Source organism: Schistocerca cancellata, chromosome 9 (assembly GCF_023864275.1).
Source record: "Schistocerca cancellata isolate TAMUIC-IGC-003103 chromosome 9, iqSchCanc2.1, whole genome shotgun sequence".
In the NCBI taxonomy this organism is placed as follows: domain Eukaryota; kingdom Metazoa; phylum Arthropoda; class Insecta; order Orthoptera; family Acrididae; genus Schistocerca; species Schistocerca cancellata.
Window position 1 is genome coordinate 122,724,988 of NC_064634.1, and position 144,179 is coordinate 122,869,166.

A 144,179-nucleotide genomic window follows, 5' to 3' on the forward strand; every position below is an offset into this window, starting at 1 on the left:
TTAAAACTGGTTGCAAGTAATTAATTTGGTAATACCGTACAGGTTTGCTATGTATCCACTTTATTTGCAGCTTTCGTCCCTGACAATACTTTCTATGGGTACTATATTCCCTGAGAAGATTCACTTGATGTTTCTGATCCATTATTGTAAAACTGGCACGGCCTAGAGAAAAATCGATATGCCAATTTCTCTCTCTAAATTCATCTATACCCAGGATACAGTCCTCAACCAATTTTTCTATTACAAGGAACGTGCAATTTATAGCTACATTTCCTATATCTAACTGGAGTTGAGTCTGCACTTTAACCTGAGAAGACTTATGACCAGTAGGACCTACAATTCTACAACATTGAATAGGAAAAATCGGTGGATTTGCTTTCTGAAGTATTCTTTGAAATAACTTCCCAGAAACGACATTTACTGCTGCTCCTGTATCTAAAGTAACTTGCACAGTAATGCCTTCAATTGCCGCCTGAATTTTCGCAACAGGTTCAGTGATATGTTCCTCTTGACAAGGCATCATATCTTTCTGAAGTTCTTCTATTAATAATTTGCCATCATTGTACCGAAAGAAATTGACGCTTGAATTTTCGCCCCTGAAAACTTCCTCGACTGCACCGTCGGGGCTTCTGACAGTCGAGTTTAGTTTGACGATCGTCCATTATTAGTAGATCTCTGCTCCGTTACGTCGGTTATTATTGGTGGTTGATTTCTCCATTCATTTGCATTATCATTTGGTATCCAACCTGAAGTTTGTGGTTGGTTGTGATATTCTTGGGTTGGTTGCTGATATCGGCGTTTTTGCTGATAATTCCCTTCTTGATAGTATCCTTTCCTCTTCTTATTATTCTTCCTCCATTTCCGTTTATATGTTTGTTCACATTGTTGGTCATGATTACACTGGTCCGGATTTTCGTTACCAAATTTCACGTTTTTCTGGAAATAATTCACCTGTGGGTTTGGTGAATTGTGTGCAAAAGGTTTGTTTCCATACTGTTTGTTGTTACTATTATATTTGTTAGGTTGGTAACTTGGCTGGTTATAGCGCACACGTGATTCTTCGAACAGAATGTCTATTGAATCCAATGTGGCTAGAAAATCTTCCACATGTTGTTCAGGCACATGTAGAAGTTTTTCCTTAACTTCAAGTGGAAGTTTGCCCTTTAATATTCGAATGACATCCTGCGTCGGGATTGGTTCATTCCAGTATTTACTTTTATTTATATACTTCTCGAAATACTTTCTTAAAGATCCATTTTTGAAAGAAAAAGGTTGTGGGTCAAAAACTTCCTTACGTAGTCTTTCTTGTACTCCCTTATTCCAGTATTTGTGCAAGAAAGCGCGTTCAAATTGGTCATAATCTTGACACCAATCGGATGCTTCTGACGCCCACATCGATCCATCTCCATGTATGAATCCTGCAACGTACATAATTTTTTGTTGCTCAGTCCACATTCGCGGCAATATCCCTTTAAATTGCTTGATAAATACCACGGGATTGATCGACTTCCTTTCGGGAATAAATATCTGGAATTGACGATATTTAAGCATTTTTTCTTCATTCATGGTCACAGGTGTATTCTGGTGGCTACTTCGCGGCGAATGATAATCTCGATCATCTGTTTCTGGTTGATTATGTAAATATGCACCAATACATGGATATTGTTGCATGGATTCGGTTTCACTGGTTTCATCAGGAATAATGTCTGCCTTTGATAAACTGCAAGTAGTATGTGCCCCTCTAGTATTAACTAGACCTTGCTGGCATGCTTTTAATGTATTTTCTATCTTTGCTTTCCAAGCAGGAAATTCATCTCCTATATTCTCCTTAATCTCTTTAACTTCTACCTTAAGTTGTTCTTGTGCAGCTTCGTTGTTAACTTGCACGTTAGAAACCGTTTCTTTCAAGGTTTTGTCAACATAATTTCGCACTGTCTCGGTTTGCTCTTTCGCCCAATCTTCAATGTCCTTAGAGAATGCGATCTTATGTTCATTGAAAAGTTTCTCTATGTGTTTCTCGCCTTCGAGACTGAGAGTGTCTATCCTCCGAGTAAGCTCAATGACAGCTTGCTCGTTATCGTGCTTAATTGTATTCACGTCTTGCGCAATAGTGTTCTGTACATGAATAACTTCCTGCACTTGATGATTTAGTGTATCTTGACGACAAAAGATGTCTTTGTATTTGTTTGTTAATTCCTGATACTGTTGTTCTTGTGTAACTATGAGTTGTGCCTGACTGGTAATCAAGTGACTCTGCTTTGTTTCCAAACTCTGGAATTTTTCAGTAATCTTATCATTTATTTCTTTTAGTTTATTAGATTGCTCCTGAGCCAAATTAAATTGCGCACTCTCCAATACTTGGAATCTACGATTCACGTCGTTTGCAAAATTAGATTGCGATGTTTCCAATGCCTTAATCCCTTGTGTTATGACAGTCAAACTTGACATCAGCTGGGATAACAAATCGGTATTCTCAGCAATTGGCGATTGCACTGGGCTTAATGAGGATTGTACCGACACAATTTTCGGTACAGTCATTTCGTTTTCGCACGCGTCTGTGTCAGAGATAAAATTCATGTTGTTTGTTGGTTGCTGCATATTTCTCTGGACTTCTTTCGACATATGAATGTCGGAACTAGCAACCGTTTGTGTCGACGGCGTGAGCGCATTAATTATTGCTGGTTGCTCAGCCGTAATCGACATATCTCTAACTACGGCGGTATTAAATTCTGTGGCACTAGTTGACGATGCATTCACACTATTTAATTCATTTTGTGGCATTGTGATGCGTGCTTGTTTATTGCCTTTGAACATAGATCTAGTTACCACCATGTAAATGAGCAATTGACGGTTTCTCCTCTAAATAAGTCCTACAAAAGTGACTATTGAACTTTTACACACGCAAAAAAACGTTAATGTCCTAATGCTGTCAATGTACACTTTACAATGTGACACAAACACAGTACATAGATAACACATAAAATATTGTCTTACTATATCTACTGAAATACAGGAATTCTAGTAAAAGTAATATAGCAACACTATTTATACTTAGAAAATTAATAGCTGAAAGGTAACTAAATGCATAAATGCTCAAGAAAGCTAGTAATTCAAATGTTCTGGCCTTTTTGAAGTTTCTGCTCGGCTGCTGGGACGGCGTACTCGTTCTCTTCACAAGATACTCCCGCACGTTCAGTTAGCATGAAACATACAAAGGACCATAATGTAGTTACTCTATAAAACTAGACATATATACACACAATGAAACATTAATTACTAAATTACTAACATGGTTATATTTCATGTTCACTATGAGTGTTGTATCAGGATCGTGTCCTGTCTAACGGTAGACATTTATAAAGACTCCTATTATTACTAGGCTAATTACTATTTAGCTCTACAGGGCCTTTATACTGAAATGGTTCTCCACACCACCTAGTATTGACTTCTATGTGTGTGAGTAACTGTTTGTTCACTGTTGTGGGTAAATACATACAGCGTACACAGGGCGGTGTGTGAAACTGATAGCGATTACACTCTTCCGCTGTTGTAGAAATCTGCTCCAGATGCTGCAGATACCGTGTTGAGCTGAAAGTGGTAACCAAAGTACGGAGAAATATTCTTCGGGGCTCTGTTGCATAGCAATCAGATTGCTTTCAGTTCTGAGAAATGTCCAGTTACTATTGTGGATTTGAATGATCCATGAAGTGACTTCTTTTCCGAAGAAAACATCGAACTATTTCACTAGAACTGAACGCTCCCGTCGGAACTGTTCTCAGCTGTGGGATATTAGTAGATCACAATAGCAGTATATCGCTGGGTGTATAATAAGACGTACCTTCTTGAAATGAACAATATTTTTATTGTTCTATTAACTGATTTCCTTCCATATGCACTTATATTTTACAATATGAATCACAAACTCGCAATGGCGTCGAATTTACATCACAAGAATGGCTCTCCTCTCCACAAAATTACTCTTAACAAGAACAAAACAAAAAAAACTATATCCTAAGAATAATTATGTGAGCGCTGACCGCCACAGAGTAATAAACAATATCTTTGTCTCTCTCTCGCACTGTCACAGCAAGTTACGCTGCATGATACATCATAGTGCCTCGGTCATATGCAGTCCTGATTGTGGCGCTCACCTGCACGGCGCCAAACACGCATACGACCATCATTGGCACCAAGGCAGAAGCGACTCTCATCGCTGAAGACGACATGTCTCCATTCGTCCCTCCATTCACGCCTGTCGCGACACCACTGGAGGCGGGCTGCACAATGTTGGGGCGTGAGCGGAAGACAGCCTAACGGTGTGCAGGACCGTAGCCCAGCTTCATGGAGACGGTTGCGAATGGTCCTCGCCGATACCCCAGGAGCAACAGTGTCCCTAATTTGCTGGGAAGTGGCGGTGCGGTCCCCTACGGCACTGCGTAGGATCCTACGGTCTTGGCGTGCATCCGTGCGTCGCTGCGGTCCGGTCCCAGGTCGACGGGCACGTGCACCTTCCGCCGACCACTGGCGACAACATCGATGTACTGTGGAGACCTCACGCCCCACGTGTTGAGCAATTCGGCGGTACGTCCACCCGGCCTCCCGCATGCCCACGATACGCCCTCGCTCAAAGTCCGTCAACTGCACATACGGTTCACGTCCACGCTGTCGCGGCATGCTACCAGTGTTAAAGACTGCGATGGAGCTCCGTATGCCACGGCAAACTGGCTGACACTGACGGCGGCGGTGCACAAATGCTGCGCAGCTAGCGCCATTCGACGGCCAACACCGCGGTTCCTGGTGTGTCCGCTGTGCCGTGCGTGTGATCATTGCTTGTACAGCCCTCTCGCAGTGTCCGGAGCAAGTATGGTGGGTCTGACACACCGGTGTCAATGTGTTCTCTTTTCCATTTCCAGGAGTGTAGTTGTCACTAAGTTCAAATCCTGATGTTATTCCATTTTCAAAAAAGAAATGGTGAGGAAAGAAATTCAAAAGATGGTCTCATGGGGGATTATTGAAAGGCTAACCAGCATGTATGATAACCCACTTGTGGTGGTAAAGAAAAAAATGGTGGTGTCAGGTTGGTTCTGGATGCCAGGAAGTCAAATGAAATTGTGGTAGTAGAGAGTGACTGACCAGCTGACATAGATGAAATTTTGCAAAAGTTCCATGGATGTAAATTTCTCACTTCTTTTGATGTGACTTGTAGCTATTGGAGTATCAGTTTGGTCAAAGGAATCTAGGCTATGTACATAATTTTTACAAGGAGGTAAGTGTTACCAACACTGTGTGGTGTCATTTTATCTAAACTTTTTTTGTGTGTGTGTGTGTGTGTGTGTGTGTGTGTGTGTGAGTGCGCGCATGCACATGTGTGTGTGTGTGCACGAGTGTGTGTGCACGAGTGTGTGTATTTTTATCAGAGCTATTGACAAGGTGTTAGGTGGGATATTAACCAATAAAATAATGGTCTATGTAGATGATATCCTAGTAGTGAGTGCAGAATGATTCAGGCACTTTAAGATTCTGAATGAAGTGCTGAGAACTATGTATAGAGGATGTATGAAACTAAAATTAAATAAATCTGAATTTGTAAAGAAGGAAATTTCATTTTTGGGTAACTGGATTAACGAGAAAGACATACAGCCTGATGCAGAAAAGCTTGCTGCTATTGCAGATTTCCCACCCCCCCAGGAACAAGAAGGATGTTAAAGCTATGTTTAGGTTGTTTGGCTTCTACTAAAAGTTCATATCAGATCAGTCTGTAACCGTCCTTGCCTTGGTACTTTGTTGAAAAAGAATGTTGTGTGGAATTGGAAATAAGACCATAGTGTATACAGATCATAAGACTTTGAGTTATCTTCAGAAGTGCGGGGGCTGAAACACACCAGGTTAACTAGGTGGGCTTTATATTTGCAACAATTTGATTTGGAGGTAAGATACATAAAACGAAAAGACAATATTGAGGCTGATGCATTATCTAGGATGGAAGCATTGAAAAAGGATACTGACAGTAGTGATAACTGTGAAGAACAAGTAAGGTTGTTTTATTTGCAGGGAGTGAAGGATGAGAAACTTATTAGGAAAATTTGGAAGCAAATGAGAAGGGAGCAGAATGAGGATCCAAATTTAAGGTTGGTTAAACAGTATTACAATTCAGACAACATGCAAAAGGTGAAACAGCACTATACTATGCACAAAGGGTTGTTGTTTAGGAGGAAAAGTTTGAATGATTGGGACTGGAAGTTTACTTTCCTGACCAACATGTTGATAAATTTGTTGACGACTTGCATGAGAGTTATGGACATTATGGGGCCAGGGAAATAGTAGCTAAGGTACAGGAGACAGTTATAATCAACAACTTGTGGAGAAGGGGTAAACAGGGACCAGAAAGGTTTGATAAATGTCAGAGAGTAGAGACAACTGGTGTGGCATCAAAAGGCTTAATGCATTCTGTCCTTCCTAGTGAATCTAAAGAGCTTATAGCAGTTGACCTTCTAGGAGCAGTGCCTGCATCTACAGGAGACTGTAAATATATTTTCGTTGTTTTGGACACATTTTCAAATTATGTAAAACTGTATCCAATTAAGAAGTCAAATACTACTACTATAATTGAGAAGTTGACATCTGAATACTTTTGCAATACAGGGGCACCAAAATTCCTTTTATCTGACAATGGTCCACAATTTGTTTCAGAGAGGTCTGAACACGCTATGGTAATACACAGGATAAAACACATAAAGATTTCTATCTATTTTCCACAAGGTAACATGGGTGAAAGGCTTATGAAGGAGATTAATAGTCCGTGTAGGACTTATTGCACTAAAACACACCGCTTGGGTGCGTCATATTTGACATTTGGAAAACATTATCAACAACTTGTGGAATGAATCAACAGGATATGCCCATTGCAGGCTTATGTTCAAAGAGAGACCCAGTAACATCATCAGAGAAGAAATGGATTTCCCTCAGGTAAGTGAAGTAACACAGGATGAAAAGATCAGATTGGCTAAAGAGATGATGAAAAAGAAAACAACAGGAAGGAAGAGAAGGTATGACAAAGGAGTGAATCTGACTAGTTTCAAAGTAGCTGACCTCGTTGTTGTCAAAACCAAAGAAAAATCTAGCAAAGTACATGATGAGATAAAGAAATTTTTGCATGTGTATCACAGTCATTTCAGAGTGGTATGCATTGCCTATGACAACTCTTATGAGTTGGCTTACACAAAGATTAACAGGAGTTTTGGATTAAAGAATATTATTGACATGAAACCCTATGTATCACCAATTAGATGTTTGAATATCCATCCATGACTGTTTAAAACGTTTCTAAGCTTGGGAAGTATTGATTTTGTTAGGAGAATGGGGTGTGCATTGAACCAGAAGTAAGACCTAGAAGCAAGTAGAGTGTTCAAAATTCTGCGTTGAATTCATTGTGCGGCGATAATTCTTACCCCAGCAGTCTGTCTCATTTTTCATGTTTCCTGAGACAGTCAAACTCTTCTCCTATCCTATATGTAGATTATAAGTGAATCAGAGACATTCTATCTTCGACTTTCATTTGATTTTGTACAGCAGGATACTTTAGTACAGGAACATTTTAGAAAGTGTTTCTTGATTGTATCTATATATATTATGTTGTGTTAGTGATAAGTACTGGAATCATAAGAGGAAGGAAGAAAGTAAATTGGTGTCTGGTTAAGGAATTTCTGTCAAACAAGCAGGTAAGGTAAATAGAAAATGAAAGATGTCAGCATATGTGGAAGAGAAGGTGCAGATTATCTGAAAACTATAATTAACATCTGAAGTAATCAGGTCATGTATGAAATTCGTATAATTTGGTGCAGCAACAGAGGCAGTATGCAGTAAAAACCATCTTGAATACTAGGTCTTAATATTAATTGTGACATAGTAGAAAAGTTCGTGTTCAGTGCACGCAGTATATTGAGATAATTATCTACCTGTCGAAGTGTGTCATGGTAAACCTTTATCTAACATTAAGGAATTACAACTTAAAACATAGTTGCCTGGAGTAATGTGTGGAAAGAATAAGCAAGAGTTGTATGTATATTGCCTTGCAGACTAGAATCTTAAGCAATTTGCTGGGACCCGTTAATCACAGGGCACTCTCCTAAAGGGATTGAGAAGTTGGAAATTTTGCATATTGAAAAAAAGGGTGTAAACTTGATATTTTGGAGGAGCTGGAAATTTCCAAGCATTTACTTTCAAATGACAGACTTTTTCTCAACGAGCAGGTGCAGTTGCACGGAAAAAGTTATTTCAGTGGTATAAATCTGCATGACGAGATCTAACACTTTGATGTACCAACTACTTCTTGCAGATTCAGAGATACCTTTTCTTTCTACTTTTTATGGCTCATATACATAAATTAAAAAAACTTTTTTGGTTTTTATAACGTATCTATTATAGCAAGCAGTAATGTCATCTAATGGGAATATTTCATATATGTCTTCTTTATGCATTTATTCTGGAATTTTTGCACTACAGCAAGTCATTCATTAGTTGTATTTTATATTATGCAGTATCCCATTATTGTAATTACTTAAGTTTCCCTTAGCATAAGGATCTGTTACTGTGGAGTATTTTTCAGTAGAATCAATTTTGCTTTGGATAAGCAGAGGAGATATTTATTTATTAGTTAATGAAGTAATAATGAAATAATAAAATAATGAATAATGTTAGGGTCTTAAAAGTTAGGGAGACTGTCTCTGCTGTAGGGATATTTTTGAGAGTACACTCCTGTAGTTAATGAGGTAAGTAAAGTAGTTAATGAGGTAAGTAAAATAATGGAGCTCACAGACATGATTGAGCAATGAAAAAGATAATTGTATACAAACAAATGTGTTGTAACTATATCAATGAACTATTTATGGACTAGGCAACATTGGGTACCATGTATATTGTGCAATTCATGACACTGCAGCTAGTAATGAGAGCTTAACAGAAACAACAATATTTTAGTGAGGTACAAGTCATTATAATGCCACATCATTGTATCTACAGGTTATCTGAAAACTTCTATTTGTGTTATGAGGAATTCTGGTAATAGTGGAACAAAGAAAAGTAATTTTGCTGATTAACTGATACCTGTGGTGCTAGACTGATGTGAGCATCTTTGACATGTAAACTATTTGGTAACATTTTCTGAGGATTTAATTTTCTGGTTGAATGAGAGTGGTGCTCAGAGTTGAGTGGAGAAGTAGGGTAATGATTTGGTACAACTTCCATCCCATTATTTTGATTTGAGTAGTAATTTAGTTATGTAATGGTGACTAATTTTTTCATAATGTAATAATTAGTAAATCTATGATACTGCACATATTGAGTTTTTGCAAGAGGTAATGTACCTATTTTAGACACTAAGGCGATATTTTGCAAATGGAAAAGAAACCCAAATCTTTCAAGTTTAACTACTTTCAGACAGAGTTATGACCTAGAATAATGTTCTGTAGTGTAATGTGCACTTGATTTTAAAAAGTTTACTAGTCCCCACCTTCTGTACTTCAATTTTAGTGCTAACTGTTGCGATGTTTGAAGAATTATGTAATGTATTTATTTATGAGGAAATGACTGATTTACTATTAGCGTGAAACATTTTTTCCTTATACTTAGTTAGAAGTAAAAGTGAGTGTACTAAAGGAAGAGTATTTTGTCTAATTTTTTCTTGTACTGTGTCAAAGGAGAACCACCTGCAAAGGAACTGATAGCAGTGCATTTCCTTATTAACTGCCACTTGGACCTGTTGAAAGCATGAACAACCTGATGAGAATGTGTGTTAAGGCTCATTAAAAGAGTGAAAGTTTGGGTGAGAAATACTAAACAGTGAAAAGTGAAATTTTATGTCTGGAAATGAACTTCAATGTGCAGTGCAATTTAAATTTTTGCAACCCATGATGATTTATTTATTTTTTTCAAGCAAGACAGTACTTGTACAAAGTGATATGTATCTTAGAATGTAATCTTTGCTTATCCAAAAAGGACATCACTTATGATTCATCATAATCTTTATTAAGAATATAACTTGTGGATATTTTTTGCCCTTGTACAATATAATGTAGGCCTATGTAAATAATTTGTATGGGGATTTTCATATGTCCAATTCATATAAGTAGGAATTTGAAAACCATATATACTGTAGTTTTTGATAAGATTTCTTATGTAATATTTTTATGTATAGATTGTGAAACCCAATTTCTGGGGTCACTTGTGCTCATTGAATTGCCCAGTTAGCTATTTGCAATATTTCCATCTGTTGAATCCAATGAGGAGGTAATGTGACAAAGCAAGCTGGAGTCTTTTTACTTCCTCTCTTGTTTTGCCATCTGCTTCCTTAAATTCATTTTTTCATTTTTTGGTAATTATTATTAACATACATGAGTATACTCTACATGTTCATAAAGCAGGAAGGCTGGCCCTCAGTCATAAGAAATATAGTAGCAGATCTAATTTTGTGCTCAGTTTTGTGTGTGTACTCAATTTCCTAATTTATTTTGACTATTCCTAGTTAATATCTTTTGTTATATGGTGGAATAAGTAAATATTCCGTGACTTAGATTCTATTTTTGACTTACAAACAATTATAAATTCTATATTAATTTTAAACAATTGGAAGAAGTAGTACTAGTATTCTTAAAGTATTTATTTGGCTCTATTCAAAAATATATTAGCAAAGCCAGCCCTTCATTAAATCAAAAGCAAATAGGCCTACCAGGCTTGCCAAAAGTATTGTTTGTATAACTATATCTATTAAATTCATCATTTAAACAAATAATGCAGCCTAACTCTTGTAGTAGAAGATACTGTTAAAAAGAAGGGACTTTTCTACATATTCAGTTAATTGAATGAATTATCTTTTAATTGTAATTTCTGTAACTTAAACATCAAACAATGTTTAGTTTCAGTAACTATTATTGTGATGATATATAAAGGCCCAATTTTTGGTCCCAAGACAGTCAGTCCATGGCCGAATTTCAGACAAGAAACCTGTGTTGGTTAGAAAAACAAAAATGCATCAACTTAACCATTAAATAAGTGTAACACAAATGATCTGTGTATTAAAACAATCGCAGTGTCTGTTCAATAGTATCACACATACTGTATTATTCTGCAGGAACTGTGTGGTTATGTTTTTACTTCTCATAGATGTTCAGCAGTGTGCTCACATATGCCTGCAGACTATTAATGAGATTTATCAAAAGTTAATCAATAGTGAACTGGCCATATACCTGTGTAATATTGGGGGGTTTTGAACAGTGACAGTAAAGAATTGTGAAATGCAACTCTGCAACTGTCAGCTACATCATTTACAGTAAGTCAGTGTTGACCTTCCATCCCCCAATTTTTCAGTCAGTACAACAACACAGTGCACCAAATCCAAGGACTATCAACAAAAAAAATACAGCAGGTGAATATCATGTAATATTCATCTGTTTAAAAAGTTGTAATTATTTTTATTATCGACTAAATCTGTTGAGGAAAAGTCATGCTAGATGAGGGTGTCCCTATTTCAATATCCCCATCACAAAATTTGGAAACAGTATGTTTACAATACGTATTTTGTGACAAACTATAAGGTTTCCAAATGGTGTACAAAATGATGCCAAAAGATAGAATATAGATGTATAGAAGTATCTGATATATAACATATTACAGAAAACATAAGAAAAATATCTACTATACAAGTCATAATTTTACATATATCAGGACATGCCATTCAGATCATCAGATCTGTGCAACATACCGTCCCAAGACAAATAACACAAAGTCAAAACTACAACATTAAAACACTAAACTATAGAAATAAATTGAGAAGCAATGTAAATTACTAGAATCACAAATTACAAGTTTACAATCATAAAATCACACCTTCAAAATCCTCAAAAGAGAAGAGAAAAAATTCAGAGCTTAAGTGTACGAGTAGTTAGCTGACTCGAGAAACTCACGACGACAGGTACAGACCAGAAGAATAAACTCAATCATGAGAAGGAATAAAGCACAAAATCAATCTACCCCATAAAACAGGTTATTTAAGGATATGTTGACTCATGAAAGGGCAAAATAATGAAAAAGTATTAGGGGCAAAGCTTACAATGGGGGGACTGCGATGAATCCAAATCACACTGGGTACAAACCAGTAAAAAATGTTTCGGCACCACAAAATGAATAAGGTTTGTAATCATGTCAATAAGTTCAATTATATGTAAAGAGCAATTATAGGAGGCGTCTAGCTTCAGTCAATAGTTGCATGCCCTCCTTGAGCGCACACATGCAGTCACAGTGACCAGGGGTACCCAAAACAGTGTTAAGCATGAGTCTGCCTACAACTCAAGTTCCAATCAGATACAATATTGCAGTACTCGGGACAAATACAGGTAAACAGAATCATAATTAGCTTTGAATGATGACATAATCAAGTAGCTTGAGGACTAATACCAGTGTATGGAATCAGATATGTATATATTTTGTTATATTGTCTGTATTAGTAAATGTCTTCCACACTATTTGCTAACCTGCATACATAAAGGCCTACAAGATTAATTTACAACTGATAAAAAAGACCATACTGATTTAAAGTTATATGATGTATTTGGAAGTTAATCCCCTTGCTTGAAAAAACATACATTTATGGGAAATAACACTGTCTTTGAGAGTCTTGGCTAACATTTTACAAATCTCAGTCATGACACTGATGTAGTACACAGCTGCTTGAGTACATTACTCAGCACCTATGATCTCTTGTAAGTAGACTGGTCCAGCAGGGAACAGCCATACAGCAGGGTGAGGAGCAGATTCACCCACATCTTTCAGTTTCCTCCCTAGAGTTCTCATCACATGCTCCAGTGGATAGATAACTTCCTGTCTAGCATTCACATCAAATCCTGAAACACTGTTTTGTGTACTAAATATTCTGTTTAATACTTTCCTCACATCACATCAATTTATATTGCAAAAATAATTATGCAAGACTAACATCAAAAGAGATTAAAAAGTGTTCACATATGAAAGATTAATAAACAGTGCTAAATGAAATGAAGAAAATGAAATAATAAGGTGATGCACACAGATACACTAAGATACTATTCCTAATTTTTACAGTACTAATTATGGACATTGTCTCATTTCAAAATTGTAGAAGGCTCTACTCATTTAGTCTCATGACATATATGTATCAAATTCTAAGACACAAATCTATTACAAAATATGGTTATATAGTGTATCATAGATTTAAATTAAGTTGATATCACCTGACGTACTACATTCCCAAGAAACAATACACAATTATATAGTCTTATGAATCTGCAAATATAGTATATATTGTCTTCCAGACTAAGAGTCATTATGCATCCATGTTCAAATCTTATCTACTATACTAAAAGTTTACAATACTTGACATTCTACCAATTTGCCTTGCTTACTAGTAGCACTTCTTATCTTTACACCTAAAATAGGCATTTCCATAAAATTCTTGCTATACTTAATCTTGTCTCTGAATTGTTCAGACAAACCAGAAATCGGGCTACCTCTGCCAGTCAAACAGTTACCTTCCCACTGATCAATATTAATCTTAATGTAAGGACACCCAAAATCAGAATCATCTCTCTGTTATTAGACACTTCATGCAAAAGATCACATTCAATTTCATCAAAAGTTACACCCACACTGTCTTCACAGGGTTTTATAAACTTAGCTGGTATCACAGCATTACTTTGGTTACTCATGTTTTCAGGTAAAGATTGACTACAGTGAATGGATTCCATAGCACAACTAACATCGCTTATTACAGAAGAAACACAAAACCTATTACTGTCACAATTAAACTTCCTGCTTAGATCTTCTTTCACTTCATGCTACCAATTTGGATACAAATTTTGACTAACCATGGATAACTTAACCCAGAATGCATATTTATCTACATTATCATCAATTTGGTCCCAAACTAATTTCAAAAAGTTTTCACCTTTATTCTGTAAGCTTACAGATAACTCACCTTTACTGTTTTGATCAATACTGTGCATGATATCAATGAAAAACTGTTTTGACTGTACTGGTATTCCATGACTCTCACTTACATCATCACATACATCACTTACCTTATCTGTATTGTCAACATCATAACTCTGAACCTTCATTATTCTTAAATTCCAAAATACCTGATACTCATCATCATCACTGTTATCATCATCATGATCATCATCATATTTGTCCAAACTTACTTCATCAACAACATCATTAACACCATGCCTCATCTCCATTAAAGTCACTTACCTCACCTACATTGATTTCCAATAAGCTATCAGTCTCAGACTTGAAAATTGGAGAATTTGAAATAAACACATAAACACTCAGCATACTGAAAATCAGTTAAGACAAATGAAGATGATGATAACACCAGGCTCCAATGGGGTTGCTGTCTCAAAGGGTTGAGGTGTCTCAAAGGTTGGGGTCAATGGAGGTGTCCGATCCCACCCATGACGTAAGGGTGTTGTGGTGTGTGACATCACGACGGCACGATGTTAAGTTTATGAGTGTTTTGCGTTTTTAGACGTCATCTTCTTGCAGTTGGTGCTGTCCTCTGGTGGTGTGTGTATGGTCTGCGTGTTATGTGGTCTACTACGTTTATTTGGGTGTCGGTGCTTGAAGTGTGCATTTATCAGTTGTGACTGTTATAGAACAATGGAAATTAGTTTCAGTGAGTTAAGAATTAAGTTTCTGTTGTGTTTATGTCATTGTGGTGTCGTTTGATGTTATCAGTTTGCTGTTTGTCACACGGTAAGTCATTTAATTCAACTTGTGGCTTCTTTTGTTAGGTGTGAATATGACGTCTAAATTTAATAATGTACATCGGCGGGCTGTTTGTGTGCTTTTTTTCTTTTTTCTTTATGTTTGTTTGTGTGTGTGTGTGTGTGAGAGAGAGAGAGAGAGATTGGGGTGCCTGACCTAGTGTGTAGCGCTGGAGTTTTTTGTGGTAAGTAGTCATTTTGTTTGGGTCAATTTTTCACGTGTTATGGTATTTGGTAGGGTTTTCATGCATTGTTGGGTCAGCGTTATTTAGTGCATGTGTTGGTGGTTGATATTTTAGTTTTGGTATCGGCACTTGTGATTGATTTATGTATTTTAAGGAAAGTACTCGATTTCAATTTTTTTGGTATCATCAGTTGTGTTTGAGTCATGGAAGTGACTGATTCCAATTTGTCGTCGTAGCTATGTGTGTTTTGGTATCGTGAGCCGTTGTTGATATATAGGGCAAGGGAAGTGTTAGATACCAATATATCGTCGTAGCTATGTGTGTTTTGGTACCGTGAGCTGCTGTTGACCTTTTTACTTGTTGGTTTTGTGGTATAGACAGTTGCAGTGTAATTATAATTGTTGGAATAGTTGGTTTTGATTTTGTGGAATCGACAATTGCGGATGAGCTATGTAGCTGATGGGAAGTGACTGAGTCCTGTCGATATTGTAAGTGTAGCGGAATTTGGGAATTTTGTGGTGTTTTTATGTCGTCGTTTTGTGTGGTTTGGGATTGTAGTGTGTGTATGTATGTGTTTATATTTAGTTTGTCCGCACCCCAAAACACCCAATTTCCCGCGCTGGTGCAGTTAGTTTGATTATATTTTTGGAAGGAGACGTGCGTGTTGGTTTTATATGTGTTTTCGTGTTTGTTGTATTTATGTAATGACATCATAGGCGACATTTTGAAGACGTTGAGAATGGTCGTTTCCGCCATATTGGTGACGTTGTGGGCCAAAGCAGACGGGTGGAATCGGACGCTTCTGGGGTTGCTGTTTGCAAGAATCGAGGTGTCTCAAAGGGTGAAGGTCAAATACACGACGAGGGTAGACATAAAGAACATCGGTATTATAGTTATATACTATCGCAGCTGTGTTGGGAAAGAACCAGAGCTCCAAACGCTCGCAGGAAGCAATGAAGCTGAAATCGCTGACTAAAACAGGGGGTAAGCTCAGCCGAATTTTTTACTAAGGGCGTGAAAGTGTTCAACAAGGATAGATAAAATTCAATTAATGGTGGTGTATACTCGACAACCGGAAAAAATAATAATCAGTTCCTTTCATCGATCTCGCTGCTCAGTTTTCGTTTTGCTGAAAGATTTAAGCAAAATTTGAGTCTCATTTCGAATAGGTACCGACTCATACAAACAAATATGGTTCGTGGTGGCTGCAATCTCCCTGGATATGTTGGCTGAAATACATGTCCGTAATAGTGCTAAATGCTTTCCTCGGAAATTATTTTGAGCACATAGTTCAGGAGCGATTGTAGACCAGACTTCCCAGTGAGAAACGGTGCGGAAGAAATAGAGAGCGCCAAGACGTGTAGAGGAATTAGTGACTACAAGATTGTTGTATCGAAATTGAATACGGTAACATCAAAATACTACGAAAAAAAACAAAAATATTTAACACGACCGATCGAGTTCGCTTGTATTTTTCCAAAGAGGCAGTCTCCATTTTTTACATAGTGTCCTTTCTAATGTTTGTTAGAGTATCGCGTAAAAATTTGATGTAAATCGGTTGGCTACTTTTCGAGATTTTTTGAAACAACTTATTCGCTTCATATATTAGCATAGATCTAGGAGACAATTTGAGCAGCCCTCTTAGACTGTAAGTAATGCTGCTGTTTACCGTCTAGTAATGTCATCACAGCATTGAATGGAATTGCAAAACGATTTAAACAAGATATCTACATGGTGCAAACAGTGGCAATGGGCCCAAACAATAAAAAGTACATGAACAGGAGAGAAAGTTTCAACCTTAGGATAGTATGACTTGGAACGCATGACGTTTCGTGGTCGGTGTTGTAGTCTAGTGAAGGAATACGCTCTAAAGACCACCATGAGCAGTTTCCAGCATTTTCTACTGTTTTTGTCGTGAGACATGAGCTTGTGTTTTGTGTAGTATTTGTAAATATATTGAGTCCTGCACTTTAATTACTGCATAATATAGTAATCCCAATTGGAAGATATTGTTAATTCTTCAGTTATAGTGTTAATTCTTCAGTTATAGAATTATGCGTCATGTAAAACTGCGTGTATTTCTAAAAGTGGTCGTACACTGACCAGTGAGAACATTGTGATCATCTACCCAATAACTTGTACATACATCTTTGGCGCCGATAACAAGGTGACGCGTCGTGGCATGGAAGTAGTGAGGCCTTGGTAAGTGGCTGGAGGGAGTTGGCACCACATCTGCACACACAGGTCGCCTAATTCCCCTAAATTCCGGGGAGGGGGGCGATGAGCTCTGAAGCCACGTTCAGTCACATCCCAGATGTGTTCAATCAGCTTCAGGTCTGGTGGGTTGGGGGTCAGCATATCACTGGAACTCCCCACTGTTTTCTTCGAAACACTCCATAACACTCCTGGCGTTCTGACATGGCGCATTATATCTTTCTGAGAAACGCCAATACCATCGGGAAACGTGATCGTCATGAAGGGATGTACGTGGTTTGCAACCAATGTACGATACTCTTTGATCATCATGGTGCCTTGCACAAGGTCCACTAGACCCATGGATACCGACGTGAATGGTACCCAGAGCATAATGGACCTGCCACCAGCTTATCTCAATCCTGCATTACAGGTATCAAGGAGCTGTCCTCCTGGAAGACGATGGATTCGCGCCCTCCCATTGGCATGACGAAGAAACTATCGGGATTTATCAGACTACGCAACACTCTGCCACTGCGCCAACAGAGGGATAGATAAACAATTAAAATCGCTCAAAAGAGGAAAGGCCTCTGGACCTGATGGGATACCAGTTCAATTTTACACAGAGTACGCGAAGGAACTTGCCCCCCTTCTTGCAACGGTGTACCGTAGGTCTCTAGAAGAGCGTAGCATTCCAAAGGATTGGAAAAGGGCACAGGTCATCCCAGTTTTCAAGAAGGGACGTCGAACATATGTGCAGAACTATAGACCTATGTCTCTAACGTCGATCAGTTGTAGAATTTTGGAACACGTATTGTGTTCGAGTATAATGACTTTTCTGGAGACTAGAAATCTACTCTGTAGGAATCAGCATGGGTTTCGAAAAAGACGGTCATGTGAAACCCAGCTCGCGCTATTCGTCCACGAGACTCAGAGGGCCATAGACACGGGTTCACAGGTAGATGCCGTGTTTCTTGACTTCCGCAAGGCGTTCGATACAGTTCCCACACAGTCGTTTAATGAACAATGTAAGAGCATATGGACTATCAGACCAATTGTGTGACTGGATTGAGGAGTTCCTAGATAACAGGACGCAGCATGTCATTCTCAATGGAGAGAAGTCTTCCGAAGTAAGAGTGATTTCAGGTGTGCCGCAGGGGAGTGTCATAGGACCGTTGCTATTCACAATATACTTAAATGACCTGGTGGATGACATCGGAAGTTCACTGAGGCTTTTTGCAGATGATGCTGTGGTGTATCGAGAGGTTGTAACAATGGAAAATTGTACTGAAATGCAGGAGGATCTGCAGCGAATTGACGCATGGTGCAGGGAATGGCAATTGAATATCAATGTAGACAAGTGTAATGTGCTGCGAATACACAGAAAGATAGATCCTTTATCATTTAGCTACAAAATAGCAGGTCAGCTACTGGAAGCAGTTAATACCATAAATTAACTGGGAGTACGCATTAGGAGTGATTTAAAATGGAATGATCATATAATGTTGATCGTCGGTAAAGCAGACGCCAGACTGAAATTCATTGGAAGAATCCTAAGGAAATGCAATCCGAAAACAAAGGAAGTAGGTTACAGTACGCTTGTTCGCCCACTGCTTGAATACTGCTCAGCAGTGTGGGATCCGTACCAGATAGGGTTGATAGAAGAGATAGAGAAGATCCAACGGAGAGCAGCGCGCTTCGTTACAGGATCATTTAGTAATCGCGAAAGCGTTACGGAGATGATAGATAAACTCCAGTGGAAGACTCTGCAGGAGAGACGCTCAGTAGCTCGGTACGGGCTTTTGTCAAAGTTTCGAGAACATACCTTCACCGAAGACTCAAGCAGTATATTGCTCCCTCCTACGTATATCTCGCGAAGAGACCATGAGGATAAAATCAGAGAGATTAGAGCCCACACAGAGGCATACCGACAATCCTCCTTTCCACGAACAATACGAGACTGGAATAGAAGGAAGAACCGATAGAGGTACTCAAGGTACCCTCCGCTTGCGGAGTATGGATGTAGATGCAGATGTAGATGAACGTCCAGAGACTATGGTAATGTCCCCATGTCAATCATAGTTACCAATGTCATGGTGTTAAGATCGGTACATGCACGGATCATCGGCTGCGTAGGCCTGTCGTTAGGAGTGCTCAGTGCACTGTGTGTTCAAACACACTTGTACTCTGTCCAGCATTAAAGTCTCACGTTAGTTTCGCCATAGTCCACAGCCTGTCCTGTTTCACGAGTATGCTCAGCTTATGACGACCGACATCTGTAATGAGGAGTGGCCACACAACCCCACAGCGCCCAGATATGGTTACACCTCGGTTTTGCTATGTGTTAGCCACTCACCACAACACTCTTCGAACATCTGACAAGTCGTGAAGTTTCTGAAATGCTCAGTGCCGAGCCTCCAGACCATCTCAATGTCGCTTCGATCAAACTCAGACAGATCGTGCATCTTCCCCATTCTACACACGGACAGCACACTGACTGATACTACTTGCACCGTGCACATGTCTAACTGGCAGTCATTCCTCTCCAGATGACACTGCTATCATCTAGACCGGTTTATGTCGATAGTAAGTCATGATGTTCCGGCTGATCAGTGTGTGAAGTTTGGACGTTTAAGCCATGCTTCATCGATAGTGCACCATTCTGTACTTTGAAAAGGAAGAAGATCTTTTACCATGGAACGTGTGATATTGGCTAACTGACTGCGTTTGTTTCATCTCTCTACAATTCTACACGTCTTGTAAATGAAAATATGTATTAGTTTCCCACAGCTTGTATTTCAAATTTATTTAACTTGTAACTGATTTTTGACAATACATCTATTTAATTTGATGTCTCTTACTTATTGTTGGTGTGTAATAGAGTATTAACGTAACACATAGACTATTGAATACAATATCGACAAGATTCTCTTGATTGCCACGCTTTTAACTTCCAATAGAATGCGTGTTGCCATGTATAAGATCATGTTATACCTTGGAACATTTTTTCACATTCAAAAACATTTTACACTTCCAGAGTAATTTTCGTAATTTCAGAAGCCGTTGCAAATGTGAAATGCTATACATTAATAACCAGTGCGGCCGCCAGAATATTTGAAGCAAGCGTGCAAACGTGCATGCATTATGTTGTACAGTTGCTGCATGTCAGTTTGTAGACTGGAGTTTCAGGTCTGTTGCACCTGGTCAGTCAACAGAGGGACGTTTAATGCTGTTTGTGGATGGTGCTGGAGTTGTAATCCGACGATGTCCCATATGTGCTCTTTTGGAGACAGATCTGCTCATCGAGCAGGCCAAGGCAACATGTAGAAACTATTTAGAGCTTGTCTCGTTACAACAGGGCTACGTGGGGGAACGTTATCCCTCTGGGGTGCTGTTCATAAATGGCAGCACAACAGATCGATTCGCCGGATTGACTTACAAATTTGCGATCAGGGTGCGTCGGGTAACCACGGGAATGCTCCTGCTATCAAACGAAATCACAACCCACATCATAACTCCATGTATAGGTCCACTATGTCCAACACGCAGACAGGTTGGTTACAGGCCGTCAGCTCGCCTCCTTGTAACCAACGAAGACATAATGGGCACTGAGACAGAACCAGATTTCATCAGAAAACGCAACAGATCTCCACCTTGCCCTTCAATGAGTTCTCGCTTGACGCCACTGAAGTCGCAAATGGCGGTGGTTTGGGGTCAGTGGAATGCACGGTACAGGACGTCTGACTCAGAACTTTCTTGAAGTAACCGATTTATAACAGCTCTTTGTGTCAGTGTGTTGCCAACTGCTGCTTAAATTGCTGCTGCAAGAGGCAGTACGATGCGCAGAACCATACGCCGAACACAATGGTCCCCTCTCCGTAATGCCACGTGGCCGTCTGGACCGCGATCATCTTGCGACCGTACATTCTTGTAATCACCGCTGCCAACAATCATGTACTGTGGCTACCTTTTTGTAGTATCGCAAAAGGGACGTCCATCTTCTCTTAGCCCTATTACACAACCTCGTTCAAACTTAGTGACATGATGATAAAGGCGTCTTCGTCGCCTTAAAGCAGGGCCGGCCAGAAATTCTGCACGCGTGCGGTGCTCCTGCACATGTGCAACTTCCGAGTCACAGCGTGCACGCCGCAGCCGTCAACGTTCATGTAGTGCATGTTTCTACCCACAGATGTCGCTTTAACCACGTGCTGGGATACTCTGTACCGGCGCATTCTAGTGCTCTTCCCACAGCTTGCAAGCCAACCATGGGAAGGTATTTCGCGTATTAAATATTTAAAATACTGTCACAGTCCACTCATTGAGACGTCTACTTTTACGTTAACAGTTTAACCCAGTAAGAGAAGTAATACAGTTAACACACGTGAGTTTTTATTAAGGCAGCTTGACTGACGGCACGTAAATACGCGTAATGTTTTTGATCTAGTATTTAAGAAAGAGAGCACTTAGCGACTTCCCACCCTCTACAATGTCATCCTTGCCACTGGCTTCTATTCCGACCTGTGGAAAACCTCCCGTATCCTGATGTTCTCCAAACCCAATAAGCCTCCATCTGATGCCTCTTCCTATCGTCCTATCTGTCTCACATCGGTGTTCAGCAAACTCTTGGAATCCATCCTTTCCCGGCGCATCCATCTCCACCTCCACCAAAACCACCTCCTCCCAGACACCCAATGTGGCTTTCGACCTTCCTTCTCTGCTGATGACCAACTCCTCCGCCTCATTCATCTCCTCTCCCTCCAGCTTAACTCCCGTCGCTCCGCCATTTTTGTCTCACTTGACCTCGAAAAGGCCTACGACCGTGTCTGGCATCCCGGTCTCCTGTTTAAACTCCAAACCTACGTCCTTCCTATCAACTACATCCGTCTGGTGGCCTCCTTCCTCTCCCACCGCCCCTCTTGTGTTACCATCCATAATGCCAATTCCCGCACCTTCTACCCCTCTGCTGGTGTGCCCCAGGGCTCTGTCCTCTCCCCTCTCCTCTACCTCCTGTACACGGCGGATATGCCCCAACCCCCCCCCCCCTCCAGTACACCTCTTGCAATATGCTGATGACACCGCATTCCTCGCCCTCGCTCCTACCCTCCAACGGTCCCATCGCCTTCTCCAGGATCACCTTCACCTTTTTGCTGCATGGTGTAACCAGTGGCTCCTGAAACTCAATCCTTCCAAGACCCAGGCAATCATCGTAGGTCGTACCACTCGCTCCTTCCAGCTCCTGGATTTCTCCCTTACTGTCTGCGCACGTCCTGTCCGCCTCACCCCCACCCTCACCTACCTTGGCCTCACCATTGACCGTCACCTCACCTGGATACCTCATCTCCGCTCCATCCAATCCAAAGCCCACAACCGCCTCTGACTCCTCAAACTCCTCTCTGGCCGGACATGGGGGTTGCACCCCTCTACCATCCTCCACACCTACAAATCCTTAATCCGTCCCATCCTCTGTTATGCCAGTCGTGCCTGTATATCTGCCCCCCCCCAAATTCTATCAGTCCTTCCAGATCCTTGAGCGTCATGCACTCCGCTCGCCTTCCGTATCCGCCTCCCGTCCCCCACGCGCATCCTCTATGATCTCATTCCTTTCCCCCATCTGCTCCTATTCCTCGAACATATCCGCATCCTCTACACCTCCCACCGTCTTGAACCCCCTCACCCTCTGGTTGCTCCTCTCCTCTCCCATCCCCGCCCCCTGCCATGTCTTCACCGTTGTGTCCCCCCTACCCTCCATCTCTACACCCTCCATCTCCTTTCCCAAGGTGGCTTCTGTCAACTCCCCCTCCCGGACGATGCCCTCTCTCCCTCCATTTATCCTTCCTCTCAACTCTGATCCTCACTCCCCCTCCTTTCCTCTGTCCTTTCCCTGGGCTCCCTCTTCCCCCCCCTTCCGTCCTGTTTTCTCCCCGCTAAACCTCTCCCTACCTCCCTTCTCCCCCCCCCCAAGTCCTTTTGCATTCCCCTCCTCTGCCTACCCCACTCCCTGTCGCGTCTGCCCCCCACCCCTCCTATGGGTCCTCATCCTCCGTCAGCTCCTTTCCCGGTTCACCCCCTTCTCTTTTACTCTCCTTTCCCCCTTTTTTGTTTTCCCATCTTCTGTCCAGTTTCCCCCCACCTGCTCTCGACTGTGGTATGTCACATTTGCCAACTTTTTAGTGCAGTGTTCCAGTGACTATTCAGTGTTGTTTATCTTTCTCGTGTTGCGCACAGAAACCATGCTGTCGCTAGGTGTGAATTTTCTGTCTTTTGCGAACAGAATCCAGACTGTCGCCGTGTTTTTTAATTGTCTGTCTATTGTTTTCCCTGTCTGCTTCGTATGTATTTTATTAGCATCATCATCCCTCTGTTGTTTGTTTTAAGTTCCACGATTTCTTTTCGCCATGTTACTCTTTAAGTCTCCGATTTTATCGCCTGTTTTTTATTATTTATTCTCTTGATCTTTCTCACAAAATCTGTAGGGTGAAGAGCGGCATACTAAGCTGCTGCCAGCCCGCCCCTTCGGGGGGAATTGAAATTCAATAAAGAAAAAAAAAAATAGCGACTTCCAACGAACCTTATTCATGATTTCAAATAACATTGAACTAATGCAAGGTTTCCTATAACTAATTCTCGGTGCCCTCAGTTACACACACATAATTTCTGTCTCACTGACCTCTGAACAGTATGATAACCGCAGACCTCTCGATGATCACCTGTTATTTCAATACCTTTATTGCTATATCTTTCATCAGTTCCGTCTGAAATCTGCATAATAACCGACAATTAGATGAATGTTATGTTTTATCAACTTCAGCTGAGCGTAGCCATTCACACATTAAAAAAAAACCCTAAGGACTATTGGACTTAACTTCTGAGGTCATCAGCCCCCTATAACTTAGAATTACTTAAACCTAACCAACCTAAGGACATCACACACATCCATGCCCAAAGCAGGATTCGAACCTGCGACCGCAGCGGTCGCGCGGCTCCAGACTATAGTATCACTGTTCATGAGAAATGATATAGTTAATATCGGGCACAAAAGCACGGCTCATTGACAAACGCAAGCAGTTGCGAAGATTTTCATCACTTATGGTGATCGAAACCTTGATTTATTCATTTTCATCACCGAGAAAAATCTTTCACAAACATATGTCGACCCGAACATGGACATATCTCTTGCGGCTTCTCGGTGCAGGCGTGGAAATTCTTGTTGTAAAAAATTTTCATAGAATTCTTTTTTACTTCGCACTGCAAAGAGCTTGTCCTTCAGTCTTTTATTGCACTGTAGGTCGATCAGTTCCATATGTAGACCATTCGGAGCATCTTCAACTGATGACGGGAACGGTCGAGCAAAGAGGCGAATGACAGGAGACAAACTCGTAACATCTACAAATCGTGCTCGAAACTATTCCTTAAATTTTACAATTATTGACACGTATTCTTGAAATCTAGCACTTTCATGGACCAGTCCAAGAGTCGGGAAATGTGCAGTGTTTTCTGTCAATAGCTGGCTCTCCCAAAACGCAAGCTTCCTTTCAAAAGCATTTACTTTTTCCACCATATCAGAAATTATATTATTTTCACCTTGCAAACTGACGTTCAGGCTGTTCATGTGAGACGTAATGTCCACGAGAAATTTAACGTCTGATATCCAACAAGGGTCTTCCAACATAGGTTCACTTTTTCCCTTCTCATGTAAGAATGTTACTATGACCAAACGTAAATCAAAAAGTATTTTCAGCATTTTACCTCGACTGAGCCAGCGTACTCCGCTCCTAATTCCTCCAAGAACCGCCGAAACTGGCGATGCGTAAGCCCATGTGTCTTCAGATAGTTTACAGTACGCACAACAATGTGCATGACGTTTGCTAACGTTACTGATTTTGCACAAAGCTCCTCTCGATGCAGAATGCAGTGAATTCCATACAACGTCTCGTCTGTGCGCCCTAGCTTTTTGCGCATCCGTGCTATGAGTCCTCTCTGATGGCCTTGCATTGATGGTGCTCCATCTGTGGTCACTGAGACTAACCGATTCCAGTCCATACCGACACCTTCAATCGCTTGCTCGACAGCTAGTAGTAGTCCCTTACAAAGGTACTAAGTCCAAAACGTCCTCTGCTACACAAAGTGCGTTATCGACACCTCGTATGTATATCACAACCTGGGCTGTATCTATAAGATCTGTTGCTTCATCGAGCGCAACAGAGAAAGCAACAAAGTCTTTAGCCTTATTTATTTGCTGCCTGTGCACATCGCAGGCCATAGCACTGATACGTCTTGTCACTGTTTGTTTGGATAGACTGATTTCTTGAAACCTGCTAACGTTCGTGGGACACAAGTTCTGCAGCATCGATCAGACACCCTTTCACAAACTCCCCTTCGGAAAAGGGTTTCCTAGATTGTGCAATTCTTAACGCGATTTTAAAACTTGCTCGCAGTGAAGATTTAGTGTGGTTATCATTCTGGAAAATTGAAAACAGTACATTGTACAGCGTACAGTAAAATAGACATAAATGTAACACAAGAAACTAAGAGTTCAAGAAGTATCAGTTACTTTAACGTACAGTAAAATCGAGTTGATGTGTCTCATCAATTTTCTTAAGGACATTTAATTTTGCTTGCCATTCTTCACTGTTGAGTACACTACACTCGTCTTTGTGATATGTATTTTAGTGTCTTTCAATTGAAAACTTAAGCTGGCCGCCTATTATTCAGCGGCACAGCAAACACTGTGAGTTTTCATCAACGGCTACAAAAAAGAATTGCAGTTCCCAGTCATTTTTAAACGACTGGGAACATAGATCTCCCGTCCTTTGCTTTTTTACAGTACTTGCCATTTCTCAGTACTTCTCTGTTAAGGTTACTGTCATCAGGGGTAAAAGAAAATGGGTATGTTGCGCTCTTGCTTGTACCACATAAACAGGGAAGTGGAACCGCCGCCGTTCGTTTAGGACATATGTCTAATAACAGATGTCGCTGTCGCAGACGTGTGCACATGTGCAGCACTTCCGCACGTCTGCACACTGTGCAGCGTTTGGCCGGCCCTGCCTTAAAGGATCCTTGACTAACATCAACTCACCGCTTCCAAAGATAACCAACACACATGACCATTAAAACGTGTATTTAAGGCAGACCTGACTTACATACTCATAGTGGCCCTAATAGCGTCACTATTATGCGACTGGTTTCGAAATTTGAGTAGACATCATCTTTCAGAGTGTAATGGTTATTGTCTTACTCGTTTCTTAGATACCTGAAAAATTGTTTATGGAATCTTACACGGTATATTTTGGTAGGACAAAACTCTCAACACGTGTTTTTGAATGAGAATAATACGACCAGTTCCAGCACAATTTCAGCAAGAATTATTTTTTTTAGTAGTTGCTGAAAGATTACATACTGCAGATCTCGTTTGTCTAGAGGGTTTTCATAGTTTTGTCTGCAAAATAATCTTTCCAACATCAAGCATGGCCTGGATTTTCTCCATCGGATCTGAAATACTTTCAGCTAAAAATTATATTTATTCGTACTTTTTGTTAGGAACTACACCATTTTCACTATCAACATTGTTAATCTAAATCCATTATACTACACTTGTCACAAAAGCACGTCCGTCTTCCTCCAACACTGACAAAGAAGTGCTGGGCAACCCAACATATGTCCGGAAGTTGCAGATATTCCTGCTTCCTAGATTCTTTGGTCTACTGACCTTATAAATTCCATCATCTTAGGCAAGTCCATTATTTATCATAAAAGAACATGTTCATAATTAAATAAATTAAACACGTTTTGTGGCAACATAATACTATAATGAAATTACCTTAAGTCTTTTCGCTTCAGATAAACCTTATTCCGACGATCGATTACATTACAAGATGTAGAAACACGACTACCAATGTCCGTTTGACTTCTAGAGCTTTCTCTCGATGTTGCGATTTTTTTCCGTCAGTGCTTATTAAACTTCTTCTATAAGGCAGGGAACGATCAGTGACATAGAAAATGTTGTGGTGAATTGGACCAAAGACTGCGTTTCATTGGAAGAACAGTACGCTCCTCCGTTCTCTTCTAGAATATTGCTGCGCAATGTTGGACCCTTACCACATATCATCGAAAAATTTCAAAGAATGGCAGCTTGTTTTATGTTTCCGGGAAACGGGTGAAAGAGTGTCACGAATATGATAGCGAGTTGGGATGGCAATCATTAAAACAAAGAAGTTTTCGTTGCGGCGAAATCTTTTCAAAAAATTTCAGTCTTTAGCTTTCTCATGCGAATTCCAAAACATATAGTTGGTTTCCACGTGCATAGGGTGAAATGACCAACGTAATAAAATTGGAGAAATGAGAGCTCCATTTGATATTAGAAGGTGGAACGAACGAGAAATAGTCTGAAGCGGTTTTACGAACCCTCTAACAAAAACTCAAGTGAGAATTTTACAGCAGTTATGTAGATGTAAATGTATTCTCAGATTTTGCGTTTGGTACACGGCGGAAGTAGCGTCCTCCTCTTTCTTAGCCTCTACCCTTTTTACCCCCAAGGATCTCTTACGCAACGCATTGTTGCGCGTGAATAGAAAAGAATGCAGGATACTCGTCAATATATAATGGCAAAATAATGTTAAAAGAATGCACATAGCACTAAAGACTACTAGCCAAACACGTACCTGCTGTAGGATCCTACTGAATGTTCTAAGGTCAAGCATTGTGATGTTCCTGGAGGAGCAGAAACCTTTTACAAACAGTATGAATTCACGAAAACCACTCGTATGTAACACATCTCACTTTATTCACTCACGTTATTCTTCAAGCAGTCGGTTCAGGTGAACAGTTAAGATTTTATCCTCCTAGATTTCTGGGAACGTTCGAAACTGGGCCATATTGTCGTTTGATAATCACGATATGCTCCTAGAGAGTATCTTCATAAATATGTGATTTGCTCTAAGAATGATGACTAATCAAATCCAGTGCGTTATCCTGAACTAATCGTGTTCAAAAAAAGCAAACGTAACATCGGATAAGCTTCAAGGTAGCGTCATAGGACTGCTAATTTTCTTTATAGACAGAGACTTGCACTCACTAACTTGCTGTTGTTAGTGAGTGCAGGTCTCTGTTACATACGAGTGGTTTTCGTGAATTCATACTGTTTGTAAAAGGTTTCTGCTCCTCCAGGAACATCACAATGCTTGACCTTAGAAAATTCAGTAGGATCCTACAGCAGGTACGTGTTTGGCTAGTAGTCTTAAATATGGATAAATGCAAAATAACTCTCACAAAAGAGAAAAATACTGACAATCACACAGGATAAAAAAAGAATCACCTCTAGAAATTACCAAGCTATTACCATGTCACATCACCTTTAGCTTCTGTAATAGTCTTAATTCGGCGAGGAATAGAGTCCACAAGTTTCTCCGGCTACGCCACATCCAGCTGAAGTCACAGTTAGATGATTACATCCTTTAAAACTATCAAATTGGGACTATTTTGAATGTTTGAATATTACATCTCACACGTTGTTGTGGTAGTCTATGGGATTAAGATCAAGTTATTTAGCGAGTCAGTCGAGGTGTGCTAGGTCGCCTGAATGTATGTTAGACAAGGAACTACTTGCCCCACCCTTGTCAAACTAGGTCTGAAAGTATGCAAATTCCTTTATGTATGAATAACATTTTTATTAACCTTACACTGCAAAACTGTGACGCAACCAATACCCTTGTAAAACGATATATACATGAATAAAACTATTACTACTACTACTATTACTACTACTACTACCACCTAGGTAAGTATGGGTGTAGCTTGGCAAACACAGACTTTGTCAGACAGGAGTGTTCATAGCATGCCCATCACGAAGATGTAAAAGAAAGGGTAACATTTAGCCACTGAGGATGTAGAAATAGACGTCATGGTTCATATGCACGACAACCTGAATGAGTGAACCCATGTCGCTGCATGAAAAACACCCAAAAACATCACACAGATCTGCACTCAGTAACAAGAGCAAATCCCGTTGGGTCTGAAGCCGACTGGCGTAGACAAAGCGTTACACTCGTCTCCAGTTTCTGTTGGTTAGCACCCATTTACGATCACTGTTCTTATGCCGTTTTACATGGCTACGAGTGGTACACCATTCCATGTAGTTAATTTGGACAGTCCACATTCATACACAAACAAATCGGGCAACTTCATCAGCGATGTAGTCATGAGCACTTTCAAACACGATAACTGCTTTCGGCAATGGTGCCACGTCCTCATAGTGATCCATATTACTGCGCTGATTCCATACAACCAAATGTCACATACACACCACTTCACTGTCAACACTTACGTCAGCAGTGGAGGGTGACATGACTTGGTACAGGTTCTACACCTTCTATAACCCTCCAAAGGAAATAGTAGGGCTGACTAACATTTTGTTTGGTAAGCCTAGTACCTGATTATAAGACCGTTGGTAACTTCTACAGTTTTTGACATTGCTTACGTACTGAGGGTTAAAATGTCAGCAAATAGAATGAGCGCGGGAAATCTTTGGTACGGATGGTGAGTGGAAGCCTTGTATCTGTAGGAAGAACCCTGGGAAAGTGCAGAACGTGAGTTGGAGATACCCGACACAAGACCTTTGTGCGAGATGGTTGGTTGGTTTGTGAGGGGGTTGAAGGGACCAGACTACAAAGGCCATCAGACCCTTCGAGTGCGAAATTGTAGAATACAGCTCCAGAGTATGGTATCACAGATCGATACGATTCCCACCAGCGTCTCGCAGCTGGCAACAGTAACGAAAGTTTCCGACAGACGCCGATAGCGGACGAGCTGGAACCTGCCGGACCCAATGATGCGCGCCCACTGAGCCACGCCTTTCGCCATTCCGACCACGAGCGCCCACTTCCGCCGTGATAGCGATAGCGTATGAGCGATCTGTCTTCGACAGTCTTCAGTCTTAGTCAACCTTCGGCAGTAGGCAAAGCGTTACACTCGTCTCCAGTCCCTGTTGGTTAGCACCCATTTACGATCACTGTTCTTATGCTGTGTTACATGGCTACGAGCGGTACACCATTCCATGTAGTTAATTTGGACAGTCCACATTCATACACAATTCATTGAATTAGTACCAGGGGCCTCACACTGCACGACGCTCTTTTGCTTCTTGTTGCTGTTTGCACTTTTGTAAGATTTCTTGACAACGTTCGGAGAAAGCTACAAGTTAAGTAGAACTTCTGTTTAGTCTGTAATTCTTGAGTTTCTCCCGGCGTATTTGATAATCAAAATATCCACGGGTGTGCTGCCGGTCTATAGTGTCCAACGGGCACAATATTTCGGCGATCATACATGTCGCCATCATCAGGTGAACTGACGGACTGAGCTCCTGTGAACGTGCCGGCACGGAGATCCGTACGCTATGGCTGCTCAGAGGAAACTGGGTTCGGTCGCGGCGGCGGCCGATTTAAATACCCTCCGCCCGCTGCGCGCTCCCTCCGCCGTCCGCGCCCCGCGCCACGGTCGCGCGGTGGAACAGATTGCAACGGCGTCTGAGATGACGTCGGTGTGATGGCTCTGTCCGCCGTGGTCGTCACAACTATACGTTTGCTCGATTTACTCTTGATTAACCCAATCGCTGGTTCCGTGTCAATGTGGCAAGTCGTATATTGGTCAGACGATGCGTACCGTCGAGGATCGATGCCGTGAACACCAGAGGCACACTCGACTGATGTATCCGAGCAATTCGGCGGTCGCTGAACATTGTTTGTCGGAAAATCACGCCATGGAGTATGACCGCACGAGGATTCTGGTACAGACGTCGAGATACTGGGACAGCGTTGTTAGAGAGGCCATCGAAATTCGCACCAATGACGACCTCATAAACCGTGATTGTGGCTATAATCTTAGCAAGGCTTGGGAACCAGCGATTGGGTTAATCAAGAGTAAATCGAGCAAACGTATAGTTGTGACGACCACGGCGGACAGAGCCATCACACCGACGTCATCTCAGACGCCGTTGCAATCTGTTCCACCGCGCGACCGTGGCGCGGGGCGCGGACGGCGGAGGGAGCGCGCAGCGGGCGGAGGGTATTTAAATCGGCCGCCGCCGTGACCGAACCCAGTTTCCTCTGAGCAGCCATAGCGTACGGATCTCCGTGCCGGCATGTTCACAGGAGCTCAGTCCGTCAGTTCACCTGATGATGGCGACATGTATGATCGCCGAAATATTGTGCCCGTTGGACACTATGGACCGGCAGCACACCCGTGGATATTTTGATTATTCTGTTTACTCTATTTACGTGTTTGCTAATCATTTCTACTCCTGTTCAACTTCCCTTCGACGACAGCTGCTGGACCCACCTCTCCTTACCATTGCGTGAGAAGTAGTGCACAAGATAGACCTTGGAGTTCTTATCAAGTAAGCTTGGCATTAGGAACCAAACTGGTTTAGAAATTCTGTGGCAGGATCGTAACAGCACACTGCAGTCCACACGAAAAGTGTGCCAGGTCTTTGGAAAACTGTTAGTTACTGTACAGCACAACAGTTCTACTACCTTCATCGTATTCAATGCATAGGGATCACAATAATGAATTACAAGAAAAATTTTACGGTTTGAGATATATAGACTCATTTATCCCTAATTCCATAGGCAGATGGAGAAGCATATGAAGTCTCTTACACCCTTGCCGAAGATTTTCTTCGTTCGGGGACTGGGTGTTTGTGTTGTTCTCATCTTCATCACAAAGACGATTAAGTCGCCGAAGAGGTGCCAAATACATTCTCCAGTCATATTAATTCACCATCTGTCGAAAACCTAAATAACCACCTTTTGCAGTGTAGACCACAGTCAAACGTGCATTAAGAGGGTCAGTGAGGTTCTGGAAGGTACTGACAGGGATGGGGAGCCACACCAGCACCACTGTCGTGGCCAGCTGCGCTAGGTTTCTCTGCTGAGGATCCTTCACGCGAACGGCCCAGTCGAGGTGGTCCCACCCATTCTCGATTGCGTTTAAATATGGGGAGACTGGTGGCGAGAGAAGTACGGTAAACCCATCGCGGTGCTCTTTGAAGCACACGTGTACACTGTGAGCTGCGTGAAACGTTGCATTGTCCTCCTGGTAGATCTCATCACCCTGGGAAAACATAAACTGCATGTAGGGTTGGACATGGTACCCATGACTGAGGTGAAGCAGAGATTTTCAGCGCTTGTCGGGCCAAAATGATATGTCGCCGAATCCAGAGGTGTGGTTCACCAGCATCTGCACGCAGACTCTGAGCTGAGCTGATCCGAAAGGCTCCAGCCGATATTCGAATGCGTTCATCCATTGTGCCTTCCAGAATGATGAGGTCACCCATGGAATACCATGAAAACATTCCCCAGACCATAACGTTCCGCTCCTATTTGCTTTCAGTCCCTTTATGCAGTACGCGACAATGGCCATCTGTCTGATGGGGCATTAAACGTGACTCCTTTGAAGAGGCCACGTGTCGGCACTCATTGGATGTCCAGTTGTGGTAATGGCTTGCAAATTCTAGCATTCGTCACCGATGAACAGCAGTCAGCATAAGGGTGGGGGGGTGGGGGGTGAACCAGGCGCCTGCTGCCAAGGCCCATACGCAGCAACGTTCACTGAACGCCCGTTGAGGAGACACTGTTTGTAAGTGCTTGTTTCATCTGAGCGATCAGTTGGTCCACAGATACACGTCTATTCACCCGTACACATTTCGGCAGCCGTCGTTCATTCCTGTCATCTATAGCCCCTGGTGCACCACAGTTGCCTCAGAACCGATTTTGGACAGCACCATTTTGCCATGCACGATATGCTTACACCACAGCGGCATTGAACCAGTTGATAAACTCACCCATTTCGATAAAGCTTCCATCATCGACCAAGAAACCAATGATAATGTCCTTTTGGACGTCAGATGAATCACTCCATTTCTGGATTACTGCACTGTTTTCTGCGATCGCCCGATAGCCTATACACACCGTCCACTTCTGCAGCAGCCCCCAACTGCCTGTGAGTGGTTCTTACACGTTGACGTCGAACATAGTCGGTGGTCACATTAATGAGAGTGGACCGTGTAGACCTGCACCAGGAGGCCGAAGAACTCCGAAGCGGGCTTCCCGGCCAACCGTGCCTAAGGTCACTTAATTTCATTTGCCCCGATGAGCCAAACCAAAGAAAGGGCAGATGTTGCAGCCTGGCACCTGGGGACGAGCATCTCAGGGACGGCGAAGCAGGTCGGCTGTTCACATGCTACTTTAGTGAGCACCTAAGGGAAGGTGTTGGAGAATGGTGAAACAACGAGCTGATGACAAGGTGTTTCACGTCACTGCCTCATTACAAAAGTTCGCCCATTCTGTAAACGAAGATAGGTGGCGATCTGCGGCAGATCTGATCACAGAATACATTGCTGGTGTAGACACATGTGTTTCTAAGAAATCTGTTCAGCGCACTGAAAGTGGAGCTCCGAAGCAAACGACCCCACGTTTCCCATGTTGACCCAAAGACATTGACAATTACGATTGTAATCGGCAGCTGATTCCCGAAACTGGACTATGCCTTAAAGGGACCGTATTGCCTGCTCTGATGAACCACGTTTCTTGTTACTCCGAGTCGATGGTGACGTCTGGATACGTAAAAGTACTACTGGAAATGTGCACCACATAATGGACAAAGCCCAAGGGAGGAGAATCATATTATGAAGGATATCCACCTGGCCTCTATGAGACCTGTGGGTGATCTAAGGAACTACGATAGCAGTGGACTATGTCAATATAATTGTAGGCCTCCAGCATCCCTTCATGCTTGACGTATTTCCCGACAGCGATGGCATCTACCAGCAGGATGTCTGTCCGTGACACAAGACCAGTGTTGTGGTTTACCCACACAATTACAAGGATAGCGTACCAATAGCGACAAGAAAGGAGGCATGAAGGGGGTCAACAGAAATAACAATCATCCATTTATTTCACCATTACACACGCGCATCATGATATATGAGACATTATGACAAACAGTGTGCATAATGAAGGCCGCACAATTTTATCAATGTAAGAAATTAAAATAATACTATCACAAAATTAACTAAAGTGTCTTGAAGGAAATGTTTGTGAGAACACAACGGGACCGCAAGGGAGGAGACAACACAGTACTTAACTCAGGTGCAGCAAAACAAACAACGGACACCAGGCCGCGCCAACAACGGACACATAAGGGACGCAACTACTCTCTCCGTTGCGGTTCTGCGCGTTCCACCCAAATAATAGTTACCTGAAACATTTTAATACATCACATCATATGAGTATGAGCTTAAGGTCTTTCGGTAATTAACAGATTACGAAAGGTAAAGGGGCATGTGTCACTATTAAATCTTGCGTGATTACACTACTAGATCTCTCAGTACCCAAGTTGCAATTAAGGCAACAAGAATTAAATTATTTAAGTGATAATGTTACGTTCCACCCAAGTAATAGCTACCTGAAACATTTTAATACTTGGAACAGTACACCAGTGATCAGCAAATTTAAAAAACAATAACATGACATAAAAATACAATAATTTAAGAAAATCGCATCATATGAGTATGAGCTTAAGGTCTTTCGGTAATTAACAGATTACGAAAGGTAAAGGGGCATGTGCCACTATTAAATCTTGCGTAATTACACTACTAAATTTTTCAGTACCCAAGTTGCAATTAAAGCAACAAGAATTAAATCACTTAAGTGATAATGTTACTTTAAAATAATAATAAAATTATTTCATACAAAGAAAACCAAGAATGGCCCGATCAGTACTCCCCAGTGAAGCAGTTAACTCAAATGGTACTCCACGGCTCCGAGCACACAGCCCCATACAAAATGCAACACAACTACAGCTACCCGGCGTACTACCAGAACCGCCAGGCAGTAAACCAAAATCGTACTAAGCCAAAACAAGGACCGACCTTTAAAATAACGAGACCTAGCCCGGGCCGGACAACAGACCAAATCCCGGGAAATCCATAAGAAACTTCAGCCAACTTAATACCAATCCAACAATTTATGAACAATATGCAAAACACAAGACCTCTCAGTCCAAAGGCTTCCGTTTAGTCGCGAAGGTGACTCCGACCCGCCTGCTGAGATGCCAAGCGTCGTACGGAGTGCCGAATCAAGCTTAACCTTCGTTGACGGAAAGCGGGAGCACCACAAGACAATATAAACTCCAATCTAACTGTGCAAGGCAAACTCTAAGGAGTGCCACTCGAAGACTATGCACTTGAAGATCAAACATAAAGCACCCAGACTAACGTGCCGCTGAACGACGCACTTCCATCGCCAGCGTCTAGTAGAGTACGGAGAGCAGCGTAGCCCATCGATATACATCTGTGGGACGGTAAACGAGGATAGTAATCCCAGCGACGGAGAGACAGGAGGACGAAATGACATCCCGCCGCACATAGAAGGTATTTCAAACTCGGGATCGACAAACTACAACAGGCGAGATTTTGCTCCCCTTGCGAATCAAGTTAAACGGCACACGACGGCGCTGTCCACACTATTAACCGTAAAATCACGGTCCGGTCTTCCCATCGGGCCCCACTCGGCGTCCAGACGCAAACAACCCCAGCCGAGCCGAACTGTCTTCACGCCAAGGCAGCCACCTCTCACCTCCTCACACGCCTCCAGCTAACCCCGACCGGCGATCACACACGGAAACAACCGCCTAACGCCAAAGCGCCATCTGAGTGAAAACTCAGCACTAAGATCGATACGGACCTGGAAATAAGCGAGCACCTTAACAACCAGCATCGTGTGTTTTGAGGATCATGACAGAGAACTCACGCTCATGTCTTGGCCACCAAATTCACCTGTTCTGAACCCGATAGGGCGCTAGCTCCACAACCACAAATCACCTGTCCGTCCAGAATGAGATTTTCACTCTGCAGCGGAGTGTGCGCTGATATGAAACTTCCTGGCAGATTAAAACTGTGTGCCCGACCGAGACTCGAACTCGGGACCTTTGCCTTTCGCGGGCAAGTGCTCTACAATCTGAGCTACCGAAGCACGACTCACGCCCGGTCCTCACAGCTTTACTTCTGCCAGTACCTCGTCTCCTACCTTCCAAACTTGACAGAAGCTCTCCTGCGAACCTTGCAGAACTAGCATTCCTGAAAGAAAGGAGTGCAGAGTGCAGAGTGAAAATCTCATTCTGGAAACATCCCCCAGGCTGTGGCTAAGCCGTGTCTCCGCAGTATCCTTTCTTCCAGAAGTGCTAATCTTGTAAGGTTCGCAGGAGAGCTTCTGTGAAGTCTGGAAGGTAGATGACGAGATACTGGCGGAAGTAAAGCTGTGAGGACCGGGCGTGAGTCGTGCTTCGGTAGCTCAGATGGTAAAGCACTTGCCCGCGAAAGGCAAAGGTCCCGAGTTCGAGTCTCGGTCGGGCACACAGTTTTAATCTGCCAGGAAGTTTCATCTGTCCGTCATTTACGGGAATTGCGTGACCTGTGCATAGACATCTGGTGCCGTCTACCTTTGGGAACATGGTATTTGTTCTTTCGGACATGTCCGAAAGAACAGATACCATCGATGACCATGCAGCTCTCTTAGGACGAAACGGTAATTAAACCAAGACCGTAAGCTGTCGACAGGTGTTGATGTACATCAAAAGGGAGAGTTGAAAATGTGTGTCCCGACCGGGACTCGAACCCGGGATCTACTGCTTATATGGCAGACGCTCTATCCATCTGAGCCACCAAGGGCACAGAGGAAAGTGCGACTCCAGGGATTTATCCCTTGCCGCGCGGGATTAGACGAGCGGTCTCAGGCGCTGCAGTCACGGACTGTGCGGCTGGTCCAGGCGGAGGTTCGAGTCCTCCCTCGGACATGGGTGTGTGTGTTTGTCCTTAGGATAATTTCGGTTAAGTCCCATAAGATTTCACACAAATTAGAACATTTTGAACATTTATGCCTTGCAAGCTCCCCGTGAGACCCACATTCTCTACTTAATGGCCACACACTACAGTCGTAGTGCCCCTCCCTGCCCATGACAGTCATTACTCGCGGCAGACAATCTTACCGAGTCCCATTAGAGTTCGGGCAATGCGTGTGCATCCAGCACAGAAGAAGAAGGTCAATGGCCGGTTAGCCTTAACTATATGAAGATCGTATCTGTTCTTTCGGTGGCTCAGCTGGATAGAGCGTCTGCCATGTAAGCAGGACATCCCGGGTTCGAATCCCGGTTGTTGTTGTTGTTGTGGTCTTCAGTCCTGAGACTGGTTTGATGCAGCTCTCCATGCTACTCTATCCTGTGCAAGCTTCTTCATCTCCCAGTACCTACTGCAACCTACATCCTTCCGAATCTGCTTAGTGTATTCATCTCTTGGTCTCCCTCTACGATTTTTACCCTCCACGCTGCCCTCCAATACTAAATTGGTGATCCCTTGATGCCTCAGAACATATGCTACCAACCGATCCCTTCTTCTGGTCAAGTTGTGCCACAAACTTCTCTTCTCCCCAATCCTATTCAATACTTCCTCATTAGTTATGTGACCTACCCATCTAATCTTCAGCATTCTTCTGTAGCACCACATTTCGAAAGCTTCTATTCTCTTCTTGTCCAAACTATTTATCGTCCATGTTTCACTTCCATACTCCCGGTTAGGGCACACATTTTCAACTTTACCCGCTGATGTATATAAACGCCTGTTGACAGCCTAGGGTCTTGATTTAATTATCGTTTCACACCAGGGAATTTTTCAATCCACATAACGATGAATCGCTGCTGTATTGCTTTCCAAAGCTGGGCCAACATGCCTCTAAGTAGCACACTGTGAACAGAGCGTGCGTGATACTGAGTCCGTGCGGCACACCAAGGTAATATGTCATGAAAGTTGTCCACAGAGTTCTTTATTGAAACAGTTTCCTCTTAGATTAAAACTGTGTGCTGAACCGAGACTGCCGCGCGCGATTAGCCGAGCGGTCTCAGGCGCTGCAGTCATGGACTGTGCGGCTGGTCCCGGCGGAGGTTCGAGTCCTCCCTCGGGTTCAAATGGCTCTGAGCACTATGGGACTTAACTTCTGAGGTCATTAGTCCCCTAGAACTTAGAACTACTTAAACCTAACTAACCTAAGGACATCACACACATCCATGCCCGAGGCAGGATTCGAACCTGCGACCGTAGCGGTCGCGCAGTTCCAGACTGTAGCGCCTATAACCGCTCGGCCACTCCGACCGGCCCTCCCTCGGGCATGGGTGTGTGTGTGTGTTTGTCCTTAGGATAATTTAGGTTAAGTAGTGTGTAAGCTTAGGGACTGATGACCTTAGCAGCTAAGTCCCATAAGATTTCACACACGTTTGAACATTTTTTTTTTAACCGAGACTCGAACACAAAAATTTTTTTCCCAGGCAAATTCTCTACAGTCTGAGCCATCTGTGTGTGCGTGTGTGTGTGTGTGTGTGTGTGTCCGGCCGCTGTGGCCGAGCGGTTCTAGGCACCAGTCCGGAACCGCGCTGCTGCTGCGGTCGCAGGTTCGAACCCTGCTTCGGGCATGGATGAGTGTGATGTCCTTAGGTTATTTAGGTCTAAGTAGTTCTAAGTCTGGGGGGACTGATGACCTCAGATGTTAAGTCCCATAGTGCTTAGACCCATTTGAACCATTTGTGTGTGTGTGTGTGTGTGTGTGTGTGTTCGTTTGTGCCAGTCAACATTGGACTCCTGGTATGGTCTGGAAAACATAGTCTGTCAGTAAAAGATATGAGAACATTCATATGCAGTTATTCTTCTCTTCAGTACCCTTTTTATCGGAAACACACAGATCAGAACACTACTCCTGATTGAACGTGATTACTTATCTACTCTCTCTTTCGATGTTGACACATTATAGCGATAAAAACATTCCTCATGGAAATACCTGGTACTATCTAGAGGTACAAACAAGACGTGTACGTTACAGGTACACAGTAGCGCCCAGTCACGGGGAATTAAACATGTGTAAATTACTGCACAAGCCACGACAGAAACGCCAGCCTTTCCCGAACTTTTTTTCCGACGTGCCGCAAGAAAAGAGATAGTGTTACGGCGGGGTAATTGTGCTGGACTGCCGGCAGTCACGGTCCGTTTCCTGTCTGCGTCGTGTGCTCGTGATACTCCGCACCGGTAGTGGGTGTGGTCCTACAGCCGAGCCGAGGCGGGGGCACCGCCCCCGCAACAACACCCAGTGGTCACCGCTGGGAGGTCCGCGCGGCTCACACGACCGACCGGCCGTCCTGACACATTTATGCTCCGCAAGTCACTTTTTGGTGTGTGACCGGGGGTACTTTGTATAGCTCTGTCACGTTCCCCTTCTGTTACAGTCGCAAATGACTCGCGGGAAGAACGATTAGTGGTAAGGCTCCTTGTGAGCTTGAATCTCTTTTGACGAGATTTATGCAGTAGGAAACAATATATTGGTTGACTCTTCTAGGAACCTGCGCTATCGGAATACTGACAGTAAACCACAATGTGGTGCAGAACGTCTAGCGTGCAACGTCTGCTGCTCGAGTTGGCCGTGCACCTCCGTGGCGCTTTCGCGTTTACTAAATGACCCTGTAAAGAAACGCGCTGCCATTCTTTGGATTTTATGTACTTCTTCTTCAATCTTATCTGGTACGGATCCCAGACAGAAGAGCCATCTTGTATATTATTGCTGGCGGCAGTGCCCGAGAGGTTCTAGGCGCTTCAGCCTGGAACCACGCCACCGCTACGGTCACAGGTTCGAATCCTGCCTCGGGCATGGATGTATGTGATGTCCTTGGGTTAGTTAGGTTAAAGTAGTTCTAAGTTCTAGGGGACTGATGACCTCAGATGTTAAGTCCCATAGTCCTCAGAGCCATTTTAACCATTTCTGAATATTATTTCTCAAGTCGACATCCCTTTCTCTCAACACGTACTAATCGGACAAGGCTTCTGACAATGCATGTCGGTTTTGCGCTAAAACTTATTATTTGAGGAAAATTTTAACATAAAAGAGACTTTTAACTATCACAGGCAAAAGGGCTTCATGGTTGCCCAGCTTCATACCTATATTTTATAAAGCTAATTTATTAATCAGCGATAAGAAACTCCCTCTTCATGTTATCTTATTACAAATTCCATTTTATTTGTTGTAAATTTATTATTGACTGAACAATTTGTATAGAGCATTTACATAACCGTTACCACTGCGGTAGTCCATTGTCTGTGCCCGTCGTACAAGCTGACTTTTCAAAACAAGCACACTTTAAAAAACGACAAACGTATTTCTTCTTGTCGCCTTGAACTGTGATTTATCTACTGATACTACGGCCTAGCGTGGTTACTGTAACTGAATTTTCTTCAAAGTTATATTCTTGGAAACGTACATACAATGATGTATCATAAATTCATGATCATTATTTCACGTCGTTCAGTTCATTTTTAAAGAGGTTTACATTCCCACAACTCAAATCGTAACGACTATACTTATTGCAAATACTTTCATTTACAACTATAAAAGCACGAATGTTTCGCGTGGATCCCCTTTTTACTGTTTACAATTACTGCTCACCTATTTGAGAGAGGGAAAACTCCAGAATGAGATTTTCGCTCTCCAGTGGAGTGTGCGCTGATATGAAACTTCCTGGCAGATTAAAACTGATAAACTTAACGTCATATGTTCCAAGCATGCCTTTTCAATTGACAAGAAGACAGTTGCCTGTTAAAATTGCATTTTCGATCGCTGTAAGCAAGTCGCAGGTACAAACGATTCAATTAGCAGAATCATATTTACCAAATGTGGCAAATTTTCGAGGGTAACTAAATCAACTAACATACACTCCTGGAAATTGAAATAAGAACACCATGAATTCATTGTCCCAGGAAGGGGAAACTTTATTGACACATTGCTGGGGTCAGATACATCACATGATCACACTGACAGAACCACAAGCACATAGACACAGGCAACAGAGCATGCACAATGTCGGCACTAGTACAGTGTATATCCACCTTTCGCAGCAATGCAGGCTGCTATTCTCCCATGGAGACGATCGTAGAGATGCTGGATGTAGTCCTGTGGAACGGCTTGCCATGCCATTTCCACCTGGCGCCTCAGTTGGACCAGCGTTCGTGCTGGACGTGCAGACCGCGTGAGACGACGCTTCATCCAGTCCCAAACATCCGTGCGTCGCTGCGGTCCGGTCCCAGGTCGACGGGCACGTGCACCTTCCGCCGACCACTGGCGACAACATCGATGTACTGTGGAGGCCTCACGCCCCACGTGTTGAGCAATTCGGCGGTACGTCCACCCGGCCTCCCGCATGCCCACTATACGCCCTCGCTCAAAGTCCGTCAACTGCACATACGGTTCACGTCCACGCTGTCGCGGCATGCTACCAGTGTTAAAGACTGCGATGGAGCTCCGCATGCCACGGCAAACTGGCTGACACTGACGGCGGCGGTGCACAAATGCTGCGCAGCTAGCGCCATTCGACGGCCAACACCGCGGTTCCTGGTGTGTCCGCTGTGCCGTGCGTGTGATCATTGCTTGTACAGCCCTCTCGCAGTGTCCGGAGCAAGTATGGTGGGTCTGACACACCGGTGTCAATGTGTTCTTTTTTCCATTTCCAGGAGTGTATTTGTATCCATTGAAGAAAATACGAGACCGCTACGGTCGCAGGTTCGAATCCTGCCTCGGGCATGGATGTGTGTGATGTCCTTAGGTTAGTTAGGTTTAAGTAGTTCTAAGTTCTAGGGGACTGATGACCTCAGCAGTTAAGTCCCATAGTGCTCAGAGCGATTTTTGAAGAAAATACGAGTAAAAAAAATAAAAAGTGCACTAAGGTTACATTTTTACGTCAAATATCGTTCACACCGAGTTATTCTAAAGCTCTGTTAAGTATTTTGTTCAATAATTGTGTGTACAGAAAAGGGTATACGAGGATGTATCATAGAGTCATGATTATTATTTCACGACGTTCGCTTCATTTTTAAAGACATTTTCTTTTCGTTCCTACAATTACCCTTACCCCAACGACCACACTTATTCCAAATAATGTCATTATTTAAAATTGTAAAAGTGAGAAAGTTTCGCACGGGTTCCCTGGTATTCAAGTACTGGTGAAGTGAAGACTTCGTAAGCTTCCTTCTTTGTTTGTAGACTGGGTTTTCTGAGGATGCTTCCAATGACTCATTTTCATATCGTCGTTCCATTTTAAATCGCCGCGTGCGCATACTCCTAGATATTTTTTGGTTGTGTCTGCTTCCAGTGGTTGTTTTGCAACGGTGTAATCGTACAATAATGGGTCCTTCTGCGTATTTATGTGCAGTACGTTAAAATTCTTTATTTTGTGGGTCAACAGCCAAACCCTGCAGAAAGCATCAACCCTCTTCATGTCTTTCTACATTTAGATAAAATTAATCAGTGTTCCGACTTATCTGTATACATAGTATCAACTGGGAAATACCTCATGGAAATTTGTAGTAAGTTCCTGTGGGACCAAACTGTTGATGTCATCGGTCCTTAGGATTACATACTACTTAATCTAACTTAAACTAACTTACGCTAAGGACGACACATACACCCATGCCTGAGGGAGGATTCGAACCTCCGACGGGGAAAGCCGCGCGAACCGTGGCAAGGCGACCAAAACCTCGCGGCTACCCCGCGCGGCATACGTCATGGAAGTTTCAACGTTATCCATTACTTACTTTACATATACGGTATTGTGAAAATTTACAGTTCTATTAGACTCCTTTGGGGTTTATCCCAAATTGCAAACAGTCTGTAGATTTTTCTCCGTTGAGACTAATACGCTCCGTTCTGTTTGCTAGAAGGTATGATATTCCGTGTTGATTTCCAATGAGGTGTCTGAATGTCTGTGTGCCTATTATTCCTCATGAGAGGAAACCAGAGAAGGTACTTGGAAGCTAGGTTATGGAGCCAAGTTGATGCTCTAACTCATTCCAAAGGTGTTCCACTGTGTTCAGATCGGGACTCTGGACGTGCCAAAACTGATGAATTTTGCTGTAGAGAAAATATTCACCGTCTTAAAAATCAATGTCGCTCGTGATCGGCTAAGTTCCGATCTTGACGATGCCGTGTCATACGCTAGACCCTCATCCGCGCATGATGATGAATAATTATGGATTACATTTCTAAATTCGTAAGACACTTAAGACCCACCATGAAACATTTTAATAGCTCTTCCAGATGATGGCCTCAAAGTCTAAACCAGTTTCAGATGAGTAAAATAATAAGTCTTTGCATCTTCTGGTGGTTATTTACAACAAAAAATCTTTTATCAAAGCTGAAGATAAATTCTTCAATTCTCGATGTGTTTCAATAGATGGACCGATCGAGGTGACGCATTGTTTATCCCACTGGTCTCGCATTCGGGAGGTCCACGGTTCAAATCTCCATCCAGCCCGCTTGATTTAGACTTTCCGTGATTTCTGTCAACCGTTCCAGGTATGTGTCGGAACGGTTCCTTTAGAAAGTTCACAACCGATTTTCTTTCCCGTCCTTGCATAATCCTCACATATGCTCCGTCACTAACGATGGCATTGTCGACGGAACGTTATGTTCTAATCTGCCTTCCTTCAACAGGCGGATACGAAACACAGACAGTCAATGATGAAAATAAATAAGTTGTGAGTGTAAGCCCAGATGGTTCGTGTTAATCCATTCGAGACATGAATAATGGGAAGACACGTGGAGATGAGGGTGTTTCCATAGAAATGACTGAAGCTGGAGCAAAGAAATACAAAATCAGCTTGCAAAAGTCTGAGGCGGAAAAGAGTTTCCGAAAACTTGACAATAATGTAATTAATAAAGGAATACATTGTCCGTTGTAGGCTGTATATACTTTATTAAAATCATGCAATTAGCTAATTTCGGTCGTGAGCCATTATCAAGCACTTGTGCTATGTTATGTCTTATACATTACTGGCCATTAAAATTGCTACACCAAGAATAAATGCAGATGATAAACGGGTATTCATTGGACGAATATATTATACTAGAACTGACATGTGATAACATTTTCACGCAATTTGGGTGCATAGATCCTGAGAAATAAGTACCCAGAACAACTACCTCTGGTCGTAATAATGGCCTTGATACGCCTGGGCTTTGAGTCAAACAGAGCTTGGATGGCGTGTACAGGTACAGCTGCCCATGCAGCTTCAACCGATACCACAGTTCATCAAGAGTAGTGACTGGCGTATTGTGACGAGCCAGTTGCTCGACCACAATTGACCAGACGTTTTCTGTTGGTGAGAGATCTGGAGAACGTGCGGGCCAGGGCAGCAGTCGAACATTTTCAGTATCCACAAAGGCCAGTACAGGACCTGCAACATGCGGTCGTGCATTATCCTGCTGAAATGTAGGGTTTCGCAGGGAGCGAATGAAGGGTAGAGCCAAGGGTCGTAACACATCTGAAATGTAACGTCCACTGTTCAAAGTGCCGTCAATGCGAACAAGAGGTGACCGAGACGTGTAACCAATGGCACCCCATACCATCACGCCGGGTGATACGCCAGTATGGCGATGACGAATACACGCTTACAATGAGCGTTCACCGCGATGTCGCCAAACACGGATGCGACCATCATTATGCTGTAAACAGAAACTGGATTCATCCGAAAAAATGACGTTCTGCCATTCATGCACACAGGTTCGTCGTTGAGTACACTATCACAGGCGCTCCTGTTTGTGATGCAGCGTCAAGGGTAACCGCAGCCGTTGTCTCCGAGCTGGTAGTCCATGCTGCTGCAAATGTCGTCGAACTGTTCGTGCAGATGGTTGTTGTCTTGCAAACGTCCCCATCTGTTGACTCAGGGATCGAGACGTGGCTGCACGATGCGTAACAGCCATGCGGATAAGATGCATGTGATCTGGACTGCTAGTGATACGAGGCCGTAGGGATCCAGCACGGCGTTCCGTATTACCCTCCTGAACCCACCGATTACATATTCTGCTAATTGGATCTCGACCAACGCGAGCAGCAGTGTCGCGATACGATAAACCGCAATCGCGATAGGCTACAATCCGACCTTTATCAAAGTCGGAAACGTGATGGTACGCATTTTCCCTCCTTACACAAGGCACCACATCAACGTTTCACAAGGCAACGCCGGTCAACTACTGTTTGTGTACGAGAAATCGGTTGGAAACTTATCTCATGTCAGTACGTTGTAGGTGTCGCCACCGGCGCCAGCCTTGTGTGAATGCTCTGAAAAGCTAATCATTTGCATATCACAGCATCTTCTTCCTGTCGGTTAAATTTCGCGTCTGTAGCACATCTTGGTGGTGTAGCGATTTTAATGACCAGTAGTGCATATCGTGCTCATCAGATTCTCTTTTGAACAAGATATGCAATGCATGAAATATAGTAAATATACTTGATAATGGCTCACGACCGAAATTAGCTTATAGCACGATTTTAATCAAGCACAGTACAGCCTACAACGGACAATGTATTCATTTAGTAAACACTTTGGTGCTGTGGATCCCCATGACAGCGGCAAAAAAGTAATTATTTTACTTCAGAAGATGGGAGATACATACGAAATAACAAGCAGCTGTAAAAGCAATAACGTAGAATACCGAAAGTAGAAAGGATTGAGTGTCAGCGATTCGTATTTTCACAGAAAACGACGTTATCGAGATAACAGACGCTCAGAAAGGGAGAGACCGTCCACACAACATTTAGATATTTGTATCTTTTGCAGTGTAGACTCGATACCGGCCACATAATGCTATATTCCATTGGCTGTCTCCAACCTAATATAATGGCACATTGCCAATATGCACGCTATTCCGCGACCAACCGCAGCATGTGAACGTCCCTTTGTAAACTTTAGCTCAGAATTTTGGCTGTAAAACGAAGTGAATTAAAAAGTAAGCTTTGGTATAAATTCGAATTCCTTACGATCACAAAACGGCTGCAACTCGTGAAGTACTCTTCTTGCAAATATCTCTTAGATGACCAGTACCAGAGAAGAGTAGTTGTGGAAAATTATTAGTTAACGACAATACATCAGAGCGCTGAAGAGTCCAGATGACGCGACTCTGTGTGAGGGTCCAGCTAGAGTTGTCCAGCCTTCCAGAGCCTCCAGACGGTGGACGCAGAGTCACGCTCCAGCGGACAGCGTCGGCGACCCTCGTTTCGCCACCAGACTGTGCTTTCCTTGGCCGAGTGGGCGGCCGTCTCGTAGCTGGACTGCCCCGGCCGTCACGCGTCGCCTAGCAACCACCTCCTCCCCTGCTGCAGGCCGCCTTACGCAAATAACGGGAAAAATCGTGCGCAGGGTGCGGTCGGAAGGAGGTCGATTGCGTACGCACGCACGGCGTAAGACAAAAGTAAAGGTGCAACAAAATGGTTATGGCGCCGTTGGGCACTCTATTAAAATCCGGCAATAAAATCCGGCGGCCAACAGAGCTACGAAATCCAATATGGACAATGACGTACCCACTATCGGATCTCATCTGGTACAAGCAGTCACTCACGTGAGACGCAATGGAACAGAACTACGAAACTTAATACGGACTGTGATACCGGAGTTAGGAGCAGTCACGTCACGGAAGACGTGTTTTGACAATATATAGGTTAGAACGTGGCATTCACAGAAATTTAGATAGCTCGCGCCATAAAGTCGAAAGCATTAAAAAAATTTACTATTATTATGATGCTACTCTTGCGTACTTTTTTGCTGCAGATTTATAAACCGACGAAGCCAGTTAATCAACAGCAAAATTATGCACAGTAAGGGAGGGACTGAAATGCAAACATCATACGCTCGTCCAAACACTTTAACAACGATACATTGATCGACATTTCTTGTCCAACAACATTCACTGATAAACCAAAAAATTATGACCACCTGTTTAACAGCATATTTGGTGCACATTTAGAGCACTGTAAGCCAGCGATGCTTTGTGGCACGGATTTGACAAGTCCTTGGCAGGCTTCCGGAGGTATGTAGTACCAGATGTTTACGCACAGGTCAAGCTACTCGCGTAAATTACGGGTCTGTGGTTTGAGGGCGTTAAACTGGCATCCGATTCAGTCCCAGATGTGTTCCATCAGGTTCTTATCAGGTGGATTTGATAGCCAAGGCATCAACGTGATTTTACTATACTAACAACCCTACCACAACAAAGGTCAAAAATTAATTATGATTGTAGTGTTGCTCACGCTGCTAAATATTGCATTTTCGGACAACAAAGTAGTTATATTATGTGGCAGGTGTCATTAGTGCACAGTTAATAAAGTCATTTCATGAAATAATGGATAAACTAGGCACTCATCTTTTCGTGTTTCCCACGCTGGTCTCGTTGTGAACTCGTGGCTCAATCGTCGAAAATCTAGGTGGTGATGATTCCAAGCTCGGATGCAAAGAGGTCTAGGTGTTATTCTGCGTTATTCAAAAGTTTCATAGATGCGTTTCATAAATCATTCTTGAAGATTAAACTTTTCCAAGTTAGGACAATGGTGATGTAAAAAAGTAATCAGCACTCCGAATTTAAGTTACACTTCTTTTTTATTACTTTTTTCGCACCATCACAATATAAAACATACTTGAAAGTATCGTCCTCACTGTTAAAGTTCACATTTCATAAACTGACTACAATTTGCGTCTTTTCAACATGACTACCAAGACTAGACTTTTTAACAACCGCTTACGCGCCCAAAATTCAGAGTTACAAGTACGTCAAAGATCATAGTGACAAAAGAAAGAATACACATGAGAATAATATGGCTCAAATGGCTCTGAGCACTATGGGACTCAACATCTTAGGTCATAAGTCCCCTAGAACTTAGAACTACTTAAACCTAACTAACCTAAGGACATCACACACACCCATGCCCGAGGCAGGATTCGAACCTGCGGCCGTAGCAGTCCCGCGGTTCCGGACTGCAGCGCCAGAACCGCTAGACCACCGCGGCCGGCTGAGAATAATATCATTGCAATATAAACATATCGATGTATCAAAGTACCTCTAAATTAAAGAAATCAAATCTGAATGTTGTTAACTATTCTACAGAAACACAGTAGATTATTGGTGGTATCGAGAGGTTGAGGAGAGGTGCCGTAATGGTTACGTAATTCAAGTAGCATTACACTATGATGCTGCCCAAATCACTGTAAATCGATTCTGGCCTTATGGCACCGACAGTGATCCTAATGAAAGATGTCGTCGTCCTCGAGGAAGAGCAGGAAGAGGAGGAGATTAGTACTTAACGTCCTTTCGGCAAGGAGGTCATTAGAGACGGAGCTCGGATTACGAAAGGACGAAGAAGAAAAGCGGCAGCACCCTTTAGAAGGAACCGTCCCGTGATTTGCCTTAGGTGAATTAGGGAAATCACAGTAAACCTAGATCAGGATGGGCGGACAATGGTTTGAATCGTCGTCCTCCCGAATGCGAATCCACTGTGCTAACCACTGCGCTACCCAACTCGGTCGGACAAGACATCATACGTGAAGGGATGCAGGTAATCAGCAATAGTGTTCCTGTGGTCCACAGCTGTCGAAGTGCCGCTGGTCACTGCGACAGGTCACATCGAATCTCGGGTGAATGTCCCCCATAACATAACACTGGCCCCACCGACTGCGTCCGTGGCCCGGTGCACGTTTCCGTCATTTGTTCATTGTATCCAGACATGACCATCGACCTTGTGTAATGTGAAACGGCATTCAACCAGGCAACACGTTTCCACTGATCCGCCGCCTCGTGCCCACTGAAATCGTAACTGCTGCATACATGGGAGCATGTAGGGGCCCTTCATCTACATCCATGTCTACATACATATTCCGTAAGCCACCTACGGTACGTGGTGGAGGGTACCCTGTACCACTACTAGTCTAGTCCTTTCCTTTCCTTTCCTGTTCCACTCGCAGACTACTGTCTATATGCCTCCGTATGAGCCCTAATTTGTCGTATCTTACCGTCGTGATCCTTACGTGAAACGTATGTTGGAGGCAGTAGAATAGTTCTGCATTCAGCTTCAAATGCCGGTTCCTAAATGTTTTCAACAGTGTTCCTCGAAAAGAACGTCGCCTTCCCTCCATGGATTACCATTTCAGTTCCCGCAGCATCTCCATAACACCTGCGTGTTGCTCGACCCTACCAGTAACAAATCTAACAGCCCACCGCTGAATAGCTTCGACAGCTTCCTTTAATCCGACCTGGTACGGATCCCAACACTCTAACAGCAGAATGAGATTTTCACTCTCCAGCGAAGTGTGCGCTGATATGAAACTTCCTGGCAGATTAAAACTGTGTGCTGGACCGAGACCCGAACTCGGGATCTTTGCCTTTCGCGGGCAAGTACTCTACCAACTGAGCTACCCAAGCACTTCTGCCAGAAGTAAAGCTGTGAGGACGGAGCGTGTGTCGTGGTTGCGTAGCTCAGTTTGTAGAGCACTTACCAGCGAAAGGCAAAGATCCCAAGTAAATCTGTGAGGACGGGGCGTGAGTCATGCTTGGTTACCTCAGTTGGTAGAACATTACCCGCGAAAAGCAAAGATCCCGAGGTCGAGTCTCGTTCCGGCACACATTTTTCATCTGCCAGGAAGTTTCACTCTAACAGTACTCGTCGCACTAGCGTACTATATGTCACCTCCTTTGCGGATGAACCAAAATTTCCTTAAATTCTCCCAATAAACCGAAATCGACCATTGGTCTTCTCTACCACAGTCCGCACATGCTCATTGCATTTCATATTGCTTTGCAACGTTACGCTCAGATATTTAAACGGCATGAGTGTGCCAAACAGGATACTACGTACTCATGCTGCATCTGAAGATTACGGGTTTGTTTTTCCTACTCATCCACATTAACTTACATTTTTCTAGAATTACAGCTAGATGCCATTCATCTCACCGACTAGAAATTTTGTGCAAGACGTCCTGTATCATCCTACAGTCACTCAATTACCTTACCGTACACCACAGCATCATCAGCAATAAGCCACAGATTGTTGCTCAACCCGTCTGTCAGATCTCTTATGTATATAAAAAATAATAGCGGTTCTACCACACTTTTCTGGGCCACTCCTTACTATACGGTCTCTGACGAACTGTCGCCGTCGAGGACAACAAAATGGTTCAAATGGCTCTGAGCACTCTGGGACTCAACTGCTGTGGTCATAAGTCCCCTAGAACTTAGAACTACTTTAACCTAACTAACCTAGGACATCACACACATCCATGCCCGAGGCAGGATTCGAACCTGCGACCGTAGAGATCGCGCGGTTCCAGACTGTAGCGCCGAGAGCCGCTCGGACACCTCGGCCGGCAGGACAACAAATTAGGTTCTGTTACTTAAGAAGTCTTAGAACCAGTCACATATCTGAGAACGAATTACGTTTGCTTGTACCTTTGTCAAAAGTCTACAGTGGGATACCATGTCAAATACTTTTTCGGATATCTAAAAATATGGAATCTGCCTGTTGCCCAGCTCTTATAGTTCACAGTGTATCATGTGAGAAATGGCGAGCTGAGTTTCACACTAGCAGTGCTTTCTAAAACCGTGCTGGAGCAGAGCCACGTTTTCACCAATGTCCGCCGAATAACCTTTGTGCCTGCACCATTACTTTACTCTGTCGTTAGACCTGTCACAGATCACCGCCTCTCCTGCTTTACAGAGCGGCCAAGCCTCTAACCTTTGCGTACTGTGACGCGACGTGGACATCCAACACGTTGTCGCCCATTCGTGGTTCCACCGTCCTTCGATCATTTTCCATAGAGGCTGACGGCAGTAGCCTACCAACGATTGACCAGCTTCGCCGTTTCTGAGATTCTCGTTCCCAGACGCTGGGTCACAACACTCTGTCCTTGTCGAAATCGCTTATGGCAGTGGATTTTGCCATTAGCTGCTCATATCGACACCAGAATGAATTCCTACTCGTCTTTGCTCGGCTTGTACAGAGTGGTCAGAAACAGTCTGCAAAGCTTGTAAGGGTGTTGCACGGTAGTTTGCGCTGAAAAATAATTGTTTAGAAAAATTCGATACGCTGTGTCGTTTCCGAGTTAATTAGCTTTGAAGTTAGCCAATCAGGCCGTTGCGCACCCCATTTCAAGCGAGACCCAGCTACAATTAGTGTTAGTTGTTCTCATAGCGTAGATAATAGCGCACGAGACTGCTCAGCCTTTGCCCCGCGCCTTACCACTGTTCGCGCGGCTCCCCCCGTCGGAGGTTAGAGTCCTCCCTCGGGCGCGTGTGCGTGTGTGTGTGTTTGTATGTGTGTGTTTTGTCCTTAGCGTAAGTGAGTTAGATTAAGTAGTGTTGTGGGTTGGTAGGAGAGCCAACACCGGTATGAGAGGAAGCCGAAAGCCACGCGTTTTAGCTCACGCAGGCTGGCGTGAGGCCTGGAACAGGACAAGGAAATTAGACTGTAGAAAAAACTGACGTAGCTGGTGTAATACTTAAGTTTAATCCATAAATGGTGAACGTCGCTCTTGACGGTACATTATTTACAATATCAATAGTAACTGGTAATGGCGCCTTGCTAGGTCGTAACAAATGACGTAGCTGAAGGCTATGCTAACTATCGTCTCGGCAAATGAGAGCGTATTTTGTCAGTGAACCATCGCTAGCAAAGTCGGTTGTACCACTGCGGAGAGTGCTAGAAAGTCTCTCTAGACCTGCCTTGTGGCGGCGCTCGGTCTACAATCACTGATAGTGGCGACACGCGGGTCCGACGTATACTAAAGGACCGCGGCCGATTTAAAGGCTACCACCTAGCAAGTGTGGTGTCTGGCGATGACACCACAAGTAGTATGTAAGCCTAGGGACACGTTATAACACTACCGTCTGCTACTACTATACCATAACCTCAATGCTAGAAGCAGGTTGTGACATAAAACAATTTTGTGAAAGCAACTATGGCACAAAGCAACAGAGCAGTGTTACCCTCTGAGAGGAATTTTGTTAGTTTGACCGTGTTGTTCCTAACGGAGGTGGCTTATCGGAAATGAAAGTCAGAATTACGTAAATATTTGTATAGTAACAAATAAAATTTTGCCTAGCTATACTGTTTATAAAATAAGGGAAACGGTCGCCAGCCTAATTAGGCAAGAGAAAGATTAATGTTCTCGTTTATAAAAGTAGGTATAAGTAACTATAATGGACAAACACAACCTAGACTTAGCCACACGCGAGTGCAATGAACTCTGACACACATATGTTTTAAGATTGAAGCTAACAACTGGAGCAGCACAAACTATTTGCTAAATTATAAGAGATACCGAAACGCACTATTACTTTCAGGGTTTACACAAAGTGAATGGTCTTTATAACATTATTATTAATATGCACTTCTAATACACGAGAGAGACAAACACTTAGCAAACATGAGAATGTAACGTTTCACAACTGCAGCTTTCTCACTTTTACTACAGCGAAACACAATACTGACCAAATTGCAAGAAACTGACTCACCTCTTAGAATTTACTACAGACAATAATGTGATCATTTGCCTTATAAGCGTCAGTCTTTAGAACTTTTAATATTGAAGTTAGCAACAGCACTTTAAATAGCAGTTTTAATAGGAAAATTATTTTGAGCAAATAACATTTGCTCTAACTCACTCTATTGCCACATTAACTTTAACTATCTTTTTAATAAGTTCAAGAGGCATTATTTAGCAAAACTCTAGGCTTTAATTTCTTTTAGTAAGGACACTCGGATATCACTTTAGCTCAAACGGAGAGGAACCTGAGAGGTGTTATGATGAGGAGAAAAATCAAGGTAGGTACACAAATTCAGGTACAAATTACCTTATATTTCAGCACATTAGCACGTCCATTAAGCTGATCCTTCACTGTACATCATTATAGTATTATGTTACAGTGATTGCGCAATGTGGTGGCAACTGCATGTTGGTAGGTGGAATTGTAGGCAGAATTGCTGGACTCTGTCATTTCTTGGTGGCGATGATAGATACAAACACCATAATATTTCCAGCTATTTATCCATCCATCCGAGGCCTTGGAAAGAAGCAGGAAAAGCCTCTCTAGGAATCAGCACAATATGCACCTTTATAATGGCAGTGCACGGACTCGTAGCTCGTCTCCGACTGCTGGCTCGTCCCCGACTATCACTTCCACCTTTTCTACATAGGCCAACCACAATTTGCGCGCGCTACGCAGTTCCGTTCCCGAGGGGAACCACAACAACTTTTACTTACAGAATAACTAAGAACCCTAAGTGAGGGTCAGCAGTTTACATAACAGCAAACAAATACATTAAATAAAACAGAACATTTTCACATATTGACACTTCTACAAAAAATTATTCACACAAAATTACAATTATATACAGTAAGTTTTGTTCCCTCCAAATGGGACAAAGAATTTTAAATTACAGATACACTACTTTGCTTTATGTTATCGATTCAAACACATTTACAGACGATCAACAATGTAACATTAAATAAAGCAAAAAAACAAAATAAATCCATACAGCATAAGAGCTGTGGTGTTACACATGCCCCATGTTTCGTTGAAGTTTCCTGTAAGAGATACTTCAAGGAAACATCTATAACACCTAAGTGGTGCTGGCTATGAAAAAAATTATTCCATCCAACTTCAGTTGGGAGAAAAAAAAACATACGACAAACATACGGTATATACACTACGAAATTGCATACATTTCTTCCAAAAGATTTTCAAAATAAGACATTTACAGAAATTTTCATATTCACACTAGTTTAAGGAAAACTAATTTTCATCATTACACAAAATATCTTTGAGCATGTTCATTTCATACACATACTGTTCAAATAATAGACAGACAATACACAAAATAAATATGCCTTCAATATAAAATAAAAGAAAATACACACAACAACACAGAACATTTTAACTTAACAAAACAGAAATTTGTCTTTCAATATTTTTAAGGAAGGTAAATATTCACAGACACACAAGCATGTTAATGATCACAGTACATTTTACAAGGTTCAGCAATTAATGTAATATTGAAAATATCAGTTTTCATCCACGTATGTACAAATATTTAAACAAACAGCTATGAGAACCTTTTCCAACTGACTCTTTAAATACTAAAGTAACTTTGCAAGGTTTTTTCTAAATAATTAACTTTAAAGCTGCTCTTCATTAATAGCAGTCCAAAATGTTTGTTGCACATAAACACACTAACATATTCAGAGCCTATCTTTAATCATCACTGCTGTGTTTTAAAACAAGGCAGTCCAAAACTTTAAGTTATTTCAAAAAACCTAGTATCAAAAACATCTACATCCATTTAAATAAGAATGCATATATATTTTATAATAACTTTTCACTGACTTCAATAAGAGTAGTCAGTTCATAACATATTGCTCAAAAAACCTAACTTAGTTCACTGCTTGCCTCAGCACTAACAGTCCATATTACACATTCTGCCCATTATTAGTTTGGCAGCCTTTGTATGTAAACATTTAGACACAAAAACACAATTTAGATTAAGAACACTAAAATACACATTTTTAAATTGACACACTGCCCCATCCTCTAGGTTTGGCAGTTCGTGACCACTTATCAACTTCTTGCCCCACAATGGCAAGTCCTTTGGCTACTGCTCACATAGCATATTTTGTAGTCCTTAGCTTCAGGACCACAGCAGTCTTATTCTTTTGTCTTGTTTTGCTGCCCAAAAACATATTTTTGAGCAGTTTATTGTCATTATCTTTAAGCTTTTTTATCATTATGTCACATCTTTGGTAAAATTGCCTTAATGGTATAAAACGTAAAACCTGCAACTTTGAAACAGCAATTAGACACTGGTAACAAAATCATTTCGTTTCAAATGATAACAACAGGTAACATATACATTAATCAAGAAAATTTTAAATGTCATATTCAGGATCAAGTTAGGATAAAGTATTTTTACTACTCATTTGTCATTGCTTTTTCACACACTGTTAGGTCATTACATACATCAAGATCAGGACAATAATTTTATATACTAGTGCAAGTGGTTTCTGCCACCTTTTTGTGGCACAAGACATATACATCTCATATCTATCTTACACACATTAGTCAGGTTCATTTCCACAGTTTTAACACACAAAGTTTTTCAACAACATATTTATCCCTATTTTCAGAAAAAAAACATTTACATTCATTCATATTATGGCATTCATTTGCCTTTTCTTCAGTATTCTTACCTTTTCTCATCCATATTTCTCTTTCCAATTACTTTTCCATTACATTTTCTCTTTAACAATACCCACCATACTTCCATTATTCTTGGTCATTTTCTAGTGTACCCAATTTAATTATTCATTTACTTGTCCTCAAACAACACACAGTATTCTACATAATTTCCACACTATACAATACACTCTGATAGAGAAGAAGGAAAGAAGATAGTAAAAGTTCTGAATGATGAAGAGGAAGGTTGGCAGCACGAAAAGAAATGGAAGTAGTGCTGACAACGACTCGGGTCCCTGGTGCTCGTCAGGCACCTGACAATGCAAAGATTGCATGTCCCCTGAGGCTTGACAACCCTCATCTGAGGACATGTACCTTTAAATACTCAACATGGTGCAAACATAAGCTCTTTCTGGTCTTCAAGTATATTAGAAATAAATTATCATCTTGTGGAGTTCTTTGCACTCTTGTTAAGTTACCATAATCATCATTATTCATGAAGTTTTCAGGTTTCTCACACTACATGGCCCTGTCTTCATAATTAGACTGGCAACAGTAAGTATTCAATTGAAAATAAACATTTCCTAAGCAAAGTCAAACAGTACACTACAGTAAATAAGCAACAACCTCCCACAGGCCTCAAGATCAACAGAACAATTAATTCTTTTTCAGGTAACACTCAAATATAACAACAATAAAGTCATGCATTATTTTAACAATATATGTATATACATACATCCTGCCCCCCAGTCTCTTTATTAACAAGGCAGTCTCTTAGGGTTCATAAAACAATTACTTAAGTCTGGTGGCTTTTTAGGCCTCCTGTCTTCTACATCTTTCATTATGCTATTCAGATCTTGCCAACGTTTTGTTTCATCAGGTGGCTTTTTAGGTTTTGGAATTTCAAAGTCCTTAGCAAGGTACATGATTTCCTGTTTTGCTATTATCTTACCAGGTGGTTCTTTTTGTTCCTGTAATTCACACCCATCCAAAACATTGGTTAAGGCTTGCCCCAGTATAGTATCATCTGGAGGTTCCTGCAAATTATGCCCCTGTGTTACATTAGTGAATAATTCCTTCGGTTTTGGCCCAGTTTCACTTTCTGTATTTAGCTTTGGTAAAATGTCACTAATTTTCTCATACACTCTTTCAGTAAAAGTGTATTCACTTTCGTTTACACCTGAAAATTCATCTTCACTAGAGTCATCACCACTCTCTTCCTCACCGTCAGATTCACTTAAGTACTCGACTTTTGCACAATAGGGAAAGTTGGCATATTCATTCTTATCTGTATTCATATACCCCCCATCATCTGAACTATCACTGATTTCATTTTCGTCATCAGATTCGAGCAGGAAAGCAACTTTTAAACAGTGGAGCAGTTCAACATTCGATGTTTCAGCAACTTCGTTTTTCGATTCGTTTTCTACACAAGGCACATCGTTTGGACAGTCAGGCACTTCTGTTGTATCACTTTGAACGATTTCAGCCTTAACTTCATACTTAGTATAATCATCATATACTTCGATAACCTTCATTTCATTTTCTTCCTTACTATCAGTTTCAGACAATCGTGCGAAATTCCTACTAGACTCTTCTGCATTATAATCACAGAACACCTTTCCATCAACAACAATTTTGTCTGCACTGTTTATAATGCAATGTTTACTAACGTCTTCCTCTACGTCATTTTCACCTATTATTAATTGTGCACACGTCTTTTGCGTGGCGTATTCTACCTTCCTTTCCTCTTTATTCATCATAGCCTCCCCCACATCTACGTCTTTTACCTCATACACATCATTAGCAGTACAAATATTCCCCTTTTCACTCGCCTTTACTGTCTCCCTTTCTTCCTTTAATAATGTCTTTTCGCACGATTCCGATACTGAGTTATCTTTATCATATGACATATTAACTTTATTTTCATTTCTACATTCATCTACTACTGCAACCGGCCAACGAACGGAAGTGTCCGATCCCGCCTCTTCTGTTTCTCTCTACGGCAGCCATCTTGTTCTGACGTCTGCCATTTGTGTGTGCTGCCAAGTGCAATGTACGCTGCTCCGGCAACAGCTGGCCCGAGCACGAACGGTCACGTGACTTCGCACTGGGAACGCCACTATGTATCACTCCGCGCCCGTCTTTCATAGGCGCGTCCTTAATCTTCCTGCCCCGTAGTTTACATCTTTCCTTCTCGAATCTAATATTTGGCATCTTTTCTTTGGGCCCAAGACCGGTTTCCGCGTGAATCCGGCCCGTAACACACGCGGTTTTTAGTTTTCCATTTCGTCTCTAGTTTGGGAATTCCGTGCTATGTATCCTCTGCCGCGCGTCGTATAATTTCCTCTACCTCTCGCACGACCTCTTTGAATCGTGTTTACACGAAATCTATGGTTTTCCTGTCGTTCAGCTTGGTCATTACTTTCTCACGAATAATTACTGTTATTATGGGGACGGTACTCGCGATTTCTTCGCCAGTGATCTTCATCCTCTACCCTTTCCAAGAACGCAGAAAAACTTCTGTGTGTACTCCCAACATATCGTTTCGAATCCTCAGGCAGTTTCTGCCAAAGAACCCAAACGATCTCAGCTTCAGTTCTTCTACCCTTCAAATGTATCAGTTTTCTGTACCATGATTCGTAGAATTCTTTCATGGTTTGCCTACCTCTGATGTCATACAACCTGGTCATTAGAAATTCACGCCACAACTGGTCTTGTTTTTGTTCTGACCAGTATTCGTCAATAAATTTTTGTTTAAACGTTTCAAAATACATCTGGTTAGTATCCAGATTCAACCCCCATCTTTTTGCTTCTCCCGTTAATGCACTGATTACAACATTAATTTTTTCCTGGTCAGACAAATATTCAGGAAAATTTCTTTCGCAATTCTTCACAAAGTCTAGGGGGTGCCAGCCGTTATGTCTCTTCGCAGGGTCGAATTTTTCCTCGCCCTCTAATATTTTACTGAAAGGCATTTTTTCAGTAAAATGTGTAGGTCCTGTTTGTATTTTTCTTTCCAAGTCATACATTTTGCCTTGGATTTGTGAAGTGTTATGTTCACACTTCTTTTCGCAAGTAAGAATCTGTTTGGTTAGAGCTCTGCTTGTTTCTGTTACAGATTGTTTAATCTGTGCAAATTCCGCGTTACATTCGGTTTGTATTTCGGATTTAATACCGAATACCTTTTCGTCAACCTTAGTACAGACTAAGGGTTCTATTTGATCTTGAATTTTAATTACTTCAGAGTCAAATCTTTCGTTAATGTCATCAATGTGTCTTTGTACATTGGCAATATTGTCATTGATGACAGTAATTTCGCTTTTAATACTTTTGATTTCATTACTCACTGTTCCTACCCTTGAGTTAACTTCTTCAATTTGTTTACTAAGTCTGGTACTCTGCATTTCGATTTGTGCATTAATATTGTCACTGTGTGCTGCAATTTGTGCCTTAATATTGTCACTGATATTGTCATTTTGCGCTGCAATTTGTGCCTTAATATTGTCATTGATATTGTCATTTTGCGCTGCAATTTGTGCCTTAATATTGTCATTTTGTGCAGACAGTATTTTAAGCAAGTCAGTCAGATTTAGTGTCTTTTCACTTTTAGATTCTACTGCCTTTTCGTGTTCAGATCCTACACCCCTTTCTGGTTTTGGTGATTCAAACATATCCCTCGATTCATCAGCATAGCCACTGTCTCCGACAACATCGCCTACATTGTCTTGCTTAGTACGCGCTACACACATAGCTTCGATCTGTTTATTAACGTCTGCGTGATAACGTACGTAATTTAACCCGCGCGTCATGCCATCTGTTGGTGTGCTGCCTGAACTGCTCTCGGTTGCATTCTGCTCTCGCGTGTCTAGATTTATTTCTAATTTCCTGTCCATTTTAGCTATTATTAAGTACTGATACCTTTTATTTTTAATTTAAACTGAACTTTCACTACTAGTTCTGTCAACTAATGTACAGGTTCGTGCCACTGGACGTTTTATGTTCACTCTATGTTTGTAAAATGCTAACTACTTATAATTTTTTCCGTCTGTAGGTGCAAACTGAACAATGTCCTGTCACGCGGCGCCATGTATAACACTACCGTCTGCTACTAGTATACCATAACCTCAATGCTAGAAGCAGGTTGTGACATAAAACAATTTTGTGAAAGCAACTATGACACAAAGCAACAGAGCAGTGTTACCCTCTGAGAGGAATTTTGTTAGTTTGACCGTGTTGTTCCTAACGGAGGTGGCTTATCGGAAATGAAAGTCAGAATTACGTAAATATTTGTATAGTAACAAATAAAATTTTGCCTAGCTATACTGTTTATAAAATAAGGGAAACGGTCGCCAGCCTAATTAGGCAAGAGAAAGATTAATGTTCTCGTTTATAAAAGTAGGTATAAGTAACTATAATGGACAAACACAACCTAGACTTAGCCACACGCGAGTGCAATGAACTCTGACACACATATGTTTTAAGATTGAAGCTAACAACTGGAGCAGCACAAACTATTTGCTAAATTATAAGAGATACCGAAACGCACTATTACTTTCAGGGTTTACACAAAGTGAATGGTCTTTATAACATTATTATTAATATGCACTTCTAATACACAAGAGAGACAAACACTTAGCAAACATGAGAATGTAACGTTTCACAACTGCAGCTTTCTCACTTTTACTACAGCGAAACACAATACTGACCAAATTGCAAGAAACTGACTCACCTCTTAGAATTTACTACAGACAATAATGTGATCATTTGCCTTATAAGCGTCAGTCTTTAGAACTTTTAATATTGAAGTTAGCAACAGCACTTTAAATAGCAGTTTTAATAGGAAAATTATTTTGAGCAAATAACATTTGCTCTAACTCACTCTATTGCCACATTAACTTTAACTATCTTTTTAATAAGTTCAAGAGGCATTATTTAGCAAAACTCTAGGCTTTAATTTCTTTTAGTAAGGACACTCGGATATCACTTTAGCTCAAACGGAGAGGAACCTGAGAGGTGTTATGATGAGGAGAAAAATCAAGGTAGGTACACAAATTCAGGTACAAATTACCTTATATTTCAGCACATTAGCACGTCCATTAAGCTGATCCTTCACTGTACATCATTATAGTATTATGTTACAGTGATTGCGCAATGTGGTGGCAACTGCATGTTGGTAGGTGGAATTGTAGGCAGAATTGCTGGACTCTGTCATTTCTTGGTGGCGATGATAGATACAAACACCATAATATTTCCAGCTATTTATCCATCCATCCGAGGCCTTGGAAAGAAGCAGGAAAAGCCTCTCTAGGAATCAGCACAATATGCACCTTTATAATGGCAGTGCACGGACTCGTAGCTCGTCTCCGACTGCTGGCTCGTCCCCGACTATCACTTCCACCTTTTCTACATAGGCCAACCACAATTTGCGCGCGCTACGCAGTTCCGTTCCCGAGGGGAACCACAACAACTTTTACTTACAGAATAACTAAGAACCCTAAGTGAGGGTCAGCAGTTTACATAACAGCAAACAAATACATTAAATAAAACAGAACATTTTCACATATTGACACTTCTACAAAAAATTATTCACACAAAATTACAATTATATACAGTAAGTTTTGTTCCCTCCAAATGGGACAAAGAATTTTAAATTACAGATACACTACTTTGCATAGAATCAAACTATGACATCAAAGTTTTAACAAAGAAAAGAGTACACAATTTTATGTTATCGATTCAAACACATTTACAGACGATCAACAATGTAACATTAAATAAAGCAAAAAAACAAAATAAATCCATACAGCATAAGAGCTGTGGTGTTACAACGTGACCTCACCAGTTTGGTCCCATAGGAACTTACCACTACCATCTGCCTAGCCTTTGGCTTGGGTTCGATCCTTACTACTCCCACACGTCCAATTTTTCTATCGCTCTCTTGTTCGGTCTTAGGAAATCAAAGGAGAACACATTTAGCGATACCATCTCAGACAGGCCTCTTGAATTTGCGCACACAGTGGCCTGATTGACTAAATTCAAAGCTAATTAATTAGGAAACGTCTCAACGTATCGAATTTTTTTCTTAATAGTTATTCCCCAGTAAAACCAACCCTTACAAGCTTTTTAGACTATTTCTGACTACCCTGGAAACTTTTCTTACCGCGTCGCATGCCCGCATCGTCACCAGGCAGCTTTCAGCCTCGCAGTGGGCAGTCGCGATTATGTCTTGTTTCATGAGTGTAGGTTCTTTGCCATTACTTATTCAAAGCGTAATTTGCGTGATGCATAAACCTGTTCGATAAAAATATATTCTGTTAAATTGCAAATCCAATCTACGCAAATCTTAGCAACTCGGTAACTAAGAGAGAAAAACTTCAGAAATCTGACACACACCAAATTAATTTCAAAGCTGTTCGGTTAATGCACGAGTACTTAGCAGAAACTTTAATAATGATTTATAGAATAAATAATACTTTGGACATACCAGGACAATGGTTCCACATTTCCCAACCATTTAAAGCAGTTTAATCATCATCAAAACATACGCGTTAAAACATGATACTTAGCAGAACAAATAAACGTCACAAATATCTCTCAAATATCTTCATTCAATCAGTTATTTTGTCTGATATGTAATACGTTTGGTCCAGGGGATAGCAGACGGTGATTCACCGTGCTTTATAGAGCAAGGAGTTAAGCATTCCATCCATATTTGTCAGCGAGAACGTCATCCATCAAAATTGTCTTATGTACGCTAGGACCAGCTCTATGTTTTGGCTTGGTTGATACAGCGTTATTGGCTGCATTTTTTCAATCACTAGAAATCGTATATCAGAGCCGTGGTCCTAATTATGACGTGCTGTCACTCATAAAGAACTGGGCTGTTATAATTAAACTGACGGTGTTTCGAGTGCTGTAGTGCAGACTGCATACATCATAGGACATTGAAACATCGTAAGTATGTTAATCAGTGGGTGCAGTCACAGAGTTTATTTTTTTTTAAATGTAGTTCCACTTTCCGTCACCAGGTGAAAATATGGCGCAGTAAACAGCCATCGAATTTCGCACGGGAAACTTCAACCTTCTTAATCCTTCCACCAACAGTTCCTTCACAAATGAAATGAGCATGCGTCACCAAGCGAAAACAGCTTAATGACGCCAAAAGAGAAGGAAGGGAGGAACGATGAAATAAATGATAACCGTATTTTTGGCATGTTTATGAGGATATGACAGCAAATTGCAACATGGGTTGAATATGGTCTCTTTACTCAACAACATGCTGCCTCTGTATTACGGCGTTGTCATCAGTTGCTTGCAGCATATCCAATATAAGCTGAGCGATATATCATCGTATGCTATCCTTAAGATCAGGAAGAATTCCGGTACATGCTTGATAGACACGAGCTTTCAGATATCCCCACCAAGCGAGGTGGCTCAGTGGTTAGCACATTGGACTCGCATTCGGGAGGACGACTGTTCAAACCCGCGTCCCACCGCCCTGTTTTATGTTTTCGTGACTTCCCTAAATCGCTTCATGCAAATGCCGGGATGGTTACTCTCAAGGGCACTGCCGACTTCCTTCCTCATTCTTCCCTAATCCTATGGGACCGATGACCTCGCTGTTTGGTCCCCTCCCCCAATCAACTAACCAACGAGATATCCCCACAAACCGAAGTCAGATGGATTTAGGTAAGGGGTTCTGGGTGGCCACACATCCTGAAATTACCTAGAGATGATGCGCTTGTTACCGAAGGTTTGTCGAAGCATATCTTTCACCTGGCAAGCAGCGTGTGGGGTCGTCTCATTTTGCATGAAAATAGTGGTGGGGATACAGTTGCGTTCTTGCAAAGCTGAAATCACGTGTGGCACAAGGAGGTCCATGTAACGCGCAGATGTCACTGTACATTTAACACGCCCATGAGGTGTCATCTCCTCAAAGAGAAACGGGTCGATAATTAAAGATCTTGTGAAAAAACATCACATAGACACATAAGTTGAGGGCAGTGCGTGTTCCTGCACAAGTGTTAGATTAGAACCCAATAAGCGACAGTTCCGAGAATTTACGACACCGTGCAGAATAAAATGAGCCTCGTCCGTCCGAAGAATATTCCCCCGCCACGTATCAACCATTTCCACCGACATATCATCCATTTCCACACGTGCTAAGAAACGAAAGGCCAAGTCATAGCATTGTAGCCTACGACGGGGCTTCATTTGGTGCACATTCTGACTGTTCTAGGGACGCCAGTGTAAAATACGCCGCAAAATCTTTTGACCTTCTGACCAGTGGAGAGGCAATTCCGATAACACAGTTTGAGCATTGGCTGCAGAATTTGAGTCATATACTGCATGGTCGGCTAGAGCTACAGTAACTTCGTCAACAATTACCATGGGAATGAACCATCTCCCTGTTTCTGTTGCGCCACCTAATTCACATGTTTCTTCATATTTGTTGATCATAATCTTTGTTCCGTTTATCGAAATAGGACCTCTTCGCAGCTTTTTCTGTCAGCGACATTCCTGCAATGCAGTGCTGCTGCCGCTGCCATTCTGTTAAAATAGTTTCACCGGCAGCACATGTGCTTTCTTCTCAATAGCAATCGCGTTTCGTACGGAAAACTTCAACCTTCTCACCCCTTCCATCAACAGTCCTTTCACAAATCAAATGAACATTCCTCACCAAGCGAAAACACCTTGCCGGCCAGTGGCCGAGTGGTTCTAGGCGCTGCAGTCTCGAACCGCGCGACCGCTACGGTTGCAGGTTCGAATCCTGCCTAGGGCATGGTTGTGTGTGTTGTCCTTAGGTTAGTTAGGTTTAAGTAGTTCTAAGTTCTAGGGGACTGATGACCTCAGAAGTTAAGTCCCATAGTACTCAGAGCCATTTGAACCATTTTTGAAAACACCTTACTGACGTCAAAAGTGGAAACGTATCACCTTCCGACTGCTTACAGGCCTTATTTTCAACTTGTGGCAGAAAATGGAGCAATTATTTTTTGTAGCATACTCCGCATGAGCACCAATTAATGAACATACCTTCTATGTATCAGCGTCCTGCAATATTTGGAACCCAAAGTGCAGCACTTGTAACACCGTCAGTTAAATTGTAATCACCCGGGACTATGTGAGAAACCCTACATTACCTATATACTTATTTATTACAGTTGTCTATTATTTTATCTGCTCATTCTGCCCTCTCTCTCCACTCTTGCTCTCCCCCTTTTATGTATCTCACCCCATTATCACGCCCACCCCCACAACAGTAAGAGGTTGGCGTTTTTTACCACCATAGTATTTCCGTCCAAATAGCAAGCAAATAGCAAACGCTGCTTCTTTAAAGAACTCGCATGTATAAAACAACTTCTAATTTATGACCGAGCGAGGTGGCGCAGTGGGTAGCACACTGGACTCGCATTCGGGAGGACGACGGTTCAATCCCGTCTCCGGCTATCCTGATTTAGGTTTTCCGTGATTTCCCTAAATCGCTTCAGGCAAATGCCGGGATGGTTCCTTTGAAAGAGCACGGCCGATTTCCTTCCCCATCCTTCCCTCACCCGAGCTTGCGCTCCGTCTCTAATGACCTCGTTGTCGACGGGACGTTAAACACTAATCTCCTCCTCCTCCTCTAATTTATGATTACTTTGCAACTGCGTTAATGTGTTAAATATATGGCGTCCGACATGAAACCGAGAAAAAATATAGAAAGGTTTGAAATTATGTTTCAGGTCTGTTGGAAGTCGCTAACTGTTCTCATTATCAAACACTCAATGAATATGTTCTCTGTAATTTGCGCTCTATTTTGAGCAAAAAACTAGTTTTTCAAGCATGCTGCACTATCTCCTGAACAATGTGTCGCACAGCGTTATAATTTTGTAGGTACGTTCAGTGGTATATGCGGAGACTGTCTGCGAAATGTGTTGCAAATAGAGTGAGGTGTCCAGAAGCAAAATGCAGCGAGTGCAGTAGAACATTTTATTCGGTAAACAGAATTGGTGGATATTCGAAATTTCATTTCATCATACACTACTGGCCATTAAAATTGCTACACCAAGAAGAAATGCAGATGATAAACGGGTATTCATTGGACAAATATATTATACAAGAACTGACATGTGATTACATTTTCACGCAATTTGGGTGCATACATCCTGGGAAATCAGTAACCAGAACAAGTCTATGCACACTGTACCGTATTCCATAGTCAGTCATAGTCAGGAGCACGGTTTATACCGGGAGAATTGGGTACTAATGCAGCAGTACTATAAAAAAATGCATCTAAAGCAGAACTGGTTGACGTTGAGAAGGACCGTCAGCATATACTTTTACAATGGCCTTCTATAGATGACTACTAGCTTATGGATTCGGATAATCAGAATGGATGTGTGCGACTGCATAACGTTTGGGAGAAACGTTTACATCTTCCTCAGATAAAAAGGATCTGGTTTTTAAGCTCTGTTATATAACTGTGGAAATGAACTGTTCGAATTTGATCCTGTATAAATGCTACCGATACAGAAGTACATTTCAAAAATCAGTGTGGCATGTATATGGTACCGAAGACTAGTTTTAGTGGAACATTTGTTAATTATGGAAGGCCTACACAGCATCACTGAGCTTATATAGCTCTGACAGGTTTCTTGGAGATTTGGTTACACACATCTCATTCCATTGCACCGCTGGATTACTGGGTATTCTTTTTTTCTTCTTAAGCTAGTTAGGTTTCGAAATCAGGAGGGGATAATATGCATGTATATGGCATGGAAGCCTGCAGTTTTAACGATGCATTTGTTAATGGCAGGAGGGAGCACCACAAACAGGATCACCTTATTTAAACAGCCCTGGCAGATGTTTGGTAACTATGTTACAGACATCTGATTCCATTGCTTCGCTGAATGGGCTGTATTTTCATCGTAAGCAGATTAAATTTCGAAATCAGGATACATAGGCGTACTACCTATGTGGATATACTCTGCTCTACGCATGATACAGTATCATGGTCATTCCACTAACACCGTATTTCCTCCTATTCTTGCAACAGCTCCGAATTCTGCTGGAGGTGTGAGGTTGTTTCATCAATGTAAATGATCCAATGGATAACACATTGGAAGCTGTGTTACTGTTAGATGCGTCTTATAGAGGTATGCACCACTAAAAAAAAAGTGTGCCATATTTCTCAGAAAACGTTATGCTGTCAACAAACACTGACACCATTACGTTGTCGCATTTCTTAATCATAGTAATGCGATAAAGAAAATGAAGACATGTACAGGGGCATATTTATAGACAATCATTCGATATCAGTGAACTGCAGATGTATAAGATTTTCTTTGTGCAGTCTGCCTGTAGTAAAGGTGCAGCAGTAAGGCTTCCTTGGGCATAACAAAACTATTATTAGGGGGGGGGAGTAGATAACCGTCTAACTAATGGACCAGTGGTGTCCGAACGTGATGGAATTTCGAGAGAGTTAGCGGGGATCTGTGAATTGGCAGGGGACAACTCTTATTCGTCATTCAGGTGGATTCTAATGCCACATATCAAAGAGTGGAATATTCGTCAGAATAAGGGTAGGGATGGAGGGGGGGGGGGGGGGGAGTAACCGGTACTCTGACAAAAGGGAAGCTGAGAGGTGAATTCTATACCGCCTCTTCTAAGTGCTGCATGCAAACATATTACAGCCTTGCACATACGATTCGTGAAGTGACTGCAATGAGAAAATTACGAGCTAATACGAAAATTTTTACTGAGAGAGAATCGCCAACAGAAATTTTGTCTTTTGTTTTCTCAAGAAATAACAGATAATATTCGTTCTTGAGTTTTGTATGTCTATAAATGGGTGGAGTATAATCTTAATAGGTAGACTAAACTTACATCTATATTGTATACATATTTCTCAAGCCGTCGTACGGTGCACGGCAAAGGGTACTTTGTGCCATTACTAGTACTAGTCACTTTCTTTCCTATTCCACTCGCAAATAGAGCGAGTGAAATGACTATATTCCTCTGTGTGAACGTTAATTTCTCGTATCTTATGTTCGTGGTCCTTCGACAAAATGTATATTGGTGACAGTACAATCCTTCTGCAGTCAGCTTCAAATGTTGGTTATCTAAATTTTCTCAATAGTGTTCCTAGAAAATGAACTCGGCGTTCCCTCCTGGGATCCCCATTTGAGTTACCTGGCGAGTGTAACCCGACTGCAGGAAAAAAACGTTAGTCACGGTGCAAAAGCGTTCTCATGATCAATTTCATTAATTAGTGAATCAATCTGATATCAGTGACGTGCTTCTGGGCGTGTGGAGGTGAGGGAAAGAGTGCCACTGATATGGTACGTGAGTTGGAGCCGTAACCAGTTGTTTTTTCGCCGTTGTGATGGTCTTTAATGAAATTTCAACCCTCTACCTACACAGGGATAGGTGATCATCGTAATAAAATCTGCTATTTTATCGAATTTATAGAGTGATACATAATTGGTTGGTCGGTTTAAAAGACGGAGGAAGGGACCAAACAGCTAGGTCATCGGTCCCTTGTTCCGAATAAAACAATTCCACGAGGGTGAGAATAAAACAAGCAAGAATGACGACATAAAATGGAGAGAAAGGAAAAACCACAAGACCTACGGAAGGGCAACAAACACTTAAATGGGAAAGAAGGGGACAATGAAACCACAGAAACGCAAAAAACTGGTAGAAAAAATTGAAACAAAACATTACCATGGCTGGCTGACCATGAGAATAAAAATGAGAAGCCAGGAAACACATTAAAACCTCCAACCTAAAACACTAGGGTGGAGGACACAGAGGGACAAAGGACATGCGCTAAAATTTAGATCAAATTACAAAACCCAGCCTCACGAATAAAACGTAAAACTATATCAGCCGTTGAGGCGTTGTCAGATAAAAATTAGCAGCAACGAGTCCGGTAACCGAAGATTTCGTCGCAGGGCAGTCAAAGTGGGACACTGCACCAGAATATGTCAACGGGGCGCCGCATCAACACTGAGGCGCAGGAGGTAGCCGTGGATCACCAAGCGTGGCCAATGTGGAGCCGACAGAGAACCACAGAGTCCCTGCGAGAGGCCCTCATGGAGGACTGCCACACATTCGTAGTCTCCTTAATGGCACGCAGTTTGTTGTGCGTACTGAGACTATGACATTCCGTCTCCCAAAGCCGAAAAACATGGCGACGTAAAAACGAACGCAGGTAATTTATTGGAATGCCGATCTCCATAAGCGGTTTCCGAGTAGCCTGTTTGGCCAGCCTGTCAGCAAGTTCGTTGTCTGGGATTCCGACGTGTCCTGGGGTCCACACAAACACCACTGAACGACCGGAGAGTTCCAAGGCATAGATGGACTCCTGGATGGTCACTTCCAAAGCATGACGAGGGTAGCACTTGTCGATAGCTTGTAGGCTGCTCAAGGAGTCAGTACACAGAAGAAACGACTCCCCAGGGCATGGAACGGATGTGCTCAAGAGCACGAGATACAGCCACCAGCTCTGCAGCGAAAACACTGCAGCCATCGGGCAAGGAAAGCTGCTCAATATGTCCTCCATGGACATACGGGAAGCCGACTTGACTATCAGTCATCGAGCCGTTGGTGTAAATCACTTCATGGCTTCCGTACACGTCAAGAATCGAGATGAAGTGACAGCGGAGAGCCGCGGGGTGAACTGAGTCCTTTGGGCCGCGTTAAAGGTCCAGGCGAAGCCGCGGCCTAGGTGTACACCATGGAGGTGTACGTGACTGGACCTCGAGTATAGGCGGTAAAGGCAGGGACTCTAGTTCAGACAGAAGGGATCGGACGCGAACTGCAATTGGAAGCCCTGACCTGGGCCGCCGATGCGGGAGATGAACTACAGCGGGTGGGAAAAGGAGACGGTAATTCGGATGCGCAGGAGAACTACGAATGTGTGCAACGTGACTGGCGAGCAGTTGTGCACGCCTGACCTGTAATGGAGAAACTCCAGCCTCCGAAAAGGACGCTGGTCACTGGACTCGTCCTAAAAGCTCCCGTCACTAGTCGAACTCCAAAGTGGTGGACTGGGTCGAGTAAACGCAACGCTGGCGGCGCCGCCGAACCATGAACCAGACTCCCATAGTCAAGACGGGAATGAACAAGGGCTCTGTATAGATGCAGCAGCGTAAAGCGATCTGCACCCCAGTTGGTGTTGCTCAGGCAGTGGAGGGCATTGAGGTGCTGCCAGCACTTCCGCTTAAGGTGAGGAAGCCAAGTCGATTGGGAGTCCAAACCCAGTCCTAAAAGTCGATACGTCATCACTACAATGAGGGGATCGTCAGTAAGGTAAAATTCTGGTTCCGTATGAATGGTATGACGCCGATAGAAGTGCATTACACACGACTTTGCGGCCGAAAACTGAAAGCCATGGGCTAGAGCCCATGACTGGGCCTTGTGGATGGCTCCCTGTAGGCGCCACTCAGCAACACCAGTATTGGTGGAGCAATTTGAAATGCAGAAGTCGTCTGCATACAGAGATGGTGAGACGGACGGCCCTACAGCTGCTGGTAGACCGTTAACGACCACTAAAAATACACACTCAATACAGAGCCCTGGGGGACCCCATTCTCCTGGATATGGGGGAAACTATGGGAGGCGCCAACTTGGACGCGGAAAGTACGAAGTGACAGGAAGTTCTGGATAAAAATCTGGAACGGGAGTTGGATACCCCATGAGCCGTGCTGAGGCTCGCGTTGGTGCTGTTGCAGGTTTCCGCCCTCTGTTGGAGGCCAGACTGTATAGTTTAGTTGACATGGTTGCAGTTGTTTCTATTCTTCTTGTGTTGACTGGCGCCACTTGGTTTCGCAATCATTGCCTGTACGCTAGTGGCAGCAGCGGCGTTATCAATTTGTAGTGACTGTGGCCCTATCTTTGGGGTGACTTCGTAGTTCTTCCGGGTCGTGTGAGTGAGGAGTTCGGTTGGGGACTCCGAAGGAGCCAAGAGGGCAGTGTAAGAACATGCCAGGACCGCTGGCGGCATTCATGCACTGCTGGATGAAAGGGCTGTTGTCGCGAGGGTACACGACCTCGTCGTCAACCGGATCCAACAAGCTTTATGTTTTAATCCTAGCAACGAAACCTCCACCATTGTGAGATCTCGGGATTCTCCATAACTTGGATTTGCGTTGCTGCTCACAGTGTCGCCAACACGAAGAACAGCGAGTGGAGTGCTTGAGGAAGGCGGATCTAATTAGCTTTCCTCGACTTCTTGTTACTAATTGCTGCATTCTATGTGTTACTATTTGTTAAGTTCAACCAGCGGTATTTTTCCTGCCTGGTGGCCGCTAACACCCCAGTGACCTGCCCTGGAGGTTAGTGTATCTAACGGCAGTGTACGTTTCCTTGCCTAGCCGCTGCTGTCCGGTAAGGCGCGTAGTTTTGATAGTTTCCTTGATTTGTAGGTCGTTTGGTGCTTCTTCTATTCTGGTAGTAGTGGTTTCTTTCTCCTTTCGGACGCTCTAAACACGGCATTCTGAGGACGTAGTTCTGACCGCCGGTTCCGGCTTTGGCGTCGTGTTCCATCGTTGCCTTGGTTATCAGACGTTAGGTAGCTTCAGTAGATTATCATTAGTCATTCGTTAGACTGCCACTAGTCTGAGTTACAATCTTGTGAAGTGAATGCAACTCTTGGCTGCCTTTCTCATCGCTCGCGAAAGTGTTTTTGGCCTGACCTACTCAGAGGTCGATTCGTGGAGCACCGTCTGTGACTAGCCCTAGTGTTTTATTATTGTGGTATTATTTTATTATTGTATTACCAAGTTACTGTCATTTGTCTCATCTTTTTGGTGATAAGTTGCTTGTCCTTTTGAATTTACTTTGTTATTATATTTGCTGTTTTATTGTATGTTTCTAAATTTTTTAATATAATTGCCGTTCTTGGCGTTCCAGCAAGTTTAAATGGTTGTTCTACCAGGTTTACTATCATTTTGTCTCACCTGTTTGGTGATTAGTTGCCTGTCTTTTAAATTAACTTTTGATATTACCTTCCTGTTTGACAGTATGTTTGTTAAATTTTTTTCAATCGTGACTTTCGCTACTTGTCTTAAAATTCTAATGAAGCAATTGTATTTTAGCAGTTGACCTTTAAGACCTTGGTGATGTGTTTTCAGTATTCTAATAACTGTAGTTTTTAAGTTGCAACAAGTTAAACATTCTTAATTTATTACCATTAAGGCCTTCATCTGTGAAACAATTCTTAATTTATTGCCATTAAGGCCTTCAGCCGTGAGTGTCGTTATTTGTCTTAAAATTTTAATTTGGCAATTGTATTTTTGCAGCGAAATTTAAGACCTTGGTCACTTGTCTTTTATATTTTAATAACTGTAATTGTAAGTTGCAGCAAGTTTAATCAATTCTTAATTTATTGCCATTAAGGCCTTCAACCGTGAAACAATTCTTAAATTATTGACATTATTTTAATTTGTTGTTGATTTAAATAAATTGTGTGTGATTAAAAAAAAGCCAACCAATAGGAACGGATTACGGCTCCGTCCACAATCGTAACCCAATCCTACCTTCCTTGACAGCCAGGTCTCACCCCACTCGTACAATGTGCCAAGGATATGATGTCACCAGGTGGTGTAATACGCTTTTCGTAAATCAAAAAAGACGGCAACAAGGTGTTGGTGTCTGAGAAAGGCTGTTCGGATGGCAGACTCGAGCGACCAAGATTATCAGTGGTAGAGCGACCCAGGCAGAAGCCACCCTGGCATGGAGCCAGTAGACCACGTGACTCCAGGACACAACCCAACTGCTGGCACACCATACGTTCCAGCAGCTTACAAAGAACGTTGGTGAGGCTGATGGGCCGATAGTTATCCACATCAAGCGGGTTTTTGGCGGATTTGAGAACTGGTATAATGGTGCTCTCCCGCCAGTGCGATGGAAAGGCGCCATCGCACCAGATCACGAGGAGATGTCGCTTGTAGTCAGACGAGAGATGTTTAATCATCTGACTGTGGGCCCGATCTGACCCAGGAGCTGTGTTGGTGCAATGTGCAATGGCACTGAGGAGCTCCCACTCCGTAAATGGGGCGTTATAAGGTTCACTGTGGCGTGCAGTGAACGAGAGGACTTTCTCTTCCATCCGCCATTTCAGTTTGCGAAAGGCTGGGGGTAATTCTACAACGCAGAGGCGCGAGCATAGTGCTCAGCAAAGTACTTGGCATTCGCGTTTGCTTCGGTAGATAACACGACATTTATGTTATCACCAGGAAAAGCTGTTGGGGTCTGGTAACCAAAGACTCGTTTGATCTTTGCCCAGACTTGGGAAGGTGACGCATGGCACCCAATGGTCGACATGTACCTCTCCCAACACTCCTGTTTCCGCCTTTTGATAAATTAGCGACCGCGGGCACGGAGCTGGTTAAAGGCTATGAGGTACTCCAGGGAAGGGTGCCGCTTATGCAGCTGTAGAGTTCGCCGACGCTCCTTAATTGCCTCAGCTACTTCCGTCGACCACCAAGGGACTGTCTTTCGCCGGTGGCACCCTAAAGAACGAGGGATCGCGTTTTCCGCCTCAGAAACAACCGTTGAAGTTACCTGCTCACCCACCACATCGATGTTACCGTGTGGGGGAGATTCAATGGTGACAGCAGAGGATGAAGTTTCCGAGTCACCCTTGTTTAAAGCCCATCTGGGCAGGCGTCTCTGGGCCTGACGCCAGAGCAGTGACAGGAAGATGGTGAAGTGGTCACTACCACACAGGTCGTCATGCGCTCTACAGTGGATAGATGGGAGAAGGCCAGAACTGCAAACTTAGAGAACGGTGGCCGAATATGTACCATGTACCACACTGAAATGTGTGGCAGCCTCAGTATTTAAGAATCAGAGTTCGAGTTGTGACAGTAAATTTTCGACATCTCTGCTTCAGCCAGTAAGAACTGTGCCACACCATAAGGGGTTATGGGCGTTTAAAATCTCCCAAAAGTAGGAAAGGTTCAGGGAGTTTATGAATAGTGCAGCCAATATGTTCAGGGGTACTGCACCATCTGAAGGAAGATATACATTGCAGAGTTATTTCCTGCGTCGTCCTTATCCTGACAGCCACAGATTCAAGAGGGGTTTGAAGGGGCACAGGTTCACTGCGTACTAAGTTCAGGACATAGACGCAAACTCCACCTGACCCTCTATTATAGTTGCTTCGGTTCCTGTAATATCCCTTGTAGCCACAGAGGGCAGGGGTCCGCATTGCTGGGAACCAGGTTACCTGGAGAGCAATGCAGAAAGCAGTTGTAAAGCTTAACTGTTACTGTAGCTCAGGCAGATGGTGAAAAAAACAGCCGCTATTCCACTGGAGGATGACGTTATCGTGAGGCTGTGGAAGCATGAAGTGTGCAAGGAGGCAGGTTATTCCACAGGGTTACATGCTGCCTCTGACTGAGTTTTTGTAGCCATTTCTATGGTGGATGAGGCATCAGTGAGATCTAGGTCCGCAGGGGATGCTAAGATCTCGACTGCATCCTCAGATGCAGAATTTATAGGGAGTGGTGGCGTTGGGGCCACCAGAGGGTCCTGTTTCTTAGCAGACCTTCTTAGTTTGCTTGCTCTCTCACTTCTCTTTAGAGGCTTGCTGGGAAGATTTCTCCAAAGCAGCTTCAAGCATGGAGAAAGACCGTGAAGCTCTTCATCCAGCAGCTTTTGACACCTTGAGCCACTGGCGAGTGTTCGCCATGGCATTAGTGGAGACCTTGTAAGAGAGCACCCCAAGGGACCCCTTCTGGATGAGAGGAACCAGATGAGGCTGGTGCTTCTCTGACAAAGGGGAGGGGACCGTTGTCCCCTGCATTTGGGGGGGGGGGGCTTGCTCCTGAAGTAGATGCTTTGGGAGCAATGGAGGAAGATTTGGCCCCTACCACCAAGAGGGTGGGACTATCCTGGTGGCCCAGAGGGCCCACTATTCGTGACGCAGAGTGAGGACCACTGGCACTTGGGACGGCGATGGTGATATAGCTGCAGTGTATGTCGACAGCAACCAAATGAGGTGTAATTTTTTGAATTTACATTTAGCCTCTGTGTAAGTCAATTGGTCCAGGGTCTTGTACTCCATGACTTTATACTCTTTTGAAGTACTGGGCATTCAGGCGAGCAGGGGGAGTGGTACTCTCCACAGCTGATGCAAGTGGGAGGAGGCGCACATGGAGTATGTGGGTGCAGTGGACGCCTCCAGTCTTAACATGTGGCTCTGGAAGTGCAGCAGGAAGACCTGTGCCCAAACTTCCACAGCTTAAAGCACCGCAAAGAGGAAGGGACGTATGGTTTAAAGTCACAGCGGTAAACTATCATCTTGACCTTTTATGGCAATGAATCACTCTCAAAGGCCAAGAAGAAGGCACCATTAGAAACTCTGTTGTCTTTGGTTCCCTGTAAACGCGCCAGATGAAATGAACACCTTGCTGTTCTAAATTGGCACGGAACTCGTCGTCAGGTGCCGTGGACCATGTTGAGGCTTTTACCGGGAGTGATGGAAACAGGAATATCACCTAGCTTGTCACAGGCGAGTAACGCTCGGGATTGGTCTGGGGATTCTGTCTGAATCAAGATTGCGTCGTTTCGCATCTTGGACAGCGCTGCAACTTCTACAAACTTATCCTCAAGGTGTTCAACGAAAAATCGAGGCTTCGTCGGTAGAAAAGAGCCCCCACCAGTTCTGCTACAGACTAAAACCGAGGCTAATATGGCTCTCTCCATTCTGTAGCTCTACATTCCTCCCATGGTGTAGCGAGGGAGGGAAACGATTTAGGGTCATGCCTGTCGGTATTGTATTCTATCTTGCCCTTCTTAGAGAGATGACTTAGTCCGCTTCATTGCGGGTCAGCCGCTCTGATGCCACCCAATCCGATCAGGGGCTCTCCCCACGGGCGCCACCCAGCCACAGCAAAGGCCAACTGGCATGCTGGCCGTTGCCGGGAGTCCTGATGCCCCAGGAAGACAGGCATCTACTCCTTGGCATATGTGGGGATTTTACAGCTCAGGCATCAGCAGTGCAATCTCTCTGTTGTCAGGGGGATACCACCAAATATGAAAGACCCACCACAACGGACTGGCTATCGTGCTGGATATTGGGTGCAGAGAAATTCAGATACATAGTATGAACATTATATTTACAACTCCTCTCTGCTGCTGTTTGGATACCTCAATTGACTTCGCAGATGATGAGGCATTTGACTACCTTAAGAAATTTTGAAAGTAAGGTGGAATCCTGTGACAGAGTAGAGCATGGTCGTAGCACTCTATTGTGAGCCAAAAATGAGTTTAATATTCAAGTCCTGTGATGCAGGATATAGTAGATATTAAGCTGATAGGATCTTTTTTACTGTTGAAGAGAATACTGTTGAGAGGAAATATAGCCTATGCCATACTGATGTAGGTAATTATCACACTAAAAAAGATGCTTTAGAGATATGAAAATGTTTGCGTCCTTCGATTTCTTCTGTCCTCGAAAATAACACGTGTAAAAGGGAGAAATCTACATTTTGTGTGAGAATTTCGAGGAGTATGGACAACAACATTCCCATCTCAGTTTGAGTAAAGTGGATTTTTTAAAACGTTGAGTCAATGTCATTGTATTGTAGGTTGACCTTACATCCTGCTTGTATTGCAGTGTGCTAGGAGTTACCTAGGCCCATCCATGGGGAGAGTCAGGCATGGTCACAAGGGGTCAGCAAACTGAATGCTGTGGCTTAGTCTCTTGTGACTGATGGACGAAGAGAAATGCTCCAGCTCTTCTGGTACACAATACACTCAGTAGACGGCGCTGGACTAGAATGGACACTTTTTTCGTTTTGGGATGCCATGTTCAGTTAACATAATGAGAAGTGTGCCATAAGAATATCATACAATGTATTTCCCACATTTCTGTTGGTTAGGAAGTGACTCGAGACTCAAAAATAGGTATAAATGTGATTCATTCCTCGGTGCTGCTGCTGAATGACTCTTGTATACAGGGGCAAGGACTTATAGTAGCACTTCTCCCTCCAACTTCCATCACTCCACCATTTTTGTTTCCTTCGACCTCCAAAGTGCCTACGACCGCGTATCGCATCACGGTCTCCTCTTTAAACTGCAAACTCACGCCCTGTCTATCAGTTTTGTCCACCTGATCGCTTACTCCCTCTCACGCTGTCCTTCCTATGTCACCCTCCATACCAACTCCCATCTCTGCTGGCATTCCCCAGGGCTCCGTCCTCTCTTCTATCTCCTGTACACCACCGATATGCCTAAGCCACCAAGACACCACCACCTGTCCACCTCCTCCAATATGCTGATAACACCACCTTCCTGGCTCTCAATCCTAACCTTCAATCGACCCAGTCTACCCTCCAAATCCATCTTCACCAGTTGACCACTTGGTGTAACCAGTGGTTCCTTCATATCAACCCCTCCAAAACCCAGGCAATCATCATAGGCCACACCACCTGCTCCTTCCGTCTCCATGATTTCTATCTCACCACTTAAGGTCATCCCATCCAGCTCACCCCCACCCTGCAATACCTTAGAATCATCCTCGACTGTCACCTCATGTGAACCCCTCATCTCCTGACCATCCAGCAGGAAGCCCATTCCCACTTTTGTCTTTTGAAACTCCTGTCTGGCCGGACATGGGGACTGTATCCTTCCACAATCCACCATAAATACAAATCCCGCATTTGTCCTATACTGTCATGCCAGCGTTGCCTGGATCTCCACCCGCATCCTTTATAAGGCTGTCTAAATCCTAGAATGCCACGTGCTCTGCCTTGGATTCCATATCCGCCTTCCTTCCACCACATGACTCCTGTATGACCTCATTCCCTTCCCCCACCTCCTACTTTTCCTCCAACATCTCCACTTCCTTTATGCTGTCTGCAGGCTTGATCCCCCCCCCCCCAAACCCCTGGTTTCCTCTTTCCTCTCCACCCCCTGTCCGTTGCCACGCGTTTATTGCTGTATCCCTCGCTCCCTCCACCTCCACATGCTCCATCTCCTTCATAAGGGCAATTTCCAGCACCTCCCCCTCCCGGATGTTGGTGGTGGTGGTGGTTAGTGTTTAACGTCCCGTCGACAACGAGTTCATTAGAGACGGAGCGCGAGCTCGGGTGAGGGAAGGATTGGGAAGGAAATCAGCCATGCCCTTTCAAAGGAACCATCCCGGCATTTGCCTGAAACGATTTAGGGAAATCACGGAAAACCTAAATCAGGATGGCCAGAGATGGGATTGAACCGTCGTCCTCCCGAATGCGAGTCCAGTGTCCTAACCACTGCGCCACCTCGCTCGGTCCCGGATGTTGAACTTCGCCGTGAGATCTACCCTTCTTATCAACTCTAGCTGGGCCTTGTTCCCCCCTCCCCAGGATCCCCCTTTTCCTCTCCCCTCCTTCTCCCAGAGCGGATTTTCCTCCCTCCCTGAGTCCCTGCACCACCTCCTCTCCTGTCCCTTCCCTCCCCATCTCCCCTTCAGTGGCCCCCCACCTCATGCCCCTTTCTTTGCCCTCCTTATCGCCTCCTTTTCCCTTCTCCCTTGTCACCCATCCCTGGCAGATCCTCCCATGTTTTTATTCATTGTCAAGTGTGCTGCATTAGTGTTGTGTTCTGTGCCATTATACAGTATCATCAAGTGATGTAGTTTTAATTATGAGCTCGACCTGTATATAGTCCATGATTGTTCATGTGATTATTTGTACTGTGGCAGACATTTTATCTAGTGGTTGACACCAGTGATTTTAAGTGTGCAACGAATTGCCAGCTGTGTTCTTTTAAATTTATGTCTACTTTTTAACTGTCCACCAGTGCATGTCCCCGTATTGGTGTATATTTTAACTCCCTACATCTCCATTTATTACGTTTTTTTATATACCCCTTTTAACCCACTCTTTATGTAAGACTTTCCCTTTCATGTATTTTTGAAAAGCCATTTGGCTGATGTGCGGTGGACTGTGCTGCTGCCAGCCCAGCAGGGGCATAAAATTACGATAAAGAAAGAAAATAGTAGCACTGTCCTCCCCCTTTTGTTTTTTTCCTCTCCTTCCCCTTTTTTTCACTCATCTCTTCGTCGCCCCAACCCCAATCTGCCTTAGGCTGTGGTGCGTCATCTTTGTGTCTGCTGTTTAGTGCAGTGTTTAGTGCATGTTGAGTGTTGTGTGTCTCTTTTTAAGAGTTGCAAACAGAAACCATACTGTCACTAGGCGCGATTTTTTATCTCTTGTCTACAGAAACCAGACTGTCACGGTGTTTTTTAATAGTCTGTCTGCTTACTGTGTGTCTTAATTAGCATCACCAATCCTTTGTTTTCTATATTTTAACTTCCACAACTTTCTGCCATTTTATAGTTTAAACGTCATCGTTTTTATCGCCTGTTTTTGTTGTATACTTCTTCTTATTCTGTTTTTCAGTATTCTGTAGGCTGAAGAGCGGTGCACTAAGCTGCTGCCAGCCCACCTCCCTCCCCCTCCTTCCAGGGTGGATCGAAACCCAATAAAGGAAAAAATGTAGCAGCACTAGATCTGCATTTTGATTACTCCCACTTCCCCACCATACTTGAACGCACTGTACCTCTGTCCCACCACTCGACCCTCATTTCCAATACTTGGATCAGTTAAACCCCTCCTACGTCAACTTTCCCACCACTGCACACGACTTCACACTCGTCCTCCACTCCAGACGCTTTTATCCTGACCTGTGGAAGACTTCCCATGTCCTGCTGTTCCCTAAATCAATAAACCCTCCTCTGACACCTCTTCCTATCGTCCCATCTGCCTCACCTCTGTGTTCAGTAAGCTCTTCAAGTCCATCCTCTCCCACTGTATTCATCGCACCCTTACCTAGCACCACCTACTTCCCCTTACCTAGTGTGGCTTCCAACCCTCCTTCTCAACTGATGACCTTACCAATCTTTTTACCCTCCAACTTAATTCCCATTGCTTGGCTATCTTTATTTCCCATGACCTCAAGACCGCCTACAACCATGCATAGTATCCCATGCTCAACTCCAGACCTATGCCCTCCCTATCAATTTCATCTTCTGCCTCTTGGTGCGCCCCCTGCCCCTTTTCCTCTTCTTCCCCGAAGCCCCCCAACCCAGTGCGCTGTCCTACCCTCTTTTTTTGCCTCTCCAGCATCCCATCTCTTGGCAGATCCCCACCAGTGGTTTTTATTCTTCGTGTGTGCTCCGTCATTTACAGTGGTACTTTTTTATGTGTCTCGCTCTGTGTGTTTTTTATACTGTAGCCAGCTTTTAGCTTGTTTTTGACTCCAGTGTCTTTTAAGTGTGCGAAGAATTGCCAGCTGTGTTATTTTAACTTTATGTCGACTTTATAAATGTTCCCCAGTGAATGTCCCCTTATTAGTGTATATTTTAACTCCCATTATCTCCATCTACTGTGTTTTGTATATCTCCCTTTTCCCCCTATTTATGTATGACTTCTCCTTATTATATTTTTCGTAAAGCCACTCAGCTGAAGAGTGGCTAACTGTGCCGCTGCCAGCCCTCCCCTGCCCAACTGGGACAGGGGCATGAAATGACAATGAAGAAAAAAAGTTGTAGCACTGGTTAGGCAAAGCCCACAGTAGATTCCACTTCCTGAAACTCCTGTCTGCTTAGAAATGGGGATTGAATCCTTTCGACACCCTTATACCCACAAGTACTTGATCCATCCCATCCTTTGTTACACCAATGTCACCTGGGTCTCCGCCCCTCCTAAATTCTGAAAAGTTATCCAAATCCTTGAACGCCATGCACTCTGCCTTGCTTTCTCTATCCATCTCCTATCCCCCATGAGCATCCTCTAAGATCTCATCCCCTTCCCACATCTCCTTTCTCCTTGAACACTACTGTATCCTCTACACTAACCACACCTTGATCCTCCTCAACTCATTGTGTCTCCTTTCCTCTCCAGTCACCCCCCCCCCCCCCCCACGCTGCTGCTTCTTTACCAGTGTGTCCCACACTCTCTATCTCCACACCATCCACCTCCTCTCTCAAAGGAACTTCCAATGTCTCTCCATCCCAAACGACATGCTTTGCCCTGATATTTGTCCTTCTTCCCAACTCTGTCTGTCCTTTTCCCCTCCCCTCCTCCCTTGGCTCCCTCTCCTTCCTCTCATCTCTGCTGTTGCCTCCATCCTACCTCCCATTATGGACATATTAATCATGCCTCTTTTCGGGCTTGGGTGGTGGTTTGATAGTTTCTGCAGGTGTGTGTCGGTTTTCGATACACGCTGTGTCCCAAGTTTTCACCATTCCTTGTGATCAGCACAGTATAAAGCACCGCAAGCACATGTGAATGTGCATTTCCTTGTCATACATTGCAAATCTGACTGTTTTTTGCAATGAAAGAATTGATACCTAGCTGCTACCGCAGTCTCACTTCTCCCTTCCCACTTGCACTCCCTCCTCAGCTGCTCTCTTCCCACCCTCCCTATTCTCTGCATTTTGTCTGCTACCAGTTCCCCATTCTGCCTGTTCCTGCGTCCCCTCCTCCACCAAGCCCCCTTCTATCTTTCCTCTCTCCCTTCTGTCTGACCTCCCCTCCCTTGGCAGGCCCTTCCAACCTTAATCCAGTTACAGTACAGTGTTTTGGTGCTCACTGTGTATGTAAGATCTTTGCAGTGTGTGTTCAGTGTCGTCTTGTGTGGCTCTCATTACTGTGATCGCTATTTTTAATTGTGCGTGTCATTAGTGTTTATGTGCTCCATAAAGCGGAGGAGGGGAATTCCACTGCATCAGTATTCTGGGTTGACAATGTTTTATTGTGGCAGTTTCCAAAGTTGATAAAATAAAGAGAACATCCTATGTCCTTATTTTTATTGTTATTTTTATGTCCTCTGCAATGCAGTGTAATTAATTTGAATTTACCACTGAAATTCGAATTTACCCCAAAAATTGGAATTTCCTGCTGATTTTCAATTTACCTCTGATTTTTTAATTTCTCGCCATTTTTCCAACTTGTGAAGGTTAGAGAGGGTTGGGGATTTCCTGGAGGAGGAGGGACCCTCCTAAGTGTTGGGGATATCACAGAAGGGAAGTGAGTAATTAATTGATCAATTTCATTAATTATCAAATGTGTCCCAGAATCTGCAATGGAAAGGAGGAGGTGTGGCGATTTCCCACTGGGGGAGGGATGTAATTAACTGATGAATTTAGTTAGTCAGTTGGCCTCAGTGCACGCTGCACCAAAACGAACTTTACTCCACTACTAGCATCATCCTGTTGCAATGGGAACTATGTATGCATTGTAGTTTCGGCCTTGTGACTGTAGATCAGAAAGAGTGGTGTGGTCTTTCATGTCTTCTTGTATGCGAATGTCATGACAGGCATTATTGTATCCCAAACTCTCTGTCTGACATCAACGAACATCAAAAGCATGTCTGCTAGAGCCCTGTTAGACTGTTCTGTGAGACCATTCATCTATCGATGGAGGCACTTGTTATCTTGTGGGTTACATTGCAATGTGAAGTTATATCTGATAGTAGCCTCGATTACGAAACTTTTCCAGCAATACGAGATCACCACATAGAGTGTTCTGTAGTTCAAAGGCATTTCTTCTACAAGGAACTTTGCAGTTTCTTGAGCTTCGCCAGTAGGCATAGCTTTAGTGACAGCATAGCAGGTCAGTGCAGATTGTCCATCGACTGCTCTTTGTCGACTTCTAGATCCTCCTCAAGAGCTCAAGTACAATTCGTGGAATGCGAATGACGCATTTGGAATCGCTACAAGATACCCCAGAGGTAAACGTGGTCGCGGTCCTGTCGTTGGAATTCTTTACAGTGACTCACGTAGTATTTAATAGATTGGTAGAGACCTGGGCAGCGATGTTTGCATCTGATTCTGTCAGTCTTCACATACAACCGGTGATCAGAGTTTGGAGCCTTGTAGAAGAAGTTCAGGATAGCTGCTCATAGATGAACTGGGATAATGGGCAACAATTTCTGCCCCATTGGATCATAGTTCTTGTATAGTGCTACATTTATTAATTCGAGTTCTTTGGTCCGTTCCTCCACCTTGAAGGCTTCTACCGTTTTCAACATTGCAAGATCTTCTCCCTGTTAGCAGCAATGCCATTTGATGTAGCGATGACTGATACAGTATTTCATCCACACTGCTCTCTTCTAGCAAAGTATTCCCTTAAAGGCAGTCAGCGCCCTTGGGTTAGTATCCACATTTGCATACCAGTGTGACATTGTATTGTTGAAGCCTCAGTGCCCATGTTCCCAGCTAACTCGACTTCAGGCTAGTCAGCCAACAAAGATAGTGATTTTCCCCCACAACGGTGAATTATTTGCCATACACATACAACCAAAACATGTTGATGGTCCGTAGAACTTCAAGACACTCTACCTCAGTTGCAGAGTCGTTCAACTCGGACTTTGAGAGTACTCTGCACGTATAATTTATCAGGTTTTCAGAACGTTCCTGAATTTGTATTAGAACTGCATCTACTCCAAAATCGCTAACGTTAGTATGAAGTTCTGCCTTGGCATTCTCGTCATACATGATGGAACTGGAGCATATATTAGCGTCTTCTTCAGGAGAAGGAAAGGAAGGAAAATTTGGAGTCTCCCTGCAGTAGTTCTTGGAAGAGACATGCCTTGATACAGAAGTCCCGTATGAATCACTGACGTGACGAGCACATTCTGAGAAGTTGTGAAATCTGCGATTACTTGTAACGGAACTGAAATGATGGTGGGCTGACAGTAATTTGGAGCCCGCGCGTCGGAAACGGGCGCGCTTGTGTGAGACTGCCAGGGAGTGCACCCTGATGCCATCTATTGGCGAAACTGGGAATTAGCGCTGCCTGTCAGACAATGCACTAAGCTCTCGGAGTCAAATTGTATTCTTTTCCTTGGTAATTATAAATTATTACTGTATAATTTAATGTTGTAAAGCGCTAGTAGTAAATTATTATGACTGGTATGAACTCCAGGGTAGTAAATATAAATATTCTTAAATACTAAATGATTTCGATAAAAAGGTGGTAGGGGAACGCCCCCACTCTTGGTGATACGAGCGTAGCTAGGGGTAGCTGGAGACACAGGGACTGAACAATGAAATGGCCTGGGGAGTGTTGACGTGATCGGACGTGCGTAACTGTGCTCACGCAAAAGTGATTGTGCAACAGCGAAGAGGCGAATATCGTCGCCGTTTTTGGAGTAAAACGCGACGAATGGTTGTTGAAGCCGCCTTTATGCCACTGGGGCTGATTGTAAGAGTTCCTGAGCCCAGATTTTATGGTGGACGTGCAGTAGCTTATACGAGTGCTACAGCTCATAGTTCCAGCCGCCATTAAGGGCATGAGGCGTGAAGAGCTGCGTTAGCCACATGCATCTCACCACCAGCACCGACACGTCTACCCAAGGCAAGACTGCTTGCAATTTTTAAGTCGAACTTTGTATACATGTAAAAGGAGAATACCAGTTTTCTTTTATGCAAGTGCAGAGGACAGAATATAGTAATGAGTAAAATTACGACGCATGTTGTTCATTGTAAAGTGTAGTAACCTCAAACATAGTATAGTGAAATCAGACTGAGGCCACCATCGCCTCTTTCATTTACAATTCTTTTGGTTGTAGAATACTTTAGCGTATAAGAATGTTGAAAAGAGCAATGGTCACACCAGAATGAGTCGCCTATTTACAGTTACTTAAATTTTTCTGAGCAACCTTTCAAGTAAAGTCACTTAACTAATTCTGTATCAATGGTCCAAAGGGTAATATCCAAAATCATTAAATAAGTTGAAGGATAGAATTTTGTTAACCGAAGTTGCATAACCTGTCTTGGTAGTAATTACCAAGCCAACTCACAGAAATTGAGAGAGTATTTGCTTTGTAGAATCATCTAGAATGATCAGAAATAGTAATATTCAGAATTAAGTTTAAATTCAACTCAAGCCATTTCACTTTGAAACGAGCCCAAAAATTGATTTATTCTTTTGCTCCTTCAGAGCTGGCGACCGTAGTTATAAGTATTTTCAGGAAGATTCGACGGTAAGTCTGCTGCTCTCGTCGTGCTGATAGGATTATCCACTGCTGCTAGCAGTGGTGATTGGATACATAAGCTCACTACCAATTTAAGTGGGTCAGGTAGGCAGTGTTACCGTGTGAACTGTAGGGCACTGTAGGTCGTGGATCGAACCCGTTCAATCATCACAGCTCTTAGGGAAATAGTCCGGTTAGGAGTGTACTAATCATTAGGTAAATACTGGCGAGTAACGGTCAAAAATGTATACGCAAGTGAATTTAGCAAGGTCCACGTAGCACCTAGTTAATGTGGTGCAATGGCGAGGGTAGGAGTGGAGTAAAAGTGAGCTGAGCTTGTGGCAGCTGTGCTGGATTCAAATATTAACTACGTGAATTCACTACTGCCTCTTACCATTGGGACTGAGCTATTTACAGTTAAAATACGTAGCAGTAAGCGCAAAGGCGTGACAGCTACAAGTCCGTATTGGTTTTATACATACGGAATTGGGAAGTGGGTCATTCCGTCAGTGGAGGGGGTTAAAACAACCGAGTCAGTGGAGAACATACCCCATTTACTGATGGAAAGATTCAGCGGTTCGGTCGCATACTCTTTTTTATTCTGGATCAGAAAGATCTCCATCACCATTCACTAGGTGCTTGAAGATTTTTATTTCTTGATCAGCGAAGAAGCACTTTTTCAGAATCACACGAAGACCCGCAATCTAGACACACTTCAATACGGTTGTCTGGCGACTTAGATGCTCTTCAAAAGTTTTCGGAAAAACGACAATGTCATCCGTGCAGCAAAGACATATCGTCCATTTAAAGCGCCGAAGCAGGTGTCCATCGTAAGTTCAAAAGTGGCTGAAGAATTATACAGTCGAAACAGTATAATTTTAATCTCACACTAGCCTCGGGATTACGAAGACACTTTTGCAGACAGCCTCTTGAGCCTCATTTTGTCAGCAGCCAGTCTGCATGTCCATAGTTGAGAAATACTTTCCTCCTTGCAAACTGTCCAGGGTGTCGTGAATGCATCGCGATGGGTAGACATCTTCTTTAGCAGTTTTATTCAGTAGTCGGTGTTTGACAAAGAAACGCAATGTGCCGTCCTTCTTCTTCAGAAGGCCCAAGGACTCTATGAATGTTCAGTGGTATAATCCTGCAGCATCTTGTCCACTTCCTTGCGGAATATCCGTTCTTTAGCTGGTGACACACTATATGGGTGCTGGTTAACTGGTGTATGATTCCCAGCGTTATATGGCGTTTTACCATGTGCCACTTAGTCTGCCTTTTCTCCACTCCTGATTTGAAAGTATCCGAAAACAGACAATGAATGGCTACCACTTGTTGATGCTGGTTCTCAGTTAGGCCGGATTCTTGCGCTGCATTATCTTTTGTGTTAGCAGATCATGATTCTTCATCCAAAATGTTAAACTGCCCTTCCTGGATTAGTTCGCGTGTCTCTACACATAAACCTTCGTGACAATTTGTGATCGAAAATTTCCCTTGAACATTTATGCTTATGTTCGTTGGTGGCATTTACATTCCTTTTGTAAGTCTGAGTAGCTTTATGCAATCGAAAAACGCTCCAAATTTTAAGTGAGTATCGCGATTGACGATTGGAGCTGGTCTCTTTGATGAGAGCCGGGTAACAATGTCTCCAACTGCCGTGGATGACTATTCCTATGCGCTCCATGCGGGAGTGTGTACGACAATCAAACGACGGTACGATCCTCCTGTATGAGTGATTTCTTAAATGTGGCATTTAAAACTTCAGCTTTCCTTTTGCTGTCTTCTACTGAATACCCAAAAGGGGCGACGAGTGACTCGATAGAAGCCTTCGATCTGCTTTGCGATTTCATGTAGAAGCAGAGTTTTCTATGATGCCCGGCAAGACCTTTCCTACGGTATGACGGTGGAAGTTGTACGCTTCACGCATTGACCTGTTTACAGATGCATGAGTTCCTACTAACTTTTATCTGGTGCCGTTTTCGTGTTTTTTTGAACCGAGAGTGCAAATCTTCTGCTTCCTCTGTACTTTTTGAATTTTGTTACAACACCACGGTTGGTATTTACTGCTCTTAATCCACTTACTCGGCCCATTTTTTTTTAAGCTTTATCAATAATTCGTCCACGTCCGTCCGTATTACAGTCAAAGGTCCGTTCATTGTCCGCCCCTGGTAGCTGAGTGGTCAGCGCGACGGAATGTCATACCTAACGGACCGGATTCGATTCCCGGCTCCGTCGAAGAATTTCTCCTCTCAGGGACTTGGTGTTGTGTTGTCCTTGTAATAATTTCATCCCCATCGACAGGCAAGTCGCCGAAGTGGCGTCAACTCGAAAGACTTGCACCAGGCGAACGGTCTACCCGACGGGAGGCCCTAGCCACACGGCATTTCCATTTCCATGTCCATTCAATGTATAAGTGAGATGCCAGCAACGCTTATTTGCTTTTTACTAGCATAAATTCTCTCGTAGCTTTCTTGACGGATTTACTAACTGTAGTAACCATCGTCACTATAATGACATCATGCTCACTAATCCCTGTCTCTCTGCTGACACTATGTGTGGTTTGTGGAACAGCTTCGTCTGTGCGGAGATCTGATCTCCCACTGTCTATGACTGCTTCTTATTTTATTTTTATTTATTTATTTATTGTTCCGTGGGACCACATTAAGGAGAAGTCTCCATGGTCATGGAACGAGTCAATACATGGAATTATAACACGATGGTAGAAACAGATAAAATGAAATATAAGAAACATATTCAGGCGACACGTCATTAGTTTAAATAAAGAAAATCAAGAATGTAACACTGGAATTTGCTTAATTTTTTAGCTCTTCCAGGAGCTCCTCGACAGAATAGAAGGAGTGAGCCATGAGGAAACTCTTCAGTTTAGACTTAAAAGCGTTTGGGCTACTGCTAAGATTTTTGAGTTCTTGTGGCAGCTTATTGAAAATGGATGCAGCAGAATACTGCACTCCTTTCTGCACAAGAGTCAAGGAAGTGCACTCCACATGCAGATTTGATTTCTGCCTAGTATTAACTGAGTGAAAGCTGCTAACTCTTGGGAATAAGCTAGTATTGCTAACAGCAAACGACATTAAAGAAAATATATACTGTGAGGGCAATGTCAGAATTCCCAGACTATTGAATAGGGGTCGACAAGAGGTTCTAGAACTTACACCACACATAGCTCGAACAGCCCGTTTTTGAGCCAAAAATACCCTTTTTGAATCAGAAGAATTACCCTAAAAAATAATACCATATGACATAAGCGTATGAAAATATGCGAAGTAGACTACTTTTCGTGTTGAAATGTCACTTATTTCAGATACTGTTCTAATGGTAAATAAAGCAGCATTTAGTTTCTGAACAAGATCCTGAACATGGGCTTTCCACAACAGCTTACTATCTATCCGTACGCCTAGGAACTTGCACTGTTCCGTCTCGCTTATAACATGCCCATTATGTCTGATTAAAATATCAGTTCTCGTTGAATTGTGAGTTAGAAACTGTAAAAACTGAGTCTTACTGTGATTTAGCATCAAATTATTTTCCACAAGCCACGAACGTATTTCATGAACTACAGTATTTGATAATGTTTCAATATTACACACAAGATCCTTCACTATCAAGCTGGTGTCATCAGCAAACAGAAATATTTTTGAATCACCTGTAGTACTAGAAGGCATATCATTTATATAAATAAGAAACAGCAGTGGCCCCAGCACCGGTCCTTGGGGAACGCCCCATTTAACAGTGCCCCAATGGGACTGAACATCATTACCACTCTCAATATTGCGGAGAATTACCTTCTGCTTTCTGTTCTTAAAGTAAGAGGCGAACCATTTGTAAGCTACTCCCCTTACTCCATAATGTTCCAACTTCTGCAGTAATATTTTGTGGTCAACACAGTCGAAAGCCTTCGTTAAATCAAAGAAAACACCTAACGTTCGCAACCTTTTATTTAATCCGTCCAAAACCTCACAGAGAAAAGAGACTATAGCATTTTCAGTTGTTAAACCATTTCTAAAACCAAACTGTACATTTGACAGCAAATTATGTGAATTTAAATGCTGCAGTAACCTTGTATATACAACCCTCTCGATAACTTTAGCAAACACCAATGGCATAGAAATAGGTCTATAATTATCAACATTATCCCTGTCTCCATTTTTACAAAGTGGCTTCACTACCGAGTACTTTAATCGGTCAGGAAACCGACCACTCCTAAAGGAAAAGTTACAGATATGGCTAAGTGCTGGGCTAACATACATGGAACAATACTTCAGTATTCTGCTAGATACCCCGTCATATACATGAGAGTTCTTGGTCTTTAGTGATTTAATTATTAACTCAATCTCCCTCTTGTCAGTATCATGGAGGAGCATTTCAGGTAACAGTCTCGGAACACTTTTTTCTACGAGCGCTATATGATTCCCTGTTGGGACTAGGTTTCTATTTAGTTCACCTGCTATATTCAGAAAGTGATTATTAAATACTGTACATATATGCGACTTATCAGTGACACGGACATTCCCACTACGCACTGATTCTATATCCTCGACCTGTCTCTGCAGACCAGCCACTTCCTTTACGACTGACCATATGGTTTTAATTTTGTCCTGAGACTTAGCTATTCTATCTGCATACCACATACTTTTTGCCTTCCTAATAACTTTTTTAAGCACCTTACAATACTGTTTGTAATGGGCTACTACATTTAGATTGTGACTGTTTCTAACGTTTTGATATAATTGCCACTTTGTTCTAGAAGATATTCTTATACCTTTAGTCAGCCACTCAGGCTGCCTGTTTGTGCAAGTACCCTGTTCTAACGGAAAGCAACTTTCAAAGAGCACGAGAAAAGTCTTGAGGAAAGCATTATATTTATCGTCTACTGTATCAGCACTATAAACATCTTGCCACTCTTGTTCCTTGATAAGGTTTACAAAAGTCTCTACAGCAACTGGATCAGCTTTCCTAAAACGTTGGTAACTATATTTAACCTGCGTTGCAGCACAAAAATCTTTTAGACTTAAAATTTGTGCATCATGATCTGAAAGGCCATTCACGATTCTGCTAACAGAATGCTTTCTAGTAATGACGAATGAACAAAAATATTGTCTATGGTTGTTCTACTGTTCCCTTGCACTCTCGTTGGAAAGAATACGGTTTGCATACGATTATATGAATTAAGGAGGTCTACCAGCATCCTTTTCCTTGCACAATCACTTATACAATTGATATTGAAGTCACCACATATAACTAACTTTTTGTATTTCCTATAAAGTGAACCAAGAACCTCCTCTAGCTTTAGCAAAAACGTTGTGAAATCGGAGTCTGGGGATCTATAAATAACAACAGTAAGAAGTTAAGCTCCACTAAATTTAACCACACCTGCACAACATTCAAACACCTTTTCAGTGCAGTACTTTGAAACATCAATTGACTCAAATGGGATACCGTTTTTCACATACATGGCTACTCCCCCACACCGCAAAGAGCTCCTAGAAAAGCTGCCAGCCAACCTGTATCCTGGTAAAGGAAGGCTCTGAATTATCTCCTTATTTAAGAAGTGTTCAGATATACCAATAATTTCAGAGTCAACATCTATAAGTAATTCACTAACTTTATCTCTAATGCCTTGTATGTTTTGATGAAATATACTAATTCCCTCTTTAATCGGATACCTAAGCTTTGTCGAAAGTGGTTTCTTTGTTAGAGAGACTTCCCTTAAGCAGGAATACCTGTCAGCTGACTTCAATCTAAAAAAGGTACAGCTCTAACACCCACAACTACCGGAATTTTCCCATGAGTGATCCCACCACCCCCACCTATGCTGTCACCTATAAGCTTAGCCAACCTCCCCTTCCCATACCTGTTGAGGTGCAGGCCATGTCTAGTGAAACCCGTCCTGCTGATAGACTCCACCGACACCACTGAAATGTGACTCATGCCTTCTGTCATTAGCGCACCCCCAAGTCTCATGTTATTACGCCTGACGGCTGTATTAAGATGAGGCCGATCGTGACGCTGAAACAGTTCCATGAAATGCACATTCGTGTTGCCAGTCTGAGTGGCTATCTTTTCCAGGTCACCATCTATGTCATACTCCCCATCCCTATCAATACTATTACCAGCCCCACCCACAATCACTACCTGATCCTCTTTTGTAAAATCCCTACATAACCCCCCTATGTTAAAAGTCACCTGAGCCAATCCTGCATTAGGCTTCACAATGCTGGTGACCTGTTACTCACTCCCCAAAACTTCCTGCAACTGCAGGATGTCTGCAAGAAGCCCCATCTGGGAATAACATTGTGACTACATTGTGATAAATCGACAAATTCGAAGGGCATGTGTTTGATAGTTATTCTTCCAATATATGTTCCCGTCAAATGGTTCAAATGACTCTGAGCACTATGGGACTTAACTTCTGAGGTCATCAGTCTCCTAGAACTTAGAACTACTTAAACCTAACTAACCTAAGGACAGCACACACATCAATGCCCGAGGCAGGATTCGCACCTGCGACCGTAGCGGTAGCGCGTTCCAGACTGTAGCGCCTAGAACCGCTCGGCCTATGTTCCTGTCGGCGGTACTTATTTCCCTTGGCGTACCTTTGGTACAATTGCTTTCTATCATACAGCATAGTCTTCTTTAGCTGACGATGATAAACATTCGACAGTCCTGAGCATCGATGTGACAACAAGATGCAGCAAAAGCGTCAAGTCTGTATCAGTGCCAATCGGAAGACGTGAAAGCGCGTCCGCATTGCCAAGTTGCGTTATCGGACGATACACGATACACTACAACAATAAAGCCCATAGTTGTAATTTTTGGGCAGTTCGTACACGAGTCGGTTTCGTCGAATGAAATAAGGACTGCAAAGGAATGAAATAAGGACTGCAAATGCTGGTGATCCGTTACTAAGTAGAGTTTTCTGCCAAATGAATAGTGTGAAGTTTGGTGACACTATACACAATAGCCAAAGCCTCTTTCAATTTGTGAATAGTTACACTGAGCTTTGGACAACACTTTCGATGCGAAAGCAACAGGCCTGTCTTTATCACCAATTCTGTGTGAAGCACTCTGCCGATTCAGTAAGAGGAAGCGTGATCTTGCAATACAACTGGTTTGTCAGGATCAATGTGAACTAAGCATCGATCACTGAGCAATGCCTCTTTAAGTTTTTGAAAAGCTACTTGGCGCTCATCTGTCCAAACAAAGGCGATATTCTTGCGACGCAAGCGATGCAATGGAGCTCCTATTTGTTGTGCAGCGTTCGGTATGAACCGATTATAATAGTTCATTTTTCTTAAAACTGACTGCAATTCTGTAATAAGGAACTGGAAAATCTCGTATTGCTAACATATGCGACTGGAGGGGGTGTACACCTTGAATGTTTATGATATGACCAAGATACTGCAAGTCAGGTTTAAAAAATGGGCACTTGTCCAGTCGACACTTCAGTCCTGCATCAGATAACGCACGAAACGAAGTCCGTAAATTTTCAATATGTCCTTCAGGTGTACAACCTGCGAAGGCAATACCGTCCAAATAGTTTGAACAGTTTGTTACTTATGCGGTCAGCTGTTCCAAATACCGTTGGAAAATGGAGGGTGCGCAAACATTGCCAAAAGGCAAACGCAAATTTTTAACAAGCCCAATTGAGTATTTACTACACACACTTTGAGATTCTTCATTGAGCGGTGTTTGAAGATATGCGTCGCGCTAATCAGTTTTTGAAAAGTAGCGTCCAGCGCCTAATCTGTCCTTGAGATCATCTGGGCGTGGCAATGGATAAGTATCAATGGCACTTTGTGGGTTGACCGTAAACTTAGTCAACACCGAGGCGAATGCGACCTGAAGGTTTGGGGAGTAAAATCAGTGAACTTGCCAAATGACTAGGTGATAAGGGCGCAATAACTCCGCTATCTTGCAGTTCTTTAAGTTCACCTGCAACCTTGTCCCGTAATGCAATGAAAACAGTTCTGCCCTGGGAAGGCTGAGCATTGTCTTTCAGCGTAATATGTGCAACAAAATTGTTAACTTTGCCTAAGTCTTCAGAAAAGAGTTCCGAGAAGTCTTTTAGCATTGCATTGAATGCAGACAGTGACAACACATTGTCCTGAATGTTAATGCCAAACAAAGCAAAATAATCAAGACCAAATACGTTTTAACAATCGTATGATTGTATCACTGTGAAAGTCACTGTTCACGTATGAGAGTGATACATGGCGGACAAAGTACATTTTCCGAGAACGAGAATCTCTTGTCCATTATATGCCGTCAGTTTCTGTTAGTTTTAGACGGGGTTGGGGAGCCAAACAGTTCAAATGTGTGAGCAGTGTGACAAAGGCACCAGTGTCCAACTCAAACTTCACACTTTTCCCACAAATAAATGAATGAGCAACAAGTTTGACTAACGTATCACTGACGAAACTGCACGCTTGCTAGTTGCAGACTTCGAATATACTGCATTAGTGACAGGGACCTCGTGACTAGATTTTTGTGAGTGGGCCGAATTCTTATGTTTGTTCCATTGAAAATATGCACATTGCACGTGTCCTTTCCTACCACAAGCATAACACTGAGCTTGTCGGGACGGGCAGTCTTGGCGTTTGTGCTGTAAGTAACACCTAGGGCAAGACTTACTTCTGTTTACTATGTAGCTGCATCTTTAGCGAACTGCTTACGATGTTGTTTACTCGGCTTGGCTAGCGCAAGCTACCACCGCTGAATGGGCCGTTTGAAACTAAGGGACTCAACCCAACAAATAGCTAGCTGCTCAAATTTATGAGCCAACAAGACACCGGAATCGTACTGATCTAGTATTTGCATTACCTGCTGAAACGATGGATTGGACTGTTTCAGAATTTGTTCTCCGAGTTTGTCATCAGGTACAATGAACACGATCGCATGACGCAACTTAACATCTAAATATAAAGCACCGCAAGCACATGTGAATTTGCATTCCTTTGCCATACCATGCAGATGTGACCGTTGTTTGTTTCTTTTTTTTTCTTTTTTTGTGCAATGAAAGAATTGATACCTAATTGCTACCAGATTCACTTGTTGACCATAATAGTTTATTAGTGACGTTACTACTTGGTCTTCATCAAGTTCACTTGGAGTGGCGTTAGGAAAAAGTGTTTGTATGAGCCTAAACATTTCACTTCCTACTGTTGGTAGTATATAGGGAAGTTAAACTGTCGGATAGATGGTATAGCAGCTGTAGTAGGTGGTGCTTTTTCTGTTTGGCGCGTAGTGTTGGCCAGTAGCTGCTCCACCGTGTTGAATGGTGTAGACATTTGTGAAATCTGGTTTTGCAGGATAGAGCGGATCAGGTTATGGTTGTGGAGGGGGCCGTAATCAGTTACTGTTAGTTGCACAAAACACACAAACTTTTATTTTCTTAAGAACCACTTAATTACACATTGCCTTAAAACGATGAAATTAAAACAATATGGCTGAAGGCCTAGTTAAGAAAACTTGCGATACACCCTGGGCTAAATGCCCAAAACCACACCAAAAACAAGAACGGCTGAAGGCCTGAACACAAGTTATAAAAATTGCTTTAAAGAATACACGTGGCTGAAGGCCTTACTTAAGAAAATATTTCACGTAAATACTCGGCTGAAGGCCTGGATAACAAGAATTTCAGATAGAACAAACTTTCAAAATTTTATTTAGTAAACAAATCAGTCTTCAAACTTGAATTTAAGTTGGCTGAAGGCCTTATTTTAAAATTAAAATAAACTAAATTAATAGACGGCTGAAGGCCTCGCACAGTACATCAGACTAACATGAAAATCATAATGTAAACCCTAAAAAACTGTGGTGCTCAGAAGTGTTCCAAGGGTCGGCCTGAGGAGGTAGCTCTAACGTAAGGTGAGGCGAGAATCCAAGAGTAAGGTTAAATTATCGGATGGCAATCCGACCCAGGAACGGCTGAAGGGCCAACCAACAACCTAATCAGTTCCCTTCCGCCAGACTAGCATTAAGACAACCGAAAATATCAGCCGAGAACGAAGATACCAGCTGCACTACGTCTTCAAAATTGGCGTCTAAAAACAGCCAAGGCACAATAATCACTCTTAAGAAAATAATACGAACAAACAACTAAAAGGCTGTGAACTACATGCCGAGCCGGACAGCATCAACACGGCGAGGAAAAACACACTGCCAGAAAACTACGCTAACGACCAGGGCAGGTAACTGGGGCGTTAACGGCCACAAGGCAGAAAATACCACTGGTGCACTTAACCAATTTAATAGTTAAAGACCACACAGGAAGATGACTGCAAAATTGCGCCGACTCCAACACACCATACGTTGCTGCTAGCCGGAACAGCCCAGGAAACAACAACCGGTAATGAACGAAGAGATGTCACAGCAGTTGACGTTTCATAACAGGTTAACACATCACTCAACTTCCGTGTCCAGGTTCGGTGGGCAAAGAACTTTGTACCTCTCGCAGCTAGTGCCTCACAATCCGACCATGCGTGCACGCCGCCAGCAGTCCCGGTCTGACTCGCGCCATGGAGACAACCTCGCTGCTCTGTCCCACCTGACCGACTGCCACTGACAGACAGCATTAAAATAGCTGCTCAGTCAAACCACACAAGCTACACATGGTTTCACGGAAACACTTCCACAAACAACTCGAGCAATACTAAAACCAGTGACTGTGGAACAACAAGGACGAATCACAAGTCGACACACACGGAGAACCCAGAAGCAGTCAGCGAGCAAATACACGTCGTCCGATGAGACGACTGACCGAACGACCAACCAAGGTCGTCCCCACTCAAGTTATGTGTGTCGGCAATGGTTGGGCAAGTCCTCGTATCGATAAGCGCTGCTGCTGCCACTCACGGGCAGGCAAGCCAGCAACTTAACGAGACGGCAGTACCGCCAAGACAAGATGTCAAGCACTAAAGGCACGAACACGAGCTGTGCACGGCTCAATTTGCTATATCTGAAACTGCATCATCTGCATTAGCTGTGTGGCCTCTAATGCTTACAGCTGTGGCACCTGAGCGCGGGAGGGGGGGGGGGGGGGCAGGTGGGGGGGGGGGGGAGGTGGCATATTGGAAGACACATATGCAACAAACAGACAAACAGATGTAAAAAGGAAGTTTCTGCAACTCCACACTGAAAACACCGATTAGGACAAATGACAAGAAAATGTTAAAGCAATAAGCGCCCCTGAAAAGGAAAGACAAGAGAGAATTTAGGTGCCAGCACAATGTAAACGAAATTCTGTGGCCTTCGGGCACTGGGTTCAGAGGATTCTTGTCGCCAGTTGTCTTGCCCAGTCATCTCGCATAGGGTGCCTAAGCGGCGCTGCGTTCTCGGAATGCTATACAACAATTCAAGCAAATAACATTAGTAGTTTTTTTTTCTATAAAACAGATTGACAATACTTAACTTTGAATTAGCAATGGTGTCGCAAACGATGGGCGACATGCAACATAAATCAGTCCTGGATATACACAAGGTTCAAACAAACAATGGATATGGATCACTACAAGTTATATCGTAGCTCTCTCTGCTAGGACGTCCTAATACTGTCCCCTAATGTCCAGCCGAGGCTGGCGGGAGCGGCGCTTATATTCAGTTCTTGCAGAGGTCGCTGCTGTCGTTGCGTGGTCCTTGTCAGCGGGCTATTGGCTGACGTTTCCTCACCGCCTTCTCTGGTCTCGCTTTCTTTCTCTTCGTTCCGACGCTTGTGATTATGCCAGAACAGGCCTCATCTCACACATCGACTATAATTGTCCGCAGTAGGCTAACGAGAACAGTACTGTTGTGATGATTCGCGTCTTGCTGCGTAATAGTCGTCTTCTTTTTCCACAGTAGGGTGCAACGTTTCCAGGGCGCCCACAGTGAAATCATACCGTCGTGGTGTTCTGCGTCCAGCAAATGTCTGCTTTCCTGAGGGGCGTTGTACTTGGCAGAGGAATTAGTTTTAACTGCATTTGTCGGATGCTGTGTTTTCGCTTGGTGGTTGTGACGTAAGTTCGACTTGGGCGACTCAGTTCTTCAAGGCACTTTTCACAAGAGGTGAGATTGGTGTCAAGCATCGATAATATTTTCTTCGACGTTCTCTGTTACCTCCTGATGTTTGCTGTCGACATTCACAGCTGTTATTCCTACTGTACTCGGTTCGACATTTCTGGCCGCCATACGTTGCTATATCTCTACCCTTACTATCTCGAGCATGACACAGGCGAGCTCACAATGATATCCACAACTGCCTTAGGGCCCATATTCAGCAGTTATCGTAACTCTTCCGTCCGACTCATGTCTATTTAATATCCTCGATTTTCTGACACTAGTTGACGAATTACTCTGTCGTTGAGCCATCCTTTACCAGAAGAGCTTGGTATATGTCTTCAGTGGCTCCTTTCATCAAGTGTGAAATTTTGTCGGTTTCTGTCATATTTTGATTCACGATGTTACAAAGGGCAAAAATACGACTGCGTCGTTTCCCCATGACTTGGGACCCTGTACTTGAGTTGTTCTTCCGCTAACACGACTTCCTTCAGTTCGGCCTGGAATTTACTCAGCTATTTATTGAGCTTCTCGTTCATGTTCTCGAACCACTGTTGGAATGTACCACACAAATAACAGTACACATTTGCAAGACATATTATGTGATCCCACCTGCTGTGTTTGAAGAATCGGTCGAATCTTTTTAGCCATGTTGTTGGGTCCTGAGCAGCGTCTCCGGAAAACACTGATGGATGCCTGATGTGCAGCTGAGTTGCTGCTGCTTTGGAATCCGTGTCCTGGATATGAAAACCTTAAGAAAGAAGTACTGCTTGTATACGGGTTCCAGTGCGTGTAGACGGCGGCTTTTACGTAGCCTAATTAGAGCAATGTTAATGTAGATATTCTGAAGTAGCCCCGGCGCTTCCACCAAACAATATCACAATTAAGTCAAAATCCAAAGGCAGTATCGTCAGTGAGGTATAGCACTTAACAACGAAGTCACGTTTATTACTGGTACAGCCAGAAGGGAACTGACCTCCTGGACGGTGAGTGCAGCTGTTTAAACAAACATCGAACATTCAGAATAATGATTTTTATACAAACATCGAATGTTCCAAGATATATAAATATTACGAACATAAGATATTGGATAACGTTCTAGAAACGATAGGGACATAATAACTAATAACTGATGATGGTCGGGTCTGAACTGGCGAGCCGCAACGCGCCAAACAGCGATGCTAGTCACTACGTCACACTCCGTGCGCTATAGCTCACTTTAGTATTAGTATTACAAGTTGTACTAATAATGTTAATATATCAGTATTAATTGTTAAGTTGAAAATAACGTAATTTTGTTTAATGAACTGTTCTGTAGAACATTTCGTAGTTAAAAAGTAAGTTTTCAGGCGATTTTTCCATTTTTCCAAATGTAGGGTCATAAGGACACCCCTTCGTCTTCTTCTATTGACCCATATCGCACACAACTCATTCTAGTGCAATAGATTCAAACCAAGGTGGAAAATGAGAGCTGAAACGCACTGCTCAACCTGCATAACAGGACAGAAAGATAAATTGTGGAAAGGGGCCAAAATAAGGTGCTGTCAGTTACACTCGAACATACAACTTTATTATTTGATCAAACATTATGTAACTAGGCTGTTTATGTTTTCTTATTGGCAACGTTACGTAGCGCTCTGTATGAAAATCACTGGCTGTGCTGTGTGCAGTCTGCTGTTTATGTTTTCTTATTGGCAACGTTACGTAGCGCTCTGTATGAAAATCACTGGCTGTGCTGTGTGCAGTCTGTGGCTAGTTTACATTGTTGTCTGCCATTGTAGTGTTGGGCAGTTGGATGTGAACAGCGTACAGCGTTGGCAGTTGGAGGTGAGCCGCCAGCAGTGGTGGATGTGGGGAGAGAAATGGCGGAGTTTTGAAATTTGTAAGACTGGATGTCATGAACCGCTATATATATTATGACTATTAAGGTAAATACATTGTTTGTTCTCTATTGAAATCTTTCATTTGCTAACTATCCCTGTCAGTAGTTAGTGCCTTCCGTAGTTTGAATCTTTTATTTAGCTGGCAGTAGTGGCGCTCGCTGTATTGCAGTAGTTCGAGTAATGAAGATTTTTGTGAGGTAAGTGATTTGTGAAAGGTATAGGTTAATGTTAGTCAGGGCCATTCTTTTGTAGGGATTTTTGAAAGTCAGATTGCGTTGCGCTAAAAATATTGTGTGTCAGTTTAAGCACAGTCGTATATAATTTTTCAAAGGGGACGTTTCAATTACAAGAGGCCAAAAAAATTTTTTTAAACACACAGCTTTAATCCTTGGGACTTAATTACTGGCTGAAAGCTACTTTAATTTAAAAATGGCTGAAGGCCAATAACTTAAAACGCAAGCATAATCAGAAATTTAAAAGGCAAGCCTTATCTTAAAACAGTTCTTTAGTTAGGCTGAAATAAACAAGTTAAATTCAAATCGGCTGAAGGCCGAAGACACAAAAGCGGCTAGAAGCCATACAAGTACCAACAACAAGAACAATTTTTTTAAAAAATAAGGCAGTACACACGAGGGCGCCCAGATGCACGAGGGTCGGCCTGTAATTCAAACACTAACGCTCGCTTGGGTGAGACAGGCAGTCGGGCCAACCATTCACGATATGACGACAACCCAGCCGACCGACAGTCAGCAGATCCACCGGCAAGATAACTTCACCCGACCAGGGCACAACAGGGAGTTCAACGGAACAACGTAGAAGATATTGGCGTCCACAACCAATCATACATGGAGCTGTCAAACTACACACTGTGCTGGACAGCAACAACACGACGACGAAAGTGCACTGCCTGAAATTTACGTCAATACCCAGGGCAGGTAACCGGAACGTTAACGGCCACCAGGCAGAAGATTCCGATGGTGCACTTCAATTCAAATAACCAAATACAGTGAAAGTCCACCGGAGGGTGGCTAGAATTTTCCAACTAGAAAACCACGTTGTTACTCGCGGGAATATCCCAACGGCCGACAACGTACTCCAAATGGCTCTGAGCACTATGCGACTTAACTTCTGAGGTCATAAGTCGCCTAGAACTTAGAACTAATTAAACCTAACTAACCTAAGGACAGCACACACATCCATGTCCGAGGCAGGATTCGAACCTGCGACCGTAGCGGTCACGCGGTTCCAACGTACTCCAAACGACACAATGTGAACTGTCTTGACTTGTTGGTAGGTTAAAGCAAAACTCAACTTTCGTGTCCAGGGTCGGCGAGCCACGGACCTCGTAGCAATGGGAACAGCGCCACACTCTCCGACACCGCGTAGAGACCGCCAGCGGGCCCCGGCCAAACTACGCCGCGCCGAGAATTCCTCGCTGCTCCACGCCAACCGACCGACTCCTCAGAGCCAGTACGCCGACAACATTTGAAATAACTTGCCAGTCAAAATCACACAAACTACACACAGTTTCACGAACACTTCACGAAGAACTAGACAAGGCTAACGGCAATGACTGCACAGTAACAGAGACGAATCACGCTTCTATAAGCGATCGCTGGCCAAATACACGTCGTCCGGCGAGACGACCGGCCGACGATCAACCAAAGTCGTCGCCACTCCAATCATGTGTGTCGGCAACCGTCAGGCATGTCATGGCGGTCCAGACCTCACTGCTGCCGCGCCCCGACTGAACTTGAGCCGCGTGCCAATTCCAACACTGCCAGACCCGAAGTAACTCACAACAGACGACGACCGGGAAGTAATAGCAGTCCTACACAGATAATAAGGCAAGGCCTATATCGATAAGCGCTGCTGCTGCTGCTCACGGGCAGACAAGGCAGCAACTCAGTGACACCAGTAATGGCAAATTAAGATAACGAAGTGGCAGTACGGTAAAAAAAATCAAGATGTAAAATAAGAAATGGCACGAACACGAGCCACGCACGGCTCAATAGCTTAAGGGGCTCCGGAACGCCCTATACTTGCAATGTTAAAATAACGCTTATAAATTACATCTTTCCTCACAAAGTATTTGAGGTAGGAAGTTGAACTTTTTACAGATTATTTATTGGAATATGGGCTACAACTTAACACAGGGATTTTACAAAATTTTAGTTCAGTTATTAAAGATGATTTTTTTTCAATTGTAATGAAAATTCAGAACATTTTTTTGCAATTTTTTATTTATATATTCAAAAATATACAGTTTTTTTGGAAAAAGGCTGTGTTAAATTATGCAGAAGGTACTGTGTAACATTTACTGAAAGTTTGAAACAAATATGTTTGGAAGATCCTTAGAAAACATGTAATTAGTATGAGAAAATAAAAGTTTTGGGAATCGAGCGACAAAGATTGGATTAACTTTATAGTGCATTCCAGGTCCATAGGATGGATTATCTTCATCCTCTGCAAACTCCTCCTCCAGCTTCCTCTTGTTCCTCCTCCTGTTTACTCTTGCTTGTATTTCTAGACTCTTTACAGCCCTGTCTGCAGCCCGAAGGCGTTCCTTCTCTAAAGCAAGCATCGCTCGTACCATGTTAGAATGTTATTATTTACAGTAATAACACATACCTTTGGCTTTCCAACATTTCTCCTTTTCTTAAAAGCCTTCAGAGGATTTCTAATAACTTTACTTTTACTCATTATTATACTTCAACAAAACAGAGACTCAAGAAACAGAATTAATTACGAATATTTTCGAGATAACGACAGAGTAAATAAACATGAAACAATCGACAGTCACACCAGCGATATATATTGAACCATCACAGGTTAGCCACAACACATACTTTATCTCACATCACTAAAATGTACCTGATGAACACGGACGTTAATAATAACACCATTTGACAGCAGTTTAACAGCGCCACAGTGGGTCACGCTCATGTAGAACACATTTTAAAAAAAATTTAAAAATAGTTGTAGTCTTCGGAATTGAATAAATTATATATCTATTAAAAGGTAATAGTCTGCAGATTCAGAAAACGCAAAAAAGTAAAAATTGAACTTTTCATGATTTTGAGCCTTTCCGGAGCCGCTTAATGCGAATGTCTCTTGTGACTCGAAGGCCATTGCAAACAGTAAAAAATAAATAAATAAATATGGCTGACGTATTCTAACAGCTAGACTGATGACTAGTTAATTTTGTACTGATACGTAGGCACAGGAAGAAATTGATCGCAAATAGTAGAAGAAATGGAGTGATTGGAACTTAAAATTATAATGAAACAGAGTGAATAGTTTTCACTCTCCTTAATAAGAGGTGCCTGTATTCTAATCCTAGGCAGAAAAAGAAGGAGGTGATTACAACGATTATAACTGTTCAGTGAAATTCATTCAAAAGCCTCCGAAAGTTGATATCAGACCGGTACCTCAATGAAGATGAGCTGGAGATATTCGATGCAAAAAATGAGCGCAACTCCTCACAAGATGACTGTGGAAAAGCAGCGACAGACGTAGCGAGGCCCGTTTGATGAATGGAAATCTCACACGCACATGCGTACCTCATTACACACGATGAATTGCACGTGTTAGATACTCCGATGAAATGCTTGTCACCATGAGGGTCTCGTCTTTTACTTGACAAAAATGCTTTCAAATAATTCTGGAGCTCAAATATTCTGAATTACGTTCCTATAAACAATGTCCGAAAAGTGCGTAATTTGTGTCATGTTGTCAGTGACCTTTGTAGTGTTGGTGGGAAAGCGATTGGACTGGTAAATGCGGCATTTTGCTGCTGGCTATCGTTAACAGCATGTTTAAAGCCGTTTAACTGTGTCGTGGTGGTTACTTGTTGGTAAATTAATGAATGAACAAAAAGTAACTGTATTTACCTTACGATTAACTGCGTTACTGGTAGACTGCACAAATCTCTTCCATTTAGGAATTTCTGGTGCTTGTAGAGTGGGCATACTCTGAGTGGAGACATTTGCCACACATCCACAGTATATCTTGCAAGGTGAGTGTCAATATGTCTGATAGAATAGACTGATACTCTTTACAAAAAAATGGCTCTGAGCACTATGGGACTCAACTGCTGAGGTCATTAGTCCCCTAGAACTTAGAACTAGTTAAACCTAACTAACCTAAGGACATCACAAACATCCATGCCCGAGGCAGGATTCGAACCTGCGACCGTAGCGGTCTTGCGATTCCAGACTGCAGCGCCTTTAACCGCACGGCTACTCTTTACATCTAGAACAGTAATATGCTGTAAAGCATTACTTTCCTTGTGTTGAATAACACCTAAACAATCTACACTCCTGGAAATGGAAAAAAGAACACATTGACACCGGTGTGTCAGACCCACCATACTTGCTCCGGACACTGCGAGAGGGCTGTACAAGCAATGATCACACGCACGGCACAGCGGACACACCAGGAACCGCGGTGTTGGCCGTCGAATGGCGCTAGCTGCGCAGCATTTGTGCACCGCCGCCGTCAGTGTCAGCCAGTTTGCCGTGGCATACGGAGCTCCATCGCAGTCTTTAACACTGGTAGCATGCTGCGACAGCGTGGACGTGAACCGTATGTGCAGTTGACGGACTTTGAGCGAGGGCGTATAGTGGGCATGCGGGAGGCCGGGTGGACGTACTGCCGAATTGCTCAACACGTGGGGCGTGAGGTCTCCACAGTACATCGATGTTGTCGCCAATGGTCGGCGGAAGGTGCACGTGCCCGTCGACCTGGGACCGGACCGCAGCGACGCACGGATGCACGCCAAGACCGTAGGATCCTACGCAGTGCCGTAGGGGACCGCACCGCCACTTCCCAGCAAATTAGGGACACTGTTGCTCCTGGGGTATCGGCGAGGACCATTCGCAACCGTCTCCATGAAGCTGGGCTACGGTCCCGCACACCGTTAGGCCGTCTTCCGCTCACGCCCCAACATCGTGCAGCCCGCCTCCAGTGGTGTCGCGACACGCGTGAGTGGAGGGACGAATGGAGACGTGTCGTCTTCAGCGATGAGAGTCGCTTCTGCCTTGGTGCCAATGATGGTCGTATGCGTGTTTGGCGCCGTGCAGGTGAGCGCCACAATCAGGACTGCATACGACCGAGGCACACAGGGCCAACACCCGGCATCATGGTGTGGGGAGCGATCTCCTACACTGGCCGTACACCACTGGTGATCGTCGAGGGGACACTGAATAGTGCACGGTACATCCAAACCGTCATCGAACCCATCGTTCTACCATTCCTAGACCGGCAAGGGAACTTGCTGTTCCAACAGGACAATGCACGTCCGCATGTATCCCGTGCCACCCAACGTGCTCTAGAAGGTGTAAGTCAACTACCCTGGCCAGCAAGATCTCCGGATCTGTCCCCCATTGAGCATGTTTGGGACTGGATGAAGCGTCGTCTCACGCGGTCTGCACGTCCAGCACGAACGCTGGTCCAACTGAGGCGCCAGGTGGAAATGGCATGGCAAGCCGTTCCACAGGACTACATCCAGCATCTCTACGATCGTCTCCATGGAAGAACAGCAGCCTGCATTGCTGCGAAAGGTGGATATACACTGTACTAGTGCCGACATTGTGCATGCTCTGTTGCCTGTGTCTATGTGCCTGTGGTTCTGTCAGTGTGATCATGTGATGTATCTGACCCCAGGAATGTGTCAATAAAGTTTCCCCTTCCTGGGACAATGAATTCACGGTGTTCTTATTTCAATTTCCAGGAGTGTATTTCTGTTGCAGAGAGAGCCAGTCTAACCCTCTGAGTCTCTTCAGATGTTGAGAGAGATGAGGCTGGCTTGATGTATGTAATAACCTCAAGCTGCGAAAAGTATTCCAGTCATTGACAGTGGGTGAAATGAAATCGACAAGGTGGAATCAAAATTGACAGCATGTTACGCTTGGGGCAGGTTCTTCAGTGTGGTAGACAGTTGAGAGATCTAGCTGTTGACCTTTTTTTCTTCTTACATAATAGCTCCTTTAACAACGGCAAGTAAATACTCATTTATTAAACTGAAAATCGCTCCATTATATAAACAGGAGGTCAGTGAAGTTATTTTGTCTGTTGACCGAAGGAAATTGGATAGGAGATTCTGGGGATATACAGTCTGCCTGTAAACTGGAAAGCGAGAAGCGCTCAAGGTGGGGGAAGTTGTCTTTCGCGGAAGAACGTTACAGCTGTATTACAGGATGACTAAGCATCAATTACCCGTCTAGCGGTATAGAACAACATGCAGAGATTTACGTAGATTCTGTTGCTTTAATACTGTTAGTAACTCATACCTATATTCCGTGTGGTATTCACTCATACTTGTTTTCCGTGTGATGCTCACACTCTGTGAAAAAATAAACATCTCCCGGGCATACCTGCGCATTGCGTCGCTAATGATTCATAAGCCACGCTGCGGAAGGATCGTTGTAACTTTGTGAAACACCCTTAATAATACCGTGTCAGAGGTTATTGGTCTTAGAGAAAAAAAATGGATATGAGCCTTCTGTTGTAAATTCAGTGAGGTTTAATTCTGTATTGAGTTATTCAAGAAAAACAAAAAGAAGTTACCTTTAAACGTCCCCTCACCACCACATTCACACCCCTCTGTCAGGACTTTTAGTATATTGGTCATGGCACTCTCTCTTACCACTGTACAGAAGTTTTGACTACACGAATCCTTCCCCTAATTTTCCTACATTGACTGTATTAACGTCCAGAGAAGCATTTATCTGTTTACGATAGAATGTTATTGCCCGTAAATCACTGCGTGTGACTGGGAACTTACGGTACACAGTGCGTAGGAAAATGGCTTCAAATGGCTCTGAGCACTATGGGACTTAACATCTGAGGTCATCAGTCCCCTAGAACTTAGAACTACTTAAACCTAACTAACCTAAGGACGTCACACACATCCATGCCCGAGGCAGGATTCGAACCTGCGACCGTAGCGGTCTCACGGTTCCAGGCTGTAGTGCCTAGAACCGCTCGGCCACCCCGGCCGGCTCGTAAGAAAATGATTTATTAACATGTGGCGATCACTTTTTGTCGAAGAACAACTGGTTAACACCATGTTATCAGTACTCAAAATTTCCCACATAAATTATGTCTATCATGAAAGCGAATGCAACTTTCCCTTGCTCAAAATATTACTTCCTTTCTTATGATTAAAGGACAACAGTTGATTTGGCTGAAAAAAAAAAACGTTTCTCCCAAAATAAAAATACTTAACAAAAGTCTGGAATGGAAATTAAGAATCTTGCGTAAATCTCTTTATTTATTAGCTTACTTCAATCCGCATGGTACGAATGTCACAAGAAATATCTTAAGTTCTTAAAACGGAGGTATTTCTGTATAATGGTTAACGCGGAATGAATTAATCCAACCCATAGCCGCAGTTGATTGTTTATTTTTACTTTGTGCACATACACATTCACACCAACACACTAGGCACACAGAACAAAGACAAAAACTTTAATTAAGATTGCCGCACCTATAGGCAAAAGAGCTAACGGGGTAAGTCGTAAGTGATAAGGAAATGAATTATATTGTGTAGAAGTAAAATATATTTCTTCTGCCACTTTGGCACTACGTGTGCTACTTTGACGCTGATGACCCTAAAATGTTCTTTAATTTAGCGGTTCTTAAAGAAGGAAGAGACTAGCTGATCTAAGCCTTGTGTCAAAGGGCAAGCAGTCGGCAATAAATACACAAATTACCTGAACAAATACGACCGCAAATTCTTGTGACAGTAGTAAGACAAGTGTGAACCCCGTTACGATCGGGAAATGAGTCGTGCTGTACTGCGGTCTGAAGGGAAACAGAGACATAAAGCTGTTGTTGAATTCTCTTCAGAAAAAGAATGGAACACTAAGCATAAAATTTTGCACTCTACACGTCGCTCATGTGTCGAGAAGGAATACAAAACATTAAGGAATAAAGCCGCACACACCACTTTTAACTAGTTGTAAAAGGCATTGCTGCAAATGGTTGGTTACAATACCGCTATGTTTCAGATCAGTCCATATAAACGTCGCCCATCACAAAAATTTTGTAGGCGAAGAAAAATACCGATTATGAACATATTGCGAAAAACCGAGGTGGTAATCAGAATGAGACAGAACCGCAGTGAAATGTGAGCCATAGACATCAGCACCGGAACAACGATACATTTGCCAAAGCTGTGCTTCTAGTGTAGAAGCATAGATATCAAGAGTAATAATTATTACAAAGAAGCTAAAGTGAAACACTTTGTGACATCAAAATAGAGTATGTCACACTATTGTGCCTTACTATTATTCTTCTTCTTCATCTTCCTTTTCCTTCTCTACCACGGGGTCGTCATTGCTACATGGTTTGAGGCAATGTTAATGTGATAATGGTTAAGCGGTGGCCGAGTGCCCTTCCTGACACCATTACTGCTTATTTTATTATTATATCTTTCATTATGAATTATAAATATTTGTAAGGGCTGATGTGTCAAAATCAACAACAGTAAAGGTTTCTTTCTAGTAACCATCACATCAGCATTGCACGCACCTTCTGTACAAGAAGAGATGTATTTACACTTGTTTGTTCGTATTGTTTGTATTAAACTATGGACCTAGAAACGACCGCGAGGCTTCGTCCCGCCGCAGCGTTCAGTGGTTCACAATCCCACTACAGACCACAGCAGTCCACCCACCCCACCGACGCCCCACACCGAACCCAGGGTTATTGTGCGGTTCGGCCCCCAGCGGACCCTCACGGGAACGTCTCATACCAGACGAGTGTAACCCCAAATGTTTGCGTGGCAGGGTATTTATGGTGTGCGCGTAAGTGGAAACGGTGTTTCCACAGCAATCGCCGACTCAAGGCAACTGAGGCGAAATAAGGGAAACCAGCCCACATTCGGCGAGGTAGATGGAAATTCGCCTCAAAAACCATCCTCAGGCTGGCCGGCACACCGGACCTCGACACTAATTCGCCGGGCGGCTTCGTGCCGGAGACCGGCACGCCTCCCCATTCGGGAAGCAGCGCGTTAGACCGCACAGCTACTTACACAACAGTCTAGTAGCTTCCTTGAGGTGAATTTTACCACTCAGTGTCAGTGATAATAAGTATTCTGAGTGAAATATTCTGATCTCAAGAGGAGGTTGAAAGTGACTCGGGTCAAATGCAACGTAGTGACCAGCGGTCTTACATCAAAACTGAGAGTAAGCATGTGGCTTGCGACCTTTTCCGACAGAGAGGCTGCCGGCTACTGCAGCGGCGTGAACGTCGCGACCACCTCAGCAAGTGCGACTCCATCAGCACTCCGCTGTTACACCCGGAAACGCTCCGGCGTAGCACTGAATGTCAGCAGCACAGGTGGTGGTGGCTTGCGCATCCAGCTCGAACATCACGTACTTTTTAAAAGTAAATTGCAATTGTTCCTATTCTGTCCTACTACACATCAACATAAACATTTAATGTGACACAATTTTAAACTGGTATTTTAAACTTAAGACAGGTTTCCATCTTGGATTTTATACTTAAAGCACAACTTGTGTTGGGTTTGAAACGTAGCCTAAGTGACCTGGAAATCTTTCAGGCAGTCCCAGTGAACTGCGACGTCACAGTTTTTAACTTATAAAAGTGGCCTTCTTGGATCCGACAAGTGGTCAGCTTGGTCCCTATGCACAGCAGAAGTGAACTGACAACAATACAGGCTGTCCCAGCATCCCCAGGTCCACCATCTTGGATTTGAAACGTGGCTATCTTGGATTCTGTATTCAGCCTAAGTGCCCTAGCAGCCGTGGACGCTGTCCCAGTATCCGCAGGTCCAACATATTGGGTCTGACGAGGTGCTGTCTTGGATTCTGAAGTCAGAGCACGGAGGGAAACCCAGTAAGACAAGGTGCATGTGTTTGAAATATCACATTCCATACTGAATACAAGTGACATAATCCCACCATCATGGAATCTTACGACTTATCTTAGAAGAAAGATTAAGGAAAGATAAACCTACGTTTCTAGCATTTGTAGACTTAGAGAAAGCTTTTGACAATGTTGACTGGAATACTCTCTTTCAAATTCTAAAGGTGGCAGGGGTAAAATACAGTGAGCGAAAGGCTATTTACAATTTGTACAGAAACCAGATGGCAGTTATAAGAGTCGAGGGACATGAAAGGGAAGCAGTGGTTGGGAAGGGAGTAAGACAGGGTTGTAGCCTCTCCCCGATGTTATTCAATCTGTATATTGAGCAAGCAGTAAAGGAAACAAAAGAAAAATTCGGAGTAGGTATTAAAATCCATGGAGAAGAAATAAAAACTTTGAGGTTCGCCGATGACATTGTAATTCTGTCAGAGACAGCAAAGGACTTGGAAGAGCAGTTGAACGGAATGGATGGTGTCTTGAAGGGAGGATATAAGATGAACATCAACAAAAGCAAAACGAGGATAATGGAATGTAGTCGAATTAAGTCGGGTGATGCTGAGGGAATTAGATTAGGAAATGAGACACTTAAAGTAGTAAAGGAGTTTTGCTATTTGGGGAGCAAAATAACTGATGATGGTCGAAGTAGAGAGGATATAAAATGTAGACTGGCAATGGCAAGGAAAGCGTTTCTGAAGAAGAGAAATTTGTTAACATCGAGTATAGATTTAAGTGTCAGGAAGTCATTTCTGAAAGTATTTGTATGGAGTGTAGCCATGTATGGAAGTGAAACATGGACGATAAATAGTTTGGACAAGAAGAGAATAGAAGCTTTCGAAATGTGGTGCTACAGAAGAATGCTGAAGATTAGATGGGTAGATCACATAACTAATGAGGAAGTATTGAATAGGATTGGGGAGAAGAGAAGTTTGTGGCACAACTTGACCAGAAGAAGGGATCGGTTGGTAGGACATGTACTGAGGCATCAAGGGATCACCAATTTAGTATTGGAGGGCAGCGTGGAGGGTAAAAATCGTAGGGGGAGACCAAGAGATGAGTACACTAAGCAGATTCAGAAGGATGTAGGTTGCAATAGGTACTGGGAGATGAAGAAGCTTGCACAGGATAGAGTAGCATGGAGAGCTGCATCAAACCAGTCTCAGGACTGAAGACCACAACAACAACAACATGGAATCTTTGAATTTCCTACCAGTTTATACGTAGGACAATTGTGCTGGGTCCACCATCTGGAACATTTTAATTATCCTGTCATTTTTCTTATTTCGCGCCATTTTATACATAGGGCAATTGGCCTAAGTCCATTATGATGTCAAAGCCTTGGAGGCAGATTTGGGGCGAGAAATCTGCTGATAACGAATCACGTCACTGAGTGACATCATTGATGATGTTGTCAGAGACATTCCTACGATGTGGAGTGCAGTGCAGTGATTTCCCTACTGCTGCTGTACCGATTACGAAAAATAATGCGCTCTGCTAGCTCAGTAGTCGCTTCATCGGTGTAGCCCTTAAATCTTAATCCACTTCGTCGTCTGTGTAGTGCAAATACAACATATTGAAGGGGTCCCTGCAATTCTTCATTCGAAAGAAGACTGCGTGAAATACGCTGATGATTTAAGACCTCCACTATACCCCAAACCAGAGATCCTGCAATAGGTTATGGATAAGAAATTATAAATTCGGAGGTACGCTTTCTTGCCAACATATCTACTGTTTTCTTCAGGGTCTCCATCACCAGCTGAGCATTGAATCTCCCAGTGACGAACGTACACACCCTCTAAGCTCGTTTAGACTTCACAGGAAAGTCGACAATAGGCCCAAGAACTGTTTTGTTGGGAGGCTCCATAAGACGCCTGCATATTGGAACTCTCATTCACTGACACACCCGCCCTCAGTGCTTGTCTACACTTTGCAGGAAATCGTGTACGTGCTAAAAGTCAAGATATTCCGCACCGAATTTGATGTGCTCTCTGCTTCATACCCTACTGGTGAGGCGTAGGGTGACAGCTGTGTGGCCAATATCCACATTCAATATCCAACCAGAATTTCACAAACCCACGAAGTTAATAAATTAATTACATTAAAACATGTATTAAGCTAAACAGTCGAACACTAACTAAAGAGCTTCGAGATCATAATAATAAAATAACAAATTATGTGACTGCAATTCTGCAGACGCCATCAAATCACAATCCAAAAGTGGCCGAGCGGTTCTAGGCGCTTCAGTCTGGAACCACGCTGCTGCTACGGTCGCAGGTTCGAATCCTGCCTCGGGCATGGATGTGTGTGATGTCCTTAGGTTAGCTAGGTTTAAGTAGTTCTACGTTCTAGGGGACTGATGACCACAGATGTTAAGTCCCGTAGTGCTTCGAGCCATTTGAACCGTACAATACAAAATCTTCTAATAATAAACAGGAAAGTAAAAACGATCCAGTTGTCATTTATATGGCGGTAATACATGTTAAACTCTTGTATAGAGACAAAAGCGTAAGCTGCAGTACAAGCGGTGGTGGTCGTATTGCGAATACCACACAGCTCAAAGACAGACAGTCGAAAGAAACGACCTTACTGGCGTAAAAAATTAAATAACAGTCGCGGCTTGTTAGTATGTGGCTGTGTTTCAACCCTTAACTATGTTCTTAAGCTAAGATGTCTTTCGTGAAAAATCGATGAATCGAACAGGTTATACCATTAGCATTACTGTGCTCCATTGCAATGCATAAACGGTAGAGTTCAGGGACGGAGTCTCAAAAACGCCGTACAGATGTGTTTTGAAAAGTGAGAAAGAAAGCAGACTCAAATGAGCTTACTTTGAAAACAACCACTACAAACTACATTTAAGTGGTAAAATGGTAAATACAAAAGTTTGTGGCCTCTCACTTCTTTTGTCTCAGACCTCGTACCCAATGATTTCCGGTGGAACGAAAGAACACGTGTACAGTCCACTTATCGCCCACTGCCGCTCCGTTGATCAAAGTTGTGAAAACTTGAAATGCCACAGCTTGAGGACATTGTCTGTAAGAAGCTGCTGTCGGGTTCTGCTAAAATGGGAACTTGTCTTCCAGCTTCTCTGTCCTGACCGTGGCCTAGGCATTAGGTTTCATCCCCAACCGACAGGAGTAATTTAGCACATAATTTGGATTAATCACAGTCAAAAAATAAACTGTACTATTAGAAGTAAAGGACAACCAGGGAGATTATACCACTACTGACATAAGAGCTATATTCAGAGTCAGATAATCATATATATTGAAATATTCAAATACATTTACAAAGAAACTCACTGACAAATGTAATCGTACATACACAGGCAGCAAAGAGTGCTTAAGTTGTTCATCATGAACATAGAATAAATACTCATTTTAGCTAAATACATTATCCCGACCAGAAAGCATTAAAACGATTAAAATGGTTTCTCATCAGCAATCAGTAGTTTTCCTTAAGATTCTCAGCCATCAGCACTCATACAAACTTTTACAGACATGGTACCTAAATTGCGGATTGATGTGGCCTGAAGGCTGACTAAAGAGATAACGGAAGGATGTGTTGTTCCATCGAAGAAGAATAAGGAGTTACTGTGGGTGTTTTTCACGGGTGCTATTTAAAACACCAATACCTGAGGCAAACGTTTGATCAATCAGAGTAGCACTATGTAGGTTTCCAGGCTCTGGCGACATTTTACACCCAACATCAGCTTGCAGATGTAATCCTGTGCATGGTTGCAGGGCTGAATTGTATGAATACGTCGTTTTAACTGAAAACACTATACTATCGATAATTTCTGCCTTATTAATGCATTATGTATATGCTCACCAAAATCAGGGAAAAGTACTCCTGTGAAAGATCACATATGTTTTTGTCATCTCTCAGTCGACCTCAAAAAACACACACGTTATTACTGTCCCAATGCTTGCAGTCATTAATTAATAAACTTTTACATTAATTTTTAACGTTGGTAGTTTCTCTTACATGATCATAATTACAAAACACACATTGGGGAAGTATATTAAAAATTCATGGTAGAAAAACCATGTCTTGCACTCACACGTCGTAGTGAATAGTTGATTAATAACAAGAGCAGCCTTGATTCTTTTTCAACAAGGCAGAATAAAAAATTAAAGGCGATTACGTGTGCAAAAAGAAGAAATGGAAATAATTCACTGGATATGTAGTGCCGAAACAGTCTGATTTTTCTGTTTTCAGCTGTACATATTAATGGACAAGGACTTGAAGCAAACGTATTCAATATATTAAGAACAGAATGAGAATATGTAATTCGATCTACAGCTCCTCGTCCACAATACAGGGGGGAAAAACTGAACAGTCGTGTCCGATACGTTTAAGTAGACAAAGACGTGGAAGACATACGATGTGTGTGAGAAAAGCAATAAGACTGATTTTTCTATCTATCCAAGTTTTTATGGTGTTCGGGCAATAACTTTGTCCCCTTCAAAGCAGTTCCCTTCGGCATCTATACACAGGCAGAGCCGTCGTTTCCAGTCTTGGTACCAGCGTTGAAAGGCTTTAACCGGTAGGACCTTCAACATGTCAGTCACATTCTTTTGAATGTTCTACAGAGTCCAGAAACGACGCCCTTTTAAGATTTTTTCGATTTAGAGAAAATAAAAAATCCCAAAGACTCATATCAGGTAAATAGAGGGGCCGTGGAATAACAGGAATGCTTTTGAGGTCAAAATCACCGTGATGGAAGTGACCGTGTGACATGGGACGTTGTCGTGACGCACCGTCTACTTGTCTTTAATGTCCGTCTCACACCATTCACCATTTTCCTGAATTTTTCAAGGACATCATTGTAAAATATTTTGTTGATAGTTTGTTCTGGAAGAACAATGTCCCGAGAACACGACCACGCTCGAAGATTTCATCGATTTTTGAAGCTGAAGGTCTCCCTGACCGAGGTTTAGCTTCAGCGTGTTCTCAGCCATCCAAAAATGATTTGTGCCAGCAAAAAACTTGTGCTCTTAAGAACAAATCTTCCCCATACATCTGTTTCAAGTCTTCGAAGGCTGTCCCGCCGAATCCAATAGTTCAACCCAACACTTGACTGCGTTATGATAAATTTGCAAACTTTATAACAGTGAAATACACAGAAGAGCCAAAGAAACTGATACACCTGCCGAATATCGTGTAGGGCCCCATGAGGACGCAGAACTGCCGCAACACGACGTGGCATGAACTATACTAATGTCTGAAGTAGTGCTGGAGGGAATTGACACCATGAATGCTGCAGAGTACAAGTGGGTGAAGATCTCTTCTGAACAATACATTGCAAGGCATCCCACATATGCTCAATAATGTTCATGTCTGGGGAGTTTGGTGTCCAGTTGAAGAGTTTAAAATCAGAAGATGTTCCTGGAGCCACTCTGTGGCAATTCTGGAACTGTGGAGTGTCGCATTGTCTTATTGAAATTGCCCAAGTCCGTCGGAATGCACATTGGACATGAATGGATGCAGACGATCAAAAATGGTTCACATCGCTCTAAGCACTATGGGACTTAACATCTGAGGTCATCAGTCCCCTAGACTTAGAACTACTTAAACCTAAGTAACTTAAGGACATCACACACATCTATGCCCGAGGCAGGATTCGAACCTGCGACCGTAGCAGCAGCGCGGTTCCGGACTGTAGCGCCTAGAACCGCTCGGCCACATCGGCAGGCCCAGACGATCAGACAGGATGCTTACGAACGTATCACCTGACAGAGTCGTATCTAGACGTATGCCAGGTCCCATATCACTCCAACTCCATACGCCCCACACCAATACAGAGCCTCCATCAGCTTCAATAGACCCCCGCTCACTTGCAGGATCCATGGATTCCTGAGGTTGTCTCCATACCCGTACTCGTCCATCCTCTCGATACAATTTGAAAAGAGACTCGTCCGACCAGGCAACATGTCTCCACTTATCAACAGTCCAATGTCGGTGTCGACGGGCCCAGGCGAGGAGTAAATTCTTGTGCCGTGCAGTCACAGACATTACTCCAGGAGGCCTTCAGCTCCGAAAGGACATATCGATGATATTTCGTTGAATGGTTCGAACGCTGACACTTGTCGATGGCCCAGCGTTGAAAACTGCAGCAATCTGCAGAAGTGTTGCACTTCTATCACGTTGAAAGATTTTCTTCAGTCGTCGTTGGTCCCTTTCTTGCAGGATCTTTTTCCAGCTGCAGAGATGTCGGAGATTTGATGTCTTACCGAGTTCCTCATATTCACGGTACACTCATCACGTGGTCGTACGGGAAAATCCCCATTTCATCGCTACCTCTGATATGCTTGTGTCCCATCGCTCGTGGGCCGACTATAACACCGCGTCCAGGGTCACTTAAATCTTGATAACCAGCCATTGTAGCTGCAGTAACCGATTTAACAACTGTACCAGATACTTGTTGTCATATACAGGCGTTGCCGACCGCACTGCCGTATTCTTCCTGTTTACATATCTCTGTATTTGAATAAGCATGGCTATACCAGTGTCTTTGGCGCTTCATTGTATTACGGTTTAGTCTCCTGCCTTCACAATTAAATGCCATCAGCAGCCACGGTTATGTCCTACAGGCGGTAATGCGGTTACGTTAAGTTTAATGTCCCGCCAAATCGTAAGTGGGCCGATAATGAAACGCAAAAATTTTCCATCAAAGCGGACCTACACATTCGATGAGGCTGAAATGGTTCCGTATCTTTCGATCAGCAACAGCAGGAGGCGGACTGCTAAATATAACAGGTAATTCCGATCGGCTGCCGGCGTCAGGCGGCGCTGTCGCTGAATGAACAAAGACTTCCGGCCAGCTGAAGGCCGGCCAACGGTCCGCGACACCAGACGGTACCGCAGCTACTGGAGGCCGCGAAACACGATGACGTCACCCACAGAACGGACTCGGGGAGACGCAAGACTACGGCTGACCACGGAGAGGTGCACAGTTACCGCGTCACCACCCATTTCAGACAGTTCCCGACTTGCGCCATCACTGATGCCGCCATGTAACCTCCAGATACTTTTCGTTTGCAGCCTTATACGACCCGGTATTACACTGACGCAAATCGTTATACCACACACACGTTGATCGAAAGCTACCAAAGATCATTATTTCCATACCTATGGGTTAAGTTAGCGAAAATTTCATCCTTATGTGAGCTCATTTTCAGTATTTTCGGAAGAAAAAAATGCCATTTCTACAGATGAAGATTGGTATGATCACATGGTGGCTACTAGGGGTTGGTCTACGGTACTGAAAATTTTCAGCTGGAATCGCAACCCAATTGTCACACTGCTCACATATCGGGGGGTAATTATGCCAAGCGATATGAAATGGCACAAGTACAGACTGTCCGAGGCGAACCTCCTTAATTTGAAACACTTACACTGAACATAATAATCCAGACAAATTTATTAGGTGGTAGACACTAAATTATCTGTGGAATTTCAGTATTTATAATACCTGGAAGGTAGATCGAGATTGCACAAAATAAGGTTACGATTGTGGAGGGGCCGTAAGCAGTTACTGTGAGTTGCACAATCAGACACACAACTTCATTTTTCTAAGAACCACTTATTTACACATTGCTTTAAAAGATCAAAATTAGACAATACGACTGAAGGCCTAGTTAAAGAAAACTTGAGATGCTTTGTGGGCTGAAGCCCAAAACCACACCAAAAACAAGAACGGCTGAAGGCCTGGTTTAGAATTAAAAGGTAATTTAAAATAGAAGGTAAAATTTAAAAAAACCATGCAATTGAAAATAATTAGGGCTGAAGGCCTATACTACACGTCTGAAGGACAAATATAATTAAAACACATTAATAAATAACTTTTCTAAGCAAGAAATTTCTTTTTCAACGAAAGCCTAATTAAAGAAATATTAACATATTGCATGGCTGAAGGCCACAAACAAATTTGAAACAACGGCTGAAGGCCTGAACAAGTCAGACAAACAGTTTGAAATAAACCCCTTCCTTCTTACAAAAACTTTCCTTTAAAGAATACACATGGCTGAAGGCCTTGCTAAAAGGGGTTCACGTAAATCCTCGGCTGAAGGCCACACGTAACACATCGAACAACTAATGACTTAGGGCCTGGATTACAAACAATTTCAGATAGAACAAATTTTAAGGAAATTTTTTAAAAATAAAATCAATCTTCAAAATTTTAATTTAACACGGCTGAAGGCCTTTATGTAAAATTTAAAGAGAACTACATTAATACACAGCCGAAGGCCTTGCACAATACTTCAAACTAAAATGAAAATAACAATCTAAAACAAACAGAACAAGTGGTGCTCAGAAGTGTTCCAAGGGTCGGCCTGAGAAGGGGAGGTGAGACAGGCAGCCAAGAGCTGAAGTTAAATAATCCGATGGCAACCAAAACTAGGGACGGCCCAAGGACCAACGAACAATTTACCAATTCCCTTCCGTCCGACCAACGGTACAACGATGGAAAATATCGACCGAGGACGAGGATACGAATAGCACTACGTCTTCAGAAATTGTCGTCTAAAAACAGCCAAGGAAACAATAACCACTCTAAGAAAAACATGAACCATACAACTTACAAGGCTGTCGAACTACATGCCGTGCCAGACAGCATCAACAACACAAGGAAAGGCGCAATGAGGGAAAACCGCACTAACGACCAGGGCAGGTAACTGGGACGTTAACGGCCACAGGGCAGAAAATACCGCTGGTGCAAGTAACAGTCAATTTAATAACTAATCACAATGTAGGAAATGGATCTAAGATTTCGCGGACTCCAACACATCATACGTTGCTGTAGCCCGAGCGGACCAGTAAGCAACAACCCGCAAATGAACGAAGAGATGTCACAATAGTTGAGGTTTCATGACAGGTTAACTGATCACTCAACTTCAGTGTCCAGGTTCGGTGGGCAACGAACTTCGTCGCTCTCGCAGCTAGGGCCTCACGATCCGACAGCGCGTGCACGCCGCCAGCGGTCTCGGCCTGGCCCTGCACCGCGGAGACTTCCTCACTGCTCCATCCCAACAGACTGACCACCACACACACTACCACCACCAGCACCACCCGTAAATATTAGCTAGTACGACAGTACTAGTATCGATAAGCGCTGCTACTGCCACTCAAGGAGGCAAGACAGCAACTTTGTTACCCAGTAAGTAACGAAGAAACAAGACGCCACTCGATGTGACAAAATGCCAAAGAACAAACGGCCTGAACGCGAGCCGCTCACGGTTCAGTATCAAGTTACGAGGGTTGTTTTTTAACTAAGGGCCGTTTTTATTTTTAAAAAAAAACATACAAATACTTTTGTAAAAAAACTTTTATTTTCTGATTCTACACATTTTTACCTATTTTTCTACATAGTTGCCTTGTTTATTTAAGCACTTGTCATACCGTACAACTAAGTTTTTAATTCCCTCTTCAAAGCATTCGGCCGCCTGCTCCGACAGCCAAGAGATCACGGCCGCTTTCACTTCATCGTCGTCATTGAAGCGCTGCCTGCCAAGATTGTGTTTCAGGTACCGGAAAAGGTGAAAATCGCTAGGAGCAAGGTCGGAGCTGTATGGTGCATGGTCCAAAACTTCCCAGCCAAAAGAATCAATCAAATCCCGAGTCTTTTGAGAGGTGTGAGGCCTAGCGTTATCGTGCAGGAGCAAAACTCCTTTTGTCAGCATGCCGCGCCTTTTGTTTTGAATTGCTCTGCGGAGCTTCTTTAGAGTTGCACAGTAGGCATCTGAGTTGATTGTCGTTCCTCGTGGCATAAAGTCCACTAGCAAAACATCGTGCCGGTTCCAGAACACAGTTGCCATAATCTTGCGCTTTGACAGCGTCTGTTTGGCTTTGACCTTGACGGGTGAGGTTGTGTGTCGCCATTCCATCGATTGTCGCTTGCTTTCGGGAGTGATATGGGATACCCATGTTTCATTTCCAGTGACAATTTGACTCAACATGTCATCCTCTTCTTCCTCGTAACGAATCAAAAAGTCCAATGAAGTGGCAAATCTCTTCCCTTCGTGGTCACTCTGTGAGGAGTCTGGGTACCCACCGAGAACACAGTTTCTTACAGTTTAGGTTTTCAGACACAATTTTGTACAAAACCGATCTTGAAACTTGTGGAAATTCCAAAGAAAGAGTGGAAATTGTGAATCTTCTGTCCTCACGAATCTTTATTCGACTGCAGCCACCAAATCATCAGTGATCACAGAGGGCCGGCCTGAGCGTTCTTCATCATGGACGTTTTGACGGCCATTTTTAAACTCTCTAACCCATTGACGCACTTTACCTTCACTCATTGCATTCAAGCCATAAACTTCTGTTAACTGACGATGAATTTCTGCAGCTGATAGGCTTCTCGCGGTCAAAAAACGTATCACTGACCGTATCCCACACGCGGCGGGCGATTCAAGAATCGTAAACATTATAAAGTAGCAAAGCGATGCGTACACGTCAGCTACAGAGCTGCAACTTGCATCAGTGTGAACGGGAAGAATGCCAGCAAGTGGCGTGGTGGCTTGTTGCGGCGTCCGCGCGAACTACGGGACTATACGCGCGAACGGCCCTTACTTAAAAAACAACCCTCGTAATTTTTTTCTCATGAGCTGAAAATCCGAAGAAACTGAAAGATCTCCAAATAACCGAAAATGGGAACGAACGCTTAAAAAGTATAAACCGTATGGCGCTATGCAGAACTAGGGTCCATAGCTGCAGTTCAACATTTTCGTACAGAACAGCACAGAAACCTGCCCGCCCTCCCCCTCTCACCACCCCCAATGCCAAGAGAAGTTATGCATAGAAAGCAGCGTTTCTACAGACAGGATCCTAAAATAGATGGTGGATCATCAAGAACATCACAGAAGACTGGCAATCGCGTTTCAGGTGCGTTTGAAAAAAGTCACAAGACATCCGTTCGTATGGTGTCCCAAAATCAGCTATACAGGATGTGCCACACAAGTGCTTAAAGTTTCACGCAGACAAAGTATAACTGTTATATCAGGCGAAACCCAACGATAAACTCAAATGGGCGCATATCCTGAAGACATTCTTTAGCGCATCCGATGAGGCAACCTTTCACCTCAGTGGAAAGTTCAACAGACACATTGTGCGAATTTGTGGTAGTGAACGTCCTCATGAGACCATGGAGTATTTGCGAAACAGTTGAATGGGTGACTTTTAATGTGACTTAATGGAGGATGAAATTTTCATCTTTACAGAGGCAACTATCACTGGTCACTCGTATCTTGATATGTTAGTTAATTTTGTATCGCCTCAGACACACTGTCATTTGGAAATTTCATAATGCATTAAGTGACGATTGCGCACAAAGATATTGTGCGAGATCTATGATTCCTCTTCTTAGAGATGTCAACTCTCCTCATGAAATACGTACTGTGTTATTCTTTAATGAATTAGCCACATATTTACCGAACGTCAAGTACGTCTCATCCTTCCTCAGTACTTCAGTATTCCACTTTCTTTAAAATTGATTCTTCTGTAGAAACTACTTCTCATCATCACTAAATTTTGATCTGAGTCTATATCAGCTCCTGGGTAGCCTACACCTTATAATCCAATTACTGGTTTCCGAGTCTCTGTCTGATCATGCTGAAATCCAGCTGGAATCTTCCCGTGTCTCCAGGCCTTTGCCATGTATAGTTCCTTCTCTTGCTTTTTTCTTTTTTTTAACACAATACACGCTATTACTAACTGAAATTCATTGCAGAACTCAGTCTTCCACGACGCTCATTTCTACTAACAAGCCTATATTTTCCCGTAATCCTTTCTTCTACTCTTTCTCCTAAAATCGCATCACAATCCTCCATTATTTTCATCTCCCTTTACGCACTGAACTGTCCTTTCAGAATCCTCATAATACTTTTATCTCTTTCTTCATCTTCTACTTGGGGTGCCGGCATGTGTGCCTGAACTACTGTTGCCCGTGGTGGTCTGCTGTCGATTCTGACGGGAACCACCCTATCACTGAACTGTTCACAGTAACTCACTCTCGGTCGTACCTTCCCATTCATAACGAACCCTACTCCCGTTATACTATTTTCTACAGCTATTTACATTACCCTATATTCATCGGAACAGGAATTCTTGTCTTTTTCCCGCTTCGCTTCGCTGAGACCCACTACAACTATATTGAGACTTAGCAATTCATTTTCAAGATTCTTTAACTTCCCTACCACGTTAAAACTTCTGATGTTCCAAGCCCCGACTAGTAGAATGTACCCTTTCGTTCATTATTGCATCTTTTTCTCATGGTCACCTCCTCGTTGGCAGTGCCTTCTCAGAGATCCGAAAGGTAAAATAATCCGGAATCTTCATCGGTGGAGAGATGATCACTACAATTTTTCAGTTACAAACCACATATCCTTGGATACACATTGTGTATCTTCATGAAGTGGTTTCCATTGCCTTTTTCATCGTCATGCTGTTGATCATTGCTGATTCATTCGCCTCTTAGGGACAGTTTCCCATCCTAAGGGCAAGAGTGTGCCCCGGATCTCCGTTCGCCAATGGCACGAAAGGCTGATTTCTTATGCAGTAAGTCTTCGGCCGTAATAGCTAATGATATTCATTCAATATTAAAGCTGTGAAAACCCAGTACATACTGATTACTAGTCAAAGACACTACCACTTCACCATTGGTCCAACTCTTTCAGCTTTCAGCTTAAGGCGACAGATTTGGAAGACAGGAACCATAAATGGTATTAAATTTTTAAAAAGCCAGAAAGAGATATCGTGGTCGATAAACCGGTAGTTATAAAATTTAGAAAGAATATTGGTGTACATAAATACTGGTATATATATACACGGTGATAATAAAACACAATTATCACGATGTATAGTCTTCTCTTGTCGTGATACCACCTGAAGCACGGAAAAACACTCCAGCAGATGGCGGTTCGACAGGAGATATGGTAGTTTATTGTATATATTCATTATAATCCTCTCTAGGTCGCTATATCCCGAAGTATCTCGAACAAAATTAAGAACCGGCTTGACATAAATCTTCCTTGATTTTTCTATTCTGAAATACTATTTGGTATTTATAAATATTGGTTCTGCACCAAGCGTCTTAAAATTCTTTGAAGATCTATGTGGCCTTATGTGTTCGTACAGGTCTTCTTTTCCTAAAAAACGTTCTCAGCATGATTTCATATGTCTGTTGCCTGCAAAGTAAACACTAGAGATCTTTTTTTCTAAAATGACTTCAGTCAAAACATGCATCTTAAAGTGCCCATATTTTATGCTGTTTTGTCAAAAACTAATGTTTTAACATAGAATCGAAAACACTGTTCAGTTACACTTTCACTGACAAAGTTTGCCTTCACTTTTCCGTAATACATTAAACTTCCAAAATTTGTGTACGATTACCAATTCCGAATGACTAGTGGATCTTAGTCTTCTTTCATTTTCATATACATCTATGTGCAAAATATGTATTATATGTATATAGAAACGTAATGTACTGAATTATTGTATTTCATATACGATTCACTTTCGCCTCTTCACGCCAGCCGCTATTCGTAGAGACGCCCTCTTTGAGACGTAACTGATGATCAACTCCATGGATGCACCCTGTCTCGCCTTTTAACTGTTGATTGATAAAAAACTGGTCATCAATAGTAATTATATTCCCGGGATTACCATGCACGATGCCTCGCATGGAATTGATGGCATCTCCAACAAAGTACTAAAAGCTTGTTCCTCACATAAGTGGGATTCTCATCCACATATATAATAGCTCACTGAAACGGAATATTTTTTCTGATAACCTGAAATATGCAAGTGTTCAACCATTTTATAAACAGGTGATAGGTCTGATGCCAATAACTATCTTACTTCTGACACCGTTATCCCAAATTCTTGAAAAAGTAATGTACTCAAGAGTAACTGCACATATTTGTAAAAACAAAGTACTAACAAAATGTCAGTTTGGTTTTTCATAAAGGTTTCTCAACAGAAAATGCTGTATATACTTTCAATGATCAAATGTTAAATGCTCTGAATAACCGAACATCACCCATTAGAATTTTTTGTGATCTCCCAAGGACTTTTGGCTGTGTGAAATCTTAAGTATTGTGGTACAGTGCACAAACAGCTTAATTCACATTTAAATGGAAGAAAGCAAAACGTTGAAATTAACAGAACAGGTGGCCTGAAAAAATCAGTCAAGTCCTCTAATTGGGGTGATGTCAAGAACGATGTCCCACAGGGCTCAGTCTTGGATTCCTTATTGTTCTTAGTACATATTAATGAATTGTCACTCTATATTCACCAAGATGCGAAGCTATTTCTTTTTGCTTATGATATAAGTGTAATAACCATACTCAACAAATAAAGGAAATTGTAAATAATGTCGTTCAGAAAATTATTAAGTAGTTCTCTGCAAATGCACTCTCATTTCATTTCGATAAAACATAATATATACAGGTCTGTACAGCAAATGGCACAACACCGTTAATTAATATAGAATTGGAACAGAAGTCTGAAGCTAAGGCAGAGTATTCCAAATTTTTGGGTGTGCGCTTGATGAGATATTGAATTGGAAGAACCACACTGCTGATCTGCTGAAACGTTTGAGTTCAGCTACGTATGCTGTTAGGATTAATGCAAATTTTGGCTATAAATAAGTAAATTAGCTTACCATGCCTATTTTCATGCACTGCACTTGCATGGCATCATATTTTCAGGTAACTTATCATTAAGGAAAAACGTATTCGTTGCACAAAAGCTTGTAATCAGAATTATAGCTGGAGTCCAGCTGAGATCATCTTGGAGACATTTATTTAAGAAACTAGGGATATTCACAGAACGTGCGCAATATGTATGTTACTGCTAACCAAATGAAAAGCAATAGCAAAGTGCATAGCTTCAAAAGGAGAAAGGCTGATCTTCACTACTTAGGTTTACATCTCACTTTGGCACAAATGGGGTGAATTATGATGCCACAAAAATCTTTGGTAGCATATCAAATATAATAAAAAGTCTGTAAACAGCCAACCCCCATCTAAAAACAAATTAAACGAATTTCTGAATGACAGCTTATTCTACTCAATAGAAGAACTTTCGGAAATAAATTAGTAATCTTAAGTACTCAGCTGCCTTGAAGATTGTCAGCTCGTTCTTTTTTGTGTACTGGAAAGTGAAAATGTGAAATGTAACTGGAGTGTAGGTGAATTTCATTTACTATAGAAGTCGATACCAATGATTGTAAAAGCTCTCGATACTAACTTATATATGAATGAAGGATACATGTGATGGCATACAAGTATAAGCAATTGTGTCTTTCAGAGTGTATTGTAACTAATAGAAACATTTCTTTTGAGCTGAAGTCAGTTACAACATATATGTTTAACATGTAAGGGCTCGTCATCACATCATTTATTCTAAACTAAAGAAAGTAATCAAAAGCAAAAGTGGGATCATTCAGCCAAATAAAACGATATGTACGAGTAGATACGTAATGTATAACCAATATGTCCCATAATTTGTCGACATTTTATTAAAGATGTTTCACATTAAACTTTATTATTTAGTACTTTGTTTTCATTCATTATTCTGACTGTAATAGTGTAGTTAGTTATATTAAAAACATTTTATTTTAAGATATTTGATAAAATTATTGTACCTATTACGTATAAATTACCTAAAATTTGTACACAGGTGAGAGTTACTTGTAGTAGCCTTGACGTACTTCAAATGAAATGGTCTTTTTTCCACTCTCTAAAGAATAATATTCTTTCCAAAAACAGCTTCCTTGAGAAGTTACTGACGGTAAAAACTTTCGCCTTCTAGAATATTCTTCTTTTACTGAATAAGTTTCGAGTAACCAGTATTATATTCTTGTACCTCTAATAGACAGGTTTCTAAAAAATGAATATATTGGTCAAAATTAGTATGCTGATTATAAAATTACCGTAAATAAAGATTTTCTGTTTCGTGAAATTTCTCGTGGGAGATACAAAATCATATTATGGGCGTTGCGCGTCTATTCTGGGAGGTTGTGTTCAGCTTTTATGTTATAATGCTATGCCAATCAGTTTGTGATATTTGAAAGGTAGCATGCCGCTCGTCTGAAAATGTCTGCCATTTGTTTCATTTATCTTTAGAATTTGTGTCGTGAGCAATTGGTTCAAATGACTCTAAGCACTATGGGACTTAACATCTGAGGTCATCAGTCCCCTAGACTTACAACTACTTAAACCTAACTGACCAAGGACATCACACACAACAGGCCCGAGGCAGGATTCGAACCTGCGACCGTAGCAGCAGCGCTGTTCCGGACTGAAGCACCTAGAACTGCTCGGCCACAGCGGCCGGCTCGTGAACAGTTGGCTTGCTTTCAATAAATGACGTAAATGGCGAAGGAATGTGTTTGAATGATCAAATAACAAAGTTGACTTTTGACGACGAGCAGAAAGCGAGAGAGACAGGTAAGTAAAATATATTTTCTTTTTAATTATTTCCTACCAGTGAGAACTTGGTACTGCGGTAGTGAATTCTTATACCTGAAATGCACTTGCTCTGAAGTTTAACTTCATTACATACTGAATGGGATGGTGTATTAGGAGAGACAGTTAAGGGAATAAATGATTATCTCAATGTGGCGGTTGTTTGTCATAGATAGAAAATTAGTTGTGTTGTTATCGAAATTGAACGGGTGCTAGCTGAGGGCCACCCAGTCTAACCTGGATAAGCGAAGGGCCACCCAGTCTAACATGGATAAGAGAAACTCCTTGAAACAATACTTTTTTCCTTCTCGCTTATTTCTTTGGATTCTCACCTGCAGAGAATCAGGAGTGGCTTCTCTCACTTAAAGAAGTTTTCCTTAATCCAGGCTTATCACTTTATTACGTGCAATGACACAGGTTGTTAGAGAAATCTAACGCCTTCCTTTGTTTCACCGTTTAGGAGCTTTGAGCATTACATAAATCTGTACACAGGGTGACTTTGCCCAATGGATTCAAACATCAACTTATGTCATTTACTCGCACTTTCTCTCAGACTAGTCATTTTCGACTACTTTATACAGTGTCTTCCTGGATGTCTACATCTGTCGTTTCGTTGACCACAAGACATTTGTGTTGCTGTACTTTCTAGCTTCCCAGCTCTCGTGTTAATGACGTACGATGTTATAATCAGCTCTGCCCCACAAACTAAATCAGATTATCGTTGATTACAGTTGATTTTTAATGAAGCCTTCAGAAGTAGTTAATTGCAGTAACGCTCGCCTACCTCTACCCACCCCTCCCCGTCTCGTCACCACACAACCTCGATTCCTTAAGGAACTGAGTCCGGTGCATAAAATGTCGCATATTCCAAAGATATAATTTTGCAGGTACATTAAGTGGTATCATGGGCGGTGTCTGCAAAATGTGATGCGAATAGAGTTAGTAATAAAGAGGTAATAAATTAAAACGTCACGCCTCAAGCGACAGTTTTACTGCACGAACAGCGAAAATGTAGTAAGCGATAAACATTTTTCCTTTCATTATCTTGTGGGTGTTTCTTCGAGAATAAGTATCAAAAAAGTTTACAGTTATGCGTGTAAACGGATTCATACAGTTTATAACATAAGTACTTGACTTACTGTGTTAAACCTTTAATTTAGATTGTACCTCTTAATGAGCAGGTTATGAAAGCATTTCAAGTTTTTAAGTTCGTTCGATAATTATATGAAATACCGAAAACGAAATTTTTGTTGGCGGTGATGTCAGCAGCACTAGGACTGCACGAACGAGGAGTGGAGTCGCGTGTTCTGTTCGGATAAGAGCAGATTCAATCTGATCAGTGATTTTAGACTTCCCCTAATATAGTGAGAGGTTAGAACACGTGATGCACCCAGGAATATTGTCGACCGTGGTCCTTTTAGTAACCCAGGTGTTATGGTGTGGGGATGCATAGTGTAGTGACCTCCAAATGTTTGAATACGGTACACTCAGCGATCAACGTCATCCTGATACTAGACTCCTTCCCTATTTGCATCTTTTCAGGAGCGCACTCGGTTCTCACGTCATTTTTATGGATGACAATGCGCGGCAGCTTCGAACAATCAGGTGGATCAGCGCTTGCAGCACGAAAATATCTACATCTAAGTCTACGTGGGGGTGTTGGAAAACAAGTTTCGCTGTCGAATGTGGTCAGAGTTGTGTGTGAAAGGAAAAAATAAGAGAATGAGACTTTAAAGGTAAGACATATCTTTATTTTTCTACATAATTTCCAAATACATTGAGGCATTTGTCATACCGCTTTACAAGTTACAAAAAGCCTTCAAGAAAAAAATCAGGGCGTTGCATACGTAAGAAGCGTTGAGCGGTTTGTTTGACGTCAGCATTGCTGCCAAAGCGCCTTCCGCCGAGAGTCTTCTTCAAAGCAGGAAACAGATGGAAGTCACTTGGTGCGTGATCCGGACTGTAAGGCGGATGGTGTAGGCGCTCCCAACCAAGAGTTGCAATATGGTTTTGCGTTGCTGTCGCCGTGTGTGGTCTCGCATTGTCATCCAACAGCAGAACGTCAGATCTGAGAAGGCCTGGCCGCTTTTTCCGAATCACCTCTTTCAATTTCGACAGAGTGGCACAGTACCGCGCAGCATTGGTGGTTGCATCCTCCAGAAAGTCCAGCAGCAAAACTCCTTTGGCGTCCCAGAAAACGGTGAGTAGCGCTTTACCTGCAGACGGCGTGCTTTTGAACTTCTTTCCGACAGGTGATGACGGATGTTTCCACTCCATGGATGCGGCCTTCGATTCGGACATGTAATGGTGTACCCACGTTTCATCCCCCGTCACAATACGAAACAGAAGGTCATTGCCAGATTCATGGTAACCCACCAGCTGTTCCAGGCTTAACGCCATGCGTTGTTCCATGTGTGTTGGGATCACTTGGCGGGGCACCAATCGTGCTGACACCTTCCTGTATCAAAGAATGTTTTGGATGATCTTGCGAGCTCGCTCATGTCAGATTCCAAGTTCTGCCGCTACTCCATCGATGGTGATACGCTGGTTAGCTTTAATCATGTCATCCAGCTTCCTGACATTTGCATCTGTAGTGGCCTTGAGCGTCCGTCCAGGTCTCGGTATGTCTTGCACTTGCTGACGTCCATCACTGAATTGCTGGCACCATCTCTGCACCATTTGCCTCGACATCACACCTGACCCATACACCTCAACAAGGCGGTTATGAACTTCTGTGCCTGATACTCCACGTGCCCATTCATAGCGGATAACGGCACTCACTCCCGCCTTTGACCACGACTCCAAAATGCACCTTCTCTCCATAGCTCCGGGAAACGACTGAGTGGCTGGCCTCCGCTTTGCGTCGGCTCTGCGACAGAGCCATCTGCTTTACCGCGGTCGACCTCTACCCAGTGGTGTATCGGTGTCTTGCACGCGCGCGTTCACCTGCAGTGTCGTCTTTCGCCCATATCACATAACTCTGCCCACAGTCGACAGGGAAAACTTATTTTCCAAGTCCCCCTCGTACATAGATACTCCGCAAGCCACCGTACGGTGCGTGGCAAAGGGTACCCCATACCACTGCTGGTCGTGTCCTTTCCTGTTCCACCCCCTAGACACAACGTGGGAAAAACAGCTATCTGTATACCTCCATATGAGCCCTAATTTCACATACCTTGTCTTTGTGGTCCTTAAGCGAAGTGTACGTTGGCGGTTGTACCATCGTTTTGCAGTCAAATGGTGCAAATGGCTCTGAGCACTATGGGACTTAACACTCAGGTCATCAGTCCCCTAGAACTTAGAACTAGTTAAATCTAACTAACCTAAGGACATCACACACATCCATGCCCGAGGCAGGATTCGAACCTGCGACCGTAGCGGTCGCGCGGTTCCAGACTGAAGCGCCTAGAACCGCTCGGTCACCAGCGCGGCATTTGCAGTCAGCTTCAAATGCCGCTTCTCTAATTTTCTCAATAGTGTTCCCCGAAATGAACGACACGTCCGTCCAGGGATTCCCATGTGAATTCCCGAAGCATCTCTGTAACACTTGCATCTTGTTCGAACCTACCGATCTGAATTGCTTCCATGCTTTCCTTCCTGTTGCGGGTATTTAAGAATGGGCACAGTAGCGTCCTGTATGCAATCTCCCTTACAGATGAACCGCACTTCCCCAAAATTCTCCTAGTAAACCGAAGTCGACCATTCGCCATCCCTAGCACAAAACTCTCCCATCCCTAGCACAAAACTCATATGCTCGTTCCATTTCATATCGCTTTGCAACGTTGCGTCCAGATACTCAAACGGCGTTACTGTGTCAAGCAAGATACTACTAATGCTATATCCGAACTTTCTTTTAGTGTTCAACCCTGAGTTTGGTTTGCAGCAGAGCGACATTCCTCTCTTCTGTCTGCCTTCCTCTTCATTTCCACGTATGTCTTACATCCAACGTCAGTCATGATCTGTTGCATGTATGATGTCCTTGGTCGCCCCCGCCGATTCCTGCCCTCAATAGCTCCTTCTGCTATTGTTCCAATGATGTTGTTGTGTCGTAGGATGTGCCCTACAAGTTTGTCTCTTCACGTTTGGATGTGCCTCCACAGAGATCTGGTTTACTGTACTCTTCTAAGCACTTGTTACTTTGTCTTCTCCACTTTATTTGTTACTTTTTTCTTTTTGTTGTATCCGAACTTACGGGCTCGTTTCTCCTACTCATCCGTATTGACTTACATTTCTCTACATTCAGAGTAAGCTGCCATTCATCACATCAACTATAAATTTTGTCTCAGTCATCTTGTAACAACCTACTACAGTCTCTGATCTTCGACATTTTCCTGTAGGCCACAGCATCTTCAGCAAACAACCACAAGTTGTTGTCAACCCCGGCCGCTAGAACATTCATATACGAGTATGTAGGAAATAATAGCGGTCCTATCACAGTTCCCATTGCACTCAGCCTCTTGATGCCAATTGAGGAGCTACTCGACCGAATAGTATCGGATCCGGTCACAGAAAACCATCATAGCGACCGGGAGAGCGGTGTGCTGACCACACGACCCTCCTATCCGCATCCTCTCCTGAGGATGACGCGGCGATCGGATGGTCCCGATGGGCCACTTATGGCCTGAAGACAGAGTGCTTTTTTTATCACAGTTCCCCTGGGCTAATGGACTGGCCTGCCGGTTCCCCCCGATTTAAATACCTTCGCGTGGGGTGCAGCGGGGAGATGCATTTCTTCACGTTCCTGAGCGCCAACTGTGGTGTCCTGCCCCCTCGCCACTTATATGGTGCCTAAAGGATTCTGCTTTCTCGGATAGCTAAACAACAATTCAAGCAAATCACATTGACTGTTTTTATTACAATGGAAATGGGAATGCCGTGTGGCTAGGGCCTCCCGTCGGGTAGACCGTTAGCCTGGTGCAAGTCTTTCGAGTTGACGCCACTTTTGCGACTTGCGTGTCGATGGGGATGAAATGATTAAGGACAAAACAACACCCAGTCCCTGAGTGGAGAAAATCTACGACCGAGCCGGGAATAGAACCCGGGCCGTTAGGTATGACATTCTGTCGCTCTGACCACTCAGCTACCAGCGGCGGATTTTGTTACAATAAAGCAGATTGACAATATAAGCAAATGGCGACATGCAAATAATCAATGTCTTTCGCTGTATATAATGTCCATACAAGTAATTCACACAATGTCGTATGGATCACTAACGACGGCTGTTCTAGTGCCTCTCTTCTAGTGCGTGGTTTCTAGTCCGAGTGTGCTAGTGTGGGTCTGCTGGTGCCCGTCCTCTACTGTCCGGCCGAGACCTTTTTTTTGTGGCAGTGTACTATTACACAGCGTCACCGGTTCAGATCCCGTCCAACTATCTCGTTGGGAAAGTGGTAGGAGACTCAAAGCAACGGCTGAATAACAGCCGAGCATAACATATATCGAGAGGTTGTAACAATGGAAAATTGTACTGAAATGCAGGAGGATATGCAGCGAATTGACGCATGGTGCAGCGAGTGGTAATTGAACCTCAATGTAGACAAGTGTAATTTCCTGCGAATACATAGAAAGAAAGATCCCTTATCATTTAGCTACAATATAGCAGGTCAGCAATTGGAAGCAGTTAATTCCATAAATTATCTGGGAGTACGCATTAAGAGTGATTTAAAATGGAATGATCATATAAAGTTGATCGTCGGTAAAGCAGACGCCAGACTGAGATTCATTGGAGGAATCCTAAGGAAATGCAATCCGAAAACAAGGGAAGTAGGTTACAGTAGGCTTGTTTGCCCACTGCTTGAATACTGCTCAGTAGTGTGGGATCCGTACCAGATAGGGTTGATAGAAGAGATAGAGAAGATCCAACTGAGAGCAGCGCGCTTCGTTACAGGATCATTTAGTAATCGCGAAAGCGTTACGGAGATGATAGATAAACTCCAGTGGAAGACTCTGCAGGAGAGACGCTCTGTAGCTCGGTACGGGCTTTTGTTGAAGTTTCGAGAACATACCTTCACCGAGGAGTCAAGCAGTATATTGCTCCCTCCTACGTATATCGCGCGAAGAGACCATGAGGATAAAATCAGAGAGATTAGAGCCCACACAGAGGCATAAAGACAATCCTTCTTTCCACGAACAATACGAGACTGGAATAGAAGGGAGGACCGATAGAGGTACTCAAGGTACCCTCCGCCACGCACCGTCAGGTGGCTTGTGGAGTATGGATGTAGATACAGATGTATATGTAGATGTAGAAGGTGTATCGGTAGTGCCGTACCACACTCCGACGGTGGAAATACAGAGGAGGGGTGCAGTAACGCACCAACTCTGTGGTGAAGGAAAAAAGGTGTCTGGACGAGAACAGGCCACTGCTAGTGGTCGTATGGGGCCTACCGTTAGTCACAGCCCGAATCCAAGTCCTCCAGGATGGTGAGTGGAACGGGGTGTCGGTGCCAGCGCCGTGGAACTGTGGTGCCGATGGTTTGGAATCCAGCGACCGTCTCACGGAGGGCGTCCTCTAAACTGTAAAACTGTATAGTTGGCGAGCAGAGGCGAATGAAGACCCCACCGGAGACATTCTGAAGGCGCTGGAGCGTCAGCATCCGGGACTTACTAATCGTGGCCCGCGCAGAGGAATCATACACTACTCGCCATTAAAATTGCTACACCTCGAAGATAACGTGCTACAGACGCGAAATTTAACCGACAGGAAGAAGATGCTGTAATATGCAAATGATTAGCTTTATAGAGCATTCACACGAGGATGGCGCCGGTGGCAACACCTACAACGTGCTGACATGAGGAAAGTTTCCAGCCGATTTCTCATACGGAAACAGCAGTTGACCGGCGTTGCTTGGTGAAACGTTGTTGTGATAACTCGTGTAAGGAGGAGAAATGCGTACCATCACGTTTCCGACATTGATAAAGGTCGGATTGTAGCCTATTGTGATTGCGGTTTATCGTATCGCGACATTGCTGCTCGCGTTGGTCGAGATCCAATGACTGTTAGCAGAATACGGAACGCCGTGCTGGATCCCAACGACCTCGTATCACCAGAAGTCGAGGTGACGGGCATGTTATCCGCATGGCTGTAACGGATCGTGCAGCCACGTCTCGATCCCTGAGTCAACAGATGGGGACGCTTGCAATACAACAACCATCTGCGCGAACAGTTCGACGACATTTGCAGCAGCATGGACTATCAGCTCGGAGTCCATGGCTGCGGTTACCCTTGACGCTGCATCACAGACAGGAGCGCCTCCGATGGTGAACTCAACAACGGACCTTGGTGCACGAATGGCAAAACGTCATTTTTTCGGATGAATCCAGGTTCAGTTTACAGCATCATGATGGTCGCATCCGTGTTTGGCGACATCGCGGTGAACGCACATTGGAAGTGTATATTCGTCATCGCCATACCGGCGTGTCACCCGGCGTGATGGTATGGGGTGCCATTGGTTACACGTCTCAGTCACCTATTGTTCGCATTGACGGCACTTTGACCAGTGGACGTCACATTTCAGATGTGTTACGACCCCTGGCTCTACCCTTCATTCGATTCCTACGAAACCCTACATTTCAGCAGGATAATGCACAACCGCATGTTGCAGGTCCTGTACGGGCCTTTCTGGATACAAATCTCTCACCAATTGAAAACGTCTGGTCAATGATGGCCGAGCAACTGGCTCGTCACAATACGCCAGTCACTACTCTTAATGAACTGTGGTTTCGTGTTGAAGCTGCACAGGCAGCTGTGCCTGTACACGCAATCCAAGCTCTGTTTGACTCAATGCCCAGGCGTATCAAGGCCGTTATGACGTTGTGGCCGTGGTTGTTCTGGGTTCTGATTTCTCAGGATTTATGCACCCAAATTGCGTGAAAACGTAATCACATGTCAGTTCTAGTATAATATATTTGTCCAATGAATACCCGTTTGTCACCTGCATTTCTTCTTTGTGTAGCAATTTTAAGGGCCACTAGTGTATGTTAGTGAGGACAGGACAAAGGACTGATACAGCAGGAGCTTGGTATCTAAATTCTGCTCTCGGCTGGAGAAGAGCTGGTGCAAGGCCTTTGTCAACTTTAACCCTTTATGGGTGATGTATTCTGCGTGGCGGTGGAAGAGAATTTTGTTATCGAACCAGACCCCGAGGTACTTGGTAGCTCGGGCCTAAGGGACCCGGACGGCCCCGATTGAGATATTGTGGCGGAGTATAGGGCGCCGTTTAGTGAAATACACTGACGTAGTTTTGGCGGCCTTGAGGGCCACCTTATTGCAGCGACACCAGGTGACCGTTGCATCCAGAGTTGATCAGGATCGGGGCCGGTCGTATAAAGCGCCGTGTCATCGGCATATTGCGCCAAATGGCAGTGACGGAAGACGGGCATGTCACTGACATAGACCTGCCGAGACTGGCAGGAGCGGCGCCTATATTCTCTTCGGATAGAGGCCGCCACTGTCGTAGTGCGGTCCTAGTCTGCGGGCTATTGGCTGACGTCGTCTCACAGCCTTCCCTGCTCTTCCGTTCTTCATCTTCGTGCCGTCGCTTGTCGTTTCGCCGGAACACCAACGACCGTCAACCAAGCTGGTGGGGGAATGGAACGTCTTGCCACAAGAACTCCTTACCAAACATTTGGTGATCATGGGAGCACGTTACGAAACATTCACTGCCGACGGTGCTGGTCACACGCCCTACTATGAACCATGTCCCGCCTTTTGTAATGTCCATGTGAGCAATTTAAATCGCGGCGACTTCAGTGTAATTATTGTTGAGCCATGGTAAAATTTTCTGTTTTGAAGAGCTTGTAAAGCAGTCACCTTCCGTTTCTGGCGGTGGCGCCGCTGTGGTAATCGCAGCTTTGGTGACTCCCTCTGGTGGGAAAGGGGGAAAAGTTGCCTGTTCACGTGCATTTAAGGGGCGCTATGAGCTCACCAAGGAATTCTCCCTTACTGTCTGCGCCCGTCCTGTCCGCCTCACCCCCACCCTCACCTACCTTGGCCTCACCATTGACCGTCACCTCACCTGTATCCCTCATCTCCGCTCCATCCAATCCAAAGCCCACAACCGCCTCCGACTCCTCAAACTCCTCTCTGGCCGGACATGGGGGTTGCACTCCTCTACCATCCTCCACACCTACAAATCCTTAATCCGTCCCATCCTCTGTTATTGCCAGTCCTGCCTGGATATCTGCCCCCCCCCCCCAAATTCTATAAGTCCCTCCAGATCCTTGAACGTCATGCACTCTGCCTCGCCTTCCGTATACGCCTCCCGTCCCCCACGCGGATCCTCTATGATCTCATTCCTTTCTCCCATCTGCTCCTATTCCTCGCACATATCTGCATCCTCTACACCTCCCGCCGCCTTGAGCCCCCTCACCCCCTGGTTGCTCCTCTCCTCTCCCATCCCCGCCCCCTGCCACGTCTTCACTGTTGTGTCCCCCCTACCCTCCATCTCTACAACCTACATCTCCTTTCCCAAGGTGGCTTCCATCAACTTCCCCTCCCGGATGATGCCCTCTCCCCCTCCATTTATCCCCCCTATCAACTCTGATCCTCACTCCCCCTCCTTTCCTCTGTCCTTTTCCCGGGCTCCCTCTCCCCCCCTTCCATCCTCTTTCTTCCCCACTTCCCCTCTCTTTGCCCCCTTCTCTCCCCCGAGTCCTTTTACATTTCCCTCCTCTGCCTCCTCTCATTCCCTCTCGTGTCTGCCCTTCTCCCTCTTTATTAGTCCTCTCCCTCCTTGGTTCCCCCCCCCCCTTTTTCGTTTTTTCCTCTCCTCCCTCCTTGTTTTTCCCCCTCCTCCAGGCCCCCCCCCTCTGCCTTTGGCTCAGGAGTGCCATATTTGTGCCGCCATTTTCGTGCGGTGTTTTACAGTGTGTGTTTTTCCAGTGAGTGTTCCGCGTTGTGTCTTTTGGGAAGTGTAGCGAACAGCCATCATACTGTCGCTGGGTGTGCTTTTTATCTCTTGCGAACAGAAACCAGACTGTCGCCCTGTTTTTTAATTGTGTGTCTACTATGTTACTTGTCTGATTCCTGTGTATTTTATCAACATTGCCAACCCCTTTTGCTTTCTGTTTTAACTTTCCGTATGTTTACGCCATTTTACACTTTAAGTCACCATTTTATCGCCTGTTTTTCCTTCTTTCCTTTTTTTTTTAAAAAAAAGTCTGTAGGCTGTAGAGTGGCGTACTAAGCTGCTGCCAGCCCGCCCTCTTCGGGGGGAATTGAAAATCAATAAAGAAAAAAAAACTCACCAAGGAAGGAAGTCGGTCGGAGGCAGTTGGACAGCCAGGTCAGACTGTCAGTCTGAGTCTGCAGTCTCGGCGAGTCTGGTCAGTTGGTCAGGCGGAGTGAGTCTGGGTCAGTCACTCGTCACCGGTTGCTGGTCTGTCTCTCGTTCGTATTTGTGCGGCAGTCAGAGTCTGTTTGTCGTCCGGAGTGCTAGTATGTGTTAGGCTGCCAGTCTGCTCGAGTTTGCTCAGGCAATGGGCATTGGCGGTTGGATCGATCGGTTGGTCGGTCGCGCTGGGACACAAGATGACTTGTCCGTGTTGAGTGTCGGCTCATGTGAGGTCACCACGTCAGTCCAGTGGGCCGCGCCGTATAGCGAGGGGTAGTGGCTTCACGGCCGACACGAGAGCAGCAGGAGCCAACCTACGACATCGGTCTGCCCGGTGCGAGCCTGCGACGCCGTGAGACGGGAGATCGGCGCGCCTTCCTGCGTCCGTTGAAGCGGCTGGCAGCGGACGGTTCGGGATAGCGTTTTGGGGGTACTGCGGCAGGTTTTCGCCTGACATCGCGAGTTTTAGAAGTTAAGTGGTTTGTGATATGTTGTTTCATTTACTTGTTAAATTCTACTTGTTTTCTTGGTCAGTCTCTCGTCCCCAGGTTGCTCGTCTCCCATGTTTGTCGGATTCGGTGTCAATGAATTTATAGAATTAAGGTAAAGGCCGAATTCCTGAAATATGTTTTTATCTTGCCTATCATCTTGCGAGGCGGTACATGTGTAATGTAGAGCATGTTGTACATTTTATGTAAGTCTGAATTTCATGGCTTTTATTTAAATAGTCTTTTTTATAATGTTGCCTCAATTCCACCGTGAGAGCCCTTTTAAAAACAAATTGCACTTTCGGTGGCAAATAATTTCTTAGTGTGAGTGTTTGTACGATTTCCATCCCTCTTACGAGGTGCATAGTTAATGTGTTTGTGTGAGACGTTAAAATTTTTAGTTTAAAGTAATCTGGTGTGTTGCAGATTTGCACCAGTGTAATTTTTGAGAGGTCGTTGTGAGCGGTCGTGGCTACGGCCGTGTTCAAAGGTAGCGTAAGCTTCTCAGCCCGAAGGCTCCTACTGTAAAAAAAAAAAAAAAAAAAAAAAAATTGTTATTCTGCCTCTGAATAATGGTAACTTGATATTTAGAGGGTGCTTTCTGATTGTAATTTTAAATCTGTTTTTGGAAAAGCTTTTAGGAACAAAACTCACATTTCTTAAAAGTAATTTCATTTTCCATCAGTTACTTCCTGGCAACTACTTCCATGCCCACCTGGAGTGATTAAATCTGTTAATGTTCTTGATGAATCGCTAGTAAATAAAGTAAATTCTTTAAGAAAAGATTTTCAAAGTAAAATTACGGTTCAATCGTCTTCTAATAAAAGTGTCATTTATGTTCGTCTCATTGGGTATTTGTTTCAGTTACTTTATGCACTACAGTGTAGCAGTTGTTTCTGTGTACGGTCCACGTTTGAACGAACTGTGTTGCTTGGCAGTGTCACGTCATGTGAAAGTTACTTCCATCCTTAGGTTTTGCAGACCAGTATAGTCCGAGACGGAAAGGCCGAGCAGAGTCTCCAAGATCACCTTACCTAATTCCACTGGTGTTTTTCCTGTCGATTGTCATCTTAGAAGTGAAGTGTACAGAACTCCCGTTGATACGCTTGAATAATTGGACAAGGAACTTGCACAGCCCTGTCGACATTTACGAAGGATACCGGAGCGATTGAAAATATTCGTAATTCACTGCAGAGGGAAGTGCAGTATTACATCCAAATGCGAGAACGGCACTTGGAACATCTCCTTTGCTAGGAACGAGAGTACTATAAACATTAACGTGCAACGCGCTGATGTAGTTCGCTATTATGTTTCTTGTTAATGTAGAACAACAGTGAAAATCGAGCCAAGTTAGAAGGGAACTTAACTGAATAATTTACATTTAAATGCATTTGTGTTACCTAGAAAGAAGGTGTTGACAGATGTGAAAATTACCGAACTATCAGTTTAATAAGTCACAGCTGCAAAATACTAACGCGAATTCTTTACAGACGAATGGAAAAACTGGTAGAAGCCGACTTCGGGGAAGATCAGTTTGGATTCCGTAGAAATGTTGGAACCCGTGAGGCAATACTGGCCCTACGACTTATCTTAGAAGAAAGATTAAGGAAAGGCAAACCTACGTTTCTAGCATTCGTAGACTTAGAGAAAACTTTTGACAATGTTGACTGGAATACTCTCTTTCAAATTCTAAAGGTGGCAGGGGTAAAATACAGGGAGCGAAAGGCTATTTACAAATGGTTCAAATGGCTCTGAGCGCTATGGGACTCAACTGCTGTGGTCATCAGTCCCATAGAACTTAGAACTAATTAAACCTAACTAACCTAAGGACATCACACACATCCATGTCCGAGGCAGGATTCGAACCTGCGACCGTAGCAGCAACGCGGCTCCGGACTGGAGCGTCTAGAACCGCACGACCACCGCGGCCGGCGCAGGCTATTTACAATTTGTACAGAAGCCAGATGGCAGTTATAAGAGTCGAGGGGCATGAAAGGGAAGCAGTGGTTGGGAATGGAATGAGACAGGTTTGTAGCCTCTCCCCGATGTTATTCAAAAAATGGTTCAAATGGCTCTGAGCACTATGGGACTTAACTTCTGAGGTCATCAGCCCCTAGAACTTAGAACTACTTAAACCTAAATAACCTAAGGACATCACACACATCCATGCCCGAGGCAGGATTCGAACCTGCGACCGTAGCGGTCACACGATTCCAGACCTGGAAACGCTCGGCCACCTCGGCCGGCCAGATGTTATTCAATCTGTATATTGCGCAAGCAGTAAAGGAAACAAAAGAAAAATTTGGAATAGGTATTAAAATCCATGGAGAAGAAATATAAACTTTGAGGTTCGCCGATGACATTGTAATTCTGTCAGAGACAGCAAATGACTTGGAAGAGCAGTTGAATGGAATGGATGTGTCTTGAAAGGAGGATATAAGATGAACGTTAACAAAAGCAAAACGAGGATAATGGAATGTACTCGAATAAGTCGGGTGATGCTGAGGGAATTAGATTAGGAAATGAGACACTTCAAATAGTAAAGGAGTTTTACTATTTGGGGAGCAAAATAACTGATGATGGTCGAAATAGAGAGGATATAAAATGTAGACTGGCAATGGCAGGGAAAGAGTTTCTGAAGAAGAGAAGTTTGTTAACATCGAGTATAGATTTAAGTGTCAGGAAGTCTTTTCTGAAAGTATTTGTATGAAGTGTAGCCATGTATGGAAGTGAAACGTGGACGATAAATAGTTTAGACAAGAAGAGAATAGAAGCTTTCGAAATGTGGTGCTACAGAAGAATGCTGAAGATGGGTAGATCAAATAACTAATGCGGAGGTATTGAATAGAATTGGGGAGAAGAGGAGCTTGTGGCACAACTTGACAAGAAGAAGGGACCGGTTGGTAGAACATGTTCTGAGGCATCAAGGGATCACAAATTTAGCATTGGAGGGCATTCGTGGAGGGTAAAAATCGTAGAGGGAGACCAAGAGATGAATAAACTAAGCAGATTCAGAAGGATGTAGGTTGCAGTAAGTACTGGGAGATGAAGAAGCTTGCACAGCACAGAGTAGCATGGAGAGCTGCATCAAACCAGTCTCAGGACTGAATATCACAACAACAACAACAACAGGATGATATTTAATACTTTAGTCAATGGAGTTACTGGAGAGTTTTTGCTTATATCATCGTAAACTTCCACCTGTGTCCATTTTCGCAATTGATTTTGACAATGTGAATGCAACATGTGTTTGTGAGTTTGCGATCGAGTTGCACATCTCTCTATGGCCAGTAAATGTGAATAAATCAATATAGAAAGTGATTATAATGGCCCGCATCTCGTGGTCGTGCGGTAGCGTTCTCGCTTCCCACGCCCGGGTTCCCGGGTTCGATTCCCGGCGGGGTCAGGGATTTTCTCTGCCTCGTGATGGCTGGGTGTTGTGTGCTGTCCTTAGGTTAGTTAGGTTTAAGTAGTTCTAAGTTCTAGGGGACTGATAACCATAGATGTTAAGTCCCATAGTGCTCAGAGCCATTTGATTATAATGCCGTTTCAAACTGTAAGTATGCTTATAACTGCACGGCTAACTCAACTCTCACCTCGAAGGAAAGCAAGAGCATACAGTCCTCAATAGTCTCACGCCTAGAAAAAGCAAAGCGTGTTCTAGCCAACTTTCGAGTTGTTGACTGCTCTACGTAATAGATTTTCTACCTACGGACTTGACGTCACGTAGTGTTTCAACGACCCAGGCCTGGCTTTCGAGCCTGGTGTGGGCCCCGTATTATGTAATGGGCTGGATGGTCCCCGGAAGGATCTTCGCGTGGCGGTATCGTCTTTGACGCAACCTCCCAGCTGGTCTGTTATGTGTTCGCCCCTCCCGCGACCGCTACCAGCGCGCTGCGCAATGTGTTCAAGGAATTCTCGACCCGCCGCAAACGGTATATCACGCTCTACTTGTTCCCCGCGTTATCTCGGCAATACCTCACTTCCCCACTTACCGGCAGCAGGCCGAAATTAGGGCAAGTCTCTTGCTACATTTTTCCTCTTGCCGAGCCTGTTTCTTGGTTGGGTGTCACGTACTCCACCAGAAACAATCACAAACACAAACATACATGTACAGAATACCAAATTGTGAGAAAGTGACTGAGATCCGGGAAGTAGTTCCCTCAGCACTACTAGTCCTCTGCCTTCTACATTTAGAACATCTAGATGTGACCTACTGAGAGCTTGGCTTAACAACAAGCATAAGTCGATCCCTCCTAGAGGAACCTTTTGAACTGGAAATAAAATGGAGTGCAAGACCTGGAAGAGCAATGCCTTCCACGGCAAGATGAAACTTTCTTCAGAATCAGATCAGTGTCTGTGACTGTGGGAAACAATAAACAGTCCAGCACTTCCACTCTTGTGCATTGCGCTCTTTTGCCTGGAGAAAATACTATTGAGATTGGGGCTGGAGAAAATGCTACTTAGATTGCTCTTCTCTTCTGTGAAAGTCTTTCAGATGAATATTAATAATTAAGATATATAATGATGCTTTTATTATTTGGTCATGGTGATTTGAATATTGAATTAAGTACCGTTTTTCCTGGAAGATTTCGCGCCACAATGACAGTGGCTCTTACTGCAAAAAAAATGGTTCAAATGGCTCTGAGCACTATGGGACTTAACAGCTATGGTCATCAGTCCCATAGAACTTAGAACTACTTAAACCTGACTAACCTAAGGACATCACACAACACCCAGTCATCACGAGGCAGAGAAAATCCCTGACCCCGCCGGGAATCGAACCCAGGAACCCGGGCGCGGGAAGCGAGAAGCGAGAACGCTACCACACGACCACGAGCTGCGGACGCTCTTAATGCAAAATGTACAATAGATAGGAAGATATATTTGCTCAGCAAGGGTGACAGGCTACAAAATTCAGAATATCTCAGCAGGCAGCATCAATATTCGGTGATGAGGACGAAGATGAGGAGAAAAAAGTGAAAAAATTCAAAGGCATCGTTTAATATTCCCTAGAAAAATATGTTCAGAGTGAGGTTCTAAGGGATGGGAAAGATCGACCATGGTTTAGTAGCCATGTTAGAAAAGCGCTACGTAAACGAAGAGCACTTCATCTCAGATTCAAGAGAAGTAAAAACGTAGCTGATAACCATAGCTGAACGAAGTGAAAATGAGCATAAGGAGAGCAATGAGAGAAGCGTTCAATGATCTTGAACCGTCCTGAACAAAAACCCTAAGAGATTTTTGTCGTATGCAAAACCAGTAAGTGGGTCAAAATCATCTATTCATGCTCTCAGCGAACACAACGGCACCGAAACGGAAGATAATACAGAGAAGGCCGAAATACTGAACTCGGTCTTCCGAAGTTGTTTCACGGCGGAAGATATTAATGCTGTCCCTCCTTTCAATCGTCATACGAACGTCGAAATGACAGATATTGAGATAACCGATCGCGGAATTGAAAAAGCAGCTGCAATCGCTTAGCAGTGGAACGGCTTCAGGACCAGATGAGATACGTACAAGATTCTATAAAGATCATGCGAAAGAACTTACTCCCCTTCTAGCAGCAAGTTATCGTAGATCGGTTGAGCAACGAAAGGTACCTAACGACTGGAAAAAGACGCAGGTCATTCCCGTTTTTAAGAAAGGCGGTAAGACCCACAGAATTATAGACCTATATTATTGACGTCAATCTGTTGTAGGATTATGGAACATGTTTTATGCCCAAGAATTACGACGTTTTTGGAAAATGAACATCTTCTCTATAAAAATCAATATGGATTTCGCAAACAGAGATCCTGCGAAACTCAGCTCATTCTGTTCCTAAATGAGATCCACAGCGCAGTGGACAACGCCGTTCATGTTGATGCCGTGTTCCTTGATCTCAGTAAGGCATTTGACACAATCCTGCATTGCCGTTTAATGGAAAAAAAAATACGAGCGTACGGAGTATCGGAGCAGACCTGCGATTGTATTCAAGACTTTCTTGCAGATAGAACTCAACACTTCGCTCTTAACGGAACAAAATCGACAGATGTAAAAGTAATATCCGGAGTACCACAGGGAAGTGTGATAGGACCGTTACTGTTTACAGCAGATAGTTGTACCGAAAGTACCCTCGCACCACACCATCAGGTGGCGTGCGGAGCATGATGTAGATTAATTTGGAAGGAAGTTCTACATAATGTCCCTGACACAAAAGTGTATCTACCACAACACACGGTGCCGCACATCTACTAAGAGTTTTAAAGCTACTTTTATAATTGTAAAACGTTGTCACTTGTTGCAACTTTACGAGCCTGCATCTCTTCTCATGATTAATTCCATTAGAGCCCCTTCTGACTTAGCAAAAAGTTTTAGTGTGGAGTCCTATGGAGCCGTATGTTGTATGAGATGTGGGTTTATCCTGGCGTATGCGACGTTCAAATAACCCGCTGGAACGCAGCCAGATCATGTCGACAACAAACAGTAGTTCTAAGAGTGATCACCCAGTCATTTTTAAGGCAAAGCTGCAACAAGTAAGCACTATGCAAGTGATTTTAAAACTTCGGTTTGCAGAGCAGCTTCGGAAAGATAAAACACATACACGCACACTGTAAACACTAGCGCCGCCACACAAACAAAGGTGACCGACGCCAGAATTTATCGACAGTGAATATTATTGGACAACTGATGAAGTAACATAAACCCAGTCCCTCTGTTTTTTGACAAGAGAGAGGACAGTATTCCATATAGAATTTAAGCAAAAACCTTTATTTCTATTTCCAAGTTTACTTGTTAATTGAGAGTTAAAAAGGGATTTAAAACTTTGTACCAGCCTCTCAAATATCTCTGTTGTCCATTGTATGACGAGACAAGTAATTACGATTATATGAACTAATTTCTCTTCATACACCAGCGGCTTTATGCCTCCACATATGGCAAGTATTGTAGATTCCATATCCAGATTGAAAGGAAGGAATTCAGCTATACAGAACTTATATTTATTCAGTTCGCCTACCGATACAGTTGTGTTCTTCGAAAATTTGCTTGCTGGGGTGTTGGCTTACTGGTGACACGTGCGATATTTTTTAACGATATTGGCTTTTGTTCTTGACTGCTACTGTTCTTGTGAGATCGATTATTGGCGGCGTCCAATAGGCATCCACCTATTCGATTGCACAGGAGTTAATACATTATTAAAGAATATACAATTTCTGTAAGGAGAGCTGATCGGAATGAAGTAAAGGTGCTGCAAAAGAACTGCAGGAGCGAAATCTAGAAATCGCACTCACCACAGCACAGGCCCTGTCCTTCTAATTCACCTTTGTGGGACTCTATAGTTCAGGCTGCAATTGTTTCAAGTAAGGGAAGTTTTTCCTAGTTTGAAATCTAAGTGCTGAACAATGTTGTAGCCTTCTCCAGGACAGTTTGTCGTGTAAGACTATTTACCAGAGTGAACACCCGTTTTAGGTTTGAGTGTACTGTGAAATTCTAGCATGGCGGAGCGGTTCTAGGCGCTACAGTCTGGAACCGCGCGACCGCTACCGTCGCAGGTTCGAATCCTGCCTCGGGCATGGATGTGTGTGATGTCCTTAGGTTAGTTAGGTTTAAGTAGTTCTAAGTTCTAGGGGACTGATGACCTCAGAAGTTAAGTCCCATAGTGCTCAGAGCCATTTTGAACCAAATACTAGCAAGAGAAGTTGTACACAGATTCCATCTCAGTGTCACTTGGCTATAAGCATCAAGCACAGCTAGAAGGAACTTACCTGGTGAGTAAAGCGGTTTCTATGTGGGAAAGTCACAGGAAAAGTTACCGACGAGTGTATGAGGGGAAACAGAAACATTCAGCTGCGAACGACTGAGCGCTGGCGATGTAGGTAATACGTACAAACAAGCTGGGGCAAGTTCTTAGCGGCGGACAGCCCACATATGCTGGCGCGGCCAAAGTCAGGAGGAAAGCTTGCACAATCATGTACTGAACACTTCCAAATACACATAAACTTAAGATTCCAAGTTATTAACAGCGGGATGAGAATTAATCTTAGACGCACTGTATAAAACATGGAAACACACCACGGCATACAAAAAGAAGAACTTTATTGCTTTTATTTCCTCATCCCTTACGCAAAAAGGAAGTCTGGTGGAGAATTCTTGCGAAAATATCTGACTATAGTTCTAAGGTGAGGAAATGTGCAGAGTAAGCAAATTATTAATGGTACCATTAACTGCACCTTAGTAGTAATTTATTATTGTAATTTCTTGTGGTTGAATTTATTTGACGTGAAAGGACAAACTTAGCGATGTTGCAGACTATTGATTTAACATTATGTAAGAAACAACTGAATATTCATTAAATGAGTAACATCAAATTAACGTTCGTTTTGGCACATTTCATCCAGGATGGATTGCGGTAAATTGCTTTTTTAAAATTCACTTTCCGGCGACACTGTTGGTCGAATCGAGGGGAGAGTGGCAAGTTTTATAGTGACCGACGGGAGGTTTCTATTCAATTGTTGTTCAGCTGCGATAATGCAATGGACACGTGAGGAACGCTCATTTTATGTTGAAGTGTATTTCTCGAATTCCCACGCGATCATTGCAGTGCGGCGTGCTTTTCGTTTGCGATTTGCAGTACCCCGCGTGGACGTGTTCCTGGATGGCAATCAATTTTAAATTGGGTAAATGTATTCAGAACAACAGGGGATGTGTCATGTGTACGAAGAGGACCTCAGAGAAGGGCTACAACACCACAAAATGTCGAACGAGTTAGAGCAGCAGTATTGCAACCTCCGAAACGCTCAGCTCGGAAACACGCACTTGCTC